The 125,445-nt window shown below is 44.1% G+C and overlaps 3 protein-coding genes and 4 long non-coding RNA genes across 12 annotated transcripts; 3 read left to right on the top strand and 4 right to left on the bottom strand.

The window, feature by feature from the left end:
- Positions 1-7,609: 7,609 nt before the first annotated feature.
- Positions 7,610-8,741, top strand: LOC111856449 (protein S100-P). Its single transcript, XM_023836417.2, has 2 exons — positions 7,610-7,822; positions 8,438-8,741. Exons 1-2 carry the CDS (start codon positions 7,676-7,678, stop codon positions 8,576-8,578), a joined length of 288 nt encoding a protein of 95 aa, XP_023692185.1. The 5' UTR covers positions 7,610-7,675; the 3' UTR covers positions 8,579-8,741.
- A 10,328-nt stretch (positions 8,742-19,069) lies between these two features.
- On the top strand, positions 19,070-42,677 carry kiaa0232 (KIAA0232 ortholog). The gene is made up of 8 exons (XM_023836391.2): positions 19,070-19,310; positions 28,131-28,658; positions 29,161-29,301; positions 31,575-31,644; positions 31,795-31,879; positions 33,951-37,254; positions 38,540-38,648; positions 39,605-42,677. Exons 2-8 carry the CDS (start codon positions 28,428-28,430, stop codon positions 39,619-39,621), a joined length of 3,957 nt encoding a protein of 1,318 aa, XP_023692159.2. The 5' UTR covers positions 19,070-19,310; positions 28,131-28,427; the 3' UTR covers positions 39,622-42,677.
- A 255-nt stretch (positions 42,678-42,932) lies between these two features.
- Positions 42,933-70,145, top strand: tbc1d14 (TBC1 domain family, member 14). Of its 6 annotated transcripts, none has more exons than XM_072697511.1 (15): positions 42,933-43,008; positions 43,994-44,125; positions 46,681-47,377; positions 52,178-52,316; positions 57,138-57,256; positions 58,492-58,574; positions 59,028-59,145; positions 60,045-60,151; positions 62,832-62,912; positions 63,696-63,790; positions 64,048-64,119; positions 65,423-65,551; positions 65,857-65,966; positions 66,625-66,883; positions 67,138-70,145. In XM_072697511.1, the coding sequence occupies exons 1-15, from the start codon at positions 42,948-42,950 to the stop codon at positions 67,192-67,194; spliced, it is 2,259 nt and encodes a 752-aa protein (XP_072553612.1). In that variant the 5' UTR covers positions 42,933-42,947; the 3' UTR covers positions 67,195-70,145. The 6 variants fall into 6 exon arrangements, with proteins under 6 accessions (XP_072553612.1, XP_072553613.1, XP_072553611.1 ...); XM_072697512.1 differs by lacking the exon at positions 42,933-43,008 and adding an exon at positions 43,105-43,617; XM_072697510.1 differs by lacking the exon at positions 42,933-43,008 and having other exon boundaries at positions 43,646-44,125; positions 52,178-52,301.
- A 4,690-nt stretch (positions 70,146-74,835) lies between these two features.
- LOC111841385 (uncharacterized) lies at positions 74,836-76,104 on the bottom strand. The gene is made up of 3 exons (XR_002837655.2): positions 75,994-76,104; positions 75,680-75,791; positions 74,836-75,536 (listed from the first exon to the last, which is right to left on the bottom strand). It is a non-coding gene; the product is annotated as an uncharacterized lncRNA (long non-coding RNA).
- Positions 76,105-83,342: 7,238 nt separating this feature from the next.
- LOC140593519 (uncharacterized) lies at positions 83,343-84,258 on the bottom strand. The gene is made up of 3 exons (XR_011993919.1): positions 84,103-84,258; positions 83,786-83,897; positions 83,343-83,635 (listed from the first exon to the last, which is right to left on the bottom strand). It is a non-coding gene; the product is annotated as an uncharacterized lncRNA (long non-coding RNA).
- A 13,767-nt stretch (positions 84,259-98,025) lies between these two features.
- On the bottom strand, positions 98,026-99,022 carry LOC140593518 (uncharacterized). Its single transcript, XR_011993918.1, has 3 exons — positions 98,760-99,022; positions 98,448-98,559; positions 98,026-98,298 (listed from the first exon to the last, which is right to left on the bottom strand). It is a non-coding gene; the product is annotated as an uncharacterized lncRNA (long non-coding RNA).
- Positions 99,023-121,024: 22,002 nt separating this feature from the next.
- Positions 121,025-122,228, bottom strand: LOC111841384 (uncharacterized). Its single transcript, XR_002837654.2, has 3 exons — positions 122,068-122,228; positions 121,637-121,748; positions 121,025-121,461 (listed from the first exon to the last, which is right to left on the bottom strand). It is a non-coding gene; the product is annotated as an uncharacterized lncRNA (long non-coding RNA).
- Positions 122,229-125,445: the final 3,217 nt, after the last annotated feature.

Raw genomic sequence — 125,445 nt, 5'->3', positions numbered from 1 at the left:
CGAAGAGAGCTTATCTGAAATACAGAAGCAAGCACTGTTTTTTTTTTTGTGGTTACGAGTGTTGCAATCGTTCAGTTCAGCAGATACTCTGCAAAAGTGCCATAGCGAGGTGAGCCTGAGACTGATACACAGAAACATGAAATGGAAACTGTGGTTTGCAGCGGCCAGAAATGGAGAAATTGTGTTCCCACTGTTTGCTCAAAAGAGCAGTCTTTCCGATTATGGCTGTTAGTCAATTCAGTTCGGTTGTTAAGCAATAATAAAAAAAGAATCAGTTGAGCAACAGAAGTCTAAAAGCAGTGAATGAGTTAAAACTAAAAAGCCACACAAATGACATGTTTGTTTTTACATACCTGTACAGCCTTTCCTCAGCCATTTTCAGCATGTGATTCTCCATCTGCAGTTCTCGTATTTAGAGACCACTGATGACACCACAATGAAATGTGTCCTCTGCATGTGACCCATATGTGACATGGGTGGTATGTTGCTCAGGGTACCTCAGTAGTGCCTTGCTGGTTGAGGATTCACACCAGCAATCGTTCAATTACAAGGGCACTTAGGTCACCACTGCCTACATACAGTAGGGCACCTTGATAACAGATGGGCACCGCCAGCCCCCCTAGCTCAACCTTACGTCTGGTAATGGAGCTTATTAAGCGTTATTCCACTGAATCATACTGCTGACCTTTTGTGCAAAATAAGTGCGAGCTCACTGTGTGGGTACCCTGCCACGTCCTTTGAATTCCGTCACTACAGGGGACTTTGTGTACCGGACTACATCATAAGAAAGTTTGCATTGTGTTCAGATATCGTGTTTGTAGATTAGCAAAGTATTATTATTAATATAATACACCTGCAGACTTAAATTTTGATCCATTTTTAATCCATGTTTTAAGCCATGTTTTAAATATCGTTATAAGACATATTTCCCCCACAACCCTGCAGATGACAAGCGGGTATAGAAAATGGATGGATGAATGGAAATGTTTCCGTGGTATTAATGTGTGTGTTTTTTTTTTTCCTCCTTGGATTGCCACCTTATCGTGGTGGAGGGGTTTGCGTGTCTCAGTGACCCTGGGGGCTATGTTGTCGGGGGCAATAGCCCCTGCTAGGGTCTCCCACGGCAAAAAGGTCCCAGGGGAGGGGCCAGACAAAGAGCAATCCAAAAAAAACCCCCATGACAAAGAATTCTATCAAGGTCTCATTTCCTTCGCTCGGACTAGGGTCACCGGGGCCCCACCCTGGAGCCAGGCCTGGGGGAGGGGCCCGTTGGCGAGCATCTGTTGACCGGACCTTGGCCCGTGGGGCCCGGCCGGGCCCAGCCCAAAAGAGGCATGCGGGACTGTCCCCAGGTGGGCCCACCACCCGCAAGGGGAATGTCAGGGGTTCGGTGCTTTGTGGATCGGGTGGCAGCCAAGGGAGGCCCTGGTGGTCCAATCCCCAGCTGACAAAACTGGCTTTTGGGACATGGAATATCACCTCTCTGGTGGGGAAGGAGCTTGAGCTTGTGTGTGAGGTTGAGAGATACCGACTAGATATAGTCGGGCTCACCTCAACACATAGCGTGCGGTCTGGAAGCCGGTCAGACCTGGTAGGCCCAAGCGCATAGTGAGGGTCTGCTGGGAACGTCTGGCAGAGGCTCCTGTTCGCCGGAGCTTTAACTCGCACCTCCGGCAGAATTCCAACTGCATACCGGGGGAGATAGGGGACATTGAGTCTGAATGGACCTTGTTCCAGACCTCCATTGTGGAAGCGGCCGTACGGAGCTGTGGCTGCAGGGTGGTCGGTGCCAGTCGTGGTGGTAACCCCCGTACCCGATGGTGGACACCGGAGGTGAGGGGGGCTGTCAAGCTGAAGAAGGAGGCTTACTGGGAATTATTAGCCCGGGGGTCTCCGGAGGCAGCTGACGGGTACCGGCAGGCCAGACGGAACGCGGCTCGGGCGGTCGCAGAAAACCCGGGCGTGGGATTAAGCTGGGCTATAGAGCTAAACAGCTTCCTCACCTGGCTCAGTCCGACCGTTTGTCACTGCTGCTGATTCCTACATACACCCCCCTCAGGAAACCTGCTCCAACCTTAATGAGGTCCATCACAACGTGGCCTAGTGATGCCACTCTGCAGCTGCAGGACTGCTTTGACAGGACTAACTGGGACATTTTTGTACAACCTGACCTGGAACTCTTCACAGACAGTGTACTGTGCTATATCAGGACCTGCATGGACACCGTCACAGTGGAGAAACGCATCCAAGTCTATCCTAACCAGAAGCCCTGGATGACAAGAGAGGTCCAGCGGCTGCTAAAGGAGAGAAACACTGCCTTCAGGTCTGGCGATAAGGCAATTTACAGCACGGCACGCACCAACCTGAGGAGAGGCATCAAGAAGGCTAAGAGGGACTACAGGAGGAGGATTGAGGAGCACCTGGACAGTAACAACAGCAGGCAGGTCTGGCAGGGAGTCCAGCACATTACCAACTACAGGACAAGTCAGGGAGTTGTTGATGGTGACGCCTCAAGGGCAGAGGAGCTGAACCGATTCTTTGCCCGCTTTGAGGAGCAGCCACCAGATACAGCGGCTGCAAATGCAGCAACAGCGGCTCGCAACAACATCACCCCCACCTTCAGGGTGCAGGAACAGGAGGTGAGACGCTCGCTCCACGCTGTCAACCTCAGGAAGGCAGCAGGCCCTGACGGCGTACCTGGACGTGTGCTGAGGAACTGTGCAGAACAACTAGCTGGGGTCTTCACAAAGATCTTCAACTTGTCAATGTCCCAGGCCTCAGTTGCACCCTGTCTGAAATCCTCAACCATAGTCCCCTTACCAAAAGAATCATCCGTAACCTGCCTGAATGACTACCGGCCAGTAGCGCTCACCCCAGTCCTGATGAAGTGCTTTGAAAGACTGGTCCGGAGTCATATCATGTCCTTTATCCCTCCCACCTTTGATGCCTACAGAGCAAATAGGTCTACGGAGGATGCGGTAGCTGTTGCTCTTCATGCTACCCTGTCCCATCTGGATCATCAGGGGAACTACGCATGTCTCCTCTTTATTGACTTTAGCTCTGCTTTTAACACCATCCTCCCCCACAGACTGGTGTGCAAACTGTCACACCTGGGACTCCCCTTCTCCACCTGTCTGTGGATTAAGGACTTCCTGACAGACCGTAAACAAAGGGTTAGGGTGGGCCCCCATATCTCCTCAGCAATCACTGTCAGCACTGGCTCCCCCCAGGGCTGCGTGCTGAGCCCCCTGCTCTTCACGTTGTACACACACGACTGTGCTCCCGCCCACAACAGCAACACCTTTGTCAAATTTGCAGATGACACCACTGTGGTGGGGCTCATCTCTGGGGGAGAGGAGTCTGCTTACAGGCACGAAGTGGCGCGGCTGACATTGTGGTGCACTGACAACAACCTGCTCCTGAACACAGCAAAGACCAAGGAAATTGTTGTGGATTTCAGGAAAAAGAAAACAGACACCAAACCACTTTACATCAGTGGGGACTGTGTGGAGAGGGTGTTGGACTTCCGCTTCCTGGGTGTTCGTATCACTGATGACCTGTCCTGGGGTGCAAACTCAACAGAACTGGCAAAGAAGGCCCAGCAGAGACTTTACTTTCTGAGAGTCCTCAGGAAAAACAACATCTCTCAAAAACTGCTGGTGTCCTTCTATCGCTGTTCCATTGAGAGCATCCTGTGCTACTGCCTCTGCGCGTGGTTTTCCAGCTGTACACTAGCGCAGAGGAAAACATTACAGAGGATCGTAGGAACCGCCCAGCAGATCATCGGCTGTCATTTACCCACTCTAGAAGACCTGCACAACTCACGCTGCCTCAGCAGAGCGAAAAACATTCTAAAAGACCCCTCACACCCTGCTCATGATCTGTTCCAACTGCTGCCATCAGATAAAAGATATAGGAGCATTAAAGCTAGGACAAACAGACTATACAGCAGCTTCTACCCTGTTGCCATCAGGGCATTGAATATCAGTTCATTTTAATTTTTATTTTTTTCACCTCAATTCTACCTCATGTGCAATAAGGACTCGTGCAATATTGTCCCATGTAGAGTGAGTGTTGTCTACACTGACTTATGTTGTTATTTATATAAATTCTTTATGTCCGACATGGGGATTGCACTTAATTTCGTTGTACTTATTACAATGACAATAAAGTTATTCTGATTCTGATTCTGGGAGGAGTTTGGTGAGGCCATTGAAAGTGACTTTTGGTCGGCCTCAAAAAGGTTCTGGCAAACCATCCAGAATATCAGGAGGGGGAAGCAGCTCCTGGTTTCTACTATTTATTGTGGGGAGGGGGTGCTGTTGACCTCACCTGGGGACATCACCCGGAGGTGGAAGGAATACTTTGAGGACCTCCTCAACCCTGCCTCAGATACATCGACGCACACTGCCATTGAGATATCTGAGGGCACAGAGCCCGAGGGTGCTGGGGGGGGCTTGCCCATCACTGGGGCTGAGGTGGTCAAGGTGGTTAAAGAGCTACGTGGTGGTCGGGCCCCGGGGGTGGACGAGATCCACCCGGAGTACCTAAAGGCTCTGGATGTTGTGGGGCTGTCGTGGCTGACACGCCTTCTCAACAGTGCGTGGAGGTCAGGGACAGTGCCGCTGGATTGGCAGGCCGGGGTGGTGGTCCCCTTATTTATGAAGGGGGACCGGAGATTGGGGGGATCTAACTATAGGGGGATCACACTTCTCAGCCTTTTGGGAGAGTCTATTCCAGGGTACTGGAGAGGAGAGTGAGATCGATAGTCGAATCTCGGATTCAGGAGGAACAATGCGGTTTTCATCCTGGCCGTGGAACACTGCACCAGCTTTATACCCTTGCGAGGGTACTGGAGGGGGCCTGGGAGTTTGCCTATCCAGTCTACATGTCTCCGCCAGGGCTGCCCTTTGTCGCTGGTCCGATTTATAATATTTATGGACAAGATTTCGCAACCAGGGTGTTGAGAGTGTCCAGTTTGGTGGCCTCAGGATTGCCTCGCTGCTTTTTGCAGACGATGTTGTCCTGTTAGCTTCATATGCTGGGGACCTCCAGCATGCTCTGAGGTGGTTCGCAGCCGAGGGTGAACAGTCGGGGATGGGGATTAGCACCTCCAAGTCCGAGACCATGATTCTCAGCTGGAAACGGGTGGATTGCCCTCTTCAGGTCAGGGAGGAGGTACTGCCTCAAGTGGAGGAGTTCAAGTATCTTGGGGTTGAGTTAGGGTAGGCGAGATCGAGAGCTGGACAGACGAATCAGAGCGGCATCTGCAGTTTTGCAGGCGCTTAACCGGTTCGTCGTGGCTAAAAAAGAACTGAGCCGGAAAGCAAAGCTCTCGATCTATTGGTCCATCTTCGTCCCTACACTCACCTATGGTCATGAGCTATGGGTAATGACCGAAAGAATGAGATCGCGAATACAGGCGGCCGAAATGAGGTTTCTCCGCAGGGTGCCTGGGCTCTCCCTTAGAGATATGGTGAGAAGTTCGGATATCTGGGAGAATCTCAAAGTAGAACCGCTGCTTCTCCACGTCGAAAGGAGCCAGTCGAGGTGGTTTGGACATCTGGTGCGGATGCCTCCTGGGCGGCTACCCGGAGAGGTTTTCCGTACATGTCCTACAGGGAGGAGGCCCCGGGGCAGACCCAGGACTCGCTGGAGGGATTATATCTCTCGGCTGGCCTGGGAACACCTCGGCGTCCTCCCCGAGGAGCTGGTAGAGGTAGCTGGGGAGAGGGAGGTCTGGGTATCTCTGCAGCTGCTACCCCCATGACCCGAACCCTGGGTAGTTTTGTCATTAAACATGAAATAATTGGGGGTCCTATAAACTGAGACTGTCAGAACAGTTTATTGATTGTGACTGTAGGTGGCACTGCAACTCAGTGGGTAGCATTAGCGGCTTCAATCCCACCTCTTCTCTTGGTGTGATCTTCCTGTTTCGTATGTTTTTCCAAGTCCACCTGAGCTAACTGGCATTTTTAAATTGCCCGTAGCTTATGGTTGTGATCAGGTGGCATGGTTGTGCAGTGGTTAGCACTGCAGCCTCACAGCAAGAAGGTCCTGGGTCCTTTCTGTGTGGAGTTTGCATGCTCTCCCCATGTTTGCATGGGTCTCTGCCAGGGGCTCTGGTTTCCTCCCACAGTCAAAAAGTGTGCAGGGCAAGTTGATTGGTGAGTCTAAATCAAGGGTCTCAAACTCCAGTCCTGGAGGGCCGGAGCCCTATGTAGCTTAGTTCTTTCCCCCTTTCACCACAAATGATTCATCTTAATTAAGAGCTGTGTGGTAATTAGCACAAGGAGTTGAATCAGGTGTGTTAAATGAGGGTGAACCAAAAACAGTGAAGGGCTCTGGTCCCCCAGGACTGGAGTTTGAGACCCCTGGTCTAAATTATGTGTGCGTGTCCAGTGGTGTTTTGGTACCTGCCCAGGGTTGGTTCCTGCCTGCACCCCATGTTCCCAGGATAGGCTCTGTGACCCCTGTTGGGATTAAGTGGTGATGGATGGATATAGTTGTGCCTGTGACTTCCGCAATGGGAGATGGATGGAATAAACATGTCTACTAAGTGCCCAAAATTCTGTACAAATGAGTGAGTGTGGTAGGTTAACCTTGCATCCTCTTCTTTATCTAATGCTAAAATACTTTGTGGGGTTTTGTGTATTGTGGGATAAAAAAGACCAATACACTCTATACACTTTTTATAGTTAACAGGCACAGGTCACCAGGAAATACCTGCCATCAGCACAGACTAATGCACTTTCAGGTCAATCTTTACGCGCACGACCAACAACCAGAGCCGAACACAGAGCCGGGACTTTGTGTTCAGTAAATGAATGTTTGAGGAGAAGGAAAAATGGGTTTGCTGTGAGTTGGCTAAGTCACCTTGTGCTAATAAACTCAATCTTCATGGTATGAAGCTTCTGCACAATGTAAACATTTGATAACTGTGTGACTAAACAATATTTACTTTTTATTAGGTGGTTCTGGGAATTGGTACATATATACAGTGCTGTGTATAAGTATCCACACCCTTTGATTAAAAATGATACGGACAGTGGCTCTTCGCCCAGGTATGCTTTTAAGTATTATGCTGAAACAGAAAGCATTTAATCCAAAATTAAACAATTGGCCTCTGTGTGAACTGCATAAGTAACTGGAAACAACTGATATCAAAGTGCAAATTTTATTAAAAACAAAAGAAAAACACCAGAAGTAGAGAACTTATTGTGTGTGGTTGTGTTAAAATCAATAACAAGTGTTTTTCCTATGTGCCTGGCTATACTTAAAGCCAATGGCGTGGTACAGCTTCCACCAAAATATTTCCATCAGCCATCAGCTACTGAGACGATGCTTAGGGAAGGTTTCTCAAAACAGTCCTCGGGGACCCACAGGTGATACATGTTTTCCTGTCTTCCGATTCCCTGGGAGTTGGGAGGGAGCAAAAACGTGGGCCTCCTAGGGGTCCCCAAGGACTTGATTGAGAAACACTGGCTTTGGGTGTGGCTGCATGTCTACATAAGGCATAAAGAGAAAAGAGCAGGAGATTAAGCACTATTGACACGGCATCCCACACCCATGCGGTGTATATGAGTCATGAAGGCATATATAAGAGAACCCTCTATCCTCAGCCTTCATTCAGCCTTGTTACCCCTCTTTCCTGCAACATCCGATTGACCAAGCAATGGCAAACCCTACCCAACTAGAGACGGCCATGGCCATGTTGATGAGTGTCTTTGACAAATATGCAATGTCTGAAGGAAAAAAGGACATGCTGAGCAAGTCTGAGCTAAGGTCCTTGATGGAGAAAGAGCTACCTGGATTCTTAAAGGTAAGATAAAAGGTTAATTCCTCTGAATTATATATCCAGGGTTAGAGAATGGCAGGTCAGTATCTTGAGTTAAACCTTAAAAACTGCAGGTTTAAATCCCTGGCTGCACCCTGTTCAGGAACGATCTAAAACAGTAGAGCGTCTGTTAAAATGTCTGAGAAATAAGTCCTCAAATTGAAAATCTGTTTGGATAAAAGTATAATATGCACTATAAGTTTAGTGACCCGTTGCTTTTGTTCTAACCAATCAGGACAGAAAAGCAGCACAAGAAACTATAGCATGAATGGTTGGACTCACCAATGTCATTCTACCTGAAGCATTAAGTGATGCAGTTACACAATGTTGCTGCATGTTTGACTATGATAATTATGTTATTATTAAAATGGTTACTGAATTACTGAATGGTTATAAAATTCCTCTAAAACTGACTGGGACACACAGACAGATTGTGATAAAACCTTACACATAAATTTGCTGATACTGGACAAAGACACATAATTTCCTATAAAGAGGAATAGGCAAATTTTTTCCAGAAATTACCCTTATGTTCTACAGTATTTAGCCACCGGTTGTTTGGCATCATGAGAGACTCGGCATTCCCTTCCTCTGTTTCAGAACCCTAAGGACCAGGCAGAGGTAGACAAACTCATGAAGGACCTAGACCACAATGGAGACTCTGAGGTGGATTTCAGCGAGTTTGTGGTCTTCATTGCTGCCTTAACCTGTGCATGTCACAGCCGTCCCAAGAAGAAGTGATTGCAGAGGAAGAGCTGCACCATGCCATGCTTGTTTGCTGGGTGGGTCTGGGTTTCACAGACTCAGGGGGAGGCTAACAATATGTCTCAGTGCTTATATAATCTCACACTCTTAAAGAATTTGATTGAATTCATACTATAAAATACCCATTTAAAAGCAATAATGAGTAATCTTTCATTTTCTTTTTGTTGCTCTCAATAATTCTATATTTCGTGAGAAGAAGTAATCAAAATTAGTTTTGTCCTGATCTTATCTTTCACACAAAATATCACAGCACATCCTAAACCTTAGCGAAGAGGGCCAACAGACATCATTTAGAAAACGCAGCATTGGTAGATTTCATTATGTAGGAAAGTAAACACCTATATATGTGAGCATTACTGTTGCCACTTGTCCCATATATAGTGCGAGATCATCCAACTTCTGACATTCACAGCTCCTTTGATATGGCACGTACAGCTTTGAAACTTTATGTTATTAAGCTAAATGTTATTGATCATGAAAATATCTTCTGGAATCAGTCTGTGCCTCTGAGTTCTTTCCTGTCACACACACAAGCACGAGGTTGCTGTGTGTAAAGGTCACGGGCCTGGGGGGGCACGGGGAGAGCCTCCGCACCAGCCCCCCTTGGGTTGGGTTTAACCCGCACTTGGGTTAAAAATAATGTTCAAGTGCGTATAGATTTAAAATAACTTTTAGAAGGTTTCGACTGGTATTTCACCAGACAATGCACACACTGTCAGCTCAGTCCTGCACATTCATTAAGCAAAACCACACATCTGTCAACTGTCAGGACACTTAAGCTGCCTCATGTGCTTAGACAACATTCAACATTGCATTGGCTAAAGAAGAATCTGAAATAGTAAAAATACAAAAAATGCAATGCAAAACATAAACATAAATAAAACATAAATAAAAACAAGTAATAGAGAATAAAATAACATGAGAACAGTTAATTACACAAAACCAAATATTACAGCCCCTTTATATGCCTTAAATTTCCATTGAGCTGTACGTGAGTGAAACTTTGTGTTTTACCTGTCAGTGATTAATATAATTCATTGATACTGTATAATAATTATATTTGAGGCTGAATAACAAACAAACATAAAAGTGAGAGGTAAGCTTGGGGTCAGACATCTGTCAGGTGTTCCTGGAGCAGTTGGGGTGAAGGGCCGTGCTGATGGGCACAGAGATGGTCTGCACAGGAAGTGTTTCAGTGACCTGCACGGCAGCCAGTTGAAGTTTCTTAAGACAACAGGGGAACACTCATATCACATAAAATGTCTTTTAAATGCCAATGTGTCATCACATTGACCATGTTAAACAGAATAAGTGTGGCGATACAAATGTCTGACAAAGCATTGTGCAAACACCACCCTAAGCTTAATATAAGGAACCTCAATGAAGCCAAACATTTTCTACCTCACTAATGTATTTTTCATCACCTTGAATTTAGTAGCTGATTGGATAGTTATGGAATACAATGTCTTTCTTAACCCACCCAGTGAAGCAGTGTCTCACCTATTCTTTCCAATGATGTGCGCTCTTACCTGTTCTTCTAATTATATGACAGATGTTTCTCAACCTTTGCAGATGTGTTGTAAGGTCAAAGATCTAGACCTGTTCAAATTTTGAGACAAACTGCAAAAAGTTGAAGCAACTGCGCTTAGTGACAGCAAAGAGATGGATGATAGAGGATAGAGGCTTTTCCTTGTGAACATGATCAATCTGTCTACTCTGCTTACCGTGTTTGACCTTTGATGGGTGTTACTGCCACTTCACAAAATATTATATGGATGAAAATTTTTGTAATTTAAACTACAACAGAGGGCAGCAAAATTTGACCAGCAGAGGGCAGCCATGAGCATGTACACAAAACAAAAAAAAAACACTCCATGGCCCTTACAGACCTTCATATATAATTGTCATTAGAGGAAGTTGTGGAAAATTATTACAAGTGCTTCATTTCTAATTCCCCAGAGAACCCATATGTATTCTATTAACACGTTGCATTATGGGATTTGTACAACAAATTAATATTTGTCACGATACCAGTGGTATTAAAACTTTTTTGATAACGTCCTCCTAGGACTAATATACAGCTGTGGAAATAATTAAGAGACCACTTTATATTTTTAAACAAATCTGCATTTTTAAATCCTGGATTAATCCTGGTTCTGCTGGCTGAAGGCTACGCTGAGCAGCAGGTTGATTTCAGGTTCAAAATTTCTAAGACAGCAGTACACAAGAATAAGGTGAAGCAGGAGACACTGGGAATGGCTAGAAACCAGCCAGGTAGAGGGCAGAAGCGACTTTCTAATGCCAGAGATGACCGTTAACTTATCTGACAGTTATTCTCATGAATCGTAGGATGACATCAAGTGACCTTCAAAAGGAACGGGAAACATTAAGTGCAGGTGTGAAGTGCACAGCCAGGACAGGTCATATCAGGCTCCTAGAAGCAGGAGGTCCCATAAAGCAAGGAAGAAACAACCAGGCTGTAGTTTATATATATATATATATATATATATATATATATATATATATATATATATATATATATTATTCACAGATGCACACCCATAATTTGAAAATTGAGTGAAACAAAAATTTTTGCTGTGGTCTGATTCTTTCCAGGGCTGTATTTGTCCTGAGCCCCCGCATACAGACCTAGGCAGACTAAACGGTATTCCAGAAATGCATCATCATTTACCTTAATGTCTATCTGTTCTTATACTTTTGCTTGCCTAGAAAGTGGGTGGTCTGATACAAAAGGGACTATGTTCTATGTCATTAAACACAACTATATGTAAATATCAAAAGATAAAAGCTGAAATTATGAACTCCCGGCTCAAATATCTTCAATGTATAGCAAAAACAAATGAATTGGCCTTGTTCTTCCTACACCTTTGGGAGGGGGACTGTACTGAATGTTAGATGAAAATCGGATGACTGTTATGGATCCATTCATGTAGAAACGCAGATAATTCCAACGGATTTTCTCACAAGTATAGGCCAATACTGTTGATTTTTATGTCTTGAAACAGCTTAATGACAGTTGAGTTGTCAGATTTAACAATCAGGCAATAAGTTCAGATAAACAACTTGTTCTACTTGGAAACTATATAATTATATAATTACCATTAATGATATAATTATACAGCTGAATTAAAATATTTTTGCACATATATCAGTTGCTGCCCTTAGTTATGCCATGCGAAGAATCCTCTATACTCTATAGGTAGTTTCAGATTGATAAAACTGAGATAAAAGTATTTCATATAAAATTTTCCACGACTTTGTGCATAAAATCATTTGTATTTTATCCTCTAAACATGACTCTACTACACATTAAAATCGCACCAAATAATAAATATTAACAGGCAATCACGTGTAATGCTGATCACTTTGAACGCTACTCATACAGCGAGAATCCTGGGCTACATACAATCAAATGCTGCCCTCTAATGTTCAGATGTAATACTGTCAAAGTTTTACAGAATGACGCGGAAACTTGCCCATTTTTCCACAGGAATCACTCACCAAAAGACCTTGTGCATTATTATATAATCATCACACTATTTCTATGAAAATTATTTAACATATTTAACCATCAACTTAATGGGATTAATTAAAATGATTGCAGATTTAAACTTGGATCAATTTTAATGACGTACATAGATGATGTATTGAATTAACATCTTACAAATGGCCTTTTATTCTGAGCAGGGCACGATGGTTTGTAGCAAAATATACATTCAATTTTTTTGATATTGGTTTCAGTCGGGTAAGTAAATGCTAGTTAAGCAAGACTCTTCCCCATTCATCCAGCCCAGCCAAGACTGATTTTGAAATGTTTTTGTTACCGTAGTCAGATTGTGCAGTGACTGAGCACATACCACTGACTCCAAAGGTAAATTTCAGAGGGAGAAGAAGACAATTGGCCAGGATAGGTAAAGGTTAGGTGAGGACAAGGGTTCTTAACCTGGGGTCCGTCAATGGGTCGTAGGGGGTCTGTAATGATGGGACTAAAAATGAACAATTATGCTCATTGTACTTTATATAGACTTGTTTTATTGTTGCCACTGTGTTTAGGAAATATTTTGTGTGAAATATATTCATTGCATGAAAAATTTAGTTTATATGCTTATGTGCATATTTTCGGGAGGGGATCCATAGCTTTCACCAGATTCAACAAGGAGCAGAGGTGGAAGTTTCAGGTCCAGAAATTAAATTTCTGGACCAACATTTTGTTCCAACAAGCTAGTTGAGTACCTTGTAACTGTAACTCTTTATACTCGACTGGTTGGTTGAAACAAAATCATGGTCTGGATTTTTACATTCTGGACGTGAAATTTCCACCTCTGACAAGGGGGTCCATGACTCAAAAAAGATAAGAAACGCTGGGTTAGGGGGTCAGGGAGTGGCCCCGACGGCACAGCGAAGCAGTCAGTCTAACCTGGCCCCTTTCCAAAATCGTAGTCTACAACATAAACATTGCTACCACCCACGTGGGACAGCCGTCGCCGTGGCAGCAGGGGCACCTGACCTTGTTTAGAACCAAATTCTGCCCCAGTGTTCTAATAAAACAGCACAGGGCCGGGCGGAGGTGCTGAAGTGAGAGTGCAGGGCTGTGCAGCTACATGCTTCAGCATTTTGCCTCTGGGCTTCTCTCTCTTTCTCTTATTAGCGCAATTGTATTTTTGCCTTTATGTAATTCTGGAAAACAAAATGATGGTTTGTATGAATGGAGGCTTTTAATATTAAGTTTTAATATGCAGACTCTTTGCAATTACGAATGTATAAATTGTGTTAATTTTTCAAATTCTCTCTACCTACTTGGTTCAACACTTTTTAATAGTAACTTGGCTGTCACAGAGGATTGTTTTTTAAATCCCACCGCTGGCTACACAACCAAAAAACACTGAACCAGTACTTAAATGTTTTCTTAGTGTTTCCTTAGTCAGTGTTTTTGAATTTCTTTGCAAACGTAGGCACTCAACAAAATAATTTTGATGAGTGATAAAATAAAATAAAAAATTAAATGATAAAAGATGCATACTTTTTATCTGTACATCAGTAATTTGATTAGAAGGAAATGCCAGTTACAGAATGTCACGTGTTGTAGTTTGTTCCACTTTCGCTCATGTTGAATTAACACACCGGATCTTCTGTGGACTGAGGGGTAGGAATGACTATAACTTTTTTTTGTACCATCTAATGTTGTTGACAAAACATTGTGCTCTATGGCCAATGAGACATATCACAGGGTGATCTGACTTCCTGTTTTTGGTCTCTGGAGGACAGTCATTGGTGCCTATGCTTGTGAGATGGGTATACTTGCAGGAAATGCATTCCCTTAGATTTCATATGCTTCCACTGGATGCCGAGTATCTCCCTGGCTCAAATCAGTGCCTGCACTTTAGACTGAGCCTGTGGGGGAACTTGGACACACTGACATAATGCTGTTGTTCAAGTGTTTGATGTCATGCAGTATTTTCATGTAATACAGCAGGTATTTTTTGTTTCCTCATGAAAAGAAAAACATTTATTTTCAGTATCCCAGAACATCAGAGGGACTTGTGAAGGCATTGTTTCTCTGAGTGGAAAACAATTGCTTATCTTTGGACATATCTTAAATCATCTAGTATGCGGCGTCCCATAACAGCTCCTTATTGGTGACTCTACCTGTTGACCTATGACCTGTGTGACCTCTGTGCATGTGTAGCTTTCTTCTACTCCCTTGGTTCTCTGGGGTTTCCTTCAGGCACTCCAATTTGTTCCCTCAGTTAGATGAAGCTGTGTGGATAACTTGCCCAAAATGTTTGATTGTGTGCTGTGAGATCAGCTATCAATCTGTGCAGAGTGCATCCTTCCTTCTACTTTATGCTTCCTGGGGTAGCTGTGACCCTGTACTGGTGGTATAGAAGATTCTTAAATGAGTAACACAAGCCTCATTTGTGGGGGGCTCAAGTATATAGTTCAACTGAATTATTCCAACTATGTAAGTTGCTAATGAGAGAAAAACATAACCCTGAATAGTTATTGCAAATGCTTTAGTATATCAGTATTTGTACAATAGAGCTGTCATAACTGTCTTTCATGACATGTGGCAGTTCAAGGCACATGATCTGGTTTGAACTCGAGATTGTGCAGTAGCAATCATTTTTTTTAATAAAAGTGCCTACACACCCAATTCACTCTCTCCAATCTATATGACTGCATCCTTCCCATCATCTAACAGGATTTTATAGTGTAAGTGGCGACTGTTAAAACGACATTTCTGCAATATGAGATTGGAATGCTGTTGCATAATTAAGGAATTTAAAAAGATTAAAAATTAAAAAATCTCATGGTTTCCTATATCTTGGTCCCACACAGAGATGTAAAGTTCAGGTACAGACAGTACAAATCCAGACAGTCAATTTGGTCAGATTCAGTCATGTCTGAAGTTAAAAACCTCTATTTCCATTTCTCTAGTCAGACTGATTTGATCTAGCACTCTCTATCTAGCACTCTTATCACTGTAGCGAGACACCATCTGAACATCCAGCTGAAAACAGATTAACAGTAATTTAACTTGCTGAAGATGTTAAAGTATAACTATTTCATTTCAAGTCATTTTATTGTCATTTCATACACATGAAATGAAATTGTGATTCTTCAGAGCATCAGGCAGCTAGAACAACAGACACTGAAGGAAGAAGAAGGTCTGGTCTCCACTGATATTACACAGAGTTATGAGGTCAGTGGAAAATGACTAAATCTCTTGAAACTTGATTATAAAAAGCCTCACAGATATTTACATTTGCAAGACCATGAAAATTCAGTTGGTATTTTTTTCACTGCAGTAATGTACATAAACAGAGGAAAGTTAGAAAAATTCTCCCAGTGGAATTAATCATTAGCTGCATTTGTGACTTGTGTCAGGCATGTGCAACACAAAGGCATTATCACCACTTTTCCCAGAATCCACTGCTACACTGATGCTGGAAGCAAGAGCAAAGGTCTTCCACTTTAGTTTTTTAAACCTAATTTGATTTGCTTTCTTTCCACATTTCCTCAAACAACACGGAGCCAACACAGTCTAATCAAGTCAGTGGACTGGATGCGTAATGGGGAGGGGGCATATGGAGAGGTTACTGTGCTTGTTGCTCTTATCTTTGTTCATTCTAGGCCTAAATCTAGGTTTTAATCCAGGACACTCATGATCCCAGACTCCTCGCTCATTCTCACAAAAGCCCAAATCTGAGTCTCCATTGACTCCATGAAGATCACAACATCGTCGGCAAAGTCAAGATCAGTAAAACTTTCTTCCCCAACAAATGCCCCACAGCTGCTGGACCCCATGACCCTGCCCAACACCCAGTCCATACAAGCACTGAACAGAGTAGGAGCAAGAACACACCCCTGGAGAACCCCAGAATCAACTGGGAAGAACACAGAGGTTCTCCCTTCACTCTGCACAGCACTCACAGTACCAGGGTACAGGGTGGCTATGATGTCCAGAAGCTTCGGGGGGAAGTAACCAAACTATAAGTAACCAAACTAGTAAACATTGTGTCCCCACAATGTAATATAAACCTAATCCACACACAGACACACATACACAGAAACAGACACATACATAAAGCCACACATAGACCAACTAGTGCAAGGCATCCACAAACAAATGCATACTCTCAAACCTAGAAATATGTTTTGAGATTTATTGTTTATCGATTAAAGATCCTTTCATTATAGTTAAAAGGAGAAGTTCTTATTTCTGTTTTGAACATTTGGGTTGGATCTTCTTAAACAGATTTTGTTTTACAATTGAACATGTGCATCAGAATGTCCCCATCCAAGCCCAGGCAGCGGTCTTGAAACATTACATGGTAAGACAAGCCTCTATATCTTTACAAGTATTTATCATACCATACATGCCACTCTATTAAGTCCTATTATTCATTAAAGAGGACAGTCAGGGCTTTAATATGACATTACATGTGTGGGGGTGTGACCTCACCAACAACCTCTTACTGTCAAATCAAATTTTTCAATTAATATTAAAAACTGTTTTCCCTAGATCTATGGAAGATATAAAGAGAAATAATCTATTTCTGATAAATTCTATTTGGCTATTTTCCAGAAACAAATTTTAAAAAGCAAATCCTGGTCATTCTAAAGGATTTTTTAAATGTCAGCAATAATGACACATTAACCTGAAAGCACAATAGACAGTCATAGAATGGTGGTTTGATTAGTGATAACATGCTAGTCTGGCACTTACACGATTGGGTACCTTTCAGGTATATTTATTAGCTGGTGAGGTGGAAAACAAAGGTGATGCTCTCCTTTCCTAGTTTTGAATATAGTCCTTTGACAATGCAAATCCATTCCACCCCAGTTAGGTCCTTTTGGCAACCACATTCAGAAGGCTCCACCCACTGGTAAGAAATTAAAAGAATGAAAACCATGAGTGATTCACTACATTGGCATTTAGAACATGACTGTGGCACACTAACCTCACTATGCTGTCTGGGAGAGCAACTGTCTTGTGATAAGGATGTTTGGAGGAGTCAGGTCAAGAGAGATAACTGAAACTGAAAGACCATCGGATCCTAATCAGATGTAATCTTCATGTACCCAAATCTGTGTTGTACTCTGATAAGCTCATCTACTTTGCTGAATAAATCACACTCAGCTATGGTTCATGTTTGTCTTAAACTATATTAATATCAGCAGTGATGTTTCATCTAATGTTTCTGTACGAATAATCCAAAAAAGAACATCATAAAAACAGACCATCCATTACAGAAGTGTGATATTTTCACATTTTTATGTGCTAGTCCATTTTTTCTGTTGAGAAGCCAAATACGCCAACATGACAAGACATGACTGGAACAATTCATTGAAAGGAATGAGGAAGAGTGAGTTTATGAAAATGCTTCAGGAAGAATCCTTTTGAAATCCTGTAATATTAATCCGGCTGCCTACCTTTCTTTATTCTGTACTAACATCCTAAGATGAGAAGTGCATCAAGGCTTTCTCTATCAAAGATCTGAAATAACTGAGGGAGCATGTTATAATGTGATTCAGGCCAAAGCTACCAAACACTGGTCATTTTCATCCTCAACGCAGGTACTCATTTTGTAAACACCACTAAGAAGTTTTTAACTTCTACTGTATGTCTATCAATTCATCCATATTCCAACCACTCATCTTAAACAAAATGTTGCCTATGCCAGTTAAGAAAAGACAGAAGCCGGGATGCCAGCCCATTGCAGGGCACACTCACGCAAATACACAAACAGTCAAACAGTATGGGCAATTTAGAGACGCCAGTTAGCCTAATTGTGTGTCTTTGGACTGTCGGAATAAATCTATTGAACATGAGGAGAACATGCAAACTCCATCCATGCAGAGGAGAAGGAATCAATCCCCCAGTCCAAGAGATGTGACTGAATTCTGGTACCTACTGCTTACCAAATAAGGTAAATATAAAATGCCTTTTAATTTAAGTGAGCTAGAAATGTAAAGTAAATGGGAAAACAGAGAAAATGTGAAACCTTCATATTATGAGGATAAACCTGTTCAGCAGAAGACGGTAGTAGGTCACGTGATTTTTTGTAACTGTTGAGGGATACTCAACCACGTTATATGTATTATCCCAGATAATCATCCATGGGTATGAGTGGCTGAGTTCTGGGCAGCTGACCCCAACAACAGAAGTTATGTCTTAGTGGTATAGAAGTAAACAAATTAGAGTGAATTAACAGTCATATTCCATGAAAATGGAAAAAAGTGCAACTCGTGTCAAACACCACTTCATCTCCCAGCTGACCTATACACCTGAAATATATATTATTCAGAATGGACACAGTTGTGTGAATATCGTGCAAAATAGAAATGTATTTCTGTATCGATTATTAATGTTATTAGCATGTTTTGTGCAAGGTGGACACATTCTCTCCATGACTGTTCAGACTCCGCGGCACGTTACATATGCTTGTCTTTGCCGCAACGTACCTGCATTATAGCAAATGAGCGTAGCTCGTATTATTCTCAATAAACTCGGTAATGAGAATATGTATGAGAGGTCTTTCTAGCGAGAACAAAACACGGTTAGTCGAAGCCATACACACGAATGAAACAGCAGTTAATTAACAGTTGTAACGTTATAACCAGCAGCCGCATATTTGGAATACGTTTAAGGGCGAAGGCTAAATTGCTGTCTGAGTAATAGTTCCAAATACTTAAATTCAGTTGAATTCGTAATTAAGGATTATAACTATGACAGCTCACTACACGGGACGAACCCCGCCTGACGTAGGTGTTTTCACAGGCTACGACCCAACGCATTTCGTAACAAGGACTACTTAGCCTTCTGATGCAATCGGAGGCGGAGGGATACAGCCCAGTAGTGGGCCGGGCGCAGTTTGTCTTGTTGCCTAGAGACGACTCGGGGGGAGGCGGGAATAAGAGCTTTGGCTGAGAAACTGGCCCGCTCTGTTTGTCATGTTGGTTCAGGCGGAAGCGGGATCCTGGAAGGGAGCGCGCATCTGCGACAGAGCCGGAATGTCGTCAGATTCGCGCAGCGCCGTGTAAACGTAAAGCCGAAAGCAGGGCTAACGTGCGCTGCCGGCTGGCGTCCATGAAACGTGACGCTACTGCGGCGGATTCCGGAGCTTGAGCTGGGAGAGAAGCTGCCGCTCCTCTTCGTCTTCTTCGCTTTGAGTAACGGCAGGTAAGCGAAGCGTTTATTTGTGGGATTTGTGCTACCGCCGTGGATTTTGACACCCACGATAGTTAGGAATGTTACTGCTATGCCTGGTGGAATTTAAAAACTGAAGTTAGTGGCGCATGTTTTTTATTATTTGAGAACCGTCTCAGGTCCCGACTGGGTCAGTCAGCCGCTCCTCCTCCTCCTCCTCCCCCTCCTCCTCGTCCTAGCACCCTCGCTTCACAACACCATTTTTTAGAAGTGGCCCTCTTGCCTGAAATTAGTGCGGAATTATTTTTGTCGTGTATACTTAGCAGAGAACGACTTGGTGGGTCGTATTGTTGGAGGTTTAGGCGGTTGTAATTCAATGGCGTACATTTGGACCGGCGCTCCGAACCGCGCACGGCCGGCGGTCACCTGCCCACACGCTGACAATGACATTCAGCCGTAAATTACACTCGTCGGCCCTACGAAACGCATGATGGCCGTGTCATTTTAGCAGCCCGTCTAACAATACACCGGTTTGACGAGTTATTTTCCTGAACCTTTTGCCTTTGAAAGCTAGTATGTAAATTAGCTCGTAGAAGCACCCCCCAAATGTCAAATCCGCACTATGGGTTTCGCTTTTTAGTGTTTCTCCGGGATAACCACTGAGCTACGTTTTACAGCACCGATCCGTGTTTATTGAAGTGCCCGCTAGTCGCGCTGTTTATTTTTGCCCCGTTTTATTACATTTTGTCAGGTGCCCGTTTCTTTTTCATTTTTTTTTTATTAATGATAATAATAATAATAAAGCTCTGTGCGTTAACGGTGGAAATATGGATAGACATTTTCAGATGTGCGGGGTTTACGACCAGCTGGCTGGCTAATTTGGCGGCACTGTCAAGAAATGAGGAACACCGTAGAGCTAGCTGCATGTATATTATTACTGTTATGTAATGGTGGATTCTTATCTCCCCTGGTTAAGACATGTAGTATTGGCAAGTACGGGTCGAATTAAAAACAGTTTTAACTGGCAATTTTCACATTTCAGTTTGAATTAACCTATGCTGAAGTAGTTATCATGCAAGAGGGTAACAGATATGTCAGTGGCCATACCTCGGGCCTAAGAGGACAAACATTTTAGTTATGCTGTGTCTGTTATTTGCTTTTTAGTTTTTTCCATTTCGCGGATGGTTTCTGTAATTCGCAGGGAGGTTCGCTTATTTGACAGATTAAGATATTTGGCACGGTGGCCTTTAAGCCACTTATCTTGCCCTTTTGATGCCGCCGTAGGGCTGACCCATGACATGCCTGTGTCGCTGAGTGACAGGCGCTTCAGCCAATCACGCCACCGCAGCTACCATTTGCTCTTCTCGTTATTTCTATAATCCGGCGTCAGGCGAGAGAGGAGGCTGGGTGTGGGTTTGTGTGCTCGCTGTTGTGCCAAACAAATGGTCTTGACAGCGACCGTGCCTTGCCTGTCAAACGGCCCGTGTTGAAACTTCCTGTGTCCTATGGGTTATCTGGGAAACACTGGACATTTTAAAGCCAGAGTAACGTCGCTTTCATAACTGCCGCATCGGATTACATTCCAATCGGTGATCCAGCATTCCTGGAGTTTTACTAGCAGATTATATGAACTTGTTGCAATGAAAACGACGTAAATGATTAGGGTGTGTGTAACTTTTGGTATAACTACTGGATGTTACTGGAATTGCACCAATTATAACCTAGTATAATGAAGAAAATGCAAGATTTAACAACCATCTCTATGACTGAATGTACAGGTCCAGTTTAATTTCTGACCATGGGTCTCATGTAGTAAGTTTTCATTCACTTAACATATATCTGTTTTTGATTCACACAGAATAAGTGGCCTCCTGTGAGGAACTAGTATCTGTCTTGTATTCACGCTTTTTGGGATGGATACATGCTATCTGTATATGCTGAGAATGATTGCCCTGTTGCATTAATACACACATGCTTGTTGAGAGACTTTTTGTGAGGTACAAGTAGCTGTTGGGAAGATAGAACTGGACGCTGTACACAATTGTTACTCCCAAGAATTTGCTTCCTCCTGTTGACTGTAGTGCAGTAAGGTAAGGGAACATGCAAATAAAAAAGCCTGTGTAATTTCTCATGTGCTGAGCCTTTTCTTTGGGGCCTGGCTTTCCAGTCCTGATCTGTATATCCCCAGAGCTCTACCTGACTCTGTGTTGACTCTCTCAGGAGCTCATTAACTGTATTTCTTGTCATTAAAATCCAGCCGAGGAGGACCTTTAGAGATACACTGAGGCCTGTTGTCAAGAATATAGTGTTCAATAGCTACTGCAGAGTACTCTCAGTTCTTCATTAATTTCTGAACAATAAAAAATATTTAGTGCAGCAGTTTCTTTCTGATGATATCTACCTGAAGTTAGCTGATATAACATATAAGACATTAGCTGGTTCATATAAGCAAAACATTATAAGCAAGACTTCCAAGAGATGCTTCAGTTATTATTTTGAGCTGGTCCTTAAGTTCATTTTCACTAGATTTGTCTGTTTTTTGTGCACTTTGTGAACTTATACTGTGTTAGCTTGTGGAGGTTGAATGGATAAGTGAATGGAATTTTAGGTGCATTGCAAATATTATGCATGTCTTTCCAAAGTTATTTTAATGTTGCAAATTGTCTTTGAAGAGAGAAATAAAAACAAGTATTCTGATTTCAGTATCAACAATTAATGCATTTGTATAATGCAGATTCTTCTGATTTGTGGTTTTATATATATTATTTATACATTATATAAATATTATAAAGATGTTGTCCCAAATTTGTCCTGAATTGTGCAGAAATGCTGGTGATAAGTACACTGTCACATACTGTTCACACACACTCTAAAGTGAACCATCATTATAATTTGGCTTTTGTTTTTCTTTTATATTCACCGTTACTATTCCAGTACGAGAGACAATTGGGCAGAAATCATGTTTTATGAACTATTGTGTGATTTATTTGTATATATGTTTTGCTGCACTAAAATTCACCTCTGAATTAAACCTATTGACACTGCTTCATTATGATTTTAGTAGGGCTAGTATTACTGATGTCGTTGTGTATGAGAGTTTAGTATAGTTATTAATGATTTTTATAAAACAAAAACAATTTTGAGGTTTTAAAACTTGTTGGCTGTGGGAAAAAAAAAAGTTGAATTTGAATTTCATGTCAAGGGTAGGTTATATCCATCCAGCATCCCATGTGAAAATGGAAGAAACAGTGAGAAGCTTAGATTGAGTCTTAGGGTGTACTCGTACTAGTCATTTCGTACCATGCCTGATCAGGTTTGACCCCCAAAATCCAGTTCGTTTGACTAATGTGATCGCTATCTGAGAGTGATTCCCCTCGGTACGTTCATGTATATTGTATATGTGCCCAAGAATGGGGCACAGACGTAACGTCAGTGATTCAACTGACTCAAGCATGCGCACGTACACACTATACATGAACTGGACCCAAAAGAAAAAGATCAGGTAGGCTGTACAGATCTCATCATTTTTTTGACGGATAAGTGCCCATAAAGGTTACAGCAGTTTATTCTGCTTTTTTCCATTCATCTGCTCAGTAAACAAAAAAAACTTCCTGTGCAGTGCATCATGCTTGATTATCTAACTGCTATAAATACGTGGCGTAATAACCTGTAGGTGCAGATGCTAGTTTGATGATGTTAATGTGGCCTGTTTGCTACAATATAAGATCCCTTATATAAATCACTTACTTGAAGTTAGGGAAATCATATTTAACGATGGGCAATTAAGCAATTAATTATCTTCCAGAAAATCACATTGACCGTTTAATTCAAATTACAGTTTGTTGTCAAAATAAAATTGTCATTGCAGGGCTTTAGACTGGCTTCTCGGCCTTATGTGGACATTATTTTTGGCCACAATTCGATAAGCAGATTAGTAGTATAGTAAAATCCCATTATAGTGGACTCTCTTATAATGAAATATCGTCTATAACGGACGAGGTCCCCTGGTCCCGGCCGTGCACCTTTAAGAACATGCAGAAAAAGCATCGGATATAGTGGACTCGCATATAACGGAATTTTGCTTATGACAGACAAACAATCTGGTCCCCGTGGCCACTTTTGCTGTATGCATGCAAGCTCCACCTGCAAGGCGTGTGGCGTGCCGGTGATATCCAGCGCAGATACGTAGTCGGGATTATTAATAGTCACGCATCCCGTCAGGTGAAGTTGGATTACTACATATACAATATAATAATCTATACCACAAGTGTGTCTGCTGGGGTGTGGCATGAGTAAATGGTGTCCTGTAGTTGCAACTCTGGATATAATGGACTGTTTTGCCTGGACCCTTGAAGTCCGTTATAACTGGATTTTACTGTATGCCTAAAATATTAATATTAATACTGTAGTTAAATTAGTTAAAAAGATGGTGGTGGCATGGTGGCGCTTTTTGCAGAGCAACACTGGTCTTAACAAGCCCAGTACGTGCAAACACACACACCAGCACCGTCAGTCAATGCAGAATAAATCCTAATTTTACCATAAACATTTTCTCAAACACTAATTTATTGGGCATTCTAAGATAGCAGACAGACAACTTTATGGCTTTAATAATGAGTTTATTTAGCAGCTAAAAGGGGAAAAGATATTTAAAAAGCTTTTCATACTAATGTAAATGTAATAAACATGAATAGACGACTCATGCAGTAGTTTTGCCTATCCTGACAGCCCATCATCCAGATTAGCGCCTGTGTGTTCTCTTGTGCATAGTACTTGTGCCACTGTGGTATGCCATTGAACTTAGCACAGTACATAAACCCCCTTTTTGTTTTGTGATAATCTGAACTAGTCCCATAATTATTAGAGATGGGCGATCCACGTTTTTTCAGTTCCGATCCGATTCCGATACACAACTGCCGATACCGATACAGATTCCGATACAAGAGCTCTTTTTACTTTGTTATACTTTATATTATTTTTTTTAAGCTAGTAAATACAGATGGAAAAAATGTATGACAAAAAATATTTAATTAGGCTACTACAAACATACATAACGTACTGTTCCACCTCATTTGTTTTAAGCGTTTTTGAGGCATTTGCAGTTCAATATGAATATCTTCAAAGCAAATATACACAAGTGGCGAATACTTAAAATTTTAACAGTTTTTCTCCCATTGGCATCAGCGCACTTACACTTTTGTTGCGATGGCAGCCCCTCTTGCATCACAAGCAACGAGTTCGCAAAACAGTCCAATTAAGTTAGCGACTCCCAAATCATCCATTGCTTTGTTTTGTCGCGCAGTTGCGTGCGCTTTGTTAAATGGGATTTTCCAGTAAACGCTATTCCCACTTCAAAACCTTATTTTACATAGATTGCAAAACGCTGTGCTTCCGGTTTCTGTTAAAAGCCTAAAATACTCCCAGATCGTCACGTCTTATCTTACGCTCCTCGTACTGCGAAGGGTATGCGCATGACGTCACAGCAGGCGGAAGTCACTGTACTCACACCCACTGAGTAGCAAAAAAGACTTAGGGGCAGTGATAGCGTTCGATTTGAATTCCGCAAAAACACACATGTAAAATGGGAAAGAGCTGTCGTGCGATTGATTGCCAAAAACTAAATAAGTAAGTATAGGACGTGGATCGGTCACGCATGGCCGATTCCCGATCCGTCAAATAGGTCTGGATCGGCGCCGATACCGATCCGAATATCGGTATCGGTGCATCTCTAATAATTATGTGCTGATATTGAAGATAAACATTTCTTATAGTGAAGTGTTTTAGAAATCATAAAGGTAATTTCACAAAAATAAAATAAAATAATTATGCTTCGATTTAAAACATTGACTACATCGACTAATTGTGGCAGCTGTACTATATAGCAATGGTGTGCGTAATTCTGACATGGGATATAACTGAGTTTAAGCAGTGGTTCAGATCCATTGTTCTGATTCAATAGTTACCGTTACTGATGTTGTTGATGTCTGTAACAGCGTAATCAGTATATCATTGGTGTTCTAAACGGCTTTAAAAATGCGATATGGTACCTTTTCAGTACTAGTATGCTGCACAGCACCAGTCTGCACTACTAATCTCTGAGATACTTGGTAAAATGTGGGACTATCTTCTTATACGTGCAGCATGAATAAATAAAATTGCTGTGTTGCATATATGATAAATCTGTGTCACTGTGTCCAAAACGACTCCAAATGAGCCGTAAAATTAGGATGTTAATGATTAATTCCATTCTGTTGTGCGATACTGCTTACCTTCCTTTATCTTCACCACAAGACAACCGGTCCAAGTGTGATTGCGTCCTTACTAGCTATAGGTGCAAATATGCATTGTGCTGATTCAATATATCGATCTGCAAAGTTGGAATTGATTTTTGGGGATAAAATTTAAGATATTCCTACTTCCAGGTTCCATGCTCTCTAGTGTTCACGTGCTGCAGGTAGATGCACAAAGTAGCAAGTCCTTTAAGAAAGTTTTGTCACAAGTACACGGTGTATACCATGAAATGCATCATTTTTAGCAGTCTATACCGTGCAAATACGATTTACAAAATTGCCGGCATATGAATTTCTGGAATGTAGAATGGGAGTGGATGGTTCATTAATATTCATAACGAAAGTGCCACATGATATTTGCCCTATGGTGGTGATCTTTGTGCTACAATGCTTTTGAGAAAATCTCCTCTTATTGGTTAACATACTGGTATCACTGATATTAATTAGTCTAGATATTAGTCCAGTTTGTCAATCTTGGCTGATTTCACTGGGCGATATTTAAACTTCTTCAATATTTGAAATTAGCAGCACCAGAGTGAAAGACACAAATACTAAAATAATAGAGAGAACTGCATTGGATGATCAGTCAGTTTCCATAGTGGGGGATCAAGGATTTTTATTTCAGTTCATTCACCACTTAGAAGTCATCTTAAAGTACAAGCCTGCAACATGTTTGTAATTTACTAAATCTGGCCCGCAAATCGATCTTTTGCTTCCCACAGAATAAACAATGTAATATCATTCTGCTAATCTGCGCCAGCAAACTTGCCAAGTATTGCCGCCGTCAAATTTAATTTTAATGATCGTTCCTTTTCAACATTATCTAGTATGTGTTAAAGTGCACTACCGCTGCTTTTACATGAGCTCTGCATGCGCTCTCCAAGACCTTAATTTAATTAAGATCTTAACCATATACTTGTTGGACTCAGTCAGAATGCATATGGCATGTTGTGAGAAATTAAACAAAAATGAGTGAAGAGGAGAAACCTGAACAAGAACTGGTCAAGAAAAGACATTGATCTTTCACTGTATGGAAATATTTAGAATTCCATAAGCATGATATTGAGCAAAAATAAGTAATTTGTTGGCACTGCTTAGTGTCTGTTGGCACTCACAGCAACATCACTAACTTGGTTGACAGATTCCATCTCCTAAATATTGCAAAAACTTAATTTTAGAATGTAAACTTTTTCCAGTATCATTCTGCTCCAGTCAAAACACACAATACATTCAGAAAAAAAATTGTATGGTTATTATGTACCATATTATGTAAGATGATGTGGCTAAGCAATGGAGCTAACCCTGGAATTGTAGAAAGTAAATAAAGCAAAGAAAGTTAAATCAAAGTGATGACAGACAAGCTAGGCTACTGCAAGTGTCTAAATGGCACATATCTATAGCCACTGGCTGACCTCTTATTGGGTGAGTCTGTCAAGCCTGAATGTCTCCTTTTTTGATGTATTTGCATTGCAGTTATGCTATGGTGCTATTTGAGTTCTGCTTTGCAATACTGACAGACGACTGAATTTTCATTTACTTTTAATCTGAAGTGCTTTTACACAAATGATGCCTTCTCTAATATTTGGATATTAGAGAATATCCACTATCCACTGTTGTCTTTCTGCCATATTGCAGAGTAATCAAGAAGGCAATTTTAATCAATACTTTTAAATAATCGTGTAATAGTTTTAATCGACTAATCATGACAGCTGTAGTGCTTCCTATTTTAATAAAAATTTGATTGAAAAAATGAACCATTCTGTCTTTGTATTCTAATAATAGTGTGTAATTAAATTTTCATAGTAGGCCTATTATCAAAATAATTGAAGAATTAATTGATTGAACTTGAATCATGATAAAAAATTATGCATTCAGTGCATTGAATCATTCCTTCATTTGTAATCGACTTGAATCACCTTGGGCAACGACTTATATCCCTACTAGCAACCATACCTTGCTAAACGAAAGCAGGGAATGCTGTTTGGATGGATTTCACTTGCAATGGAAAATAAAATGGCATGGCAGAGCAAACGATACAGATAATCTTGGGAAGAATTGCTTTGAAATGGTGGAAATGAAAGGAGGAAACTGTTTCTGGAAGCATCTATCTGCTACCTGGACCTTGGTCAAGAGCTCAGATGGATTAGCAGTGATATCAGAATTTCCATTCCTTAGTATTGTGATGATGACTTAAACTGATCTAATAAAGTTTGATGTGTCTAACTCAGGGCTGCTGCTAACTGTTTTTGTATCACTTAATTTAGCAGTATTTTCCTTTCATTCTCCTCTTACCTGTCCTTATGGTCTTCTTTGTGTCTTCAGTACAGGCTTTGTGTAACTGGGGTTGCCAAGCACTGCTTTTGGTTGGCAGCACCGTGTTGACACCCATGTGCTCATGCTGCTATGATATATATACACGTAATGTCTGTTTGAGTGATAGTTAAGTAAATGTAGAGTTTCAGCTGTGATGAGGATGTCATGTTTAAAATGTCATGTTTGTATTATTTTGCTGCAAACTAAGTTTCTTTTTTTTTCCTCCTCTTTCTCTCTGTTTTTATTCCAGGGAGTGCCGGTGGAGTTGTAGCTCAAAATGGAGCTCTTTGACTGAGAGGCAAACACAGTTTTACTGTTTTGCCACGTAGCTGATAACTTTTTACAGTAACACCATGCCGGAAGACTGAAGTTTATCCTTGCTTACAGCAATAAATAAATAAATAAAAGATCGCTACATGATTCTCCATGTAGTCACCTCTTTGTGCGTCCTGCTGGAGTGAATCTGCATCCAGATAGGCTTGCCCTGTCCTGTGGGCTCACCCCAAAAATGCAGATCCACTTCAGAATGCCTAACACCTAGAGTCCCATGCGTCCAGTCAGTGTGGAGTCGGACGGCTCTGCTCCCGAAAGCAACTTGAGCCCCTTCGCCCCGGGGCCCCTTCCTGCCTCTGAGATGTCACTCCTCCAGTCGCTGGGTCCTGTGCAGAGCTGGCTGGGCCAGGAGCTGGAGAAGTGCGGGATTGATGCTATGATCTACACCCGCTATGTCCTGAGTCTGCTCCTGCATGACAGCTACGACTATGACCTGCAGGACCAGGTAACCACAAATGCCCAGGCTGTATGTGTCTATGTGGCTATCTGCCCCGAACGGTGGGATGATATTATTAGTTGTAGTAGAAGGTTTCATGTTTTTTTTTCTGCCCAAGTGTGTATATATTCTGAGCCTTTCAGACATACCTTGGTTGAATGAAACAGAGGGTCCTTGATGGAAAGGTATGCACTGTGCAGTGGTGATGCTGGCTCACAGTGCAGGGTTTATTAAACTTAGCTCTGCTGATGGGCCAAGTTCACTTAAAAACAAATATATATAAATACAAATATACATGTACGCAAAAGAAGTCACCAGGTTAGACCAGACTTAGCTACTGTAGTCTACAGATATTAATTGTAATGGTTTGTGAACATTACCTGTAGCAGAAGAATTGTGTATTTTTGGAAACATCATTAACTTTTTTGGTTGCACTAGGTGAAGCCCTTTTAAATATTTTTTAGGTTTATGTTAAACTTTAAAATAAATAAACCTCTGGTTTCCCTGATAGGAAAATGACATCTTCTTGGGCTGGGAGAAGGGAACTGGTAAGAAATGGGGAAAGGGCAAGAGGAAAGGAGGGGCAGACCTGAGTGTGGAGGAGCTGAAGAAACAAGCTGCCGTGCAATGCCTGCGTTCTGCGTCTGATGAAGTGAGTGCTCTCTTCCTGTTATGATGACAGTTTGAACATCTGTACACCCCATCCATTGACAGTTGCTGGAGGGGGAGTAGTTTTTGAAAATTTGCCTAAATACATTTGTCACTTTTTGGGGAGTGGCACGGTGGTGCAGTGGTTAGCACTGTTGCCTCACCGCTCTGGGACCTGGGATCGAGTCTGTGCCAGGGTTCCATGTGGAGTTTGCATGTTCTCCCAGGGTTATCATAGGGCTTCTTCTGGGCACTCCAGCCCCTCCTCGTCCAAAAACATGCTGAGGGTAACTGGAGTCACCAAATTGCCCGGAGGTGTGCATGTGTGAGTGAATGGTGTGTGAGTGTATCCTGTGATGGGTTGGTGCTTCCTCCTGGGTTGTACCCTGATTTTGTCTGTAGCCTCCAGGATAGGCTCCAGACCCCTCGCAACACTGAACTGGACAAGTGGTTACAGAAAACGCAAGAATAGATTAGCATTTTTGCTTATTTGGTTTATATGAAATATGCAATGGCACATTTTATGGTTGTGCTACTTTATGGCCACTTTGTTTCCAGGCATGTACTTTACTCTGTGTTGAGTGCAGTAACATGGTGTCTGTGGCATAACTTGAGATTGGTCCTTGTTCAAAACTTTATTAAGGTACTACGAAGTATTATTATATGCTTTCAGATCTTTGGAAAATGAGCGAACCTGTATATTAAATTACTTATGAAATATAGATTGTGAAAAGCGCCTTAGTTCTATGCATTACTGTTGGTTCTGTGTGTGACTGTGTATTTTCTCATGCACTTTATATACCTGTGTCTCGTCATACAGTTGGATATGATATGGTATATCAGGGTCTGTTATGCACAGATGCTGATAAATCGCACGTATGTCCACACATCTGTAATGTGCCCATCATTAAGTTTTACACCTTAAAGGCTATGCTGATCTATCACCCATTCTGTCTGCTTACAGTGCCACAGTGGTAAAGGGTTGTAGTAAGTTGGGGATATTCAGTGCGTACTGCTAGGGCTGGTGGTCATGGAAGGACTGGTCACTGGGTGTCTGGAGTTCCACTCAATGTTGTCTGACCTGCTCCGTGACGCGTGGGGTTCATGCGCTGAGCAGTGTCTGCTGCTTGTCAGCTGACTAGCATTAGCACAGTGATGCAAGGGGAAATACTGGGAGCGGGTCAAGCCTTGCGCGTCTGGTCATCTGGTAAGAAACAACCTTTGCGGTGTCTATGAGAGTTTGAATGTAGCACTTAAGTTTTTATTTGGGGGGAGGCAAGAATGAACTCTTCTGAGCATGTTGACTTAGTTTAGCATGATTTGGCCGGGACACTTGTACATTTGGCTTCAAATTGATCATGCAAATTCTTTTTTCTTTTTTTCTTTTTTTTTCTTTTAAAAAAAAAACAACTTATGTAATAAATAACATTACATGACCTTGATATTTTTACCATGCAGAATCTTTATGGACTGCTGGGCAGTACTGCTTAGTCACTGCTTTATGCAGTGGTTCTTTGGTGTCTAAAATTATCACCTTCATGAGAGACCACTAGCTCTAGAGGTCATCACAGTGGGTTGAGGCCTACATGCTTGAAATTACATAGGGGATGATTTACATCAGGAAGACATTGTCTTGAAAATCCACATTACATTGCTTTATAAACGTGTCCTACAGTTAAAAAAACAAATTAAAAAAACACATTATGCCCGTTACATCACTAATCAGAAGAGTTTATAACAGTACACAAAAATCACGGTTCAGTATATACCTCAGTTTTGAAGTCAGGGTTCGGTATGTTTTCAGCACAGTATGGGTAAAAGAAACAAAACCTATTTCTTTTCTTGCCTCTTTATTAAAAAGTGGTTTACTGAACAAGGTATGACTGTCTTAAGTAAAAAAACATTAACAACTAAAGGTTCATGTGGTATTTTAGATTAGGATTGTGTAGTGTAGCCTCTACTGTGGATTGATGGATAACACCTCCAGGTCTCTGTGCAGTTTGGTTAATTGCTGTTTTTCAATTGCCCTGTGATGGACTGTCATTCTGGTCAGTTTCTCCCTTTCTTCATGCCCTGTGTTTAAATTGACAAAACATCACTAGATTTTGTGGGGTGGGGTGGGGTGGGGTGGGGGGGGGAAAGATATATAGACCTACTTCAGTGTAAAATCATTGGCTGATGGATATAAATTGAACATTGAAATATACTAATCTCTCTGTCTCTCCTGTGTGTGTGTGTGGTATTTTTGATTGTTTGTTTTATCTTTTTTTGCCACAGAACTCTGGGATTGAAAGCTTGGTTGAGGAGCTTTGCTCCAAACTTAAGGATATCCAGAATAAACAGAAAGGTTTGTTTTTGTTTTGTATTGCTTATTTGTGGGCAGTATTAAAGCCAGTTAAATGGCGAAGTGATTGAAACTCATCAATTAAGCAAAGATTAGGAGGAGAGAATATTAACTGAAATCAGAATTTCCTCTTTAATTACTTTTTCTTTACAGAAGAAAAACAAACAAGCAAGAAATCTGACGGATCTCAATCTCCTGAGCTTGCTGAATCCCCTTCATCAAAAGATCAGGTGGAAATGTAAGCAATCAAAGGGCATTATAATAAACGGAGAAAGGGGAATGTATTTTTATTACAGTAATGGAGTTACTGGGCAGAAATGTAAAGGAAAATAATGTAAAACACTGCATACTACCTGCTCAGAGGATTGCCATTGCTTCATAGTATGTATATCCCATCTCAATATAATCACGATTATAAGGTGCATGCTCAATAATTACCAGGGGTTTACATGATGGACATAAGCATTTGTTTGGATGCCCGCTTTTTGGTAATATATTTACTTACACCCACAATTTGTTAGGCAGATTAGTAGTGCATGAAAAATATTAGAGGCGCGTATTGTGACGCCCAAAAGTTAGTAATCTGTAAAACATAAGGATATGCCACATGCTACTGTTTTGTTGTATCATGGAAGCGATACGCACTGAAATGGCGCTGACGAAAAGGATGGCACAGCAGCCATGACGTCTTTTAAAAGAGGAGATATTGTAGATAGATAAGGTAAAAAGATTTATTTTTTCCAATTTAAGTCTGACACGTGTATTAAATCTGAATTTATACAGATTACTAATTTTTGTACGTCACAATACGCCTCTAATATTTTAGCTGTGATACTAAACTGCATACCAAATTTGAGTTTAAGGCTTTTATTTTTGTTTTAATGGTGTTACTGACCATTTTTGAAGCTCGATAAAACCCTTAAAACGGAAAACACCATTCTTTTTTTTTTTTATGTTCTAAAAGGAAACCAAGGACTTTCAAATGATACAATGAAAGTGACAATATTTTTACTACCACCTATGGGCCTATCAGTATAGAGAGAATTTATCTTAAGTTGAATACATGCTACAGGCTAAATAAATACAGTGGTACCTTAGAACGCGAACTTAATCCGTTCAGAACTCCGGATCGAATCCTAAAGTTTGAGTTCTGATCGAATTTTCCCCATAAGAAATAATGGAAAACCAACTAATTGGTTCCCGGTCGCAAAAAATTACACCTAAATATGTTTTTTTAGCATTTAAACACAAAATGAACTGGATAAAACAAGAGCATATACTGTACTAAACACATCTAAGCACATTTATAAAAACAGCAATTTGTAAAGTAAGAAAATAAATGTATCCAAACAATGTGTCCTGCCCCGATTGTCCGCTCCTTCCGTGTGCCACGCCCCCTCGTTAACCCCGTGTGGAATCCCTGTGTGATCAGCTGTTTCTCGTTGTTGTCATTAGTCCCTCTGTATTTACTCCGCGTTTCAGTTTGTTTTCCCAGTCCGGTCATTGTATTGTCCGTCTTCATTTTGCCTACCTTACCTGTAATTAAACTCCGTATTCCCCGATACCCTGACGTCTGCCCCTTTGTTTCCGTTCCATCCCCGTTCGGCACGACAATATTATTATAATTAAACATATTAATTGCTTATTAATATTAAAATAATAAGAAATCTTTATTTTTAAATGTATTTTATTATTATAATAATTACTGTTACTGTCTATCATTGTCTAAATGTATTTTTACTGTCTAAATATATGTATTCAGTTAGTGTAAACATGCACGGTGCTATCACAGCGAATGTGAGGCTGAGACTGAAGTGTTACCCTTTGTTTCTGCTGAGAGACGTGCCGCGTGACTCATTTCCCCACGCGTACAGGTTATCTTAGGTCGGCGTTCACGGTTTGAATTCTGAGATTCAGATCGAGCTCTGGGTAATTTTTTTTCTAACTGGTTGGTTCCACTTTTAAGAAATTTGAGTTTGAGAACTGAGGTACCACTGTACATATTTGGAATTAGGCTAAAGACTTGTATATCAACAGTTTTTCAGGTGCCTGGGTGTTACCATTGCAAAGATATAGGCATCTGAAAATGGTCAACCAAGCATTTTTGTGAACGAAGGAAAAATTTCATTGAATTTCAGGCCTAAACTATGTGAGCTAGGCCAGAGAAATTTTGGCTTTTTCATATTGGCCCAGGGGCAAACAGAATGCCACAAAATGGTTCAATTCGAGTGTGGACCATTTGAGTTGAGCCAGAATGGCCATGTAACAAGTGAAGCTGCTGGTAATGCTTGTATTTCTTTTTGTGTCAGGTACTATGAAGCCTTTCCTCCTCTGTCTGAGAAACCTGTTTGTCTTCAAGAGATTATGACGGTGTGGAACAAGGCCAAAGCATGTGCGTACTCCAGCTCGTCTTCATCTGCTGTCCCCCAGACGAGCACCGACACCTCCTCCCCAAAAGACTGCAACAGCGAGGGTGAAGCTGCCAAAGAGAAGACCACAGAGGCATGTGACACCATCGGTGAAAAGGCCCAGCAGCGACGCAGCAAAAAGGAAAAGGAGAATCGTTACTACTGGGGTGCAGCCGAAGAAAGAACTTTCTCAAGCAAGAGGCAGACAAAACATCGGTCTGAAGGAAAGTTTCGCCCACGCTCCTGGTCATCTGGGTCCAGTGAGGCAGGCTCTAGTTCCAGTGGGAACCAGGGTGAGTTCAGAACACCAGCCAAGTCAGTAAGAATCAGACACAAGTCCAGGGAGGCCAGCAGAAGCAAAAGGGGACGCAATGGACAGGTGAAGCTTTCACTAAAGGCCATTGAGAAAGAGGAACGAAAGAATTTGGGTGGAAGCAGCAGCAGTACTGGGGGTCCGACTAAACAACAACAGGCCATTAAAAAGGGGAAGAGGCAGCTGAAAGAGAGCCGAAAAGATCCTGCCAGTGGAGAAATGAAAGAGCCTGGCTGTGAGACGCGGAACAAGAAAGAGTACATGGAAGAGCCTCTGTGGTACACAGAACCTATTACAGAATATTTTGTACCCTGCAGTAGGAAGAGCAAGCTTGAGACTAAGTATCGTAACAGACTAGATTCCCCTGATGTTTTTTCTGGGTCGGCTGATATGGAACAGCTGTCTGAGAGAATGCAGGGAATCTACATCGGCAACTCCACCTTTCAGAGAGCGTACCTTGCAGCAGGCACTTTTATTGATGGGCACTTTGTAGAGATGCCTGCTGATGTTGAAGAGGCTGCTGAATTCAACGGGACCTCAAACTGCCCTCCACCAGAGGATAATAGAGATTTAGATGATGAGCATCTGTCTGAATTCACTCACTTCTATGAAGTTGACATTTATCAATCCATATTGGATCCTAGTGCCTCAGACTCCGTACAAGAGAGTCGGATTTTAAGCATGATCCGACAGAAGAGCAAAGAGCAAAGAGACTTTGAGGCAGAATGTTGTTTAGTGTTAGACGGCCCCAAGCTGCAAGGGGAAAGTGCAATAAGGACAGATTCGGAAAGATCTTTTGTTGCTGATGATTTCTTCACGCAAGATCTGGAAAACATAGCTCAAGTATGGGAATGTTATTCATCCTCTACTTCTGAAGATATTGATGGAGAAAGCTTCCAAGGGGACTCTCCCATTCATCTCTCCCCCGTACTCGATAGTGCAGTATTCAATGCGAGCCGGCTGCCTGAAACCCTGGAGGACTACATCTCAGAAGCAAAAGATGCTTCTGGTTTAAACTCTTGCTTTTCTCTCTTTGAGGTGCAATACAATAGTCCCACCCTTCATTTTCCCTGCGATTCACTTACCATTGGTCATGACAACACAGATTCAAGTAGCTGTCTAGATCCACTTGGATATAAACAGTCTCGTTTGCTAATATGGACCAAAAATAGTGCCTTTGATGAAACTGAACACTGTTCTAATCTTTCAACACGAACATGTAGTCCATGGTCTCATTCGGAAGAAACGCGTTCAGATAATGAGCAAATTAACACTCAGCCAGAGGAGCCTGCTCAGTTTCGCAATGAAAAAACTAATTGTATAATCCCACCCATCCCTGCTAGATATATAGAAGATGAGCTCTTGGGCTTTTTACAAGAGGATAGTAGTAGCAAACCTGAGGAGTGTAGTGTAGGTCCTGTGTCCAGTCAAACCTTCAAAAAGAAATCCAAATTGGAGTCCATTTGTGGAATACCATTAGAGCAAGATGAGAGCAAACCACATAGTGCTGGCATTTTCACAGACGACACAAACAAACCGAGTGATAACTACAGCTCAGGGATAATCAAGGACATTTGGACAGCTATAGCAGACAGAGATTCCGTACCAGCTCTAGGAGGAAAAAGGTCAGATGAGGGCTTGTTCTCAGAGGAGGCAAACAACTATCATTGCTGCTGTTTAGATGCCGAGACGAAGGGAGTACCAGTTCAGGAGCCTCAGAAAAAGGCAGTGCAGCGATTGGAGTACCACCTCTGGGAGGGCCAAAAGGAGGAGCAGGGACTATCCAAAAATGAGCTGTCCAAGGTAGACGGTGGAGATTACACCTCACCGTCAAAGCCCTGGGACGTAAACCCTGAGAAAGACAATACGTTCATTCTGGGAGGGGTATATGGAGAGTTGAAGATGTTAGGCAGCAACGGGGACTGGGCAGTGGTACCACCCAGTGACACGCAAGGCAGTCTGCTGCAGTGTGCTGCCACCTCTGATGTGGTTACCATTGCAGGCACTGACGTGTTCATGAACACGGGCAGCTGCTTTGCACCTGGTCACAAACCTCTCTGGAGGCCCTTGGTTTCTTTTGGGCAGTGTGACCAGGTTGGAAAAGGAGGAGAGGATGGATTGAACAAGGGATTCTCTTTTATCTTCCATGAAGATTTACTAGGAACTTGTAGCGGCTTCCATGGGGAGGAACCAGGGCTTGATTACCCGTTCTCGTCCTTCGACCTGAACTACCCCTTCTCTCAAGTCCTTCACGTGGAGTGCTCCTTTGAGCCTGAAGACATGGCATCGTTCAGCCCGGGGTTCAAACCCAAATCCATATTATGCTCAGATTCAGAGAGTGAAACTTTCCAATCACGCATATATGGCATCAATAGAACCCAGTATCGGGCTATCCGAATCTCACCTAGGACTCATTTTCGCCCGATATCTGCTTCAGAGCTTTCTCCTGGGGGTGGGAGTGAGTCTGAGGTAGAGTCGGAGAAAGAGGAGATGAGCCTTCCTGTCCTCCCTCAGGCGGACGTGTTTGATGATGCTCAGGCTGATCTCAAACCGTTGGAGGAAGACGCCGAGTGCGAGGGCCCCTATTACGGGAAGTCGGAACTGGAATCTGGCAAGTTTTTACCCAGGTTGAAGAAGTCTGGTATGGAAAAGAGTGCCCAGACTTCTTTAGATTCTCAAGAGGGCACTGGCACCCTTCTGCCGATAGCTGAGCAAGACGTTTGCTTAGACTGCGAGACTGTGGTGCCAGTGGCAAGTGGGCAAGTTGAAGACTCTGTTGAAAAGATTGAAAAGGAAGAATCTTGCACCGAAAAGGATTCTTGCAGATGTCCAGTGGCTGGTAAAATTCCCCACTATGGGGAAGTCTTTGACTTTGTCGAAGACATTCAGAGGGTAAGAATTTAGTTTTTGAATGTGGGATTAACACTATCGCTGCTTGCAGAAGTTTATACTACACACTACTGCTGTGGGAAGGCTAGTCATAGCTATATTAGATGTTCATTATCTGGATTTTTCCATATTGATATATTTTGTATGATTTTGGTTTGGTGAATTTAAATGAACAAATATATTTTGCGAAGACTTCCCATCATTGAACATTAACAAAGGGACCTTTTGTTCATTTCAGAATAGTCCCATTATAGACCTCTAGAAAAAACTTCATTGTATTTCTTAAAGTTAGAATGATGCAGTGGTGTGAATATTTTGTGATGTTAATGTGGCAGTTTGCAGAAGCATCAATTGAGCCTACCCCAAATGGCTTGTAGTGACTGGGTTGTAGTTTGTAACGACTTGTCCTGCTCCTGGAGATCTACCTTGGGTGCGATCTTGATTTAACACTATTAATCTAATACAGATAAGTATTGGAGCCAGCTATGTTAAAGCTAAGTTGGCTCTAATACTGAGATACTGCTGAAGGGCCTGATTGTCTGTGCCAGGTGTGTTAAATCAGGGCTGCACCTAAGCTCTGCAGGGTGGTAGATCTCCAGGAGCAGGGTTGATGACCACTGCACTAGGGCTTTGTAAGAATGCATCCATAAAAAAAGAACAGATCACCTGTGCTGACTGATGAAATGGTGTTTTTTTTTTCTCCCTTAATCTAAACAGATTTTAAGTATAGTGTTTGAGAATCTGGTTGCAAGGATTATCATTAGTGCCATTTAACTTTAAGAAAGTACAATGCTATTTTGATTTAATCAGAACCCTGTATTGTATTGAGTCATGTTACCATATATACCCTGAAATGTGTGCTAACTTTTATAATCATGTTGCTTAAATTTGTAGTGTACTCTGGTTTGTGGTATTCTCTTTTTCATTTATTAATTTGCTAGGCCATATTTTAGGGAAGCTACTATGATTAAAAATTGTTACTGTTCCTATCTAGGGGTTGTCATTGAGATTCTTTTCTCATGGATAAAGTATATTAGTCATTTATATGGATTTTCATGATGATTTTGGTTTAGTTTACTTTTTTCTAAGTATAACAATGTCATAGTGCTAGATTGTTTTGTTTACTTGTGAGCAGTGTCCTGTTAAAACAATCTACCACCTTAGGCCAGGGCATTTTGTTAGTGTATATGTGTTATAATTTGACGGATAATACTAAATGTTTCAGTATGTTACAGTCCCCTGTCTGAGTTATTTAAATTTGATGAGAGTTTCCCCCCCCCCCCCTCAGTTTCCCCTGCTAAGTATTGGTTCGCAGGGAAGCTCTGGCAGTCAGAAAGAGGAGTGCTGGTGGCAGAACACCCTGTGTACTCCTCTGCTCCCAGGATCTCGCTGTACAGGTAAGTACAGCGAAGCAAGCTGCCAGCCACTCTGTGGTTCTGTAGTCAGTTTTCCCATGAAATGCATCTTGATCCCTAAAACTTAAACTGTTGGTACAAGTTCCAGTGAGATGAAAAGGAAAACCATCCCTGCTGGGAGTGCATTCGTAGTTTCTGCATTTCACAGGAAGAGCAAAAGAATAACCGCTCATGTAAATGCAAGTTTGTCATGTGAATGCTGGTAAGAGAACATACTGTACAGCAAAGTTTAAATTATAAAACATATTTTTGGATCATAGTGGATCCTTAACTAGTTTGGCTCACAAATATATATTTAAGAAATACATCAGGCTTACCTTTCTGTTGTTCATTAGTGACAGTTTGGGTGAATTATCAGCTTTGAGCACTTAAATTTACTGAATGGCTGGTCATGGATGACTACACACATATTAGATTCTAGCTTTTTTTTAGTGTAATGTTCCCACCCCAAACCTCATGGCAAATAAGACCTACAACATTTAACGAGAATCAAAGTTTAGGGATGTCAGACATTTTTAAGGAATAATCTGTTATATACAAGTCAAATTAAAGAGAAAACATGGCGCAATAATATGCTAACTATTGAGGAGAATGTAGATCCTTTCTGGGTAAATATGGACATTTTTTATCCTGTTGTAGCCCATTGAATGGATTTTTTTTTCCCCCCGAATGCTGGATTTTACGCTTTTTGAACTTGTAGTAGAATTTAAGTCTGTTACTAAAGTCTTTACATTTCTACGGCAGAACTTCACTTAGTAATTTATGTTCATTGTGTATTCCCTCAAGTTGTATCTCCTGTTCCTCATGTTTTATATTAGTGATCAGTTAATGGTTTGCATACATGCATCTTGTCAGTCACCCATCCATGCAAGTTAATTGATATTCTGTGCTAATGGCTTATCAGCTAATAATTTGTAACCAAGTTCTGTGTTTTCCAGGGAGCAGCAACATGTAAGCTGCTCTGCTTCAGGAAGAGGAAGCCGGGGGCCAACCTGAAAGGCCCCCAGCTGTGGACCCAAACCCAGATAGGGCCTCTTTTGGACCCAGAAACCCCTAAACCGCCTACGCCATAAATCTTCTTCAGAACACATCTCCAACCCTGCTGGTTTTCAGTATATTGAAGCTAGTGTAATTTGAAAGAAAAAATGAAAAAATGGAACAAAAAGTATTCAAATTATGCAGCATTAGAAGAAAATTTTTAGTTCTGTTTTACTTTGTTTCTTCAATTAATCTTGATTAAAGTTTAAAAAAAAAAAAAAAACTTAGGCATTAGGGACAGTTACTTTTTCCGCATTGGTTTTCCCAGATTTTGCTTTTGAACTAGGATACTGGTAGTTGTGGTGTCCGAATGGTTGTGCATGTGCCCGTCTACTAGTCACACTGCTTCGTTTACTGTGTAACTGCTACAGTTTCCCATCTATGATAAGTGTGCAGAACAGCACACAGGAGCTGCCATCGTCATCCTTCATACCTGCCGCTCAGAAAAGGCCAGCTGCCAGCACTGTTTTAGCTAATGAGGCGGCAGCCTGTTCCTTCTAAACATTGCCTGCCTGAATAGCTGGCAGAAGGAAGTTTGTTTTTGCTGGAACTACACTGACCCATACAATATCCCCAGCAAAAAATATAAGAATTATTTTGAATATGGATGTTTCGCTGATGCTAGAGCCCTTTTATTTTTTCCTCACACTAATGTAGTAGTAGCCTTTAAGTTTGTGGTGGAGGATTGTAAATAATAAAAAAAGCAGCAAAAATATTCAGGGGAAACAAAATTAAAAACATTTTGCATACTAAACAAAAGATATAAGAAATTAGTTTGATTGGGAGAGAAATGATTCTTTATGGTAATTCTTGTTTCTGAACTTAATATTAAAAAGAAATTGGTGCTATAAGATACTTATTTGGGACAAACGACATCTGTAGCAGTTACAAATGGATATTGTGGCCGTGATTTTGTAGGTCATGTAGCTTTGTTTGTCGTTATTCCAGAGTGTGAGGATCAGTTAATACTACAAAAAGCAAGTTTTTTAAAAAAAAAAGTGTGACTGCTGTAATGACTCGCTTTGTGTGGCTTGGTTTTCTTTAATATTATTTAAGATACCAAATTTGCATATTTAAATGCCTCAAAACACAAGTACACAATTTCTTAAATTTAAACAAGTAGCAACAAATTCAAACTGCCTGCCTGCAAAGAGATGGTTTTAAATTCCTATTGGATCTGTTCTACAGTGTCAAACATCACACGATATATGCTTCTTTTTTTTTGGCAGCAAACCAACTGCAAAGGGCAACCAGAATATAGACACTAATACAAAACATATAAACTTTGTAGAACTAAATTTAAAATCCATTTCAAGGTACCATTCAATTTAAGTTCACCCAGAGCAAAAAAGATTTTTTTTTTTTTGTTTTCTTTTTTCTTAGTATGCAAAATATTTTTAAGTGTGTATGTATGTGTCTTAATGTGTTGACACTGGTTCATCAGTAGTGTATGAGGCATCAAGTTCAAACAATTTGAATGTTTATTTGCATTGACATAAGTGTAAATCCATTCAAGCCGTAACCCTACTTCACATTAGTTTTAAAAAATGAGGTGTGGTAACTAATATATTTTATGGTCTGTGCTTGGGGAGTTGGGCCTTTATAGTCTGCACAGTCCACATCCATGTCCTGTACATTTTCATATGTTCTGTTCTCTTTAAAAATGGGTGAAAGTGTAAATTACATTTGTTCCTGGAAGACAATTTTGCATATTTCGAAACCAAAAAACGTTGAAAGGAAAAAATAAGTTGACATTATCCCTTTCACCCACCTCAAGTCCATATGTCCTGTAAGTCTCTGTTGTATAGTCCCAGAACTTAATCGGTCATAAATGTATGGTCACAGGCCAAAGTTGGCTTCCCTTCATTTAGAACATATTCTGTATTGAGCTGTACTCACCTTTTCAGAGAATAACAATGGAATTCAGTTTTACAAAAATATTCAGAAGGAGTTGATAGTAGTTTGGCCATTCAGTGATGGTGTGTGAGGCATTCCCTATGTTTGGAATTGTTGAATCAAACTTGGCAATTTTAGTTTAATGAAGGACATGACTTAAATGAAGGGAAAAGAATACTTCAGCCTATGACTGTACATTATTATAAGAAGCATTACTGTGATTGTAACACTCAATATTTTGTATTTTATTTATTGACAGGTTTCCTTTAAGGTAGCATGTGCTTTATCTCAAAGCTTTTTGATTTTGTGTATTGCACTTAAGGTTACCTTTTGGATCAGAAAGACTGCAAAGGAGTTGTGCTGACACACGGCCTCCTGCCTGGCTGTGATCAATGTGGCAGCGCATGCAATGGGGCAAAATGCAAAAGGATATATTGCAAACAGTGATCCACTCATATTATTTTGCATGAAGCTTATCTTTTGATTGGGGGGGGGGGAAGGAGAAATGAAGGTTACGGAGTGTTTCAAATAGATGCCGCACGTCAGCGTTACACTCCGGCACCATTCAATTCTGTTAGAAAAAGTATATACTTTGAAAACAAAAGTTTTAAGTACAAATGACAAGAGGGTGTGGCAGTAATTGTTTAATTTTATTTTGTGTGTTTGAGAGTGTATTTTTGTGTGTGTGCATTCATGTGAGTGAAAGAGACCAAGTCACAAAGCACTTAAAGGGGTAATTTGAAGGAACGTTCATTCAGACATTTGTTTTCCCCCGTGTTTGGTTAAAATTTTGTGTAAACAGGTGGAGGAAACATGAAGTATGCATGATAAAGCATATTTAAAGGCTAACAGTTGAGATTTAACTACTCTGTGACCTGAACAACAGAACATACCCAGCACTGAGAATCTGAATTGTCCTTGTATCTCCATTCCTTCTTGGTAAACACCCCCAGCCCTTCCTTCTCCTCCCCTTGTTTCAAGTGGTTGTATAGTTCTCAGTTCATGTGTGCCCCAGAGTAAATGATTTTGTTTCATTGTGGAGTTTCTTAACATCTAATAAAGGAATAAACCAGTCAATCTCGGGTGTTCATTTGACTGACAAAACCTCTAAATGAATGAGTCTTGAGCATTTCACGAGAGAACATCAACGCTGCAATTGGAAAACTATTTGAAATAACTGTCGAAGTTGTGTTTTACATAAATTAAATTATAGGGAAGTATTCAATAAGGAAGACCGACCTCCAAGAGAAAAACGTTGAAAATGTCGTTTTGTTTTAAATTCAATTTCGGAAAATTTTAAAGTGTGACTATAAAACAGTTGAAATTTAAAAATTTCCTCTGTTTAGAATGGTTCTCATTCTAAACGGGGACTGGGACCGGTCATGTCCGAGTCAATCATTACTGTCAAGTGAGTTGCAGACTGAGCTTTAATCAAAACCTATTTCTAAATTACCCTGCGATTCTGAGCAGTATCGGCGGATGGTTGGACGAATGACTAGATCCAATCCCACGGTTCGTGGGGCTGCAGCCTGACCAAATGTCCCTTTTGTAAGAGTTGCGTCGTGCTGTAGCGTGCCTATACAAGGAGTTCGCCTGAATAGTAATGTATTTCCTGGTCAAATGCACTGAATTTTACACCTTTAATGCAGTAATACATTAAAATAGAAGCGATACAAGTATGTGAGAATAGATGGGCGCACTTATTAGGCTTATACAGTATTAAGTGCTCGTAATCGTATTAATGCACACAAAAATGAGAAGTTGGTAAGCAGGTGACTGCCAGACCACACAGCGCCACTTCAGTTATGCACCTCCAGAAGTAGCAGATTCCTGCTTCCTACGCTTGAGTTTCACTCAGTTTTATTTCCCACGAAAAAAGCAGCGCTCGTCTTTAGTTTATTTCGAGCGCTACGCCGGCGTCCGTCAGGTGAACCTGTCGGTTCCGGGTGTCTCCCGGCTTGATTGCGCTGCACTCCGGGACGGTGAGTTTAAAATGGCGACGGAGGCGGAGGAACAGGTAACGCTCATTTTATTCCTAAAAACGTAAACTTCTGCCGCGCCTCCTTGGTTGTGTTTTTAATTACCTGGGCGTCAATTACTCGCTGTGGCTTGAAATGCTGTACTTTTAACTGTAACCGAGACGTCGAGTGTACAGTAATAGCAATATTATCCCGTGGGTCCGAGCGCCAGCTAGCCTGTTAGCGACGCTGCTAAGTTGGTGTGTGAAGTGACACTTTGCGAAGGGCTGCAGGTTACTGCCGGCGGCATAATGCTGTCTGCGCCCCCCGCCCCTTTCAGCTTCCTATTGCCTGATAGTGGATACCGCGCTGGTGTCACTCAGCGGGAACGACGGAGCTCTTTTAACTGGCTCGTTTGTCTTTTTCCCGACGAAGCTGTGGTGACCCTGGAGGCAACGCCGAGCGGCCGCTCGATATGGACCGATCGACGCGCCCGCTGGGTCCCATGGCGCTGGCAGGGCGCCCATAGCTCCAGCGACATGGCGCTCGCCCCCGACGGGGCCGAAGGTAAGGCCGCGGCTAGAGAGACGCGCGACCGCGGGGGCGAGCAACAGGTGGAGCAGGCGCCGCGTGGACGGCGCTCGCTCCGGCGACCGGACGCACCGGCGACCGCTTGTTGCGCTCCCCTCCAGGCTTATTAGTTGTCTACTTGTGCACATAAAGTTCTTTTGTTGTTCTATTTCATTTCGTTAAGTTAGTTTTGTAATCGAATAAAGTGAAGAGAAATTGCGTGACCTAAAACGGCAATAATAGTTTTTCAGACTAAACGCGTTATGTTAAACATCCTGAGGCACTAAGTTATATTTTTAGAATGGAAAAAGGGGATCTCAAAACGAGTATTGTTGTTGATGTGCTTGCTAACAGAGGAATTCCCCTAATTCAGCGTGGCACATAAGTACGCAAAAGTCCCAGCACATGCCATCTGTAAAGGCTGATAGACCGATTTCAGCAAATGTTGCCCATGACCACGCGTATTGGATTGTAATTGGTACGAAATTGAGTGCCACCTGAACCAGCTGATAATGTCTAATGGGGCGGATTTTCCAGTTTCTCCTCGCTCCATATGCCGCAAGATAACAGAGGCTGTGGAAAACACGGTCTGCGACAATCTGCTTCTGTTTCGGTTCATATTTCTCATTCGTGCGCTAAATTACCAAATTACAGCTCGCGAATGCACGTACGCCTTGAATTATGGTTTGTGGGTCGGGCAGTGACTTGAATTTCTGCGAATCAGATCATTATTTGTGGTCGTGTTTTTATAGCGTTAAGTTTTACTGTAAATTGAGAGAAAGGAACGTTTTTGTTATCAGTCAGCTGTGTCTTGAAGATCCCGTGCCCTCCTTTAGTGCAGAACTGGCCCAGCAAGTCTGAAATGTCTGGTGATTGGGACACTGAGCAAGCATAATCCATACTGTTTTCAGAGAACTGCTTTAAGATTAGGAAATGCACTTTGAGGGGTGTGTGCACACGTGAGAGTTTGCACTTAGCAGAAACTGGGCGTGTTTATTCGGGCAGAGTCTGGGCTGGTGCGCTGAGTTACAACGGCATATGCATGTTAAGAGGGGGTCTCAGGACCAGTGTGCAAATTAGAGGAGGTGGACCAAGGTTCAGATGATGATGGCCAAGTGTCACACCACTGTCAAATAGGACTAGATGCCACAAGTTGCATTTTAAAACAGTTTAACACACTACTTGTTTTCAGTCTTTTTGTGGGTGTCAGTGGATTTTTTTAAAGCAGTAATTAGTGTACACTTGATTGAACTTGTGGGTAAGGAAGTTAGTGTTTTGCCCTGTGACTTTCTCATTGTAACGTGGTAATTGTTAAAGATTCAGTAATGGGGTCAGCTAAGTAATTTTGATGAATGATTGACTTGGTAAAACATCTATTTATAGCAGCAATATTTGTGGAAAATAACTTTGTGTGGGTTTTATGTTAATCCTCCCCATGTGTGTGGAAGGCTGTAAATCATTCAGGCCTTTAGGCACTTGTGTAAATGTGTGAAGTCAGGCACCACTCTGGTTATAGAACCCATGACACTTTGAGTCACACACTTCCTTTCAGATCTGGGAGCAGAGGGTGGTCCCTCTTTCTTTTTGGGGTATTCTGCTTTTTGGCACGTGAAGCCTCTACACTGCTGCTTGCCATTTGCTGTGTGTTGGCACAAGTATTGTTCTTTAACTGAATTTGAACTAAAGACTAACTATGCTATGACCTTTCTTTTGTGTATGGCTGTTTCTTCTGGCGCAGGGCCATTTTTTTGTGGTGGAAACGCGTGGAACCAGTTCCGGATTGGGAAAAAGCCTGGCACTGACTGCAGTACCACGTTGGTGGAAATGAGGCAATAGTGAACATTCTCCTCTGTTTTGGGTTACATTAATGGCGTCCTTGTAAGGGAGACACATAGATGTTTCACTGTAGAGTCCCGGCTGATCTGTAGTTTTGCTGTTTCAGATGTCGTCACTTTGTCTTTTCACACACATGATTGTGAAATGGAGATGCAGGCCTGTGCATGAGAAGACCTGGGAAGATGCGATGTCTCGCGTCTCAGGCCATAGTTATGCAGTCTTGGGTCTCTGAAGAGGCACCACATGCTCGTGCTGCACCAGCTGCGTTCACTTCCGCCTTTGTTCTTGCTGCCCCTTCATTGGGGCCCTTGTTAGAGGCTGCCTAGTTTTGTTTACAGATGCACCTCAAACTACCTTAATTCTTCCCAGTGGGTATTGGGCTGGTTCACGCATGAAAAAGCATTGAGAGGAACATAGTTAGGGAATCTCCTACATAGTCAAAAAAATGGTGATTTCCAAGTGCAATAAGCCCTTCTATGTTTATGTAGTCTTGTTTTTTTTTTTTTTTTTTTGATGTTTGTATGATTACTTGTGTAGCCTTAGTCAATTGTGTTTAGCATCGAGTAAGTGTACTGGCAATGAAAATAGAAAAAATTGACACTGTAGCTACCTTCTGTGAAATGGGCCTTAATGGCTCATTCCTAATGCCTAGTGGATGGTTACTCTTATGACTTATAGTCCATAATAATTTTCTGATGACTGTCTTCCCATGACAGGCTTTTCTGCTGCAACCTTGATGGCCAATGGCTCCATCACGGAGCAGAGCCCCACCGTGCTGATAGGTGTTTCCAGCATATTCCCGCTCATCCCCGGGCATCCAGATCAGCCCTGCTCCGTCCTGGCATCCAGCTTCCGGCCTTTTGCCGAAACACCAGAGGAGGATGGACAGAGTCTCACTTCCCAGGACTCTGGCATCCCAACACTGGAGATCAATGACCCAGAACCCTTCCGCTGTGTACGGCCCACTCTACATGAGGGCGTGGCACCCCGAGCTCGGGGCTCCGACGACGGCCCTGCCACCCTGACGCTGGAGCCAATGGACGACGGAGGGCTGCGCAAGTCCTCAACTTTCCCACGCAGCGGCTTCGACTCGGCACAACTGGCGAGCCCTGGGGTGCGCAGTGCCCTCCACCGCAGCGACGACATTTCCGTGTGCAGTGCGTCCAGTCTCAGCACCGAGCTGTCTGCCACTCTATCCGTCAGCCACGAGGACATGCTGGACTTCATGGTCACTTGTGACTCCAGTGCCATCGTCACGCTGGAGACCGACGAGGGCCATTTCTCCGAGGTGTCGCTCTCTTCTCCTGCAGTCCTCGGTGACTCCTGGAACCCATCACAGCACAACACAGTTACCATGTCCCAGGAGGAAGGTCGACCCAGGAGGCTGGGGCCCCTTGCTAACTTCTTCAGCAGGTATGGGATTCCCGAGGCACCGCAGACACAGAAAGGTGCATGCAAACAGTCAACATTTTGCTCCTTCCCAGCTCGCAAACCAGAGAAAGTCTCTCAACCAAGCACACCTGAACTAAACAATCAAGAACAGACAAAACAATCAAGAATACCAGACTAACACAGTCTGGTATTCTTGATTGTTTTGTCTGTTCTTGATTGTTTAGTTCAGGTGTGCTTGGTTGAGACAACTTGAGAGACTAACGTGGAGGATTAGGGAAGCGTCAATCCGAGGTGCACAGGGGAGCAGTTGTTACTCTTGCACTGATTTTTTAATTATTTTTTTTTAACACAAGTTGGTCCATATTAATATGCGAGGCACGTCAGCAACACGTACACCAAATCCCACTAAGAGACGGACTTAAGGTTTTATGATTGTTGTTCCATCTATACTTTGCGCTCTCTGAAGCTTAGTACTCTACCTTCCATGGGTGGATTTTGTATGGTTTTTATAATCATGCATCATTCTGATGCGTGTGTCACTAATACAGGATTCACAGGCTGTGCATGTGCTGCCTTACACTTGATTCCTGAGCACACCTTGTTGCTCAGGTCCATTTATCTCGAACTGATGGTTGCTGATTCATGCCAAGCTGTCATTTTCTACATTAAAAGCACTGACATACCTCATATGCACCAGTCAGCACACCCTGTCATTTCTCAACATGCTGTGCCATGCGCCATGTTCTGATATTGTTGTGTAAGAGGTGGCTTGGGGCGCTTTTCCACCGCACCTGGTACCATAATTTTCGATTTTACTGTAACACTTCAAGAAAGTACCAAAAGTACGGTAATTCAAGGTTTTGGTTTTCCACTGATGTAAAACTGGTACTGGTGCCAAATGACATCACAATGTGAGGTGAGGTATTTTATATCGATTTCGAAAAATGACTGTAGTATATTAACACTATACATCGCCCAGCCCTGTAATACCAACATTGCATGTTATATAGATGCAATTCTTACATCGCTAGTCAGCTAGATTACTATCAGGCTTTCTCTTACTTTCAATTCTGTATGGACATTATAGAGCGGGGAATTTAAGTTTCACTGGAACATTACTCTGTCATAGAAAAAAAACCTTAGCTGGCTTTTGCAGGTTTAATTATTATTCCTTTTATATATTATCTCAAATCTCAGAGGTGTTTTCCTCTTCTGCTTTTGCATGAGTGCTGCATGCATTCTCAGAGACAATCATAATCAATTTCTTGTTCCTGTTATTTTTTGAAAGCTGTATAATTTCCTGGCCTTGTGTCTCTTGTTCTTATTTTGCCCAGTTGCACTTTGCATCTGAAGGTACACTGGGACCGGTCATGTCGGTCTCAAGCACTGAGAACTTTCTTGAATGACTTGCTTAACAGTATATACTCGTTTACCGGTTACTCATGTAAGGCTGGGTTTTTAACTGTTCAGGTTAGATGTCCTTTCTCAAGCTAACAACAGCAGCTCTTGCACCATCTCCTGGGCTGTAAAAACGCAGGGCTTTGGTCACAGGTCTGGTTTCTTAACCACAATGTTCCCCCATAGCAGGAAAGCCAGGTTGCCAAGCCTCTTAAAACAGGTGAATGCCCATACTGGCTCTGCGACTGTGTTTATATGTGTCCCTGGATAGAAGAACCTTTCTCAGATGTGCAAGTTCGCTGTTCTTCTGTATCAGGGCAGCCAGTGGATGTTATTTCATTAACTTAATTTTATTGTTTGGTTAGAACATAGTGGATTGCCCAAGCACTAGGTGAGCTGCAATACTCTGAGAATGACTTCTGCTGTATGTTGCAACTTCTTATGTTGCTTCTGAGGGTCTCAGGGCACTCCTGAGTTGCAGTGCTCCATTCACAGTGTTTTTCTTGTCTACTCTCTGCCCAGTGTCGAGTGCTTTCTTGGCAAGTTGGCAGTGTTCCATTGTCACTCTGCTCTGCCCCTTGCAGTTGGAAGTAGGCTGAATAAAACAGCTGTAATTATTACTGCCGTCAGCATGTTGGGTAAACTATCGTGGTCCTGGTTGCTACAGCATTGTGCAGGCTGTCAGCCTGGAGCACAAACCTTCCTCACTTAGTTATGCTCAGATGAGCTTCCACTGTGTGAAGGTCCTTCACCACAGAAAGAATCTCTGGTGGTTTCTCAGCGTTGAGAATGTTTGGCGAATTTGTGAAGATGCAGTGAAGAATTCTTGCACATTTCCTCCTCCACCTGTGACTTGACTTGACTTCAGAAAATTTCACCTCCTCATCTAAAGTGGCTGTTTTTGATGTTAATGTACGAGAGATGCCGTTCACTGTGGGATCTCCCATTAACTCTCATTTTCTCTCCTCCTGAACCCTTGTGTTTTTTCCTGGCTGTTGCTGTCTGACATTGTCAGTGCCCTCCAGTGTGAGTTTGTTCAAGGCTTTTGACACGCGTGTTTCTTTCAGGCCCTGCCCTTGATACCTCCCTTCTGACGCTTTCTCTTCATTCCCGTGACCCTCCCTCCTTTTCTTTTCTTTCTCCACTAATGCCTTTTCTTCTTGTTGTTTTCCTGCCCTTGGCTCAGGCTGTATTACTGCCTTTGAGCATATGTCCGTAACCTCTGTGTACTTGACACTTTTGTACAGGGTGACTGAGAGGAGCGAGAACGAAAGAAGTGTTGGGGTGGGATAGAAATTGCAGTTTTTTTTCTTTCTTTTTTTCATTGACAGCTTAGAACTGATATGGCTACCACAACGCTGCTCTTTCTTTATGACAGGTTAGTATGGTCTTATTCAGTGATGTACGGTGTATTTTCACTGTGTGCTTCTGTTGGCATTTTCAGCAACATTAGTTAGTTTGTCTCTGGTTAGGTGCTGAGTGTGCAAGATCTCTATTTGGAAAGTACTTTTCAGTTGGCATTTGAGGGCTAAAGTTATTACTCTTACCTCTCCTTTATGTATAGAAGGTTTTGTTTGCAAGATAGTCATGTCTTTGTGTGGGAAAGATTATTACCCCCTAACTTAAGCTTTGCTGGTACTCAGGACTGTTTTGGAATTTATATTCAAGATACTGAATCCTGTTAGTCCCTAAAGGCATCTTTGTAGCTCTGATACTCCCATCAGACCTCAGTCAAACCGAAATTGGGCTCATGGAGAAAGTTGAGATCCTGTCAAAAATACCTAAGAGCAAGAACAGCATTCAAAGATCTGCAGGGCTCCCCAAGTCGGGCCGAGGTCTGTGCGCAAAATCATTCAAGCTCCTCATTTGTTTTTTGTTTTTTTTTATATATACTAGCATAAAATTGTACAGAGGGAACGCTTTTCCCTTTTTTATGTACTGTAAGACCTGTAATGTTGAATGACCTTAAAGTGATCATCAAAGAAATGTAGATAGTGTAAGGTAAACCCACTGACTGTGGTGCCAGGTTAGTTCATCCTCCATGGCAGTGGTGTTGCAACACTGATGCAAACCAGATTTCACATCAGGAAATGAGTAATAAGAAGGAGATGTGAACTTTTGCACTGGGCACATTGTTGACTTCTTGATGGAGATGGGCCTGCATTGTGCTGCCCTCCACACTTTTTGAAAAGGTTCCTCTCGGTTTGTGCAATGCGCTTGGGGTTATTGCAGGTCAGAGGTGTGCACTTTAACTATGCAGCTTGTGCTGACTGTCATGCGATGCCTACCTGTGGTTGACTGTCCTCTCCTTTTCTTTTGTGTTGCGCGATCACTTACTGGTGATAGTTGAGGAACAGGACTGATGGCTGATGCACAAGTTCATAGTGAATTGCAAATGGCTCAGCGGTGACCATCACATGTGAACATGTTTGCATAATAATAGTCAAGGTATCAGTAATTACTTAATTACTAATTATTAATATCCTTCCCTTTTTTTCTTTTATAACTGCATAACCAGTACAGGGCCACAGTGAGTCTGAAGCCTGTTACAGGACATGCTGCATGTGAGGCAGGAGACTGCTGGAGGTGTCATTCTGTTGCTGGCCACACATGTGCCACCTCAAACTATCTCGCACACAAGGGTAGCTTGGAGAGATTTGTTTTGCCTTGTGCTGGGAAGCCTGAGTATCTGCAGGAAAGCTGTGCAGATGCATGGTGCACATGCAAAACCCTTGAGAGGAGGTGTGCGGCTGCAGGGCTGCTCACTGAGTTACTGCGTTAATTTCCCTTTTTATACGTACAAAGTCTGACGTCTGAGTATTCGACCGCCTGTATTAGCAGTTTGGTCAGGTTCAGGGCTCAGGGTTTGTGTTGGGATGTGAAAGCAGCTGCTGGAGCAGAGGTAAAATTGCATATGCTCACACTGCCTTACCCCCCCTCACACTCTCTCCGTGCAGCGCTGTGTGGGTATTGAAGTCCTGCTCAGGAACTTGGATAATGTTGGGTGACATAGTGTGATATCCAGTGAGAGGAGGAAATGAGTAGCTTATAAAAGTGAGGGGGGTGGGTGCTTCATTTGTGTAATAAATCATGAACCAAGCCGGACAAAGGCAAGAATGTTTACTACCTCTATAAATGGAGAGTATCAAAAGCAAATGTTTAACCTGGGTTGAGCAAGAAAACTTCTCTAAATAATTGCAATTAAATCTGTAAGCTAAATCGGTCGGTACTCTCTGCCACTGAAGTGGGCAGTAATGACTTGAGCGTGACGTGCCTGCTTGAGCCTACGGTGCCCCGGCCTGCAGTTGGCCGGGTTCCACACAGCTGTTTTTAAGCACCTCGCCTGGCCGTCTTTGTCACGTGCGCCTGCCTGACCTTGGAGGCTGCGGCGCCTGCACTAACCCCACCCCTTCCTCCGGGCAGGAGCCTGTTTGCCCGCAAGGGGAAGGAGCCCAGGCCGCTGTCGCAGAGAGAGCCCGGCTGGAAGCTGTTTGGGAAGGTGCCGCTGCGAGAGGGCTCTGCCAAGGACCCCCGGAGGATCCAGAAGGTACACCAAGGAGGGGTACGCCTAGAGAAACACGCCGACAAGAGTCCCGCCACACTCTCTCTCTCCTCTTTCACTCTCACATGAGCAAGTGTGTGTGTGTGTGTGTGTGTGTGATTGTCACCTCAAATAGCCTAGTGCAGCTCACAGTGAGTGTTGCATTAGCTGGGATTAACACACGCCTTAAGGTGTCGTTAGAGGAAGTAACATGCTTCTGCACCCTCGTGGGTCTACATGCAGCTCTGGTGGATGCCTGGGACTTCCCAGGACGACCCCCCCCCCCCCCCCCCCCCCCCCCCACGATGGGCAGCTGTCGAATGGGTCTCGCTCAGGGAGCAGATCCTCCCCAGGCAGCCAGTCAGCACGCGTTGGCCTCTTGGGAAGGTTTAGCAAAGCTTAAAGCTCTCAGCAACGCAGCCCCCAGCTCTATAGCTCCGTCTGCAAGACAGAGCCGTGTCATTGAAAGCCGATGCTGCCACCTACATACCGCAGGTGGAAACCCAATACCCGCCGGCTGTGTATGTGCCCCCCCCCCCGCCTTAGTTTCCTACAGTAACAAGGTTCGTCACTTGGTGTGGCTGGGAGGCGGGGCTGGGAGGCGGGGCTGGGAGGCGGGGCTGGGAGGCGGGGCTGCGGGGCGGGTGTGGGAGGCGGGGCTGACCCGGCTCACGTAGCTTGTCTGAGAGCCCTTTGTCATCCCCTAGCAACGCTTTGCAGGCGGCCACCAGAGGCACGGCCTGGGCAACACAAAACGCTCCCTCATGCTGCTTACGTGACATAGTACTGGGCCCGTGTATTATGGACTGATTATTTTTTCCCTTTTATGTCTCTAAATCAAATACTTTGTTGCACTTCTTGTTTGTTACTTTGGTTCTGGTTTAGAAGACCATCACCCCAGATAGCTGCTGACACTTAAAATGTGGTTTGTACCTGTCACCTGAGCGACTGCCCCTCACCAAGATGAGAGGGGGAGATTAAGCTCAGGGTGACATCACTGGATTAATGGCTCTGGGGGCAGGGGGGGGGGGTAGGCAGGCTAATTCAGGGTGAACAGATTCTTGTGGAACTAGATGCGAGGCATTACTAGTCGAGGTAGGAGAGAACAGATTGGGGTTGGATGCCCCTCCTCCACCTGCCTCTGCTCTTGCTCTCTGCCGCTGATTAGTCAGCCTGAGCTCCTTCCCATTGCAGTGACGGCGAGTAGCGTAGCCTGGCGGCGCTGATTCGTGGGCCGCGGGAGGGAGGAGGCGGGGGAGGGGGAGAGGAAGAGAGCAAACAAATACAAGGAGAGTGACGGGGGAGACGGGGACGGCACTGGGCAGCACACACACGCAGACGCACGCAGACACACGCAGACATACGCAGACCAAGGCCGGGCCGGGCCCCACGCGCGTCCTGCCGTGCCATGCTGCTCGGGCTGCGTCCCGTCCCCCGGCTGCGCAGGCCTCTTGTCGTCCTCGTTCTCCTCGGCAGCAGCAGCACCGGCGACTCCTCATCCCTTCCCAAGCCGCCCCCCCCCCCTCGCAGGCGCATGGCGGCCATGTCCGCGGCAGCAGGTATTTGAGCGGCGGACCTGGGCGTCTGAGAGGAAGGGCAGCGTTCATGGTGAGCGAACAATTCACACACCACCCCCTCAGTTGGTGCGGGCTGCTGCCTCTCTCTCTCCTCCCTTTCTCTCCGCCTCCCTCGATCGCTCGCTCGCTCTCTCTCTCTCTCTCTCTCTCTCTCTCCTGGTTCTATTCATGTCATGGAGAGAATAATTGTAGTCCTCCTTTGCATGGGCTCCTTTGGGGGGATTTTTGCGTGACCCTCCTGATGGCCGCGGTTTCGTCTCCGCCGTCCCCTTTGTGAATGGACTTGTTCGGTTGACGTGCCCGGTCAGAATGTCACTGCTGCATTTTGGAGTTCAGACAGTGTCGGGGTTCGGCTTTTAGAAATGAACTTTTCTGTTTACTTAGCCTTCTTGTATTATGTTGTCATGTTGTCCTGCCGTTGTCGGGACAGAAGGGCGTGTATACCGGTAAATGCTCAATGAGCCGTGGAGCTGCTCTACTGTGGGGAGCTGCCTCCTTTCTTTTGGCAGCGATATTAGGGAAGACAGACCCCTTGATTGGGGGTTTTACCTATGAATATGCTCATTTACCTCCACCTGTGCGAAACCCTCATGTGCCTCGCTTCCTCCATAATGATGGATGGATGTGCCGGGATTCGTCTAGCTCGTCTGCGAATGTGCTGCCCTTAAGCTCGCCCGACGCCCCTGAAGTGCGACCCGTGCCTGTCTCTGCCCCGACACAAGCCCTCCCATCTGAGTCTGCACTGGAATGTTTGGGGGGGGGGGGGGGGTATTTATAAAGGCTAGGCCCTCGAGCCCGTCCCATGCAACATAAGGAAGGGGTCCACCCCTGTTGTCATGCCAATCCCTCCCAGGGCATGTATATGCTGAGCCACGTGTACCTGGAGTATGGTGACTGTGGCAGAATCTTTAGTTCTCAAAATCGGCTCAGATTTTAGAGGGACTGAACCTGAAACCACAAATCCTTCTGGGTAAAGGCATTGTCTAAGCGGTTAAATGACATAATTAATATCCTCCCACAGAAAGCCAGTCTATATGTAGTCTTATGGGATTTTATTAACCCCCCCCCCCCCCCCCATCGAACAAGAATGGGTCTGTGGATGACGGCAGCGTCTCTGCTCCCTGGTTGAGGTCCAGTCGTCACCGTCAGCGCATACATCAGGCAGGAAGGAACCAGCCATACCCCCGTGTGGGGGGGAGTTACCTGTGTAAAAGCAGGTCACTTACCCTTCTGCTCGTTTGCCAAAGCCTTGATGGCCCAGTAATGGTGTAGAGCCCTATTCTCCCAGACACCGAATACATGCTACCTGCTGTCTGCTGGAGCTGCTGAACCAGCATCTGACAGGTGAAATGTGACATTTAAGGTCTTTAGTCTTCAGGCTGCTGGGAGATTTGACCAAAGGTGGTGCACTTATTTATAAATGTGGATGTTTATTATAGCAGCTGAGGTTGTGTCCTGGGGGAGATGCAGGGAAATTCCACATCCAGATCCTGCTTTCTTTCTGTGCTCCCAGGCACGTCCAGACCTGCAGCATTTATTTTAATTTTCATTTTGACAGCTCCTGTAAATCGAATGGGGCAGGGCTCCCCCTGTTGGTGACCTAGGTGACCTACAGCTAAAAGGCTCATGGGAAGTGACCTAAACTGACCCCTGCCGGGAGATCCCACCTCCTCACATGCCTGTCTGTCCTGGCCTCTGCCATAGCTGGAGGTCACATGGCTGATGACGCGGCAGGCCTTGATCGCTTGGTATGGTCCAGGCCATGTACATGTTTATCACATATAGTGCCGTGTCCCGCTAGTCAGATAACCATCACATCCTTAGGCCTCAGCATGGACTGCAGTGAGCCTCTTTAATAAGACTATGAATGGTCACCCCAGTCCCTTAGGTGTGTGTGAGGGAAAGAACAGGGCAGACCACAAGCTGAGCGATCAGAGCACAGAGTGAGTTTATTATGCGAGTCCATTAATGTCGTGTTGCCATCTGTTCTATAAACAGTATCTTTGCAGGGTTTGCAGATTACAGAAGATTGGTCCATGTCAGATTCCGCAAATACAAACCATTTTACGCAAAGTACAACTTTTTCTGGAACCAGTTCTTCTTCCACAGCCATGTTTGTTTTTTAGCTAACTGGTTAAAATGATCAATAAAGTTTTTAGTTCAAGGTCTAGTCACTAAGGTGAGATCCACTGTTGCCAGATTATTGACAACAAAGTGAGATATACAGACAGAGCTGAGATGCTATGCAGGCTGGAATTGCCGTGTTTCACATCGGTCAGTTTTTGTTGCTGTACTGTTGCAGCCTGCAAACACACAGCCGTTGCGTGATAGGCACTCGCTGTTTTATTCCTGCTGTCATAATAGTGCATTTTTAGTTGGCCGTTCACTTGAAATTCAGCCGAGTCGACGACTCAGCAGCATGTATGTTTGCAATGTGCTATTTGCCTTGTGTGTCGCTTTGGACAAAAGCGTCTGCTAAATTAATGTAAATGTGTGCTGTATTGTGATTGTCACGATATCTCTGCAATGTGCATCAGGGATACAATTGTAACCAGTTAACGTAACATATAACCACATCGGCCACCACCAGTTAGTACATTTCTTGTAGAAAAATCGATCTCAAAGTATTTGGCCCTGTATGCTATGAGGTTAGTTAGCACTGCGTTCGTTTGCTTTGTTCGCTTTCTAACAGTTTAGTCTTGACTGTAGTGCATTCATAGCCACTTCCTCTTTCTGTGTTTGTTCTGTCATGGAGGGGAGTAAAAGTCTTCCTGGTTCTGTCTTGTCTGCTTGTCTGTTTGCCAGTGACGGCCCCATCGGCTCTCCTACCATGACTGGCAGCGACTTGCATCAGGGCCCATCCTGTAGAAAAGGTCTATGGTCATTTTGTGAAATGGGGAGAACCAAGGAATCGCGAGATCTTTGGCAGAGCAATTTTTTTGGCTGAAATCAGGGCCCACAGATCCGCTCCGCTTTTATCATACAACAGGTTCTTTTAATTCCTGTTGGCCTTTATCCATTAATGCTTTTTCACAGCAGGTCATTTTACTAAAGGAAAAACTTGAGCTTAAAAGTAGACTGTGCTTATACAGTGTGGGGAAGCAGGAAAAGCTTTAAAAAGCAAGTGTAAGGGTCTTATTTAAAAAGCGTCACAGAAAGGGTTCATGTGGCCCAGAAGTGCAGCTTCGACTGCATTCTAATTTCTCCTTGATTTGACATCCTGTTTTAGGCAGACATTTGGAATGTTTTAAATGGTGTCCCGCAGGAATATGAAACGAGAAAGGGGCGCCCCGGCAACCCCCCCTCTCCGAGGCAGAACGTGAGGAAGAACCTGGACTTCGAGCCACTCTCCACCACAGCGCTGATCCTGGAGGACCGTCCAGCGTGAGTCCCGCCCTCAGTCTGGCCTTTCTGTGCCGCGTCGCCATTGCTACCAGAGGGTGCCTTGTGGGGGGGGGGGGGTATGGCGCTTAATCCTCAGTCTCTCTGCTGCCTTGAGTTTGTCAGCATGCTGCCCTGTACGTTCATAACGGAATTTGGCCTGTTTCCACGGCACTCTAATCCCCCTCACTCCCCCCTTCCTTGTCTTTATTTACTTCATATGTATACATGTATTGTTTCTGGTTAGGGAATTGTAATCCACTTCACCCGGCCCCCCCACTTCGGGGGCCTTGGAAGTGTCGCTTTGGCTCCTTTAACTGCTCCCCCCCACCCCCGCACCCGACACTGCTGGCTGCACTGCGGCGATAATGCAGCGGAGCGTATAGCCTGTGAGTGCGGGGAGCGTATAGCCTGTGAGTGCGGGGAGCGTATAGCCTGTGAGTGCGGGGAGCGTATAGCCTGTGAGTGCGGGGAGCGTATAGCCTGTGAGTGCGGGGAGCGTATAGCCTGTGAGTGCGGGGAGCGTATAGCCTGTGAGTGCGGGGAGCGTATAGCCTGTGAGTGCGGGGAGCGTATAGCCTGTGAGTGCGGGGAGCGTATAGCCTGTGAGTGCGGGGAACACGCCTCAGCCGTGTCGGAGACAAACCGCTTAAACGCTCAAACCCCCCCAGTCGGGGTCGCACTGGCGATACCCCACTGTGAGCACACACCAGTCTGATCCCAGATAAGCGAGCGGCTCAAGGTCGCAGTGTCCTCCCCCCTTCCTTCCTCGCTCCCCCCTCACACAGTCACAGCTGTGAATGATGCTGCGGCAGGCTGGGTGCCCCCAGACACAGGGCCCGTACAGGCCAGTGCCCCCCCCAGCCAGCACCAGGTGTTAGACCATCCTGTGAGAATGCCTGAAGGAATCCGTCATGGGGGGATAGAGAGCGGCCTGGGGAAATGTAGGACTCCTCATGGTTGGTGGAGAGCTCGCCTCATTGGGATGTGAAGGCAGCACCTTACAAGCTTATGGGAAGTGCTGCTGGTTAAAGTGGCATCGGCGTTTCCTGGGAGACGAGAAAGATCTGCACTGCTGCTGCTGTTCACTGGGGTGTCGAGGCTATAACTGGCTACGCTGCAGCTTGGATGCAGTTCTGCGGTCTGCCGCTGGTCTTATGCACTGCATTGTTTGGCGTCGCCCCCCCGGTCCCCCAGTGGGACGGCCCGACCGAGTCCTCGCCTGTGTCTCCCTGCAGGAATCTCCCAGCCAAGCCCCCCGAAGAGGCCCAGAAGCACAGGCAGCAGTATGAGGAGATGGTGGCCCAAGCCAAGAAGCGAGGTGGGTGTCACTCTGGGCCGCGGCCGGGTCCACATGCCCCCCTGCCTTCTGAGGGAGGGCCGAGTTCTTATGACACTAGTGGTCTAAACTTCCCCCCAGCATGGGTGGAATGGCTAATGGTGCTGGTAAGCAGTAGCCAGTGATTTCCTGCGTCAGTGAGAGATGAGTCACGTGGTACAGTGAAGTTTAAGTATTGATTACCTCCTCAACCATGACTGGGATGAGCAGTTAGAGGTTGAATGGATGGAAGTATGGATTACCTTTACGGACTGCTGTTTGTGTCATAATGCATGTTTTTATAGCAACCCCTGGCAGTAACTACCACCTAATCCATTGGCTGGTCTGAATAGTAGGCAGGTCTTTGTGTAAGTGGTCCTGCTGCCTGTGCAGATCCTGCAGTACAGCATTCAGCTGAACTGAACCTCTGACTGAAATCTGCCCCAAACCCCGCAGAGCTGAAGGAGGCCCAGAAGAGGAGAAAGCAGCTGGAGGACAGGTGCAAGCTGGAGGAGAGCATTGGGAATGCGGCCCTCACCTGGAACCAGGAGATCCTGCCCAACTGGGACACCATGTGGGTACTCTGTGCGTGTGCGTCTGGGTACTCTGTGCGTCTGGGTACTCTGTGCGTCTGGGTACTCTGTGCGTCTGGGTACTCTGTGCGTCTGTGTGTGGGTACTCTGTGCGTCTGTGTGTGGGTACTCTGTGCGTCTGTGTGTGGGTACTCTGTGCGTCTGGGTACTCTGTGCGTCTGGGTACTCTGTGCGTCTGGGTACTCTGTGCGTCTGTGTGTGGGTACTCTGTGCGTCTGTGTGTGGGTACTCTGTGCGTCTGTGTGTGGGTACTCTGTGCGTGTGGGTACTCTGTGCGTGTGGGTACTCTGTGCGTGTGGGTACTCTGTGCGTCTGTGTGTGGGTACTCTGTGCGTCTGGGTACTCTGTGCGTCTGGGTACTCTGTGCGTCTGTGTGTGGGTACTCTGTGCGTCTGTGTGTGGGTACTCTGTGCGTCTGTGTGTGGGTACTTTGTGCGTGTGGGTACTCTGTGCGTGTGGGTACTCTGTGCGTCTGTGTGTGGGTACTCTGTGCGTCTGGGTACTCTGTGCGTGTGGGTACTCTGTGCGTCTGTGTGTGGGTACTCTGTGCGTCTGTGTGTGGGTACTCTGTGCGTCTGTGTGTGGGTACTCTGTGCGTCTGTGTGTGGGTACTCTGTGCGTCTGTGTGTGGGTACTCTGTGCGTGAGAGAGAGTGTTTGACAAAGTGTTCTGGGCACCACTCAGAAGTGCTACTCAGGAGTGACTCTGTATCAGTATTTTAAATGTGTTTGAGGCTCTTGTCCAGTCAGAAATGACCATCCCAGACAGTGCAGTGGAATGACTGTAGCTATGCAAAGGATTGCACTGCTGTCTGCCCCCTGTATATCACACGGTCTGAACCCTGGCCCTCTGCTCTGCCCCCCTGCCCCGGCCAACACAGGTGTACATCTCGGCGTGTGCGGGAGCTGTGGTGGCAGGGCGTGCCCCCCAGCGTCCGGGGCAAAGTGTGGAGCCTGGCCATGGGCAACGAACTCAACATCACCCACGGTACGCCCGTCCCAGTCACCACCCGCTCAGTGGTGTATCCACGGTGCATTATTTCAGATCAAATGTTTTGAAATCTTATACAGGTATCTGTCAATTTGCATCCACGTTTGGGGTCGGGATCGACGGACACAAGTCAATTTGGGTGTATCTCGATCATTACAGGGGAGAGGCAAGACGTTAAGGACAGTACTGTAATATACACAGACAGTACCCTACTGCAAATAATGTAAATATAACATCACAACACTTTATAATAGAGATTGCACTTCAATTTCACAAAAAATAATGTACCAATTGCACATCAAAAGATGCATGTGGCAAACAGTAGGAGCTGAGAAAAAAGGTGATGCTTGAAACTGCAGCAAAATATTTTATTGCACAATGTTAATGAAATAGCACAGTACAGGTAGTGCATCTGTATCTGCTTATTGTATCTGTCCATCACATGCATTTCTGTATGCATACTGTCATTATGCAGCGGCCAGCGCTGCCCATTCTCCTGTACCTGTTACACTGACCGATACACCTGCTAACGTCTAGCTATGTCCACTTCCAGGATCAGTGTGTATTATTTACTATGGACCTCAGGCGTAAATGCGATCGGGCGTTACTCGATAGGACGTTACTCGATAGGACGCAAGTTGACAGGTATCTGTATATGCTCACTGTCCAATGAAAAACCTGCATCTCCAGAAATCCATAAAAGCTGTTTGAAATTAAACCTAAAACAACATAATGACACCCTTAGTACCAGAAGCAGAAACCTTCTCACAGCCATCGGTTTAATGTTTTAAATGGACTTATCTGGATTGTTGTCAGCAAAGCAAGTACATCAGTGTCAACAAGATTAATCACAAACTAATCTCACTTTATAATCACAGTTAATGATGTTGGCATCTAGCTATCAGCTTTGTTAAAATTACCATTTTGAAGTAATCCATAAATACGGCCATCCTGAATACAAATGTTAACTAGCTCATACTAATATTAGTTAAATAGATGAATTCATAAAACATCTTTTCTTTGGTCAATTTGATATGAAACACTATCAGTAGACAGGAGAGTGGCTTTATTCCATCTGTAGTAAAAGTGGCAGTTATCAAACGACGACGATATATCAGGGTAGCCAGTGCATTATTTCTTTAATCTGATCATTTTGATAGCCCGATGGGAGAATAGTATGAGCAAAAATTTATATTGGAGACCTACACGTGTACTTTCATTGGTTATAAACAATGCGAGAGTGTCTGTCATGATGTTGCACTGAATGTCGGACTGCTAAGAGGGCAAAAATCTCATAATTTGTAACATTTTTCTTTTATTGAAAGTGAATACCTTAAAATGAGGACCTTTTCAGTAAAGTGCACTTTCAGTGGTTGTCAGGATTCTGTTTTTAGAGTCATTTTGCCAAATAGGTTTTAGTTTCATTTTTTTTTTTTTGCAAAGCATTCACTTTTTGTCTTGAGAGCAGTGTCATATACTCGGGGTAAAGTCTGTGGCTGGATATTGTGGAGTGAAACTCATATTTGCTGCTCCCTTTGATCTATACATCTGATATGGGCACGGTTTGTCTATTTTTTTGGAATAATTATAGTACTATACTAAATATAGAGACTATGAAGCTTTTTTTTGGCTGGTAGTGAAACACACATGATTATATGTGTTATTAATCACCGAGGTGTGTGTGTGTGTGTGTGTGTGTGTGTGTGTTCAAACATTTAGCTCCCAGCCACCAGCTGTCAAGTTTTTTGACAAAACTTGTAGATTAATAGTCCACTGCTCCTTACAGGAACCATAAGTTAGCTCCTATAGATCCAGAAATGCGAAACGCCGCAGGGACACCTGAGCCGGACTCTGCCAGCTGACACTGAATTATGCAGGCCTGGGGTCACCTTTCTGCAGGCAACCTTTCTCACCTGCCAGTGTGGCATTAACTGGAGAGTCATTGGTTTTGGCACCCTCTGCTGGTCATCTCAACAGCCTACAGCCAATACTGCATTGATAGTCTTCCAAGGCACAAGCAACATGAAATTTTACAGTAGATTCTGTTTGAACTGCAGAGGTTGATGCCAAGACATTATGCTTAAGGAATGTGGGGCTTTATTCTCGCTGTGTTGTACATCCAACAGGCCCCTCTGTGACAGGACAAAGTGGCTGTGTGAATGAAAGCCGTAATGAGTGAGTCGGGCCAGCAGAGGGCACTCTCGTTCTGAGGTTATGCACATGGACTAAGCTCATGCCTGAAAAGCAACCTGGTTTCTGAGGAACTCTTACTCAAGAGTCCTGGGTTTTTACCTGGATCAGAAAATCGGGGTGGTGACTTGGGGTGGTGGTGGCCTCACGGTCATTGTGTTGCTAGGTAACTATGTGACAGTAATTACTGGTGTATCAGTCTTTTCCCGTTTTTGTGAGAATGACCCCTGTCATGTATGTTGTGTGTCTTTAGACGGTGCTCTGCTGCCTTTTTTCCGTTCATGTCTGTGCTTTTTGAACTGTGCACAGTGCAAGAACGAGAAGAGCTCCATCTAAAAATAAGACATGGCTTTACACAGAAGTTTAGGTCAGAGGGTCATTAGTGTTTGGCCTGCTAACGTCTTAGACTGGCATTTTTACAATGGAATGTGCATAAGATTGTGATGTATTTGGATTTATGCCCAGATGTGTGATGTGTCCCTTCCAGAGCTGTACAGCATTTGTCTCGCGAGGGCAAAGGAGAAGTGGAAGAGTCTCCCCACATCTGACTCGGGGGCCGATGCTGATGGTATTTGGTCTTATTTCACCTCATCCAACATAAAGTTATTCCAACGTAACATTATGTGTCGAGGACTTCATTTAGAACTCCGCCAGATCTGTCGCATCCTAACTATCAAAGATTCACTTTTTTGACAATACTTTTTGTCCAATTGTGTGACACTACTAAAAGTTAAACATCTTAATGTTCCAAATATAACTATATAACTAATGAAAATATATAGTTTTGATCATTTTAAGCTTATTGTTTAATTGTCCACTGATATGAAACTTGTAGATTAATAGTACTAATAAATATTGTCTCTACTCTTTGTAATTAACCGGTTTAAATGCACTTCCACAATAGTCCTTCTTATTGATAAAGATGTGGCATGGTGTTTATGTAAAAGTATTGTCAACACCCATTAAAAACAGAAATAATGTAATTTTAGATTTTTAAGGTAATGTTGAAAACATTACTGGTGTATCAGTCTTTTCCAGTTTTTGTGAGAATGACCCCTGTCATTTATGTTGTGTGTCTTTAGACGGTGCTCAGCTGCCTTTTTTCCGTTCATGTCTGTGCTTTTTGAACTGTGCACAGTGCAAGAACGAGAAGAGCTCCATCTAAAAATAAGACATGGCTTTACACAGAAGTTTAGGTCAGAGGGTCATTAGTGTTTGGCCTGCTAACGTCTTAGACTGGCATTTTTACAGTGGAATGTGCGTAAGATTGTGATGTATTTGGATTTATGCCCTGATGCCTCTTTTCCATAACTGCTCCCCCTAGTGGTTAACTTCCTCTTCACGTGTCCAGACATAGGGTTGTCGCAGGCAGACAGAGAGGCCAGCCTGGAGCTCATCAAGCTGGACATCTCTAGAACATTTCCCAACTTGTGCATTTTCCAGCAGGTGAGGGAGGGCCAAGGTTCTGTGCCTCACGGGGGTGGGGGGGGGCATGTATCCAGTGTTAAGGCACCTCTTCCAGACAGCCATGACGAGTCCAGATCAGCAGGGGATGAATTAGGTGCATTTCTGCTCACTCCTCTTTGTTGTCATGCATACTGAGTGTGTCCTCAGTCATCTTTGTGAGGGGTCAGCCTTTGTTAGAAGGGGGCATCTGCAATGCAGAGGTCTGACGCCTTCTTGGTGTGTGTTTGCTTCAACAGGGGGGGCCGTACTACGACGTGCTGCACAGCATACTGGGGGCGTACACCTGCTACCGGCCGGATGTGGGATATGTAAGCTCATATTTATTTTCAGGTTATCTGTCATGTAGTTACTCTTGCCATCGGATGCAAAAGCGTAGAGGTGTAATTTGCTTAGACTGGTGATTATTAGTCATGTGCAAACATAGCTGATGCATAATTCCATCAGTGTAGGAGTGCTGCTGAGTTACCCATCACTGCCATACTGACAATCTGCTGACGCTGTCTGAAAAAAAAGAATTCCTCCAGATACGGAGGCCTGGTTTTGATTGTGCCTGATAAGGTGCTTTTTTTTGAAAATGCGACGGCTGTGGTCAGTGGTTTAGCAAGAGCTCCGCAGTGCTAAGAAAAGCCCCTGCCTTTTTCCACTGCAGAAACCGCAGCCCCCTTCACTGACCACCTTTTTTTCATGTTTTTTTTTTTTTGTGGCTTTTTTTTTTTCTCCTTCCTGTTTTCTTGGTACAGAACGTCACGTGACACTGTGTTCCCGTCTGCTTCTTGTACACTCTTCGAGCTACTGTTCTTACTCTCAGATTTCTCCTTATGGGTGTTGTTATGAGTAAGGGGGAAAATTTAAGTTGCGAATGGTCATGAAATGCTCCTTTTACCAGAGGTGCTTTCATTTCAGTCCAGTATGTGCTGATGGCCCCACCTTTCAGGGCTGGTAAGCACATGCTGGGTCGACAAGCGTGAACATCCTTTTCCTAGTGTCATAGTAAACCTGAAGTGGCTAACAAGTGACTGAAGGCCGTTTTGAATATTGCATATTTGCAATATTGAATAATTATATAAATATATATACAAAGACACACATACAATATATCTTGCTATAATGCCCACTAGTGCCCCCCGAATGGCTGCCATCTTGATTTAGATTTTGCAGCTTTGCATAGTTTGTGAAGTGAATGTTTGTGTAAAGCAGGGGTCTTGGACCTTATTTACCGTGAGAACTGTTACAGAGAAAACAATCAGGGCAGCTACGTATTCGATACAAGATAATATCAGCAGGGGGGCGATGAAACTTGCCCATTTTAATTCTCTCATGTTCGTGTTGCAGCACACCCTGACAGCGTGGCACTTATCATGCAAGACAGTGACACTCCCTGTAGTACCCCAATGTGTATAATTAAAAAAAAAAACATTAATATAGTTGCGTTTTTGAGTGTTGAACGCTACTCATTTGACTCGCACTAGTGTAAGGTCTTTCTGGATGCGGTCACACTTGATCTAGATGCCTTCATCCCCTCACACCCTTGCCGAATCGTGCAGGGATTGGGTTTTAGTTGAAGCTGGTCACAGGTCTGAGATGGGACTTTCCATGTGGCGCCCCCTGCAGGTACAGGGCATGTCCTTCATCGCGGCAGTGCTGATCCTGAACCTGGATACAGCGGACGCCTTCATCGCATTTGCAAACCTTCTGAACAAGCCCTGTCAGATGGCCTTCTTCAGGGTGGACCACAGCCTTGTGAGTGGCACCTCTTGAACTTGCCCTGCTGTACAGAAGACTCATAAACTTTGGTACCTGAATTCCTGCCCATCTTCTGTCCAGCGAGCTTTTCTTTGGACTCCTGTAACATTCCAGTGTTGTAATTTAGCCTTTTGTCATTTTCCTATGAATCTTTGGGGCTTTATCAAGCGTCCTACATTAATAATGTCTCCTTGGGTCGACCTCTGCCCGCCCTCTACAAAGGGGCTACACGGCTGATTAGTAGGTCCGATGGTGTCATGACACAGATGTGGACTGAGACCATGCCGCCTCTTTCTTTCCAGATGTTAACCTATTTTGCAGCATTTGAAGTGTTCTTTGAAGAAAACCTACCAAAGCTTTTTGCACATTTCAAGAGCAACAACTTAACTCCGGATATATATTTAATTGACTGGTACGTTACGTTATCTGTGTGTCACTCTCTCCACCTTGGCCGTTCATCTTCTGTCTGTCTTTCTCTGGCTGCGATGTGTATATCTTTGTCCTGAATTCCCCACTCTTTGTGACAGTACTCAGCTGTGGACACTGAAATAGTTAATTGGTTGTTTATGCTCTGATGAAACAGGGCAACAGCAACCAGCAAAGTTTCACTTAATTAAATAATCTCTGCTGTTTCTCTCAATGGATATGTACATCAAGCTCATTTATACCACCATACAAAGCCAAAACACATTGTAACTACACATTTTATCAAAACTGAGTTGTGACCGAAATCCGGTTTCTTAAGGTTTGTTTTATCTCCAGATAAAATATGTGCTTGGTTTTGAAGAAAAGAGTTTGCAAATTATGATGACCACAAAATCCACACTAAAAACTTTTTCTTAGTTTCAGTGTAAGCGTCATAATTTTCTTTATAGGGCAGTATTGTTTTTTTGTATGCAGTGCAATACTTGCATCCATCCTTTAATCTATTGCCGATTAAATAACCCTGAGATTGTTTAATTACAGGCCTTTTGTAATTTGCCTGGTTATTCAGCTGTTGAGCCATTTCGGTGCCCTTTGTGTCGTCCTGTATTCGGCTCTCATAGTGACCAGGCTCTGTCTCTGTTCAGGATCTTTACCCTGTACAGTAAGTCCCTCCCCCTGGACCTCGCGTGTCGCGTGTGGGACGTGTTCTGCCGAGATGGAGACGAGTTCCTGTTCCGTACGGCGCTGGGCGTCCTCAGGCTTTACGAGGACATCCTGACCAGGATGGACTTCATCCACAACGCTCAGTTCCTCACACGGCTCCCCGAGGACATCTCGGGCGAGGAGCTTTTCTGCTCCATCAGCAGCATCCAAATGCAAAGCAAGAATAAGAAGTGGGCCCAGGTGAGAGGTCGAAGGTCGAGCGCCCTGCCAGCAAACTTAAGATTCAGGAATGTTATCAGCATGTATCTTTTTGAGGGTGGGAGGGTGGGGGGGTGGGGGGGGGCAGTAAGTTCGTTAGAGACGTGTAATGCGATTCTATCAGACTGATGTACCGATAATGATTACACAACTGCAGAAATTACTCAGTACATAACTGCAGCTTGCTGTTGTGCATCGTGCTAATTATCGTGTTCTGTCTGGTCCGTCCAACCCAGGTTCTCCAAGCACTGCAGAAGGAACAGGAGAGAGGCAGCCCCGTCTTAAAGCGCTGAGTGTATAGACGTCTCAAAGCATCATAATCTTTATTTTAGAAATTGTTACTGGATTTTTGTTTCCCCCTATTTTTGAAGAAGCCATTTGTAAGAGCCGTCCACAGACATCTTGACTGCTTTCAGAACCTAAGATTTAGTCTGGCTGCAGAGAGTGTGAGGTTGCAGGGCTTGTAGAGAGTCTAAGGACCAAAGCCTTAAAACCTGGAACCTCCAGTTTACTGGCCCAGCAGCTAATCGAAAGGGGCGTCTCGAGTGTAAACGGCCCTCATCTCTAACCAGGTCTCACTCTGGGAGCGAGGTAGACAAACAGGCCCTTCCTCCTTTGGGTGTGTCTTACGCTGCTATTGGCGATGCTGTGCTGTCTTGGGTTGGTCTCCTGTGACTGTAGGGTTCTGTGTGTGTTTCTGACCTGCTGACCTGAGGAGTGGTGGCAAACCTCCACTAGCTTTGTAAGAAGATGATGTATGAAGATGTTTCCTCTAGGGGGAGCTGTTTGCTCTTGGAGGGGCTGCACTGGGCGCCCTCTGGTCGACTCTCCCCATCGTCCTTCATATGCGCTGCGAACTGAGGTCACATTTTATTTTTCGCCAGTTGACACTTGGAGTGGATGACTCAGACCTTAAATTTGCACATATAGGAAGCGTGGTGCAACCCCCCCATCTCCTACTCATTGTGTTTCTGTGTGCTGTCCCTGCCTTCAGTCATGTGACACAGACAGTCTTTCATCTTTTCATTTCTGTGTCTTACTGAATGGTTTGACGCTCAGCCCCCGTTCAGCCTTCGCCTTTCCTCTCTTTTACGTGTGGTGTACATTTCGGGTTGTACTGATGCACTACAGGAATGGATTTTACACAAAGTGAAGGATTCAGCTGTGTGTTTGACATCCCTGCTGTAAATGTACTTGTATATGTACTGCGGTGTGGTGCTGCTTATACGTGTTTCACTTGCATGTTACATGTTGCATGTCAGGCCGGAGACACTTTAACCCCGATTATATTCGACATCATTTCACTCAGTATGTCAGAAGAAAAGCATCATGTAAAGTTGTCCTGTGGTTTTTACTCTATTACTACTATTAAAATGCATTTATTTGTTCCATCTATTTACTTTTTACCTTTTTTCACCGACATTCAACATGAATAAGAATAATTGCTTTAATTTGCTAACCTCTGATTCAGGACCTTTTTTCCTGCTTTCCCTGAAATGTTACACTTAGGCTTGATCATCACAGAAATGTCAGATAATCCTCTCCTTGGGATTTGTTCTGTGCTCCTCTTCCACAGGAATCCAAATCTTCCATTCCAGTTGTTCTAGCTATTCTTGTTGTTCTCCTGCTCCCTCACTAAACCCAATTCCTGCACGTATCAGAAGGTCGTGAGTACAGTAGGTGACTTTTGTGGGTCCTTAGCCCTTGTCCTAAGAAGGGCTGGAATGGGCTCCCATGTACGAACAGCTGCAAGGTGGGCAATGTAACAGGCCATTTTATGGTGGTCTTATTTTTCCGGATGGCTGCAGGCCCATGTGCCCCGAAATACTTTAGCACAGCCAGTACAAAGACCAAAGTAATCGATCCAGAGCATAAGATTTGCTGTGGCTCTGACCTCTTCTCCATGTGCCCTGCGGCTGCCATTTTGTAAAGTTGGCACATGTGAGATTTGCTGTTGTGCAGTGTGCAGATGACATCGATACTGGCTGTTTTATACACCTTTCTTCCACTGGGTGTTTTTATTTACCTCTCTTCTGTTGCATGCTCCAGATCCCTGGATATCAGTGTGCGATGCTGAATCATTTCCATGCTGTGTTGGCACATGGGCTTAAACCAATTTGGTCTTGAGTTTTTATTTTTTTTTGCTGTTATCGTACCTTTTTGTTCGGCATGCAGTTTGACTTCTGACAGCTTTTCGCAGTCTTTGACTTCACTTTGCTTTTAATTTTTGAGTTCATGTAGAGTACAGAATAATACAGGCACCTTTTCTGTGAGCATATTTATTTAGCAGATGTGTGGACAGATATCAGACTTCCTGTTTGTGTCTTTTGTTATCACTGTTGATTTTGGTTGAGTCATGCATCGAGTTGCACAATACATGTTGCATTAAGCTGAATGCACTGGACCTGCACTGAGGACCATACTACCCTGAAATGCTGTGACTGGAGTTTGACTCACTGGGATGTATCCAGTGGTCTACATTCCGTGATTTGTTTTTCAGAAAAATAGTGGGTCAGAAATGCATGGGTTATATTCATCTCCTTAATTTCCAGTAAATTGTTTAGTGGCCTTTGCTTCCCTTATGAGTTACAGGGATCCAATGACTATTGCTTTCCAGGGAGGGAACTATCTTAGCACTTTCCTGTCCAATCAGTGCATTTGCATTCCGGTCATCTGACAATCTGGAAATGTCTTTGTCCAATCAGAGCTTGAATCTTGGTCACTGTCTACTGGTATAACTATCCTGTTGTAATTCCTAAATTTTTAGATACCTGACAGGTTGTCTGTCATGTTTTGTTTTTGTTTAATGTTACTTTTGTGTGAATAAATTAAATTATGTAGTTTCTATGTGAGCTTTTTGTCTAAGCACTGCCCCCCAAAATTGGCCTCTGCTGGTTTCTGTATGTTGTTCATGTGGAGCACAGACATCACCTCATGAAGGTGCTCCTTATATATATTACCTGCTGCTGGGTTTGTCTGAGAAAGCAGCTGCTCCTTATGTTATGGGTCAGATGAGTTTGGTGATGAAAGAAGCATCAATGTAGTGAACACTGGCGATGTTTGTTTGATTTTGTTTGTTTTTTGTGTCGTGCCTCTGTGTTCTGCACCCTTTTGGGTTGTGTATGATTATGCTGTTTCCAAGGGACCCGGTACAGTTAATGTTGGAGTCTTTGGGATTGTAAAATATGCCGGTAGATGTGTAAATACTGTTTTATTAAATAAAGCCCTGTAAATATACAGCTAACTGAACTGCCTCTGAGTGCTTAATCTTTCCATCACATACACTATGTTGCCAAAATGTATTGGGACACTTACCTTTACACATACGTAAGCTTTAATGACATCCCGTTCTTAATACATAGGCTTTAATATGGAGTTGGCCCATCCTTTGCAGCTATAACAGCTTCAGCTCTTCTGGGAAGGCTGTCCACAAGGTTTAGGATTGTGTTTATGGGAATTTTTGACCATTCTTCCAGGAGAGCATTTGCGAGGTCAGGCACTGATGTTGGATGAGAAGGCCTGGCTCACAGTCTCCACTCTAATTCATCCCAAAGGTGTTCTATCGGGTTGAGGTCAGGGCTCTGTGCAGGCCAGTCAAGTTCCTCCACTCCAGACTCGCTCACCCATGTCCTTATGGACCTTGCTTTGTGCACTGGTGTGCAGTCATGTTGGAATAGGAAGGGGCCGTCACCAAACTGTTCCCACAAAGTAGGGAGCATGAAATTGTCCAAAATGGCTTTAAATGCTGCAGCATTGAGTTCCTTTCAGTGGAACTAAGATCTGCCAATGTAGAGCCACTGATTTTCTTATACTTTTGGTATTGGTCTTAGTTATATGCATGAGGGAGAAGTTTAACCCAATTGTGAAATGGGGGAAAAAAATTAACCTGTTGATGTGTGTAAATATGTGTCAGTTGTTCTATGCAGTCAAGTGCCGTATAACAACATTTTTGTCCAAGATAATGGTCCTTTAAGATTATAATGGAGCTGAAAACCATTGCAGCATCGTATCACAATTCCTTAGTCACATGTTTGCAGTGATGCTAGTTTAAACAAACCTACTGTGGTGCCAGTCGTATAAAAGTATAGCACATTATGTACTGTACATAACTGATAACTAACTGGTTTATGTATTTACTGTACTTTATTTTATGGTACTCTACTTGCATTGAAATTTACTGTAAAACAGAATGCCGTGTTACGCTGTGTGTGTAAGTATACTCTGTGCACAGTGACAAAATTGCCTAATGATGCATTTCTCAGAACATATCCTAGTTATCCCAGCAATGCATAACTGTACCTAAATAGACAATGCACAGGGATCCTACACAGAAAGGAAAAGTATGAAATTTGATTTTGCTGTTTTCCAAGTCTGGATAAGTATGGAAAAGGAAAGTATGGAAATATTTTGGTATTTTCTGACTTGCAACAAATTGGCCTGCTATGTATTTTAAACCTGGTTACCAGGGCACACATTGAAGAGTAACATCCTGAATAAAAGAACTGGGGGTGTGTCTGTTGGGGCATGTTTGATAATCTCCACCAAGAAGTATTGCTGTAGGCTACCTTGCAATTTACAGCAGTCACAAAGGGGAAATGCAAGTTTTCACCTGCTTGGTTTTCCAATCCTAAATATTGTAAGTAGTTAGATATGGATTTCAAGTGTGAATGGAAGTCCAAATGCAAACTATGTGTAGAATAGTTTGGTGTTTCGAATATGGGCGAGTTGACCCCATGGTGAGCAGAAGGTCTATGCTCTAGTTGCAACCAGTGGAGCATCCTGGCGAGATGGGCGATTTCTCAGGGTGATACCTTTCGAGGGGCGTCAACTTAGCAAACCGCCTGTGTTCACTTGCACCCTGTGCACAATGTGGATGTATGAAATATATAAAATTGAAAGTGCGTAGGATATACCCTGAGTGTATATAATTGTATTTCCCGGACGCATATTTTTGAGGCCAGTCTGCCACTGTCACAGATGCTTTGCTTGATAAGAAGATGACACACAAACTATTTCACAGATTTTTTTTTTTTTTTTTTTTTTGCAAACTTGTTCAAAACTTGTTCAGCATTATATGGCTGGTGAACTGAATCTAATTGCATCTTCAGATAGAATGCCCCAAAACTGAAGCAACACCAGTTAGTGGCAGCAAAGAGAAGGGTGGGAGGTGGGACAAAATGGCCTTCAGAGAGCCCATGGGTGTCACCAGTGGTCATGGATGCCTTAGAACGGGGGTAAGTAGCATTTTGCGTTGACTTCAGGCAACAAAATGACATTTACGTCCTCCCCCAGTTAGTTGAGTGCCTGGTAGCCATTTCATCCTAGTTGGGTCAGAGGAGTGAGTACAGGCAGGTCCCACTGTCACCAGAGGCAAGATGAAAAACTATTTTTTGTACAGGAATGGACCTCTGGCAGTATATGGTCATGGCTTTTGGTCTTTGCAATGCTCCTGCCATTTTTCTGCATCTGATGGAGAGCGTTCTAGTGAGTGTCTAATTACTAGATGATGGGGGACTCTTTCCAAAGGCCAGTCTACTTGCTGTGGCTGATGCTGGGGAGGGTAGGAGTGACAGGACTGAAATTATTCCCAACACAGTTTCCTGTTTTTGGAGTTCACATTCTTCGGTCATCAAAGTGACTGAAGGCTTTGGGTCTGTGGAGGGCAAGTGGCCCAGTTCTGTGGTTCTGAGATAACTGAAAAGCTTTCTGGGCCTTACTTCTTAGTATAGGAAGTTCATAAGGGAGTTTGTGCACATTGCAGCTCATTGCAAAAGGGCCAAGATTCAGCTGTTCACAGGACTGCCACATTGCTTTCTGCACCCTCCAAAAGACTCTCACCTGCACCCTCCAAAAGACTCTCACCTACACCCTCCAAAAGGCTCTCACCTACACCCTCCAAAAGACTCTCACCTACACCCTCCAAAAGACTCTCACCTACACCCTCCAAAAGACTCTCACCTACACCCCAGTACTTGTACCTCCTGACCTCCAATTACCTTTCCTGCTGGACAGTGATACAATTGGTGGGGGGGCAGCCCTCTCTCAGGTGTGGCTAGAAGGGGAGAATGCTGTGGCTGCTGTCGATCAAGGTGTCAGAAGGTCAGGTGACATGGCGGCTTGAGTAATTATAATCCTATGAGTTCACTGTGATCCATCGTGCAGGAGAACAAACCAGTAATGCAGACTCGCTTTCATGGTGACTGAGGAGCAGGCATGTTGATTGCCGTACATTGGAAAGCTGGGAATTCTGGGATGTAAGTGTGGCAGGTAGGTAAACCTAACAGGAAGCAGACCCCCTGAGTACAACCATTAATGAATACTACTACAGGCTGGCTTTTGCAAGAGAGGCCGATACTAGGGACCAGATCACCAACCTGAGACGGCTTATGGAGAAGCCACAAGAATATCAGAAAGACCTCTATGTGTGTTTCATCGATTACACTAAGGGCTTCGACTGATTTGAACACAAAAAGCTGTGGACCTACCTCCTAGAAATGGGAGTGCTTGCTCATCATGTCCAGATCATATCGCTTTACCAGGACCAGGATGCCACAGGTGAGAACTGCGTATGATGATACGGAGCTCAAGATGGAAAGGAACAAGACAAGGCTGCATTCTATCACCACTACTCTTCAATCCGTATGCAGAAGCAGTCATAAGAAAATCAGTTCCAGAAGAGTGGAAAATTGGTGGCAAGAATATCAACAATCTTAGGCTGACGACGCCGCACTGCTGGCCAAAAGCAGAGAACATCTGGAACAACTCATTCTGAAAGTGTAAGAAGAAAGGGAGAAGGTGGGGTTACACCTGAGTGTCAAGAAAACAAAGGTGATGACGACCTCCGAAAACATAAAGTACAGCCTAAACAACGATGAATGCGAGAAAGTCCAGGACTTCATATTCCTTGGTTCCAAGATTGATTAAAATGGGGACACAACACCTGAAATCAAGAGATGATTAGCCCTGGGATGGAATGCAATGTTGGCACGAATGCCGTCTGGAAAAGTAAAGATATTTCCCAGTGGTTGCGCTCCAAAACATATTGTGGGAGTTCGGTGAAAGGAGTAACAGTCTCTTTAGGGTGAGGGATACTAGCCAGGTGACTGAGAGAAGTATGCATGAGGGTGAGTGTGGCGGGACAAGAGAAGAGAATAAGATGTGTGAACAAATGAGTTGATTGTAGCTTGTCCTGTGTATATACTATAAATAAGACCCTTCAAATTTTTGTTCAGTGTTTTTATAGTGCAAAAAGAACATGTCGGTGTAATCATGCAATTAAGTATTTTGGGAAATGTGTGGATTAGATTTTGCACCGTCCTGTATATTTCACAGTCACCCTGTACTGAAAAAGATAATGCTGTGTTGGATTGTGAGATGCACATTGTCTGGTACTTTACCAGTGGCCTGTACTATGAAGCGGGGTTACTGGCTTATCGGGGTAACTTGTTGGATTTAAGGTACCACAGCTTAAATAGACTAAATATGCGTTCACTTACATTTTACCCAGACTACCTTAAATCCGACAAGTTACCCCGATAAGCCAGTAACCCCGCTTCGTAGTACAGGCCACCGATGTATAAATATGTAAATGGTAACTAAATGACCACGAAGTGTAGATTTTGTTCATTAAAATGTACGGGAGATTACCAATACTAAATTGAGAGCACAAACAAGTAAATGTGGTTTTAGGGATTACATGACCTTGATTTAGCATTTCATCTGAAACTCGACTACACTATGTACCCAAAAAAAATTAAATAATTGTCCGTATCCCCTCCAGGCCTCTGTGTGTGCCATTAATGTACCTGGTACAGTTCTTAATATTATGTCATGGAAAATGAACAAACGAAAAATAAATAGAATATACATATTTAGAATAAATATGAACCATGTCAGAAACATTTTAATACATGCACAAAGAATTACAGGTGACGTAAAGTGGTGATGAAAGATTCTGCGAGTTGGTATGTAAATGGAATGCGCAATAAATGAATAAGTGTAGTTTCAGAGTTACATGCCATACGTAGGACTCAGCATTCGGGTAATACATGTACTGGCTTTCACATTTCCAGCTGAACCATGTAGTACTTCTAGAAATTGTACAGGTTGTTGAGTGTGTGAGGAGTACAGATTAGATGGCTGGAGCAGTGATGGGGCTGTTGTTCTGACAGCTCCCCTGCACCCCAGATATATATATTGATTATTTTATTGAATGTTTCTCTCATTGTGTTTCACCACCAGATAAATGTTGTTCTGTAAATTAAATGATTTAAATAATAACCCTGAATCAGCAACCTTAACCTTTCAATAGTCTTTAATCAGTTACATGAATATAAAGTAATTTAAGTGCAGTTCAAATGTAACTTTCTTAATGAAAGTCTGAAAATAATACAGCATAAAATGCACTAAAAGTCTATATGATTTGGGAGATGACAGGAAATAATGTTACAGGAGAACGGAAGTATAAGCTGAAATGTAATAAAATTCATTCTTCATGTTTTGCCAGGCAGGCAGAAAGCATTACTGATGGGGGGGCTTCTTCTGATGGGGGGGGTGATCCAGCTTCTTCTTTATTTCCTGAACCCATTCCTCTTTGGGATCGACACACACTTCAGTGCCGCTTCTGGTGTAAAATCTATTTTAAAAAAATGTCACATGTATCTCCATGTGTACAATTTCCTGGATTAAAAATGAGTTTTGTTGTCGACATTTTGCACAGAACAGACTTTACATCACAATGCAAGTTCAAAACAATACACGAGAAGAGTAAATATTTACATAATTCCAGGTTTACTGCAGTCCCCTCTGGTCTCTACATATCCAGCTACCAGCTCCATCTTCAGTTTTCCAGGAAAGTATGTAAAACAGCACTCCTCTGGTCTATTGCTATCTGGAGAGATATGAAGAACAGAAAATGTATATACAGACTACATACAAAATACATACAGCCACTCTGAATATATACATGAAAAATGCACACAAAAAAGCTGTATTCACATCTCAATCTCACAATTGGGTCCATAATCTTAATGAATCAAAATCTAAGATACTGACAAAGTCCTGATAAAAGCTGTGAGATGCTGCAGACTTACATTGAGCCAGAGTGGAGGACAGCAGCACTGTCATCAGGAGGAAGAAGGCAGAGATCTGATGGGACTTCATGATTCCACTGGACGTTTGTGAAGATCAGCGTCGCTTCTGCAGCTAAACTGAGGCCAGCAGAGTCTAACCATGGCCTCTTATAGGGGTTGTGTGTCTGAGGTGGAGGGGGTGGATGAAAGATGAAAGATAATGTAGAAACACACAATATACAGATGCGACAAGATGTGCAGGTTCACACAATTTGCTATTTTGAACTCTCAATTTTTTATTTAAATTTAATTTAACTTTTTGGTTATTTGTGTTCTTGCCTATAGAAAATATGACTACAAAGCCAGAAGTGAAATGGAGTGAAATGAGTGCGGAATAGGGCAAAATGGTAACAGTGCTTCATATCAAAGAGGTAATATTCCGTTGCATTCAGGGAAATGACTAGTTCTCTTCGTTATGGCCATGTCTTTAATCAGTTACATGTTACAGGTTACAGTTCGACTGAAAATAATACAGTATAAAATGCACTAAAAGTCTATGTGATTTGGGAGATGACAGGAAATAATGTTACTGGAGAATTAAAGTGAAGCTGAAATGTAAATTTCAGAAAGTCGAATTTTAAGAAAGTTGGGACCACTGGTAGAGACAATGAGAGGTTGAATAAGTGGGTTAGCAGTTTTGTGCCAGTTACTGAAAATTAGTAATTATTTACCGTTATTAATTACTTCATCCAAAAGTAATTCAATTACTTTACTCATTACTACATATAAAAGTATATAAAAGTACAAACGGAAAGTAACCTTTCTGTTACTTCAGTTCTCTTGTTAATGCATTTATACACTCACCTAAAGGATTATTAGGAATACCATACTAATACAGTGTTTGACCCCCTTTCGCCTTCAGAACTGCCTTAATTCTACGTGGCATTGATTCAACAAGGTGCTGAAAGCATTCTTTAAAAATGTTGGCCCATATTGATAGGATAGCATCTTGCAGTTGATTTGTGGGATGCACATCCAGGGCACGAAGCTCCCGTTCCACCACATCATAAAGATGCTCTATTGGGTTGAGATCTGGTGACTGTGGGGGCCATTGTAGTACAGTGAACTCATTGTCATGTTCAAGAAACCAATTTGAAATGATTCGAGCTTTGTGACATGGTGCATTATCCTGCTGGAAGTAGCCATCAGAGGATGGGCACATGATGGTCATAAAGGGATGGACATGGTCAGAAACAATGCTCAGGTAGGCCGTGGCATTTAAACGATGCCCAATTGGCACTAAGGGGCCTAAAGTGTGCCAAGAAAACATCCCCCACACCATTACACCACCACCACCAGCCTGCACAGTGGTAACAAGGCATGATGGATCCATGTTCTCATTCTGTTTACGCCAAATTCTGACTCTACCATTTGAATGTCTCAACAGAAATCGAGACTCATCAGACCAGGCAACATTTTTCCAGTCTTCAACTGTCCAATTTTGGCGAGCTCGTGCAAATTGTAGCCTCTTTTTCCTATTTGTAGTGGAGATGAGTGGTACCCGGTGGGGTCTTCTGCTGTTGTAGCCCATCCGCCTCAAGGTTGTGCGTGTTGTGGCTTCACAAATGCTTTGCTGCATACCTCGGTTGTAACGAGTGGTTATTTCAGTCAAAGTTGCTCTTCTATCAGCTTGAATCAGTCGGCCCATTCTCCTCTGACCTCTAGCATCAACAAGGCATTTTCGCCCACAGGACTGCCGCATACTGGATGTTTTTCCCTTTGCACACCATTCTTTGTAAACCCTAGAAATGGTTGTGCGTGAAAATCCCAGTAACTGAGCAGATTGTGAAATACTCAGACCGGCCCGTCTGGCACCAACAACCATGCCACGCTCAAAATTGCTTAAATCACCTTTCTTTCCCATTCTGACATTCTTCGGAGAATCCTTGGGTACCACTGGTTTGACGTTGTTGAATGAGCGGTTGCTAAAGGAGTCCTGAATGAGGCACATTACCTGCATTGTGAGGGAGCGTCAGTTACGGCACTATAGCCATGTGACACGTTTTCATGAGGGTGATCCGGCTCACAGGATCCTCATCACTGAGGACCCAAGTGGCTGGACCAGACCAAGGGGACGCCCACGTAACACCTGGCTGGGGCAGATGGATGATCATTTCAGGAGGATGGGACTGGACCATGTGTCTACCTGGGGGGTCGCTCCCGAGGAGATTTGCCGTGTGGTGGGTGTGGCAATGTGCTGCATCAGCACATGCTCCCCAACCTGACTAATCGTGCATTCCATTTGCCTCGGATTACATTATGAGCAACCTTAGCAGGGTGGTGTGGTGGTTAGCACTGTTGCCTTACACCTCTGGGACCTGGGTTCAAGTGTCCGCCTGGGTTACATGTGTGTGGAGTTTGCATGTTCTCCCCCTCTCATCGTGGGGTTTCCTCCAAGCACTACAGTTTCCCCCACAGTCCAAAGACATGTTGAGGCTGATTGGAGTTACTAAATTACCCATAGGTGTGCAGTGTGAGTGTGTCCTGTGATGGGCTGGCCCCTCATCCAGGGTTGTTCCCTGCCTCATGCCCATTGTTTCCAGGATATGCTCCAGACCCCCCACCACCCAGTAGGATAAGCAGGCTGGAAAATGGATGGATGGATGGAGTAACCATAGCTAGTGGTAAATATGATGTGGCAGGCTAGTCCATTTTGCCGAAATTTCATTGCAGCAACTCAAAATCACACTCAGTAGTTTGTATGGCCCCCACATGCTTGTATGCATGCCTGACCACGTCGGGGCTGCTCCTAATGAGACGCCGGATCTCCACCCAGATCTGGACCAGGGCATCAATGAGCTCTTGGACACTCTGAGGTGCAACCTGGTGGCGTCGGAAGGACCAAAACATAATGTCCCAGAGGTGTCCTATTGGATTGAGGTCAGGTGAGCATGGGGGCCAGTCATTGGTATCAATTTCTTTATCCTCCAGGAACTGCCTGCATATTCTCGCCACATTAGGCCGGACATCGTCATGCACCAGGTTGAACCCAGGACCCACTGCAACAGCATAGGGTCAGACGATGGATCCAAGGATTTCATCCCGATACCTAATGGCAGTCAAGGTGCCGTTGTCTAGCCTGTAGGGGTCTGTGCGTCCCTCCATGGATATGCCTCCCCAGACCATCACTGACCTACCACCAAACCGGTCATGCTGAACAATGTGACAGGCAGCATAACGTCCTCCATGGCTTCTCCAGACTCTTTCATGTCTGTCACATGTGGTCAGGGTGAACCTGCTCTCATCTGTGAAAAGCACGGGGTGCCAGTATCAGACCTGCCAATTCTGGTATTCTATGGCAAATGCCAATCGAGCTCCATGGTGCCGGGCAGTGAGCACAGGGCCCACCAGAGGATGTCGGACCCTCAGGCCACCCTCATGAAGTCTGTTTCTGATTGTTTGGTCAGAGACATGCACACCAGTGGCCTGCTGGAGGTCATTTTGTCGGGCTCTGGCAGTGCTCATCCTGTTCCTCCTTGAACAAAGGAGCAGATACTGGTCCTGCTGATGGGTTAAGGACCTTCTACAGCCCTGTCCAGCTCTCCTAGAGTAACTGCCTGTCTCCTGGAATCTCCTCCATACCCTTGAGACTGTGCTGGGGGACACAGCAAACCTTCTGGCAATGGCACATATTGATGCACCATCCTGGAGGAATTGGACTACCTGTGCAACATCTGTAGGGTCCAGGTACCGCCTCGTGCTTCCAGAGTGACACTGACTGTAGCCAAATGCAAAATTAGTGAAAAACCAGTCAGAAGAGATTAGGATGGAAAAATGTCAGTGGCCTCCACCTGTTAAACCATTCCTGTTTTGGGGGTTTGTCTCATTGTTGCCCCTCTAGTGCACCTGTTGTTAATTTCATTAACACCAAAGCAGCTGAAACTGATTAACAACCCCCTCTGCTACTTAGCTGACCAGATGAATATCCAAGAATTTTAGTTTACTTGATGCTATACTCTGATTAATAAGCATTCCTTTAATTTTTTTGAGCAGTGTACAAGCCTCTTATTCAAATCACGTGTGGGTGACATATCAATTGTGTGCTTCCTTAAACCACGTAACATTGCCTACAATGCAGTGGAAACGTTTATAGTCATCATGTATGTCTGGGTGAAACTGATCACTATAAGCAGATGAGATTATACCCGATTTTTTCAGTTTTCTTCATGTTTCAGGCAGATTACTATTGAAGTCACATTTGTATATTTATTATATGAATATAAGGTAATACAATGGACAGTGTCACTATTACCTGAATTTTATTGACAGTACAACTGCTTCAAACACTTTTCAAATTACTGTACAAATTACTGAACTGTATAATTCAAATATGCTACAACACAGTAAAATATTGTACATAAAATATAGCTTATTGCAGTTTTGCTGCTGCTGTCCTGACCTGCTCGTTGGTATATCGCCATGGTATACAGTAGGTTAGACTACTGTAATGCTCTGTTATCTGGGAGCACACTACACATATTAAACACCTTGCAGCGTATTCAAAATGCAGCAGTTTGATTTGTCACCAGGAGCAGGAAGTGTAAACACTTAGTTTCCTGCTCTTAGGTCCCTGCATTGACTTCCTTTTAAGTTTAGGACTGACTTCATAGTTCTCCCACTTAGATAAAAGGCACTTAAAGGTCTAGCACCCGCCTACCTAACAGAATTACTTCAAGTTTATAATCTGCATTGTTCACTCAGATCACATAATGGTGGTTTCCTTGTCATTCCACATATAAATAAGTGACAGCTGGCAGTAAAGGCTTCTGTTACAGGTCCCCTGTATTGTGAAATGGTCTGCCAGTATTTGTTTAGGATGTCTCAGTTTTTAAATGTTTCCTGAAGACCTATTATTTCAGCGTAGCTTGCCCACACCATTACACAGGACATGCTGGTTCAGTCCCCTGGTGTGACATGGCGTGACATCTTGGAAGTGGCTTACAAACTGTGACATTGTGGGTGCAACTTATGATCTGTGATATTGTAGGTCATACTGCCCTCTATATTTGTTCTATGAAGTGTTTTCCCCTTTCTATATATTTAGATTGAGGTCCCTTCAGTTTACAATTCTGGAAAGTACCTTGTTTACGTCAACATTCAATCCCAGTTGAAGCAAGACTCCCCTGCCTTATTAATTACTACAGCCCTAACCTTTATTCCACATGTCATCCATGACTCTGCGGAAAAATATTACTGCGGACCCCCAAAGGAGGGTCTACAGTATAGCTCAATGATTACTCAATAAGTGCTGTGCAATCTGATCCACAAGCCTACATTTAAAATGAAATAGAGTGCTATCAGTGAGTAAAACCTGCATGTGAAAGAGTCCCATGAGGACAATCTGCTTTTGTGATTCACCATAATGTCATAGTTGTAATTGTAGGAACCGTCCACTGGTCCAATAGCAGAATCCAATTGGACAGCCGAAGGCTTGGAATGCCTGTACGTCCTTCCGAGGGCTCCTGTAAAGTTACTTACCCTTTCAGGTACAAACGAATTATATCTGACACCAATTTAATAAAAGATCTTTTATGGCATTGTTTCTCATGATATTTCTGTTATTCAGATTACTCCTGGGCTGTGCCTTCTATTGCATAAGTCCCATTAATCCCGGATGGTAGAGTAGACTGGATTCGCCTCGGCCAATAGGGCGATCCGTGGATCTGCTATGTAGGACTTGGTTTAGAAGGTGGGACATCCCTGCAACATAGCACAATGTCAGCCTTGACAACCGTTTGGACCCGGCAACCTATAACTCCTCAGAGGCTCAGCCGACACTTGCCATATCTGAGCTTGTGAGTGCGTCAGAAGTTAAGCCGGTGTTTGCCGTATCTCAGCGTGTGCGCGCCTCAGAGGCTGAGCCGGACTTTTACCGTAACTCAACTTGGGCAGTTGCATTGATGTAAATTCATACAGCACTATGTGGGAGCTCTGATTACAGAGTGACTCCCCGTGCTACTCTGGAGATCTTCCTTAAGTACTGTATTACAAACCAAGTGACAGAATGTACCAAATATTGAGATTGATTATTTTAGGGACTGTTTTGATCTTGTGTGTGTGTGTGGAGAACTGTGGATCTTATCAATTCTCAAACCCTCAGCCAATCGAATTGCTTTAGGAGGAACGTGACAATTCCTTTTTTCTACCAGACGATAAGATCCTTCACTTTGGTGGGTTTAGTCTTACATTCTATATTTCTCTTCTGTGAAAACATACTGCTTTAAGGTTGAGAGTATTGTACTCATTGTACTGTGACCATTCTAACGAGACCAAACATGGGTGTATGTGTCCCTAATGTTAGTCTGAGGCAATACCTCCTGTGTTGGTGTGAGTTAGTGAGTGTAGGATGTATCTGTGTCTTGACGCAGCCAGGCCTTGTCGCTGGAATTTGGCTGCAGGTTTCTGGCTGCCCAGTGGGGGTGAGGTGTCCCTTTTGTTGTAGTCCAGTCTTGTCGGAGCCAGTGGACCTTTGCCTTAGGACACTGGGTGGAACATTGCAGGCTTGCCAGAGCTCAGAGCGACGGGGCCTGCAAGGTCTGCAGCCTTACATAAGCAGGAGTTGACCAACTTTTATTTCACTGCAGGTTACAGTCTGACTGCATACTTTGCATGTGACAAGTAAAAAACCTGATGGAAAATGGTCCCATTTTGGTTATTTGAAATTGAAATGATGTGTTTGTCATGTGGACACATCAAAAACAATCTTTCATTACATTGTGGGGTACATTTTACGTTATATAAAAATACCTGCAACTGGAGTATGTGTGAGAATTTCCCACTTTGAGGTAAGTCTAAGTGTATGTCTGCATTCTCAAGTGGCTCACTGTGTAACGATGCTTCTGATTGGTCAGTTGCCGGTTCAAATCCCTGCGTTGCCAGACTGACTTTATTGTTGGGCCCCCTGGCTGGAAGGTTCAAGTAGAAGGCTATGGAAATGATCCCTTTTTCTTCTTATGTTGTTTCCCAATGTATAACCACACTAAAATGTTTAGCTAATGCAGTGCCACAGATTTTCTTATGTGTTTGGTATGAAGCCCCATCAGATCCATGATTTCAATTATGTTTATGAGGAAAAAGTTTAATCCAGTTGTGAAATGAAAACAATGCCTTTTAACCTGTTGCTGGATGTAAATATGTATCCATATTCTGTACTTACATACATACAGAATGCATACGTTTATATTATCAGTTCTTACATTGAATGTTTCTCTGTCTTTCCCAGATGCCCACCACCCGGAGCCTCCGCAGGTCGGGAGGAATGTTACTTTGTAAATGAAATGTTTTTAATGATAAACCGGAGTCAGCCACCATAATCTTTCAATATTTATTTAGGACCATGCCTGCAAACAGATTATGTGCAATGTAACAATATTAAAATATAAAATGCAGTAAAAGTATATATGATTTGGAAGATGTCAGGAAATAATGTCAATTGAGAATTAAATAAGAATCTAAAATGAAATAAAGAAAATTGTTCTTCATGTTTTGCCAGGCAGACAGGAGGCATTACTGATTGAGGCGCTGATCCAGCTCCTTCTTGACCCGCTGAACCCACTGATCCTTGGGATTGGCACAGTGTTCTTTGCCATTTTTGGTATAAAGTCTGAAAATTCAAAAACAAAAATATGCATCTACTTGTTGGATTTTTTCTCCATACATTACTTTCCTGAACTAAAAACCAGTTCTGTCATAGATATTTTGCATCCAACAACCATTAAACCACAAAGCAGCAATATATCAAAACAATATTTACATAATTCCAGGTTTACTGCAGTCCCTTCTGGTCTCTTCATATCCATCTATCAGATCTGTGCTCAGTTCTCCACGAAAGTATCCAAAACAGCACTCCTCTGGTCCATTGGCATCTGGAGAGACATGAAGAACCTAAAATGTATGTACAGTACAGGCTACATACAAAATATATACAGCCACTCTGATGAAAGATGCACACTGAAAGACTAGTTAGAACTATATTCTTATCTCACAATTGCTTCCATCATCTTTATAAACCATTTAAGTCTAAGATATTGACAAAGTCCTGATAAAAGCTGTGAGATGCTGCGGACTTACTATCAGCCAGAGTGGAGGACAGCAGCACTGTCATCAGGAGGAAGAAGGCAGAGATCTGATGGGACTTCATGATTCCACTGGACGTTTGTGAAGATCAGCGTTGCTTCTGCAGCTAAACTGAGGCCAGCAGAGTCGAACCACGTCCTTTTACAGGGGTTGTGTGACTCGAGGTGTAATGGGTGGGGTGGATGAAAGATTAAAGATAATAGAGAAACGCACGATATGCAGATGGGATCAGGTCTACAGTAAAGTCTTAGGCAGTCCAACGAAATGTTTAAAGCTGTTTATCTGTGTAGCAAGTGTACTTTGGCTTAGAACAAAAAATACAATTTAACATTAGAACATATGCATTACTGAGATCAACTATAGAGAAAAAAGGCATTGCTGTAAAGTGTCATTACTCGTTAAATCAAATTCATGTTATCTTTTCAATTATATTGTCCATATGTCTCTCATTTAAAATCTCCCAGATTTGTCATAGTTACGAGGCCTGATGGAAAATGATATTCTCAGCAATCCTCTCCTATAACCATTTTATCAGACCTCGTCAAGGGAAAGAGATGGGATGTACCAGAAAGATGTTCATATTAAGTACCAGGGAGAGAGGCCTCGGGTAAGCTATGAATACGGCTATGTGATGATCCTCTGCTTTGAATTGAAGAGAATGAGCCTCCAGATTGACTTGCACCTCCAAGACGTGCTTTCTAATGAATGTAAAATACCTAATTTAATTGAATTATAACTATGCTATTAGTGCTGGGCGATAAAACGATCTCGATTTTTTATCGATAAAAAATAAGGACGATCACGATGATACACACAGACTATAAAACTCGATCAACCAAATTTGCTCCATTTTAGAGAATGCGCTGAGACAGACAAGTCAATGGCCTATTGAGCAGAGGTTTACTGAACGCCAGCACAACAGCCAATCACCGACGACGTTGTAATTTTGCCCATCCTCCCTTAAAGAAGCAATGGGTGCGTTCGACTGCAGCTGATGCAACGTGGAGCGCGATCTGCCGGCGGCTGCAGGGGTGGAGTATAAACTGACTGCAGCCAAGTCGGACAACTTCTACTCCTCGTGGTCTGTGAGACCTGACTGCAATGGCAGCACTGCCAGAAGGGTGTAGATAAATCTATACAAATATCACCTGCATGCCTTCTTCACAGATTGGATGATCGGTATGTCTTTCTGATAGGTACGTCTTTCTGATAGGTATGTCTGTCTGATAGGTATGTCTTTCTGATGGGTATGTCTGATGGATATGCCTGATCGGTATGTCTTTCTGATGGGCATGTCTCATTGGTATGTCTTTCTGATAGGTATGTCTTTCTGATGGGTATGTCTTTCTGATGGGCATCTCTCATGGGTATGTCTTTCTGATCGGCATGTCTGATCGGTATGTCTTTCTGATGGGTATGTCTTTCTGATGGGTATGTCTGTCTGATAGGTATGTCTTTCTGATGGGTATGTCTGATGGATATGCCTGATCGGTATGTCTTTCTGATGGGCATGTCTCATTGGTATGTCTTTCTGATAGGTATGTCTTTCTGATGGGTATGTCTGATGGGTAGGAAATGTCTGATTGGTCTGTCTGATTGGTATGTCTTTCTGATAGGTATGTCTTTCTGATGTGCATGTCTCATCGGTATATCTTTCTGATTGGTATTTCTCTCTGATAGGTATGTCTTTCTGATGGTTATGTCTGATTGATATGTCTGATCGGTATGTCTTTCTGATCGGCATGTCTCATGGGTATGTCTTTCTGATCGGTATGTCTGATAGGTATGTCTTTCTGATGTGCATGTCTCATGGGTATGTTTTTCTGATTGGTATGTCTCTCTGATAGGTATGTCTTTCTGATGGTTATGTCTGATTGATATGTCTGATAGGTATGTCTTTCTGATCGGCATGTCTCATGGGTATGTCTTTCTGATGGGTATGTCTGATAGGTATGTCTTTCTGATGGGTATCTCTGACGATTAACCAAATAAAGCAGCACAACATTACAGTAACTAACAATAAATAAACCACTAACTTACGTGTACTTTTATAGCATTTATGTAATTTATTTAAACTTTATTTTACCAGTAAATGAACTGAAAGCAATTCTCACTGCTTTATGTGCTTTTCGCGAGAAATAGCAGATAACACATTGGAACTTCCTGGGAAACAAACGTCATGTGTGTGACTAAAATCTTCAGCCAATAAGGGCAAAGTTGTGTCGTCACGGAGGCGGTTCCAGTTTGTGCTGCACGGTCTGTCTCAAGTCGTCTTGCTCTCGCAAGGATTTTGTACCATATGCGTGGTGACGTTTTGGAACATTTCTTTGTATACCAAGACCGGTCTCAAGAACTACAGCACTACTGCCCAGTGGGGGTGAGGTGTCCCTTTTGATGTAGTCATCAGGTGATTTGGGTCCAGTCTTGTCGGAGCCAGTGGACCTTTGCCTTAGGACACTGGGTGTAACATTGCAGGCTTGCCAGAGCTCAGAGTGACGGGGCCTGCAAGGCCTGCAGCCTTACATAAGCAGGAGTTGACCAACTTTTATTTCACTGCAGGTTACAGTCTGACTGCATACTTTGCATGTGACAAGTAAAATACCTGATGGAAAATGGGAACATTTTCGTTATTTGAAATTGAAATGATGTGTTTGTCATGTGGACACACACATCAAAAACAAGCTTTCATTACATTGTGGGGTACATTTTATGTTATATAAAAATACCTGCAACTGGAGTATGTGTGAGAATTTCCCACTTTGAGGTAAGTCTAAGTGTATGTCTGCATTCTCAAGTGGCTCACTGTGTAACGATGCTTCTGATTGGTCAGTTGCCGGTTCAAATCCCTGCGTTGCCAGACTGACTTTATTGTTGGGCCCCCTGGCTGGAAGGTTCAAGTAGAAGGCTATGGAAATGATCCCTTTTTCTTCTTATGTTGTTTCCCAATGTATAACCACACTAAAATGTTTAGCTAATGCAGTGCCACAGATTTTCTTATGTGTTTGGTATGAAGCCCCATCAGATCCATGATTTCAATTATGTTTATGAGGAAAAAGTTTAATCCAGTTGTGAAATGAAAACAATGCCTTTTAACCTGTTGCTGGATGTAAATATGTATCCATATTCTGTACTTACATACATACAGAATGCATACGTTTATATTATCAGTTCTTACATTGAATGTTTCTCTGTCTTTCCCAGATGCCCACCACCCGGAGCCTCCGCAGGTCGGGAGGAATGTTACTTTATAAATGAAATGTTTTTAATGATAAACCGGAGTCAGCCACCATAATCTTTCAATATTTATTTAGGACCATGCCTGCAAACAGATTATATGCAATTTAACAATATTAAAATATAAAATGCAGTAAAAGTATATATGATTTGGAAGATGTCAGGAAATAATGTCAATTGAGAATTAAATAAGAATCTAAAATGAAATAAAGAAAATTGTTCTTCATGTTTTGCCAGGCACACAGGAGGCGTTACTGATTGAGGCGCTGATCCAGCTCCTTCTTGACCCGCTGAACCCACTGATCCTTGGGATTGGCACAGTGTTCTTTGCCATTTTTGGTATAAAGTCTGAAAATTCAAAAACAAAAATATGCATCTACTTGTTGGATTTTTTCTCCATACATTTCTTTCCTGAACTAAAAACCAGTTCTGTCATAGATATTTTGCATCCAACAACCATTAAACCACAAAGCAGCAATATATCAAAACAATATTTACATAATTCCAGGTTTACTGCAGTCCCTTCTGGTCTCTTCATATGCATCTATCAGATCTGGGCTCAGTTCTCCACGAAAGTATCCAAAACAGCACATCTCTGGTCCATTGGCATCTGGAGAGACATGAAGAACCAAAAATGTATGTACAGGCTACATACAAAATATATACAGCCACTCTGATGAAAGATGCGCACTGAAAGACTAGTTAGAACTATATTCTTATCTCACAATTGGGTCCATAATCTTTACGAATCATTAAAGTCTAAGATGCTGACAAAGTCCTGATAAAAGCTGTGAGATGCTGCAGACTTACTGTGAGCCAGAGTGGAGGACAGCAGCACTGTCATCAGGAGGAAGAAGGCAGAGATCTGATGGGGCTTCATGATTCCACTGGACGTTTGTGAAGATCAGCGTTGCTTCTGCAGCTAAACTGAGGCCAGCAGAGTCGAACCACGTCCTTTTACAGGGGTTGTGTGTCTGAGGTGTAATGGGTGGGGTGGATGAAAGATTAAAGATAATATAGAAACGCACGATATGCAGATGGGATCAGGTCTACAGTAAAGTCTTAGGCAGTCCAAAGAAATGTTTAAAGCTGTTTATCTGTGTAGCAAGTGTACTTTGGCTTAGAACAAAAAAATACAATTTAACATTAGAACATATGCAAATTAAGAGTAACACAATATAAACTAGTAATAATTTCTTCTGTTTTTTAAAACGTTACTGATATCTAGTTGAATGGCTAGATGAACACCGCTTCAGTTCCCAAACCTCTCCTCAGGGGCACCTCAGCCGTTCCATGATTTTGTTAAATTTCAACAGCTCAATTAAATAATTAAATAAATTGGTTTAAAAACTCAGTCACAGATTGACTAGTTGTATGAGCTGTGCTAGTGGTTCTGAAATGGCTAAGTTGCTTGTATTTTTCCCCTTTCTATGTATTTAGATTGAGGTCCCTTCAATTTACAATTGAGAAAGTACCTTGTTTGCGTCAACATTCAATCCCAGTTGAAGCAAGACTCCCCTCCCTAATTAATTACTGAAAAATGGTCCCATTTTGGTTATGTGAACAAGTTTTTATTACATTGTGGGGGACATTTGCAGGGCTCTCAAGTGTCACGCACTGAGAGTGACAGTCACTCTTTTCAGTCTTTTGTCACGCACTCCCGCCACACATTGTATTTCTCACGCGGAAAAATTATTTGTAGGCTAATATGCCGCAGAGCCCAATTTTTCCCCAGACCGCGGCACAGTAGCGCCTCACTATAAAACAAGCATGTCTCCGCTGGAGTCTAATGGTGCGTTCGTTTTTCTCTCGGAACTCGGAAATTCTGAGTTGAGTGACATTATGCTGCGTTCGATTATTTCTCTCCAAGTCGGAACTCGGATGAAAACGTCACGAAACGTCAAGAAAAACGTTGCTTCCCGTCGGAAACACGCCTCTTTTATGAAGTCGGACAGGATTTGCCCCAAGAGCCTGTCATTTACCAGCCAATCAAAAAAAAAGAAAGGGCCTACACAATAGCCAATCAGAAAATAGTACTATTGTATCCGGGTAAAATACAACACAACAACCAATGAAAAGGCATCCTGTGGAATGTCACTCTTGCCTATCTTCAAGCCCTGCATTTGGTCCTGACAATGGAATATAAACCTAATCCACACACACGCACACACACTCAACACAGGAAACAACTTTCTGACTTCTTATCAGCCATGTGGTCATGGAGGAGGGAGGGGGGGAGGGAGGGGGGGCATCTCCTGTGCCTTCTGCTGTGTCATCATTGCCAACTGCACTTTATATTTTGTCCTCACTGCCACAGCTGCCTGCAGTTCATGCTTCTTCAGGATTTTTGTCTTCCTTCCATCTGTTGTATGTTTCTGCTTTTTCCCACAGGGTTTAATCCATTCATCACATTAGGAATGTGCTCCTTTTGTATACACTATATTACCTGCTGTTGGATTTGTCTCAGAAAGCAGCTGCTTCTTCTGTTATAGGTCTGATGAGTTTGAAGATGAAAGAAGCATCAATGTAGTAAACACTAGGATGTTTATTTGATTTTGTTTGTTTTTTCTGTCGTGCCTCTGTGTTCTGCACCCTTTCGGGCTGTGCATGGTTATGCTGTTTCCATGGGACCCGGTACAGTTAATGTTGGAGTCTTTGGGATTGTAAAATATGCCGGTAGATGTGTAAATACTGTTTTATTAAATAAAGCCCTGGAAATATACAGCTAACTGAAGTGGCTCTGAGTGCTTAATCTTTCCATGCTGAGTCACACATGGCTGCCCTGGTTCCTGTCTCAGGTGCCTGATTCAGGTGTGATGAACAGCAGACTGAGCCTATGATCAAACCACTGGCTGCTAAGCAGCTCATCATACTGTCATTATGTTTAGTTACAGGTGAGTATGCACCATTCATTTTGTAACCTGTCTTCAAGACGTAAGTGTGTATGGATATTATATAAAAATACCTGGACTATGTGTGAAAATTTCCCACTTTTAGTTAAGCCTAAGTGCATGTTTGCATTCTCAAGTGGCTCACTGGATTACGATGCTTCTGATTGGTAAATTGCCGGTTGAAATCCCTGCATTGCCAGTGTGAATTTATTGTTGCCCCCCCCGGCTAATCCCTTAATCTTCTTCTGTTGTTTCACAATTTACAGTATAATCACACTAAAATGTTTAGCTAATGCAGTGCCACAGATTTGATTTTCTTATGTGTTTGGTATGAAGCCCCATCAGATCCATGATTTCAATTATGTTTAAACCAGTTTAACAAAAAGTTAAAATCCAGTTGTGAAATGAAAACAATGCCTTTCATCCTGTTGCTGGATGTAAATATGTATCCATTTTCTGTACTTACATACATTGTCACGTTCAGCTCCGAACGCTCCTCGTGTGTGCCACGCCCCCTCATTACCTCCTGTCGGACTCCTGATTGTCGTCACCTGTTCCCTATTCCGTTTGCCTTGTCTTATGTATTTACCAGCACCCGAGGTGCCCACGGAGGCGCCCCCTGCTGGCCGCGTGAAGGCGGCGCCCGCCGAGGCGCCCCCTGCTGGCCACACGGCCAAGGTGCCTGCTGCAGCATCCCACAGGGTTCCATGAGCCACGGCCCTGTCTGGAGGATGGCAGCAGGTTTCACCTCCTGCAGGAACGGTACTGGCGGGTGGTGGGCGAACCAGCCGTTAAAGACTCCCGAGAAGCAGCTCCTGGAGCAGCTCCGGAGGGAGTTCGCCACTGCCACCCCTGATTCCCCGCTCCAGCAGCTAGCCCAGGTGGAGGAGACCCTGAGGCAGCTGCTCCGTATGCGGCCTGCTGCCGCCGCTCTACCCGCAGCGCCCCCTGCTGGCCTCACGTTCACTCTGCCTGCGGCACTGCCTGAGGCCGGCTCTTCTGTCCTGCCCGTCCAGCCCGGCTCTTCTGACTCTCCCGTCCAGCCCGGCTCTTCTGACTCTCCCGTCCAGCCCGGCTCTCCGGTCCTCCCAGCAATGGCCCAAGTCCCCGAGGAGGTCCCAGATAGTTGGACCCCCGCTCCTCTCTCCTTGGAGGAGGAGGAGCTTGAGTGGGACCCCTCGGGGACCTCCCTCGAGACTCCCTCGCCCTTGCCCCGGCAAGGCCGACACCCCCCAGGACCCCGCCTATCTGTGTCCCGCAAGGGGAGGGGACATAGACGTCGGGCCTGGGTCCCGCCCTCCCTGCCCCCTAGCTCGCCCTCGCTTGCTTTGGCTGGGGCTCGGGGCACGACTGCGGCTTCTCCGGCTTTGGGTCGGCGGTCGCCTGTGGGTCCCCCTCCGCGGCCTCGTTCCCCGGCCTCGGTCCCGCCTCCGACTCCATGTCGGTCGCCTCCGGGCCCCCCCCCTTCGGTGGGGCGTCGGACGGCGCCTTTGCCGGCTCCGGCTACACCGTCGCCTGCCGCAGCTTCCCCCTCCTGCCTGCCTTCGTTGGTATTCCCTCCTGTTCCCTCCGTGTCCCCTCCGTCTCTCCCTCATCCCATTCCCTCGGCCCCTGTGTGGTCCCCTCATGCTCCCTCCTCCCTCTCGCCTGCGGCCCCTCCGGCCGCTGCCCGTCGCCCGCCTGGGCTCCCTCGCGCTCCCTTTTTTCCCCCTTCCGTTCCGGTCTCGTCCCCCTTGTCTGCTCCTCCTTTCTTCGTCCCGCCTGTTTCTCCTCCTCGTCCCTGTGTTCTTCCTCCGTGCACTCCTGGCCCCTTCGTGTCGCCTGTGGGTGCTTCCTCCGTGTCTCCCTTCTTTGTCTGTCTGTCCGCGTTTCCGGTCTTGTGTGGGGTTTTGTCGTGGGTCTTGCCCCTGTGCCTGTTTTGTGCTTCTGTCTTGTTCCCGGTTCCCCGTTGATTTTCTGCTTTTGTTTTCCGGTTCCAGTCCCTCGTCTCGTCCGTCGCCTCCCCTCGGGCGCGCTCGGTGTGCGCGCCTTTGGGGGGGGGTTCTGTCACGTTCAGCTCCGAATGCTCCTCGTGTGTGCCACGCCCCCTCATTACCTCCTGTCGGACTCCTGATTGTCGTCACCTGTTCCCTATTCCGTTTGCCTTGTCTTATGTATTTAGTCCTAGTCTCAGTCAGTCTTCCCCAGATTAGTCATTATAGTGTCATGTACTGTTGGTGTAGTGTCCGTAGATGTCCGTGCCTGTCCGTAGTTCCCCCAATAAACCCCGTTTACTCGTCTATCTGCCTGCTCTCGCCTGCTTCCACGGCTCGCTTGCCCCGCAACGTGACATACATACAGAATGTATAGATTTATATTACCAATTTGTATATTGAATGTTTCTGTCTTTCCCAGATGCCCACCACCCGGAGCCTCCGGAGGTCGGGAAGAATGTTACTTTGTAAATGAAATGTTTTAAACGATAAACCTGAGTCAGCCACCATAATCTTTTAATACTTATTTGGTAACATGCCTGCAAACAGATTATGTGCAAATAAAATAAATTAAAAAAAACAAACAGTAAAAAAATTAAAAACTAGCAATATTAAAATATAAAATGCAATAAAAGTTTAAACGATTTGGAAGGCGTCAGGAAATAATGTTAATGGAGAATTAAATCAGAATCTAAGATGAAATAAAGAAAATTGTTCTTCATGTTTTGCCAGGCAGACAGGAGGCGTTACTGATTGAGGCGCTGATCCAGCTCCTTCTTGACCTGCTGAACCCAATGAGAGCTGGGATCGGCACATAGTTCTTTGCCATTTGTGGTATAAAGTCTGAAAATTCAAAAATAAAACAATGCATCTACCTGTTGGATTTCTTCTCCATACATTTCTTTCCTGAACTAAAAATCAGTTCTGTCATAGATATTTTGCATGCAACAACCTTTAAACTACAAAGCAGTAATAGTTCAAAACAATATTTACATAATTCCAGGTTTATTACAGTCCCTTCTGGTCTCTTCATATCCAGCTATCAGGTCTATGCTTAGTTTTCCAGGAAAGTATTTAAAACAGCACTCCTCTGCTCCATCGCCATCTGGAGAGATATGAAGAAGAAAAAAGGTATGTACAAGCTACATACAAAATATATACAGCCACTCTGAATACATATATGAAAGATGCACATAAAAAGGCTGAGAACTCTATTCATATCTCACAATTGCATCCATCATCTTTATAAATCATTTAAATTAAATACTGACAAAGTCCTGATAAAAGCTATGAGATGCTGCAGACTTACCTTGAGCCAGAGTGGAGGACAGCAGCACTGTCATCAGGAGGAAGAAGGCAGAGATCTGATGGGGCTTCATGATTCCACTGGACGTTTGTGAAGATCAGTGTCACTTCTACAGCTAAACTGGGGCCAGCAGAGTCTAACCACAACCTTTTAGAGGAGTTGTGTGACTCGAGGTGTAATGGGTGGGGTTGATGAAAGATTAAATATAATACAGAATCATTGTCAGTTTCACAATGATATGTTGTGCAGTACCAGTCTTTTCCCAAGCATCTTGCAATTATTTTGGTATGGGCCACAGGACGGTGCACTGCACTTACTGAGTGTTAAATGCCAAGTGATCACAGATGCGCATTAATCCCGGATGGTGAAGTACACCGGATTCGCTTCGGTCGATAGGGCAATCCGCGGATCTGCTATGTAGGACTTGGTTTAGAAGGTGGGAAATCCCTACAACGTAATACAATGTCAGCCTTGACAACCGTTTGGACCCGGCAACCTATAACTCCTCAGAGGCTCAGCCGACACTTGCCATATCTGAGCTTGTGAGTGCGTCAGAAGTTAAGCCGGTGATTGCCGTATCTCAGCATGTGCGTGCCTCAGAGGCTGGGCCGGACTTTGCCGTAACCTAGAGTGTGCGCACCTCAGAGGCTGGGCCGGACTTTGCCGTAACTCAGCGTGTGTGCGCCTCAGAGGCTGGGCCGGACTTTGCCGTAACTCAGCGTGTGCGCACCTCAGTGGCTGAGCCGGTCTTTTACCGTAACTCAGTGTGTGCGCGCCTAAGAGGCTGGGCCGGACTTTGCGGACTGTGAGTTAGCGATAGGATGCATCTGTGTCTTGACGCAGCCAGGCCTTGTCGCTGGAATTTGGCTGCAGGTTTCTGGCTGCCTAGTGGGGATGAGGTGTCCCTTTTGATGTAGTGATCAGGTGATTTGGGTCCAGTGGACCTTTGCCTTAGGACACTGGGTGTAACATTGCAGGCTTGCCAGAGCTCAGAGCGATGGGGCCTGCAAAGCCTGCAGCCTTACATAAGCAGGAGTTGACCAACTTTTATTTCACTGCAGGTTACAGTCTGACTGCATACTTTGCATGTGACAAGTAAAAAACCTGATGGAAAATGGGAACATTTTCGTTATTTGAAATTGAAATGATGTGTTTGTCATGTGGACACATCAAAAACAAGCTTTCATTACATTGTGGGGTACATTTTACGTTATATAAAAATACCTGCAACTGGAGTATGTGTGAGAATTTCCCACTTAGAGGTAAGTCTAAGTGTATGTCTGCATTCTCAAGTGGCTCACTGTGTTACGATGCTTCTGATTGGTAAGTTGCCGGTTCAAATCCCTGCGTTGCCAGAATGACTTTATCGTTGGGCCCCCTGGCTGGATGGTTCAAGTAGAAGGCTATGGAAATGATCCCTTTTTCTTCTTATGTTGTTTCCCAATGTATAACCACACTAAAATGTTTAGCTAATGCAGTGCCACAGATTTTCTTATGTGTTTGGTATAAAGCCCCATCAGATCCATGATTTCAATTATGTTTATGAGGAAAAAGTTTAATCCAGTTGTGAAATGAAAACAATGCCTTTTAACCTGTTGCTGGATGTAAATATGTATCCAAATTCTGTACTTAAATACATACAGAATGCATACGTTTATATTATCAGTTCTTACATTGAATGTTTCTCTGTCTTTCCCAGATGCCCACCACCCGGCGCCTCCGCAGGTCGGGAGGAATGTTACTTTGTAAATGAAATGTTTTTAATGATAAACCGGAGTCAGCCACCATAATCTTTCAATATTTATTTAGAACCATGCCTGCAAACAGATTATGTGCAATTTAACAATATTAAAATATAAAATGCAGTAAAAGTATATATGATTTGGAAGATGTCAGGAAATAATGTCAATTGAGAATTAAATAAGAATCTAAAATGAAATAAAGAAAATTGTTCTTCATGTTTTGCCAGGCAGACAGGAGGCATTACTGATTGAGTTGCTGGTTCAGCTCCTTCTTGACCCACTGAACCCAGTGATCCTTGGGATTGACACACAGTTCTTCGCCTTTTTTGGTATAAAGTCTGAAAATTCAAAAAAAAAAAAAATGCGTCTACTTGTTGGATTTCTTCTCCATACATTTCTTTCCTGAACTAAAAATCAGTTCTGTCATAGATATTTTGCATGTAACAATGTTTAAACCACAAAGCAGCAATAGTTCAAAACAATGTTTACATAATTCCAGGTCGACTGCAGTCCCTTCTGGTCTCTTCATATCCAGTTAACAGGTCTATCCTCAGTTTTCCACGAAAGTATCTAAAACAGCACTCCTCTGGTCCATTGGCATCTGGAGAGACACGAAGAACCAAAAATGTATGTACAGTACAGGCTACATACAAAATATATACAGCCACTCTGATGAAAGATGCGCACTGAAAGACTAGTTAGAACTATATTCATATCTCACAATTGGGTCCATAATCTTTATGAATCATTAAAATCTAAGATGCTGACAAAGTCCTGATAAAAGCTGTGAGATGCTGCAGACTTACTGTGAGCCAGAGTGGAGGACAGCAGCACTGTCATCAGGAGGAAGAAGGCAGAGATCTGATGGGGCTTCATGATTCCACTGGACGTTTGTGAAGATCAGCGTTGCTTCTGCAGCTAAACTGAGGCCAGCAGAGTCGAACCACGTCCTTTTACAGGGGTTGTGTGACTCGAGGTGTAATGGGTGGGGTGGATGAAAGATTAAAGATAATATAGAAACGCACGATATACAGATGGGATCAGGTCTACAGTAAAGTCTTAGGCAGTCCAAAGAAATGTTTAAAGCTGTTTATCTGTGTAGCAAGTGTACTTTGGCTTAGAACAAAAAATACAATTTAACATTAGAACATATGCAAATTAAGAGTAACACAATAAAAACTAGTAATAATTTCTTCTGTTTTCTAAAAAGTTACTGATATCTAGTTGGATGGCTAGATGAACGCCGCTTCAGTTCCCAAACCTCTCCTCAGGGGCACCTCAGCCGTTCCATGATTTTGTTAAATTTCAACAGCTCAGTTAAATAATTAAATAAATTGGTTTAAAAACTCAGTCACAGATTGACTAGTTGTATGAGCTGTGCTAGTGGTTCTGAAATGGCTAAGTTGCTTGTATTTTTCCTCTTTCTATGTATTTAGATTGAGGTCCCTTCAATTTACAATTGAGAAAGTACCTTGTTTGCGTCAACATTCAATCCCAGTTGAAGCAAGACTCCCCTCTCTAATTAATTACTGAAAAATGGTCCCATTTTGGTTATGTGAACAAGTTTTTATTACATTGTGGGGGACATTTGGTCCTGACAATGGAATATAAACCTAATCCACATACACACACCCAGACACACTCAACACAGGAAACAACTTTCTGACTTCTTATCAGCCATGTGGTCATGGAGGAGGGAGGGGGGGAGGGAGGGGGGGCATCTCCTGTGCCTTCTGCTGTGTCATCATTGCCAACTGCACTTTATATTTTGTCCTCACTGCCACAGCTGCCTGCAGTTCATGCTTCTTCAGGATTTTTGTCTTCCTTCCATCTGTTGTATGTTTCTGCTTTTTCCCACAGGGTTTAATCCATTCATCACATTAGGAATGTGCTCCTTTTTATACACTATATTACCTGCTGTTGGATTTGTCTCAGAAAGCAGCTGCTTCTTCTGTTATAGGTCTGATGAGTTTGAAGATGAAAGAAGCATCAATGTAGTAAACACTAGGATGTTTATTTGATTTTGTTTGTTTTTTGTGTCGTGCCTCTGTGTTCTGCACCCTTTTGGGCTGTGCATGGTTATGCTGTTTCCATGGGACCTGGTACAGTTAATGTTGGAGTCTTTGGGATTGTAAAATATGCCGGTAGATGTGTAAATACTGTTTTATTAAATAAAGCCCTGGAAATATACAGCTAACTGAAGTGGCTCTGAGTGCTTAATCTTTCCATGCTGAGTCACACATGGCTGCCCTGGTTCCTGTCTCAGGTGCCTGATTCAGGTGTGATAAACAGCAGACTGAGCCCGTGATCAAACCACTGGCTGCTAAGCAGCTCATCATACTGTCATTATGTTTACTTACAGGTGAGTATGCGCCATTCATTTTGTAACCTGTCTTCAAGACGTAAGTGTGTATGGATATTATATAAAAATACCTGCAACTGGACTATGTGTGAGAATTTCCCACTTTTAGTTAAGCCTAAGTGTATGTTTGCATTCTCAAGTGGCTCACTGGATTACGATGCTTCTGATTGGTAAATTGCCGGTTGAAATCCCTGCATTGCCAGTGTGACTTTATTGTTGCCTCCCCCCCCACCCCCCGGCTAATCCCTTAATCTTCTTCTGTTGTTTCCCAATGTATAATCACACTAAAATGTTTGGCTAATGCAGTGCCACAGATTTTCTTATGTGTTTGGTATGAAGCCCTTTACTTTGTAAAGTCAGTTACTTTATAAATGAAATGTTTTTAATGATAAACCAGAGACAGCCACCATAATCTTTAAATATTTATTTAGGACCATGCCTGCAAACAGATTATATGCAATTTAACAATATTAAAATATAAAATGCAGTAAAAGTATATATGATTTGGAAGATGTCAGGAAATAATGTCAATGGAGAATTAAATTAGAATCTAAAATGAATGTTTTGCCAGGCAGACAGGAGGCATTACTGATTGAGGCGCTGATCCAGCTCCTTCTTGACCCACTGAACCCAGTGATCCTTGGGATTGACACACAGTTCTTTGCCTTTTATGGTATAAAGTCTGAAAATGAAAAAAAAAAACATGCATCTACTTGTTGGATTTCTTCTCCATACATTTCTTTCCTGAACTAAAAATCAGTTCTGTCATAGATATTTTGCATGTAACAATGTTTAAACCACAAAGCAGCAATAGTTCAAAACAATGTTTACATAATTCCAAGTTTACTGCAGTCCCTTCTGGTCTCTTCATATCCAGTTAACAGGTCTATGCTCAGTTTTCCAGGAAAGTATCTAAAACAGCACTCCTCTGGTCCATTGGCATCTGGAGAGACACGAAGAACCAAAAATGTATGTACAGGCTACATACAAAATATATACAGCCACTCTGATGAAAGACGCACACTGAAAGACTAGTTAGAACTATATTCATATCTCACAATTGGGTCCATAATCTTTACGAATCATTAAAATCTAAGATGCTGACAAAGTCCTGATAAAAGCTGTGAGATGCTGCAGACTTACTTTGAGCCAGAGTGGAGGACAGCAGCACTGTCACCAGGAGGAAGAAGGCAGAGATCTGATGGGGCTTCATGATTCCACTGGACGTTTGTGAAGATCAGCGTCGCTTCTGCAGCTAAACTGGGGCCAGCAGAGTCTAAGCACGGCCTTTTAGAGTAGTTGTGTGACTCGAGGTGTAATGGGTGTGGTGGATGAAAGATTAAAGATAATATAGAAACGCACGATATACAGATGGGATCAGGTCTATATTAAAAAATATATGCCCAGTATTGTTGGACCAGTGCAAAATGATAACAGTACCACATATGAAAGAGGTGTAAATAGCACAAAGAACATGTGACTGAAGCCATGCATTCTATTGCACATCGGCGAGGAGGAGGTAGAACCAAGAGCTGGGGGCAGTGAAACGGAACAGTCCTGCTGCAGCTGTGGGGATAATGCAGTTTCTAAGCCTTCTTGTGCAGATGCGGATGCACCTGTAGCATTTTCCCGATGGCAAGAGTTTGAATAAGCAGCATTAGCGGTGGGATGAGTCTTTGGTGATGCTGAGGACTTTCTTTTAGAAGCAGCTTGCATTGAATTACTCCAGTTTTGACAGCTTCACAATGACATGTTGTGCAGTTCCTGTCTGTTGCCAAGCGTTTTGCAATTATTTTGGTACGGGGAGCAGGGTGGGGGGGGGGGGGGGGGGGGGGAGGGGTGTTCATCAGCAACAACTATGAGTCTGTATAGAGAGTGGAGGCCAAACACCTAGTGGACTGTTGTCGGGACCAAAATCTGCCTCAACATCAAGAAGACAAAAGAGATGGCTGTTGACTTCAGGAAGAGGCATGCTTCTCGCTCTCTCTTGATCATCAACCGCTCCACAGTTGAGGCAGTCGGCAGTGTGAGGTTCCTGGCAGTATACATGGCTGACAGCTTCTCCTGGACCCTCCACACCGCCTCCATCACAAACAAAGCTCAGCAGCATCTCCATGTTCTACAGAGGCTGCGGAAGGCCAGCATCCCCCCTTATATCCTCCCACATTCTTTATCAAAGTGAGCAAAGAAGTCATTGAGTTTGTCGGGCACCTTGGTGTCCCTTTGGATGAGGATGGAGAGCTGTTGCATTTGTCCTAATGTTATCCTCAATAAGCAGATCATATTTGTATTTTGCCTGCTTCATGCCTTTTATAATGTTGCCCTGGCATCTCTCTAGGCTTGTGTGTTGGCTGATCTGAAGGCTGCATCCTGTGTTTTGAGGAGTCTCCACAAATCACTGTTACACCATAGTTTTTGGTTGTTTGAAGGCTTTCTTATTTTTAAATCAATAGTGCAGAAATTCATGTAGGTTAAACCAGTACAAGTGTATTTATCAAGATCAGTGCCCACTGCAAAGATATCTCCATGCTGTGCTGTCAAAACAGTGTTGGAGTTTTTTGGTTGCTGGTTTAGTTCTACAGATCAAGGGTTTACAAGTGGGGATGAAAGACCTCAGAGACCTAGATGGGTGTTGCTTTGTATGCATTTGGGACATTTGTATAAGCTTGATCCAGTGTGTTGTTTCGTCCCGGAGGGGCGTGGCTGAGACGACAATGGGGTTTCCTCATTGCTATCCGTGACAGTTAGGATTTTCATATTTCTGTAGTTCCCCTTCAGTCTCACACATCCTCTGTGATCATTTAGTAAAACATCCAGCTGTGCAGACGAGTTCCTGAGCAGCCAGTACTGTGGTGGTTACGGGTGCCGTCATGCCACCTGAAGTTTGCCAGCTGAAGGATTAAGGAATCAGCAACAACAGCAAGATTCATTTTCCATGTTCAATTCAAATATGATTCAAATATGATTTTGAGTATGTGATTAAATTAACCCAGAAAATAATAAAATTTACATTATCAGTAACCTTAGCTAGCAATAAACCTAGCATAATGTGTGTTGTAAGGACCAACATCGAGACGCACTAGGTGATAACCCCTGCAAACTAATGGTTTCAAACCTGAAGCCTCGTGGTTTCAGATACTCTTGTTCAGATACTGTTTTTCAGAGGCAGGCAACAGATAGACCTGCTATAATCTCTTCACTCACTCAGCGGAGCTGAAATTCTCAGCAGCTCAGAGCCATTACTTACACATCACAAGTGTTGTGCTCGCGGGGAAAGGTGAGGCAGGAAGGCGAGAATCCACCGGTAAACGGGTTTATTGAGAAGACACGGGACAGACGGCGACTAAACATCAATGACGGATCTGGGGAATACTGACTCGGACGTGGACTAAATACACGGAACAAGTTGAACATAACAGGCAACAGGTGAATACAATCGGGAATTAACACGAGGTAACGAGGGGGGCGTGACACACAGGATGATCGGACGAGCCGGGCGTGACAGAACCACCCCCCCCAAAGGCGCCCCAGGGGAGGCGATGGACGAGACGAGGCCAGGGAAACAGGACCTGGAAAACAAGAGCAAAAAACATCAATGAGACACAGGGAACAGAACAGAAACATAGAACAAGCACAGGGACAGGAAGTAGGACAAGACCTGACACAAAACAGGGAACGCAGACAAGCAGACCAGGAAAGGAGACAAGGAGGGCACACCGACAGGCGGAACAAAAGGGCCAGGAGTGAACGAAGGAACCAGAGGGGGACGAGGAGCAGAGACAGGAGGGACAAAGGGACGAGGAGCATACAAGGGAGGCTAGACAGGAACGGACGGGGGACAAAGGGGAGCCCGAGGGAGCCAAGGCAGGCGGCGGCCGGAAGGGCCGCAGGTGACAGGGAGGCAGGAGCAGGAAGGGACCACGCAGGGGGCAAGGAGACAGGTCGAGGGACAGACGAAGGGGACAAGGAGGGAGTCGGAGGGGGCACCAGCGAAGGAAAGGAAGAGGGGGAGGCCCCAGCAGGCGACGGGGCACCCAGAGCTGGGAAGGCGCCGTTCAATGACATGCCGGAGCAGGGGGACCCGCAGGCGACCGACGAGGCGTCGGAGGGGGACCCGCAGGCGACGGCCGACCCGGAGCTGCAGGACCCGCAGGCGCACCCCGAGCCCCAGCCAAGGCAAGTGAGGGCAAGCCAGGGGGCAGGGCGGGCGGGGCCCTGGCCTTGCGCTTGTGTCCCCTTCCCATACGGGACACTGAAAGGCGGGGTCTTCGTGGGTGCTGGCCTCGCTGGGGCAAGGGTAAAGGAGTCAGTAGGGAAATCTCCGAGGGGTCCCACTCGAGCTCCTCCTCCAAGGAGGAAGGAGCGGTGGGCAGATTGTCTGGGACCTCCTCGGGGACTAGGACTAGGGCTGGGGACTGGGCCAGCAAGGGCGGGGCCTGGACAACATGCGCAGGCAGCGCCTGAGCAGGAGCCAGGGCCTTGGGCGAAGCAGGAGGCGGAGGCCTAGGAGCCTCAGGCGGAGCAGGGTCGGGCGGAGCAGAGAAAGTGGGCGTAGGGACCTCAGGCGCAGCTGTAGGCGGAGGGTGAACCGGCGGGTGGGCTGTGGACGTAGTGGTGGCATCAGGCAGGCGGGCTGCGGGCATAGCCGGGACCTTGGCCACAGGGGCCGGAGCGTCCACCGCTGGGACAGGCAGGACGGGCGGAGCGGCGGCAGCAGGCACCGCCGACTCGTGGCCAGCAGGGGGTGCCACAGTAGGCACCGCCGACTCGTGGCCAGCAGGGGGTGCCACAGCAGGGGCCTTGTGCGCAGCCGGAGGTGCAGCACAGACAGGCAAGCTTGGCAGGATGAGCAGGACGAGCACCCGCCTACCTAGCTGAATTACTTCAAGTTTACAGGCTGCATTGTTCACTCAGATCACATAACGCAGGTTTCCTTGTCATTCCACATATAAATAAGTGACAGCTGGCGGTAAAGGCTTCTGTTACAGGCCCCCTGTATTGTGAAATGGTCTGCCAGTATTTGTTTAGGATGCCAAATTGGGCTCAGTTTTTAAATGTTGTCTGAAGACCTATTATTTCAGCATAGCTTGCCCACACCTTAACACAGGACATGCTACTTCAGTCACCTGGTGTGACATGGCGTGACATCTTGGAAGTGGTTTACAAACTGTGACATTGTGGGTACAACTTATGATCTGTGATCTTGTAGGCCATACTGCTCTCTATATTCGTTCTATGAAGTGTTTTTTCCCCTTTTCTATACACTTAGATTTATGTCCCTTTAGTTTACAATTTTGGAAACTACCTTGTTTGCATCAACATTCAATCCCAGTTGCATTCCCTTTGGGTCTGCGTGTGACTATGGTATTTCCAAGGGACCCGGTACAGTTAATGTTGGAGACTTTGGGATTGTAAAATATGCCGGTAGATGTGTAAATACTGTTTTATTAAATAAAGCCCTGTAAATATACAGCTAACTGACCACCAGCGTGAACGAGCGGGTCTTTGTACAGCGCCGTTGGCTGCAGGACCGGACGGCTGTTTGTCTATGCTGGACTACCCCCACCTCCCCATTCCCCTCCCCTGTTGCAAGTCTCGACTTTAGTGTTGTGAGATGTGGTGACTATGTGCTTATTGCTGAGGTGTTTTTTTTCTGTTCCTATATTGTACTCCCTACTGGAGTACAGTCTGGGGGCTGTTTTTTTTTTTATTCACCTCCACTCTCCTCGCGTAATCTTGTTTCTCTGAGTTTTCCTATAGTCCCCTGTCTTCCTGACCTGTCTACCCACCATAATGTTTGTGTATGTGATGTTTGTATATGTATGGTCAAGTTGATGGCCAGTTTTTTTGCTGGTACTTGTGACTAGTGACATGGTATATTGCAACAGCAATAAAGGGTTTCATCAATCAACCAATCAATCAACTGAAGTGGCTCTGACTGCTTAATCTTTCCATGCTGAGTCACACATGGCTGCCCTGGTTCCTGTCTCAGGTGCCTGATTCAGGTGTGATAAACAGCAGACTGAGCCTGTGATCAAACCACTTTTAGTTAAGCCTAAGTGTATGTATAATCACACTAAAATGTTTAGCTAATGCAGTGCCACAGATTTAATTTTCTTATGTGTTTGGTATGAAGCCCCATCAGATCCATGATTTCAATTATGTTTAAACCAGTATAACAAAAAGTTACAATCCAGTTGTGAAATGAAAACAATGCCTTGCATCCTGTTGCTGGATGTAAATATGTATCCATATTCTGTACTTACATACTTACAGAACGTATACATTTATATTACCAATTTGTATATTGAATGTTTCTGTCTTTCCCAGATGCCCACCACCCGGAGCCTCCGGAGGTCGGGAGGAATGTTACTTTGTAAATGAAATGTTTTAAACGATAAACCGGAGTCAGCCACCATAATCTTTCAATATTTATTTGGTAACATGCCTGCAAACAGATTATGTGCAAATAAAATTAAAAAAAACGAACAGTAAAAAAATGAAAAACTAACAATATTAAAATATAAAATGCAATAAAAGTTTAAACGATTTGGAAGGTGTCAGGAAATAATGTTAATGGAGATTTAAATTACAAGATAAAATGAAATAAAGAAAATTGTTCTTCATGTTTCGCCAGGCAGACAGGAGGCATTACTGATTGAGGCGCTGATCCAGCTCCTTCTTGACCCACTGAACCCAGTGATCCTCGGGATTGGCACATTTTTTTTTGCCTTTTTGGATAATAAGTCTGAAAATTAAAAAAAAAATAAAATAAATCATCTACTTGTTGGATTTCTTCTCCATACATTTTTTTCCTGAACTTAAAATCAGTTCTGTCATAGACATTTTGCATGCAACAACATTTAAACCACAAAGCAGTAATAGTTCAAAACAATATTTACATAATTCCAGGTTTACTGCAGTCCCCTCTGGTCTCTTCATATCCAGTTAACAGGTCTATGCTCAGTTTTCCACGAAAGTATCTAAAACAGCACTCCTCTGGTCCATTGGCATCTGGAGAGACATGAAGAACCAAAAATGTATGTACAGGCTACATACAAAATATATACAGCCACTCTGATGAAAGATGCACACTGAAAGACTAGTTAGAACTATATTCATATCTCACAATTGGGTCCATAATCTTTATAAATCATTCTAAATAAAATACTGACAAAGTCCTGATGAAAGCTGTGAGATGCTGCAGACTTACTTTGAGCCAGAGTGGAGGACAGCAGCACTGTCATCAGGAGGAAGAAGGCAGAGATCTGATGGGACTTCATGATTCCACTGGATGTTTCTGAAGATCAGTGTTGCAGCAACAGTTAAACTGGGGCCAGCAGAGTCTAACCACAACCTTTCAGAGGGGTCATGTGTCTGAGGTGTAATGGGTGTGGTGGAAGAAAGATTAAAGATAATATAGAAACGCACAATATACAGATGGGACCAGATCTATATTCAAAAATATATGCCCAGTATTGTTGGACCAGTGCAAAATGATAACAGTACCACATATGAAAGAGGTGTAAATAGCACAAAGAACATGTGACTGAAGCCATGCATTCTATTGCACATCGGCGAGGAGGAGGTAGAACCAAGAGCTGGGGGCAGTGAAACAGAACAGTCCTGCTGCAGCTGTGGGGATAATGCAGTTTCTAAGCCTTCTTGTGCAGATACGGATGCACCTGTAGCATTTTCCCGATGGCAAGAGTTTGAATAAGCAGCATTAGCGGTGGGATGAGTCTTTGGTGATGCTGAGGACTTTCTTTTAGAAGCAGCTTGCATTGAATTACTCCAGGTTTGACAGCTTCACAATGACATGTTGTGCAGTTCCAAGCATTTTGCAATTATTTCGGCATGGGCAGCAGGGCGGTGGACTGCATTTACTCAGTGATAAATGCTAAGCGATCACAGATGCACAGATGAGAAAGCAATGGGGGGATGGAGCTCATCAGCAACAACGATGAGTCTGTATACACGCCAGGTCAGGTTGGGGAGCATGCAGCGCATTGCCGCATCCACCACACAGCAAAACTCCTTGGGATCCCGCCCTGCGACCCTCCAGGCAGATACACGGTCCTGTGCCATCCTCCGGAAATGATCATCCATCTGCCGCAGCCAGGTGTTACGTGGGTGTCCCCTCGGCCCGGTCCAGCTGCTTGGGTCCTCAGCAATGAGGATTCTGCGAGCCGGATCACCCTCAGGGAAACGCGTCACATGGCCGCAGTGCCGTAACTGACGCTCCCTCACAATGCAGGTAATGTGCCTCATTCGGGACTCATCTAGCAAGCGCTCATTCGACACAAAGTCAAGCCAGCGGTACCCAAGGATTCTCCAAAGAGACACAGTGCTGATGGAGTCCAGTCTTCATCTCAGCTCGCTGGATAGCATCCATGTCTCACAGCCATACAGCAAGACAGGGAGCACCAGGACTCTAAAGACTTGGATCTTCGTCCTCTTGCAAAGATATCAGGAGATATCATCTTGCCAGAGAGACAAGATGTTCCACGTGCCGACCCGGATGGGTCGCCTCAAACTGGGACCCAATTGCTGCCATGCAGCAGATGACGCCTCAGCACCACACCAGCCCTGATCCCCAACAGGCCTGACCCTATTAGCTCTCCGACGGTTTCGGCTCGTCTGGGGACGGGGCTCCCGAAGGCTTTCCCCCATCCCCTTCATGGTGCATGCAGCCTTCCTGCACTCCCGCGGAGAGAAGTTGAGTATCGTGCTTGTTTGAATCGAGCAGTTATGAGTTGTTTTACAGTGGCTGCAGTGCCAATCCCACCACCAATCGCCAAAAATTGTCTCCCTGCAAGTTGGAAGTTTGGAAAACCTGCATGTGAAAGAGTCCTATGATGTACAATATGCTTTTGTGATTCACCATAATCTCTTCGTTGTAAGCATAAGCGGTTGGCATTGAATTCCTCCAGTTTTGACAGTTTCACAATAATTTCTTGTGCAGTACCAGTCTTTTGCCAAGCATTTTGCAATTATTTCGGTACGGGCAGCAGGGCGGTGGCTGTTCAGGGAAATGACTACATGTTTCTTTGGTACCTGTACAATGGTTGTTGATTTAAGGAAGGTCTGGACCACTGACAGAGACAGTGAAAGGCTAAATATATTGGTAAAGGCACCTGCTAGATCATCAGCACAGGCTGTGAGTACATGTCCAGACATTTCCTTCCAACCCCACCGCTTTGCTAGCACTCGGCCTGTGAAGGGTGTACCTTAGTTGTTTGGTCTGGAGGACACACGCCTGCTCACCCTCAGATGGTGAGGTTCTGATAGCAGGCTCACTGTTTTCTATATGAAATGAGCAAATCAGTCAGGCAGTGAGGTGTCCCTTTAGGGTGCAGGGCTGCTGCATCTGTAGTCTGTGATAGACTTAGCAGCTTGCCATGGGCAGCAGAGGTTGTTGATCCTGATGTGGTTCTCTAGACATACACTATATTGCCAAAAGAATTGGGACACCTGCCTTTACACACATGAACTTTAATGACATCCCGTTCTTAATACATAGGGTTTAATATGGAGTTGGCCCATCCTTTGCAGCTATAACAGCTTCAACTCTTCTGGGAAGGCTGGAAGGGTCCATCCCCAAACTGTTCCCACAAAGTCGGGAGCATGAAATCGTCCAAAATGGCTTTAAATGCTGCACCATTAAAAGTTCCTTTCACTGGAACTAAAGGCCTATGCCCAACCCCTGAAAAACAACCCCACACCATAACCCCCCTCCACCAAACTTTACACTTGGCACAATGGAGTACCGTTCTCTTGGCAACTGCCAATTCCAGACTCGTCCATTGGATTGCCTGACAAAGAAATGTGATTCATCACTCCAGAGAACACTGTGATGCCATTTTTATTAGCCCACTGGTAACCAGGACATGGAGCTATGTGCACCGGTGTAATACCTGCACTGTCCCGAAGAGCCCAAGCCGCTAGCCCTGAGTGCTGATGCAGCAGGGATGCCTATGGAGAGAGCTGGGGTGGTTGTCCACAATGACACTGGGAACTGCTACATACTTGTGGTCATGGATTATTTCACCAAAGCCTACGTGGTTCCCAACCAGACTGTAGTATCCAATGCCAAAAAACTCTTCAAGGACTTGCTGCTGTTTTGGTGTCCTGGATGAACTGCACTGTGACCAGTGGTGGAACTATGAGATGCAGGTGTTTGGTGAAGTCTGAAAGTATTATGAGCTGGTCTGGCGACAGCGAGGTGCAGCAACCCTCTTCTGACAGAAAATGCTTATGACACATGCAACCATGGGCAGGACTTCAGCCTCAGGGACCCAGTTTGGGTGTACTGCCCCATCCACAAGAAGGGGTGGTTACCCAAGCTGGGCAGTCACTGGAGGGGACCAAGGGAGGTTCTTGAGCACCAACATGTACGTCCCCAAGGTAGAGACACAAGTTCAGGCAGCTCTAATGCAGGCCAGACAGAGGGACCGCTGGTCCCACTGCACACAGGACAAATGGTACGAGTGCAAACATGCAGAGGATACGACAGATTAGTGACAGTACTTGGAAGAGTGCGGCAGCCTAACAGTTACCAGGTCCGGGATGGAGATGCTACGTATGTGAGGAACAGGCACTACCTCCTCCCAACACCTGAGAGTTTCTTCCCTCCTGCTGTCACTGGATCTTCGTTGACCATTTCAGAGCCTCCACCAGACACAAGGGCTGACATTGTTGAGCCAGCAGTGGCACAGGCAGACGAACCTGTGGTCATCACACGCTCGGGGACAGTATTGAAACCCATCCCAAGATACAAGGACTACATGGCTTAGTCTTGAACCGTTACACGCAAACATGTGCTCAAGTTGTTAACTGTTGTATTCTATGAATTGTATTTTTGTGACATATAGGTGTTTCTATTCCTCCGCTTGGGGTTTTCCTAGTTCTGTTGGCATGTTGACATATTTGTCCCTTCTTACATTTGTTAGGAGTTTATGCACAAAGCACCCCATGTTATTCAGTCTTCAACAAGGAGGATGTAGATTGGTTACTCTTACCACGACAACCATCCCTGTTTAGGATATGACATCAGTGGCTAGAGAAGGCTGGGATACTGGAGCTAAAAGAACAAGGTGCATATACTGAATAAAGTAACCAGACTAGGTGTTACACAGCACGTGAGTGTCTGTGGTTAGTGTGTGCACATCTATAGGTGGTCAATCTTATCCGCAAATAGCCAGTGTGTACAGTATGCTGGTTTTTGGGATAAACTTTAGGTCAACTGTTCAAACCCAGGTGTGAGAACTCTTCAATCAGTCCTCTAGTTAGTAATCTAATTGGGGAGTTGCAGCAAAAACCCACATACACACCAGCACTTTCTGGATAAGATTGGTCATCCCTGCTTAAATTGGTCACCCCATGAAAGATGCACACTCGGGTCCAAAACCTTGTTCTTGCATCAAAGAAATTTAAGTTCTAAGAATCGTAAGTCCTGGATGTAAATCGAAGTCCTGATAAAGCTGTGAGATGCTAAAGACTAACTTTGAACCAGAGTGGGGAACAGCAGCACTGTCGTCGGGAGGAAGAAGGCAGAGATCTGATGGATTTGTTTCCATTGGATATTGCGAAGATCAGCTTCACATCTACAGGTAAACTGAGGCCAGCAGAGTCTAACCAGAAACTGTTAGAGGGGTTATGTGACTAGAGGTGGGGCAGATGAAAGCTAAAAGATTAAAGATAATGTAGTTTAAGAATCTCCTCGCCTCGCTCCTCGATCTTAAGGAGCACAGTGATGTCTGTGTCTGCCAGGTAATATACACTCACCCAAAGGATTATTAGGAACACCTGTTCAATTTCTCATTAATGCAATTATCTAATCAACCAATCACATGGCAGTTGCTTCAATGCATTTAGGGGTGTGGTCCTGGTCAAGACAATCTCCTGAACTCCAAACTCAAAGCGAAAATGCCTTGTTGATGCTAGAGGTCAGAGGAGAATGGACCGACTGATTCAAGCTGATAGAAGAGCAACTTTGACTGAAATAACCACTCGTTACAACCGAGGTATGCAGCAAAGCATTTGTGAAGCCACAACACACACAACCTTGAGGTGGATGGGCTACAACTGCAGAAGACCCCACCGGGTACCACTCATCTCCCCTACAAATAGGAAAAAGAGGCTACAATTTGCACGAGCTCACCAAAATTGGACAGTTGAAGACTGGAAAAATGTTGCCTGGTCTGATGAGTCTCGATTTCTGTTGAGACATTCAAATGGTAGAGTCAGAATTTGGCGTAAACAGAATGAGAACATGGATCCATCATGCCTTGTTACCACTGTGCAGGCTGGTGGTGGTGGTGTAATGGTGTGGGGGATGTTTTCTTGGCACACTTTAGGCCCCTTAGTGCCAATTGGGCATCGTTTAAATGCCACGGCCTACCTGAGCATTGTTTCTGACCATGTCCATCCCTTTATGACCACCATGTACCCATCCTCTGATGGCTACTTCCAGCAGGATAATGCACCATGTCACAAAGCTCGAATCATTTCAAATTGGTTTCTTGAACATGACAATGAGTTCACTGTACTAAAATGGCCCCCACAGTCACCAGATCTCAACCCAATAGAGCATCTTTGGGATGTGGTGGAACGGGAGCTTCGTGCCCTGGATGTGCATCCCACAAATCTCCATCAACTGCAAGATGCTATCCTATCAATATGGGCCAACATTTCTAAAGAATGCTTTCAGCACCTTCTTGAATCAATGCCACGTAGAATTAAGGCAGTTCTGAAGGCGAAAGGGGGTCAAACACCGTATTAGTATGGTGTTCCTAATAATCCTTTAGGTGAGTGTATGTATTTATATAAAGGAGCACATTCATAAGGTGGTGTCTGTGTCTGCTGAGAAGGGGCTGGCGGAGGGGCTGCGCATCCTCGACTTCGAGTAGCTGAAGCTGGAGAACCAGACGTACAGCGTTAAATAAGTGTAAATACAGTCTTATTAAATAAAGCCCTGTAAATATACACTCACCTAAAGGATTATTACTAGTGGCTGGAGAATTGTGAGCAGGGTTAGCGGCCATCAGAAAGCCATGTGGAATGGCAGTGGTGGCCACCAGGCAGCAATGGCGCAGTGGAGGTCAAGAAGGGCACCAGCAACATCGCAGTGGGCACAGGTGAGGAGCCCTGCAGAGGTAAGGTGTGCACCACCGTGGGGCCCAGAGACGCAGCAGACCTCTTCTCGTGTGACCTCACTGCACCCCTCCTATGACAGCATCCTACCGGAGAGTCTCCAGAAGGACAACAGAGGCCACTAGCCACAGGTGGGTCCACAACCACCGAAACACTGGTCACAGATAAGGCGGCCGCAGGGAAGCAGGTAGAGGCCAGCAAGGAACTATGAGATACATTTATGAGATCAGGTCAGGTCAGGTTTTGGAGCATGCGCTGATGCAGTGCATTGCCTCACCCATCACATGGCGAAACTATTCGAGATCCCAGCTGGCAACTCCCCGGGCAGACACACGATCCAGTCCCACCCTCCACAAATTGCCATCCATCTGCCCCAGCCAGGTGTTATATGGGTGTCCCCTGGGCCTGGTCCTGCTGCTTGGTTCCTCCTTTTCACACACGACTCACCGTGAGTCAGACCAATCATCGCTGGAACCATTATAGTTCGAACCACGGTAGTTAAAAACTAACGTGGTTCAAACTACTGTGGTACGACGGTTTTGGGAAACAGTTGTACTTCGGATGTTGGTTAGTTTGAACTACCATAGTACGATGCATTGTTAATACTAACTTCCGTCGTTGTTTGGGAAACACACCCCTGAATGGTAAAAAAGCCTATTTATTATACCAGTTTCTAAGCAAATGTCATGTTCTGCCCTGACTGACAGTCTCCTCCGTGGCATGACTCTGACAAGCCACGTCTGGTGCCCGTTAGCCTCATCTCTTGTTCCTACCCTCATGTTGACCACAACCCAGCTGGCTCTTGTTTGCTTCCTAGTTGTTTCTGTATTTAAGAGCTTCCCAGTATGGTGGTTTCCAGTTATCTATGCCCTAGTCTCCCTTTGGTCCCCTGTGGTCCTGTTTTGTTTCCAGTTCTGTCCAGTTCATTTAATAAACTCTCAGTCGTCCCTCTAGCACTGGTCAAGGGGCCCCGCTCGCCTCAAGGGGCCCCGGCCTCGCCTCCTCCTGATGTCCCCTTGTCGACCGCCACATCAGATCCTGATGTTGCGCCGGCACCTGCTTCATTTCCTGTTGTGGCGCTGGCGTCCATGCCATCCTCTGCAGGATACTCGGCCACTGTCGGCCCTGCACCCGACTTCCTGGCTGCCACCTGCCCTGAGAGGGTGGACCCAGAAGACACCATACTAGAGGACTTGAAGTGGAATCTTCTAGGTCTTGCCCTGGTCTTGTTCATCCAGGATTCATGCCTCCCCTGTCCCAAGTCGCAGTGCAGCCTTCACTGTCAGTGGGGACAGTGATGATCATTTAAATGAAATATTTATGTACTGAATATTGTTACAAATTACCCTCCATAGTAGCCTTAACATGACATACCATAAACAGAAGTGAGAGTCATGTGATGACTAGTTAATCAGCAACACATGTGTGTCGGAGTCATGTCAGCTGTGTGTAAATACATTATGCTCTTCACATTTGTTAGGGTTTGGGGTGCAATATCCGCATGAATGTGAAAATTCATTAATAATATTCAGCCCCCTTTAACCTTAACCTATAACATGCAGTCTGCAAGTTACGTTAGCAACTTACGTAGTGCGATGCATCGATAAACGATGCAGGTGTTTCCCAAAACCATAGTTCGAACGAACATTCGCAAACACTGTCGTTAAGTTTCTCATTATGTCTCTCAAGCTGTAGTTAGAAGCTTAGTGACAGGTAAATACATCAGCGATGGTGGAAAATGTAGTCTACGAAGGGTAGTCACCGTGTAAGTAAGGTGAAAATATTAAATAATCTAGCTATACGAACATCTATAATATCAATGCTTTGAAAATGTAGCTGTAATAGTACTTTTTATGTACTTCTCTGTTCATGAGTATGGTTGTTTACCCACCTTGTTTGTGCTTAAAGGCAGAATTCAATACATAGATAAATTAAGGGCTGCACGATTATGACATCAAGTAATATTACGATATTTATAAAACCAAAAAGATGAAGTTTCCCAAAATAATGTATTGCCAAATATATCCTATTTAGCAATAGAGTGTGTCTAGTAAGTTGGTGTTGTCACGAGTTGTGTCAACAGATGCACAGCAGTGCCGATAAGTGTGATATGATCATTACGCACGCACGCACGCACGCACGCATCGCGAACACGAATACCAGTGTGTGGGCGTGGCTGTGGCATGGTGCAGGCAGAAATGGTGGACGACCCACTTGCAGCTCACAATCCAAAAACGGGGTTTATTAAATGAACTGAAAGCACTAACAAAACAAAGGACTACGAGGGGTCAAAAGTAACTGGGAATAAACCAGACTAATAACAAAAACAGGGCAGGTAAGCAGAATACACATCTAACACTGAGAATCACAATCAATCACAAACAACAAACCACTAGGGAACTGAACAGAAGCAGGGACTAAAATACTAAGGGGTAACGAGACTAACACTGGACAGGTGAGGCTAATTAACAAAGACTGGGAAAACATGGCACAGATGAAACTAATTAACTCAAAGAAACTAAACAGGGAAACTAAGAACTAAGCAAGGAAACAGGGAAACAGAATCTAACACTAGGGATTTACAGACAGGTAAAAACACAAGCAGGGGCACAAGGAACGAAACCAAAACCAAATACAAAATCACCAGACACAAGAATTTTTCACTGATGTTGGGAAACGTATTTATTCTTGTTGTACACTAAAGAGGACTTGCTGTGAAATTAAAATAAGAATAAATATGAAAAAATCTAAATTGTAAGATGTCTTATTTCCTCCAAAGACAAATAACCTACAATTGAAGGGCACTTTTTTCCTTGGGTCTCAGGAGGATATGACTGTAAACAGTAAATTACCGGTAATAATGTAATATCGGCACAACTGTCGTATTTAGAAATAATATTACTAAGTTTGTGAGTTTTTGTAGACAACCTGCTGTAAAAGTTAGACCAATATTACAAAGCTTGTTAGTTTTTGCACATGACTCTGAACTCTAATTCAAGGTGTTCTATCGGGTAGTGGTCAGGGCTCTGTACAGGCCAGTCATGTTCCTCCAAACCAGACTTGCGCATTCAAACTGAACTGTAAACTTATTCAAACTTTCATCATAACACCAAAACAGCAATTTCACAAAACCAAAAAAAAAAAACACCTCACAATAGTATTACATACTGTAGTCCATCCGACAGCTTACATCCCGTCATATAGATCACACAACGTTTGTGAAACCTTCACTGTCAGTGGGGACCCAAGGGAGGGGCAGGCAGAGTTTCCTGGAGAGGGAGATGGGGGCACACCATCCAACTCCTGCCCTGCAAGCCCCTAGATCCCTCCTGTTCCTGCTTCCATCTCTGCACTCACCTTGAAGGTCCCTTGTCAGTCTCCTGTTCCCGTCCTGAAGTCCTCTTGTTGCCCCTCTGTTCAGCTGCTCCCTCGGTGGCACCCAGTCCCACTGACTCTTCAAAGCCCAGGAGGCTCCACACCCCTTGGTTGGTACCTTGCATTCTGGGGTGTAGGGGATCCCCCTACGAAGCTCCGTTACAGTTTCTTCTGCCCCAGTTTTTGCCCTGTTGCCCTGTCCAGCATTTGCTCTTCTGTGGTCTGTGTCCTTTGTGGTCCTTGCGCATGTCTCTGTCCCTGTCCTGGTTGTCTCTCCACCTGTTTGTCCTGTGTGCTGTCCCTCGACTCCCTGGTTTTCTTTTGGTCTGCTGTGTCCCTAGTCTTGCCCAGTGTCTGGTCACGTGTTCCTGGTCCTGTCTTTTTTGTCTGACTTTGTATGTTTTACCTTGGTGTTTGTTTCCACTGTGCTGGCCCTGGTGTGGTATGTTTGTCCTGTCCCATCCTGTTCTGTTACTCAGTCCTGTCTCTCCTGTCTGGTGTCCTGATCCCATCTGTCCACCCTGTTGTGTGGCTACTTGGCCCCCTCCCTGGCTCATCCTTTATGCCCAGAGGGCATGCTTTTGGGGTGGGGGTACTGTCATGTCTCTCCAGTCTCCTCCTTGGCATGGATCTAACAAGCCACACCTGGTGCTCATTAGCCTCACCTCTTGTTCCTTATGTTTGACCACACCCAGCTACCTCCTGTTTGTTCCCTTGTTGCTTCTGTGTTTAAGTGCTCCTGGTCCTCTGGTTTTCCCAGTTCCGTCATCAACATTGTGTGTTCCAGTTATCTATGCCCAAGCCTACCTTTGGTCCCCTACAATCCCGTTTTGTTTCCGGTTCTGTTCATTTGATAAACTCCCTTAATTTGCCCTGACTCCTGCTCCTGTGTCCTCCATTCTACTCGATCATATCAGCAAACAGCATTGTACTATACACTTTGCATGTGAAATTACTTTGTCATTTCCTATCAAGACTTGTTTTTATATGTGTAATAGACAAACTATCTAAATGATGCCCCTGCATGTACAAAGTTTCCACTGTATGCACTGGGAGCACAACATTTTGGATTATTAAAGCACTGAAAAGTTATTGTGAGAAATGCAAGATTCCACAGTCAAAAATAATATGAGTGAGGCTAGTTGATGAGGCAAAAATGTGCAGCATATGCAAGCCAAGAATAAAAAAAATTATACTATGCAGATATAGTACACTAACAAATATTATGTATTACTGTTATTTATAATTTTATGAGATCTAAATCATTGTCTGTACTATTTTTGACAACCTAAACCGTAAAATGTCAAATGCACAAATATGAAGTGGTTACTGTATATTGAAGGAAGAAAAAAGCAAAACAGTTTTTAAGGCCAGATTTTAAGACCAGTCTGAAAACAGTAAAATGTATGCAACCTAAATGTCTTTGGACTTGCACTCTTTCTAAAGTTTTATCCATGCTCCATTGTATGTTTTGTACTGGGGACTTATATGCACTTTTTGACTAGAGATGGTTAATTGGGATATAGTGATTTCTTAATGATTTCTTATATTTCTTTAAAAGTCATTATTGAATGAATCATGTTGGCTGTGGTCCCACAGTCATGCTGGAACAGGAAGGGCCATCCTCAAACTGGTCCCACAGGAACCAACCCCTGTCAGGCACCAACACACCGCTGGGCACACACACTCACACAGGGCCAGTTTACACTCATCAATCAACCTGTCCTGCACACTTTTGGACTGTGGGATGAAACCAGACCCCCCGGTGAAAACCCACATGAACACGGGGAGAGTGTGCGAACTCCACAAAGAAAGGACCCAGGTCCGGACCCAGGCCCTTCTTGCTGTGAAGCAACAGCACTAACCACTGCGCCACCATGCCACCCCTGGAACTAAGGGGCCAAGCCCTGAAAAACAACCCCACACCATAATCCCCCCTCCACCAAACTTTACACTTGGCACAATGCAGTCAGGCGAGTACCGTTCTCCTGGCAACCGCCAATCCCAGACTCGTCCATCGGATTGCCAGACAGAGAAGCATGATTTATCACTCCAGAGAACACGTCTCCACTGCTCTAGAGTCCAGTGGCGGTGTGCTTTACACCACTGCATCTGACGCTTTGCACTGCACTTGGTGATGCAAAGCTTGGATGCAGCTGCTCTGCCATGGAAACCCATTCCAGGAAGTTCTCTACACACTGTTCTTGAGCTAATCTGAAGGCCACATGAAGTTTGCAGGTCTGTAGCTATTGACTCTGCAGACAGTTGGCGACTTCTGCACACTGTGCACCTCAGCATGCCTTGTCCCCGCTCTGATTTTATGTGACCTACCACTTTGTGGCTGTTGTTCTCAGTTACTTCCTCTTTGTTATAATACCACTAACAGCTGACCGTGGAATATTTAGTACTGAAGAACTTTCACAAATGGACTTATTTGTACTACAGGAACTACAGGGCTGCTTTGAGGTGACAGACTGGCAGGCACTTTGTGGTGAGGACATCAATGGGCTGATTACATAGCGTTCTGCACCGACTCTATTGTCCCTGCTTGGACTGTCCATTGTTATGCAAATAACAAGCCATGGTTAACTAAAGACATCAAAGCACTCCTCAACGACAAGAAGGCGGCCTTCAGAGAGGGCAATAGAGAGGAGGTGAGAATGGTTCAGGAATTACTGAGGGGTAAGATCAGAGAGACAACTATAGGAGAAAGCTTGAGTGGAAACTCCAGCAGAAGAGCATGAGAGAGGTATGGAGAGGCATGAAGAACATCACAGGCCATCCAGCAGCAGAGGGGCTGAGGGCGGTGATGACAGAGCCAACAAATTGAATTTGTTTTTCAACAGATTCGACTCTGCAGTTAATGCCTTCGCCCCTTCTCACTTATCTGCAGTCAACCTACAATCCACAGCCACGCCACTCTCTCTCCTTACCTCTCCTCCTCCTGTGAAGGACCTGACACCCTTCTCCCACCTGTCACTTTCACTTACGACCAAGTTCAGAGACAAATGAGAAGACTTCACTCAGGCAAGTCCGCAGGACCAGATGGGGTCAGTCCCCGTGTCCGCAAGGCCTGTGCCCCCCAGCTTTGTGGAGTGTTTCAAAAACTCTTTCTGATGAGCCTGATTCTGCAGAGGGTCCCAGTGCAGTGGAAGACATCATTACTCGTTCCGGTATCAAAGGTGCTACATCCCAGTACCCTGGAAAGACTCATCCTCGACCAGCTCCGTCCTATGGTCAGATCACATCTGGCCCCCTTTCAGTTTGCTTACCAACCCCGCCTTGGAGCCGAGGACGCCATCATCTACCTGCTCAATCGTGTCTACACCCACCTGGACCGGCTGGCGAGCACTGTGAGGGTCACGTTCTTTGACTTTTCCAGTGCATTCAATACCATCAGGCCAACTCTCCTGGGTGAGAAGCTGACTGCGATGTAGGTGGATGCCTCTCTAGTGTCCTGGATTGTAGATTACCTGACAGAAAGACCACAATATGTGTGTCTTAAATGCTGTGTGACTAACAAGGTGGTCAGCACCACCGGGGCACCACAAGGGACCGTCCTCTCTCCTTTCCTATTCACCATCTACACTACGGACTTCAGCCACTGCACAGAAACTCGCCATCTTCAGAAGTTTTCTGATGACTCTGCGGTGGTTGGATCCATCAGTGGAGGTGATGAGACGGAGTACCGGGCTGTGGTGGATTCCTTTGTCACGTGGTGCAAACAGAGTTATCTGCAGCTGAATGTGACAAAGACCAAGGAAATGATTGAGGACCAGAAAACCAGTTTCAATCCAAGGGGTCAATGTGGACATAGTGGAGGACTACAAATACCTTGGAGTATACAGTACATTGATAATAAACTGGATTAAACTGGGTTAAAAATACAACTGCACTGCGCAAGAAGGGCCAGAGCCGCCTCTATTTTCTGAGGCGGTTGAGGTCTTTTAACATGTGTCAGACAATTCTCAGGATTTTCTATGAGTCTGTTGTGGCCAGTCTCACACTCTACGCTGTTGCATGCTGGGGCAGCAGGCTGAGGGTAGCGGATGCCAACAGACTCAACAAACCTCAGTTCTCAAACTCATTAAAACTCAAATTTCTTAAAAGTCGAACCAACCAGTTCAAAAAAAATTATCTAGAACTCAATCTGAATCTCAGAAGTCGAACCGTGAACGCCGACCTAAGATAACTTGTACGCGCGGGGAAATGAGTCACGCATCACATTTCTCAACGGAAACATCATGCATGTTTACACTAGCTGAATATATATATTTAGACAGTAAAAATACCTTTAGACAATGATAGACAGTAACAGTAATTATTATTATATAATAAAATACATTTAAAAATAAAGATTTCTTATTAATTATTTTAATATTAAAATGTTTTACCTCTCCTGGAGCCGACACTTTATCGTGGTGGAGCGTTTTGCGTGTTCCAATGATCCCAGGAGCTAAGTTGCCCGGGGCTTTATGCCCCTGGTAGGGTCACCCAAGGCAAACAGGTTCTGAGTGAGGAACCAGACGAAGTGCATGATGAATAAAAAAGTGGAACCACGTTTTCCCTTGCCCGGACGCGGGTCACCAGGCCCCCCCCCTCGGAGCCAGGCCTGGGGGTGGGGCTTGATGGCAAGCGCTTGGTGGCCAGGCCTGTACTTATGGGGCCTGGTCGGGCACAGCCCGAACAAGGCATGTGGGTCCCCCCTCCAATGGGCTCACCACCTATAGGAGGGGCCATAGGGGTCGGGTGCGAAGTGAGCTGGGCAGTGGCCAAAGGCGGGGGCCTTGGCGGTCCGATCCTTGGCTGCAGAAGCTAGCTCTTGGGACATGGAATGTCACCTCTATGATGGGGAAGGAGCTTGAGCTGGTGCGCGAGGTTGTGAAGTTCCGGCTAGATATAGTCAGGCTCACCTCGATGCATGGCTTGGGCTCTGGAACCAGTCTCCTTGAGGGGGGTTGGACCTTCTTGCCCGCAGGGAGAGGCGCTGAGCAGGAGTGGGCATACTTATTGCCCCCTGTACATTGGGGTTAACCTCAGTGGACGAGAGGGTAGCCTCCCTTCGCCTTCGGGTGGGGGGACGGGTCCTGCCTGTTGTTTGTGCTTATGCACCAAGCGGCAGGTCGGTTTACCCACCCTTTTTGGAGTCCTTGGAAGGGGTGTTGGAGAGCACTCCTCCTGGGGACTCTCTTGGGGACTTCGAGTTTTAATGAGTTTGAGAACTGAGGTTTGTTGAGTCTGTTGGCATCCGCTACCCTCAGCCTGCTGCCCCAGCATGCAACAGCGTAGAGTATGGCACTGGCCACAACAGACTCATAGAAAATCCTGAGAATTGTCTGACACATGTTAAAAGACCTCAACCGCCTCAGAAAATAGAGGCGGCTCTGGCCCTTCTTGCACAGTGCAGACACATTGTTTTTTTAACTTTACAAATTGTTTGGATACATTTATTTTCTTACTTTACAAATTACTGTTTTGATAAATGTGCTTAGATGTGTTTAGTACAGTATATGCTCTTCTTGTTTTATCCTGTTCATTTTGTGTTTAAATGCTAAAAAAAACATACTTCAGTGTATTTTTTTGGGGCCGGGAACCAATTAATTGGTTTTCCATTATTTCTTATGGGGAAAATTCAATCAGAACTTGAACTTTTTAGGATTTGATCCGGAGTTCTGAACGGATTAAGTTCGAGTTCTGAGGTACCACTGTATAGTGTATTTTCCTATTCTTAGCATGTACTAAGTGTCGCCATAACACTAAATGCAGATAGTTTGCCATGTTAACTGAAACATATTGATACACATACTGTATCTCATTTAATGCTTAGAAGTTGATAGAGGGGAAAAATATCAGATTGTTGTAGGTATCCTAGGCAGATACTCAACATAAAAAAAACCACTGGGATTGGGCCAGACAAAAATTATATTGTGCAAACTCTAATAAAAATACAAACACACAACGCAGCCCTGCTGTGTATGGGGCTATATAGATGCAGATCGGACTTGTCAATCCAACACACCTTGCAGATGCATGACACATAACTGACTGTATTCATGATTCATCAACCAGGCAACCTTCTTCCACTAACCCTAGTTCCTGTTCCATTGCTTGTGTGCGCATTGTAGGCTCTTTCGACAGTGGACTGGGGTTAGCATGGAGCTCTGACTGGGATTAGCGTGGAGCTCTGACTGGGGTTAGCGTGGAGCTCTGACTGGGGTTAGCGTGGAGCTCTGACTGAGGTTAGCGTGGAGCTCTGACTGGGGTTAGCGTGGAGCTCTGACTGAGGTTAGCGTGGCGCTCTGACTGGGGTTAGCGTGGAGCTCTGACTGGGGTTAGCGTGGAGCTCTGACTGGGGTTAGCGTGGAGCTCTGACTGAGGTTAGCGTGGAGCTCTGACTGAGGTTAGCGTGGAGCTCTGACTGGGGTTAGCGTGGAGCTCTGACTGAGGTTAGCGTGGAGCTCTGACTGGGGTTAGCGTGGAGCTCTGACTGGGGTTAGCGTGGAGCTCTGACTGAGGTTAGCGTGGCGCTCTGACTGGGGTTAGCGTGGAGCTCTGACTGGGGTTAGCGTGGAGCTCTGACTGAGGTTAGCGTGGAGCTCTGACTGGGGTTAGCGTGGAGCTCTGACTGGGGTTAGCGTGGAGCTCTGACTGAGGTTAGCGTGGAGCTCTGACTGAGGTTAGCGTGGAGCTCTGACTGAGGTTAGCGTGGACCCTCAATGTCTGTTTTCTTTGCTTACATACATAGAAAATTCATACATTTATATTACTCATTCTTACATTGTATGGATCTCTTATTTAGTTTATCAGATGCTTAGCAACCAGAGGTATGTTGTTTTGTAAATTAAATAATTTAAATGAAAAACCTGAGTCAGCCACCATAACCTCTCAATAGTCTTTATTTAGTAACATGCATGTAAAACAGTATATTTACAATTCAAACAATATATGTGCAATTCAAATTTAACTACTGGCTAAATAAAACTTTAGATATTAAAGTATAAAATGCAGTTAAAGTGTATATGATATGGAAGATGGCAGGAGATTATGTTACAGGAGAATTTAAATTATTGTTTAAAAAAATAAAAACACTATAACAACAATAATGCTGCAGCAAAAGTATGATTTAGAAGATGACAGAAAGTAATCTTACAAGAAAATAAAGGCTGAAATGTGATTTAAAAAATTGATCTTCATGCTTTTCCAAGCAGGCAGCAGGTTTTACTGAAAGAAGTGCTGGTCCAGCCTTTTCTTCACCCCCTGAACCCAAGGAACACTGGGTTCGACACACACTTCAATGCCCTTTTTGGTGTGAAATCTGAAAATTAAAAATATAATGATATGGATCTGTCTGTCACTTGTTAGAATCTTTCTCCATATACATCTTATCCGGTACTAAAAATCAGTTCTGTTATCGACATTTTCTATGCAACAAACTTTAAATTACAATGCAGTAATAGTTCAAATCAACATATCAAAAGAGAAATAATTACATAATTCCAGGTTTACTGCATTCTGCACTGGTCTCTTCATATCTATCTATCACAGCCATCCTCAGTCTTCCAGGAAAGTATTTAAAGCAACAGTGAATTGGTCCTTTTGCATCTGGACAAACATGAAGAACAGAAAATGTAAATACAGTCTACATACAAAATAAATGTAGCCACTCTCAATATATACATGAAAAATGTACACAGAGAAACTAGTCAGAACTGTATTCATATCTCACAACTTGGTCCATAATCTTTATGAATCATTAAAATTAAAATTAAATTTTGCTCCCCCAGTGTTACACTCCTTCCTACACCACTGTTTACATCTCATAGTTGAGTTTGAAACCTCGTATTTCATATGAAAGACACTTGAAAATGCACAGAAGTACTGACTAAATCCTGAGAAAAGCTGTGAGATGCTGCAGACTTACTTTGAGCCAGAGTGGAGGACAGCAGCACTGTCATCAGGAGGAAGAAGGCAGAGATCTGATGGGGCTTCATGATTCCACTGGACGTTTGTGAAGATCAGCGTCACTTCTGCAGCTAAACTGAGGCCAGCAGAGTTGAACCACGACCTTTTAGAGGGGTTGTGTGTCTGCAGGTGGTGGGGGTGGCGTGGATGAAAATTAAAAGAAAAACATTTAGCACCTAAAATAGACTGACCACAGACAAGACAGGGGAAGAATTTGCTGAGACTGACGTCACATGCATTCTGAACATGTCCTATAAGGTACAGCAGATAGTAACATTTGCTGCATTGCATGTTTCCTATTGCCCGTATTTCAAACCACGTGGAGCCACCTGACTGAGTCTGTGGTAACTACCCTTCTACGTAATTTTTCTTTGCAGGTTGAGTCAAAGTTAAGCTTTAATTTATTTATATACTTATTTCCGGTTCGAGCCATCCAAAGTCATATCTTAATACTCAGCTGAGGGAAACTCATCAGTCTGGTAATGATTGATCAGATTTCTCTGTATACCAAAGAAAAGATGATTATATATATATATCCATCTACTATACTTAAAACATTGGTGGGCTCGGGGGGGAGGGAGCAAGAGGGCAATGTCCCCATAACCAAAAAAACATTTCAGAGTGGCAAAAATGTCACTATAGGCTGCCCTTCACATGATTTAGTGCTGTCTGGGGAGCCCCCTTCGAGTGAGATGATATCACCTATATATATATATATATATACACAGCAAGAAAATGTGATGCAGCACCTCATAATGTGTCCTTACAATGGTCTAAACCATGGCTTCTCAAAGTCAGGTCTGCGGAATGGATGCAGACTGAACAGCAAGTTAATCCGGACCCAGCCAATAATGCACCTTTTGAATCAATAAGGTTAACGTGAAAGGGCTTCACATGCTTTTAAGTGCAAAAATACAAAATGTTTCACACGTTTAACTCATCTTAACCCCTCCCCCCATGACGGGGAGTTGAAATGATCAGCAGTTCCCATGTTTGTTCTATATTGATGTCTATGTCGAAGGTCATTGTTAATTCATTAAAGTTCATGAAATGCTGTTTTGTCACTGAAAATTGATTTGGACCTCTGATGTGAACATTTGATCAAAAAGTTTGAGAAGCCCTGGTCTAAACAGACCCTAAGAGTCCCCTTCTAGTGGACAAGATGTGTTTCCCTCTGAAGTCACTTTCCAAGGGAGAAAGCATGATGAAGTGCCCTTGTAATGGACAAAAAAATATCGCTGACAGTTGCCCTTCCAGTGAACAAAATGGGATATGGTGTCCCACTTTGAGATACAGTTTTCTTTATCTGTGAGAAAAGTAGATGATGTACCCTCTAGGTCTTCCATTGTGTAAGAAAATGTGGTATCTAGGTTGCCTATAGTTGACAAAACACTAGTTGAGTAATCTTAGTCAGGAATGTAGAGTACATCACCATACCTAGTGTACCCTTGTACTACTGGGTTGAGGGGATTTTGAAAGTATTTGGTTTTTATTTATTTACTTTGCTCCCACCCCAAATAATACAGCTGGGACACATATGTGAATTTTCACAAAGTCTGCTGCCTCAGTTTTTATGCATATACTCCAGAATGTTATGAGGAGTGATCAGATTAATTGCAATTGCAAAGTCCTTCTTTGCCATGAAAATGAACTTAATTACAACAAAAAAAACATTTCCACTGCATTTCAGCCTTGCCACAAAAGGACCTGCTGACATCATTTCAGTGATTCTCCCGAGAGTGAGAGTGTTGGAGATCACTCTGTCATGCTGATTGAGTCAGAATAGCAGACTGGATGCTTTAAAAGGACGGTGGTGCTTGAAATCATTGTTCTTCCTCTGTTAACCATGGTTACCTGCAAGGAAACATGTACAGTCATCATTGCTTTGCACAAAAGGGCTTCACAGGCAAGGATATTGCTGCTAGTAAGATTGCACCTAAATCAAGCATTTATCGGATCATCAAGAACTTCAAGGAGAGATGTTCTATTGTTGTGAAGAAGGCTTCAGGACGCCCAAGAAAGTCCAGCAAGCACCAGGACTGCCTCCTAAAGTTCATTCAGCTGCAGGATCACGGCACCACTAGTGCAGAACTTGCTCAGGAATGGCAGCAGGCAGGTGTGAGTGCATCTCCACGCACAGTGTGGCGCACACTTTGGGAGGATGGCCTGGTGTCAATAGGGGCAGCAAAGAAGCCACTTCTCTCCAAGAAAAACATCAGGGACAGACTGATGTTCTGCAAAAGGTACAGGGATTGGACTGCTGAGGACTGGGGTAAAGTCATTTTCTCTGATGAATCCCCTTCTTGAGATTAGACCCTGAAGGTTGTCAGGGGTTGTGTTGGTGCTGCCAGTGTTCCCAGAAGGAGGTGTTTCATCTCACAGGGCACCCTGGATATTATCAAGATGAGTCACAGCACATGACTTGGTGGCAACTCCAGTCTGTACCGAGAACTGAGAAGGACGGCTGTGAGGGCTCTGAGGGCAGATAAGGAGGCATTTGTTAAATGAATCTGTGAGCAGGTGACACATCATCTGTGGTCTAGTGACCCACGTCCTGCTTACAGAGGAATCGAAGCTTTACGCACATCTGAATCTGTTCCTCGGAGACTTGCAGTCAGGGCGGGTGATGGGACAGTCCTTATGGATGACACTGCAGTTGTGACCCGCTAGGCCGGTTACTTTGAGCAGTTGTTTAAATCTGACCCCCCAGCTAGGATGTTGGACATCTCTGGGTCCACGGTTCTCGAAGCTGATCCTCCAATCAACTTTGAACCACCCAATTTCACTTAAATTGCATGGATGGTGAATCAGCTGGCGGTATTGAAGGCCACAGGGATCTGTGGTGTCTGGGGTGAACTTCTCCAGGCTGGTAGTAAGGCTGTCCTCCTGGCATCGCAGGCAATCTTTGTGGGATCCCCCCGAAGTTGCTGGACGTCATGGATACACGGGTACTGTGAGTGCTGTGCAGTATGGTGGGAGAACCTCTGCATTCTTCCCAGTTGATTCTGGGGTTCTCCAGGGGTGTGTTCTTGCTATTACTCTGTTCAATGCTTGCATGGACTGGGTGTTGGGCAGAGTCATGGGGCCCAGTGACTATGGGGTGTCCGTTGGTGAAGAAAGATTTACTCATCTTAACTTTGCCGACGATGCTGTGAACTTAGCGGAGTCCATGTTCTCCCTGTCTCACTGTATAGCTGTGAGACATGGACGCTATTCAGTTAGCTGAGACGAAGACTGGACTCCTTCGGTACTGTGTCTCTTCGGAGAATCTTTGGGTACCACTGGATTGACCTTGTGTCAAATGAGTGGTTGCTGTGAGGGAGCATCAGTTACATCA

This window comes from Paramormyrops kingsleyae, chromosome 12 (genome assembly GCF_048594095.1).
Source record: "Paramormyrops kingsleyae isolate MSU_618 chromosome 12, PKINGS_0.4, whole genome shotgun sequence".
Lineage (NCBI taxonomy): Eukaryota > Metazoa > Chordata > Actinopteri > Osteoglossiformes > Mormyridae > Paramormyrops > Paramormyrops kingsleyae.
The sequence above is the reverse complement of the archived record's forward strand: the minus strand, read 5'-3'. Positions and strand labels throughout refer to the sequence as shown.

Bases quoted from the DNA above. Each gene is read 5' to 3' on its own strand.
- LOC111856449 (XM_023836417.2), top strand. From the start codon at position 7,676: ATGGCAAACCCTACCCAACTAGAGACGGCCATGGCCATGTTGATGAGT. The intron at 7,823-8,437 runs GTAAGATAAAAG...CCTCTGTTTCAG, and splicing joins AGCTACCTGGATTCTTAAAG to AACCCTAAGGACCAGGCAGA.
- kiaa0232 (XM_023836391.2), top strand. From the start codon at position 28,428: ATGCGTCCAGTCAGTGTGGAGTCGGACGGCTCTGCTCCCGAAAGCAAC. The intron at 28,659-29,160 runs GTAACCACAAAT...TTTCCCTGATAG, and splicing joins ACTATGACCTGCAGGACCAG to GAAAATGACATCTTCTTGGG. The intron at 31,645-31,794 runs GTTTGTTTTTGT...TTTTCTTTACAG, and splicing joins TATCCAGAATAAACAGAAAG to AAGAAAAACAAACAAGCAAG.
- tbc1d14 (XM_072697509.1), top strand. From the start codon at position 43,870: ATGCTGTCTGCGCCCCCCGCCCCTTTCAGCTTCCTATTGCCTGATAGT. The intron at 58,575-59,027 runs GTGGGTGTCACT...CAAACCCCGCAG, and splicing joins GGCCCAAGCCAAGAAGCGAG to AGCTGAAGGAGGCCCAGAAG. The intron at 64,120-65,422 runs GTAAGCTCATAT...CGCCCCCTGCAG, and splicing joins ACCGGCCGGATGTGGGATAT to GTACAGGGCATGTCCTTCAT.